Source organism: Brachionichthys hirsutus, chromosome 5 (assembly GCF_040956055.1).
Source record: "Brachionichthys hirsutus isolate HB-005 chromosome 5, CSIRO-AGI_Bhir_v1, whole genome shotgun sequence".
Taxonomy (NCBI): domain Eukaryota; kingdom Metazoa; phylum Chordata; class Actinopteri; order Lophiiformes; family Brachionichthyidae; genus Brachionichthys; species Brachionichthys hirsutus.
Window position 1 is genome coordinate 8822227 of NC_090901.1, and position 119814 is coordinate 8942040.

A 119814-nucleotide genomic window follows, 5' to 3' on the forward strand; every position below is an offset into this window, starting at 1 on the left:
GCACCGGCAACATTGATTCAATTTCCTAAATAGTACCATCCTACCAGCCCCAAAGTTCTACATAATGAAACATAGAACATGAAGTGGAGCCAATTAAATTTGTGAGAGTAGAATCGAAAAATCGTGGGACAAAAGAAAAGCAGGAAACGGAAGGCACAATCAGCACAGTGCTCCTAGAGTACATCTCTATAGGTCACTGAAATGAAGGGTGGATGGAGCTGAAGCGATGGATTCTGGGTAGCCGCTCTTTGTGTTTCTCTAGAATAAAATCTTGATCAGGGATTTGGGGAGGAGGAGGAGAAAGTGAAATGCAGGGAGGAGGAGTGCGCTCCAAGAGAGGGTGTCAAGCTCCTGGTTTAAAATGAGATTTTCATTTATTTATTTCTTTAGGTGAGCTCATAGCTCAAGGCTGTCTGCTAGCTGTATGTTCCGTGCCCTCGGTGCCCCCTCCCCCCTCGGTGTTTGCAATGTGTATATCCGCAAGTGCAAATATGTGCGTGTGTGTGCACACATTTACACCTCTTCCACCACTGTCTGTGTTTTTGTTCGGTGTTAGCATTGGGTGAACGAGCGCTACGAGTATCTTCAGCGTTAATCGGGACGCGTGACAATTTTGTCGCCATGTGTGTTTACGTTTGCTTCCATCTTGGATGAAGTGAGAGCCTGAGTTTGGTGTCTGGGGAGGAACGGTATCATTTTGGGATGGAGCTGCTTTATTATATGTGTGCCAGACATGCTGTGCATCGCTCATACTAGAAAATCATCCTCTGCCAGGCTGTTCCTCAGCACAAAGCCTGCAAACAGCGCCCATCATGCAGGATGAGAACGAGAGCTGTTTTAAACACGTTTATGGACATTTGCACCAAACACACTCAAATCAATATTGTATCTATTAGGCTATTTCTAAGAGTTTTCTGTGAACGTGGAAGCCTTTTTTTTGTTTTTTTATTTTAGTGTGCCAGTAGGATTTCAGATGTTGGAGCTTTCCTCTATCATTGATTTTCAGCCACTCTCTTAGCTTATGCTCTCTTGGATCCAGGCAGGGTAACAGAATGCATTTTGAGCTAGCGAGCTGATAAGTTCATGTCAGGAGGTCAAACTCGTCTCTTTTGTACAGGAACATAGTCCTGTGAGCTGTGGAAATGATAAATCACAAGTGCAAATGGATGCAAACACTAAAACTCGGTGATTCCGAGTGAGACAGTCACGCTCCTTTGTTTCTTGGCTTTCTTGTTCCATGTAACTTCTGCCTTCTGTCCTTTCTGACTGCGCATGCTGGATGTCAGGATGGGGAAATGGCTGTCAAGCCACTCAGCTCTCACTCCGTCTGTCACAATGTGGCCATGTGTCTATCCTCTACCACCACATCTCATAATCCTCATCTTGTTCTCTCACTGCTCCGTTACCATGACTGCAGGATGGGGGTGTGGCACGGGGGGTGGTGGAGAGAACAGCTTTCATGTGTAGTGTAGCAAATGCAAATGCTTAAAAAGACAAACTATGTGACCGACAGTCTGTGGATTTAGGCAGCCCTTAGCGATGCACTTTGCCATGCCGGGAGCTCAGAAAGAACTATGATTCACAGCTACTGAGAAATGCATGGCACTTAAACTGTGCCAGGCCATGTGCTTACCAACGCTTAAACTTACAGACATGGACAGACCCAGCGCAGATGGTGATGTCCAACCCAGTGTTACTGCTTTGTATTTTTCTTTACTCAATTAATGGGTTCACTATTATGGAATAAAGTGGGTTAGTACCAGACCTCTACATTAACACCTCTTTACTATGCTTGTTTCTGTGCACACTCAGTGGATCGCATCCCCTGCTGCGGATGCAAAAAAAAAAGACGTTTGGTGAGACGTTTATTAGCGAGCAGAGGAATGTTGATCCTAATGCTATTTAATGGTTGTACAGTCCAGCTTCGTTTATTAAGGTGTCAGTGGAGCCACTCGCTGTAAGCCTCTGAGTGTGGGGGGGGGGGGGGGGGTTTCTTGTCATCTCCGTTTGCCAAGAGGCGAGAACTTCAAAGTCAAAAGTCAAAGCACACAAAGAAATGACATTTTCTGTGATCTCTTTGGCAAGTAATTTATATTTCTTTTTTTTATTTTATTCCAATTGCAATCGTAAATGAGATTCATTCAGAAATGTTCTTCTGCTCTTTTCCGCTTTGTGGGTCACGGGAGATGCTGGAGCCTATCCCATTGCATGTTTTTGGAGGTGCGAGGAAATGTGGAGAAAATCCACACGGGCATGGGGAGAACATAAAAACTCTGCACAGACACCGTACCACCATGAAATGCGCCCTTATTAAACGGAATCAGAACTGTTATAATTACTTCAGTAGCTGCACTAAACAAAGGCTAAACATAAAATGACGTGGATCCGACTGTACTTACATCCGTCATGACGCTACGAACGTTTCGAATGGCTGCACTGAAGGATTGTCTCCAATTTTGGCACAAAAATCCACTTGACTGAATTATTACTAGAATTCGTGGCTCACTGGTGAAAAGTCAGGCTCACTATGACCTTATTAGCCACTCCTTCACTATTGCGGGAGCATTTCTCAATCCCATGTTCTCGGCTCATGTTGTTCCAGGTACTGGAGGCTGGCTCGGACAGGTACTTGAACCAACAACCTCGGTGTTACAAAGGCAGATTCTTAAATCACTAAGGGAATAAATAATGGGTGTTATTCTTCCTCCCATCACGTTTTACACAAAAGTTTTTGTGTAATCCTGCTGACAAAATAACTAACAAACTTATGGGCATGGTTGGGCTGTAATAGGTTTTCACTGCGGGCATACAGAAAGACACAAATGCAAAACGCTGATCGACTTGGCGAACAGGGGTGTACAGCCACAAGGTGGTAATTCCAGTTTAAATCTAGACCAGATGTGAATTAATACTTTGTGCGAATACCTGTGGTCGTGTTATTTAACTTCTGTATATCTGAATATGATCCACTGTTGGGACGGCCGTTGATTGCAGGCCGATAACTGGTGCCATGCAACATTTTCAATGCCCACTTTGTTTTTGTATGCCAAGAGTCACAACAGAGTATTTGTCTGGAATAGTGGTATTACATTTTTCTGTGGCAGCGGTGTGCATGGAAAGAGCTCTCTCCAACGTGTGGCGACCTGAACCGGGGCTAGGTTGCAATGGAAAGACACAAATGTGGATGTCGTATGTCAGCGGACTCACTTATGATAGCTATAGCTGGATTTTTTTAGCAGTTAAATCTTTTCTTCTAATTGGAAATTGTTGGAAGATTTGTTGGTTTCTTGGTGTCTGCCCAGTATTCATGTGCTAAGAAAGAATCATTTCACTGTCAGGAACTGAACCAGAACTTTCAATTAAAACATTCCTGTGTTGTTTACGCTCCCAAGAATCTCAAATGTCCCTGTTCGTGTTTGAGTGTTCGGGGGGCAGTGCATGCTACCGGCAGTTCCTGCCATGTGCTGCCCTCGTGAAGTTTTTCGGGGTGATCCTGGTGGGTTTTATTTACACAATGATCAAATGCACCCGTCCTTTTTCTCCTTTAAGGGGGGACAAGCTTTTCATGGAACTAATTGGAGTGTGCAAGCCATCACAGCTGAAGTGCTCCCTCAGGGCTCCTCTTTCTCCCTTTCTCTTTTCTTGCCTTCTCCCCTCCTCCATCTTTTGAGCTTTTATTATCATTTGCCATATCGAGTAAACAACCTGTTAGTGTAAATTAAGGGTCTAGTGAGTGATGAAGCGACACATGCGACCCCTCCTGCCCCCCCCCCCCCCCCCCCCCGCCTCTGCTTTCACTTATTTTTCTTGCTGTCACACTCTTTCCATCGCTTTGAGCTCTTTCCTCTTTTGTGCCCCCAACGTTCTGTTCTGCCTTGTTTGGCATGCATCCCTTTCAAAGACAGTGGTAGCGATGAATGTGTGTGTGAGCAGTGGATCTGGAATGAAGATTGAAGGGGACAAAAAAAGCCCCGGTGCAACCTTGAGGTGGAAATTAATAATGATAAAAATAATTATGCCCTACTCCCCTCGCCCACGCCTCGCCGACCTAGTTTTTATTATGGAGAACGATAGCCCCGAGTAGCGCACCATGTGTGTGTGTGTGTGTGTTTAACTTTGTGCTTGTGTCGGTGTGCACTTAAGGGAAGGTCTTGGAGAATGGCGGTAGTTTGGCAGGAATGGATGTAGGACAGGACCTACATGAAGACACCACAGCGGCCATCACACAGGGGTGTGTGTGATAAAGACTGCTACAGGTGAAACAGATGGCTCGCCCCACACTCGCTACTTCTCTGTGTGTGTATGCCTCTTGTGCATCAGGCGCAATTATACCGTAAGTGTGTGTGTGTGTGTGTGTGTGTGCGCGCGTTTGAATTCAGCAACCATTCACACTATGAGCAATCTTTTCTTGCTTTCATTAAATGCGGTTGCAGAAGGTCACACACACGCAAACACACACATTGAGCATTCTATATGTATATAAGCATGCAGAAACGTGCACACACTCCGCCTACTTTGTTCACCTATAGATACATTTTCTCTTTGTGTCCGTGTGGGATCCCTTGTTTCTCCCACACTCATTTATAGGAGCTGGCAACCATTCCTGAGCAAACCGTGCCTCTCATGCTGTGATTGGCTGGGAAAGACCCCCCGAAAAAACAACAACAACCCTGTAAACTGGTTATAGACAATGGATGGATAAATTGTAAATGTTGGAAAATGTCTTAACCTGTTTACCCAATTTGTTGAGTAAAGCTCTTTCTAATCCATCGATTCTTTACCAAAACCTCTTTGATGCCAAACGAAGGCTTTCTCAGCATTTTTAATTCCTCTCTTGTCTCAGATATCTTGTTTCTGTAAACTTGGAAAATTCTATAGATTCGGATGCAGGATGAATCCCTCAGGAACTCCCACATAAGTCCACAAAGAAAGGCCTCTTATACTCTGTGCCAATCCCAAACAGAAAGGTGCTCAGCAGGGAGCTGAGGCTGAACTGCTAACTGTTATCAGTGAGGAGCTGCAGACCTCAAAGTTCGGACGATAGCGGGAACGCTAGAGAAAAATAAAACATCAAAAACTCTGAAAAGTGAGAGTTGGGGGTAAGCTCTGATTACTGGGGCATAGATCCTTCCCCCTGTTTTTAGGAAAAGTTTCAATTTGTACATAGGAAAAGGAAATTTGAGTCTGGATAACTTCCATTTTGCAATGAACCCACATTATCTTTCATTAAATTATATTCTGCCTTCATATAAATATATAAAATAAACAGGTGTTTTGATCTTTTTGTATCCATTTGTATATTACTGTAGGACTTGGAAAATTGCTTCAATGGATACCACTGTCTTATTCATAAATAATGTTTTGTGGGAACGTTCGTGCTCTGCCATTCTTACAGTACATGTAGCAAAAGAAAAAAACCTTGAACCTCAGAGCCAAACACGTTGTGGTTTTCATAAAGCGACATCATCATGAAGGTAAACCAAGTAGTTCAGTTTTCCCAGTTGGCAGCGCAATTCGCATTCCTGTCTGTCTGTCTGTCTGCACACTGCCTGACATCTGAGAATTGATTGATGATGTCATCACCAGTCCATGATGTATTACTGCTGAAAACTTCAAGGAACCTTGGCGTGTCATCGGACGACCAGCTTTCCTTCTTGCAACATCCCGTTCCTGCACAGCATCAGAACAGCACATGGTTTTTTAATCTTTCACCGACAATATTGCAGCTCACTCCTGACTGATGTGCCTGCAGTTGTCATTCAATATCATCAGTCCACCCAGAATGCACAAAATGCTCCAGCCTGCACAGGCTGGTTTAATCCAATCAAAGTCAATTGTACTTGCCTTTTATGTTTCATACTCAAACCATGCACAACCTGCATATGGATGAGGCTTTGCTACTGCCCCTCATTCAGCACGTAGCGTTACTGGAAGCAGTTTCGTCATTTCCGGATTGTATCGTCATGGTTTATTGCCATTATTATAAGGAACTTTGGGGGGGGGGGGGTATCAGCTTTTTCCGGAAACAAGGGGAACTTCTTGATTACTTGATTTTTGAAATAAGAAAAACAAGTCAAAAAGTTTATTTTTTGGTGTGGGATCAAGGCTATGACTGCGGTAGCACAGTCAAGAGAAACGCTATCAAAGCTGCACTTATTGTATGGACTTAAGTTCTTTATGAAGTCTCCCTGGTGTGTTAATGCAGCTCGATTAATTAAAAGCGCTTAATTAAGGCAGCGAGGAGCTTGAGGGTGGCTGTAAAGTGGTTGAGAGAAACAGCAGAGGAGGACGGAGATAACCTTTAAACTCACTATCCTTTCTAAGCAGGACGGTCCACTTAGCGGGGAGGACACACAGTACTTCTGGAAAGTTGGACGTACACTGTTTCCAACTGTAATTTCTGTTCATCGGTTTTCCTCGCAGTTAGAACACACGCTAGACAATGTCTTCAATGTCACTGCCAAGCTTTTAACATCACTTTACATATTGGTGACGTATCAGCAGCAGTTTATTTTTTTAATTACAGTGAACTTAATAGACAAGTATACTGTGTATGGGGCAGCACGGTGATGCAGTGGGTGTTGCTGTCGCCTCACAGCAAGAAGCTCACAGGTTTAAATCTAGCTTGCTGCCTTTCTGTGAGGAGTTTCCATGTCCTCCCCGTGTCTGTGTGGGTTCTATCCGGGTTCTCCGGCTTCCTCCCATCACCAAAAACATGCAACTTAGGAGCAAAGGTTACGCTAAATTGTCCATAGGTGTGAGCGTGTGCGTGAATGACTGCGTGCGGACGTACGATGAACTGGGGGCTCGTCCAGAGTGTACCCCGCCTCTCACCCATAGAATGCTGAGATATGCTCCAGTAGATCCCATGACCAGATTTTGAATTAAGCTGTTAAGAAAATGAATGAGTATACCGCATATGAAAGGTTTTGTGAGAGAACTGTTGCTATACATAAGAGAAACTAGAACACATGATCTCATCCGTCATGAAATACACTCCATGGAAAATGAATTGTGAAAGGCTGTGAAGAAGGACTGAGCAGGAATTTATATGAAAACACTGGAGCTTTTTTTTTTTTTTCAGACTTGACCGAACCGTGTTTGGGGCATTTCCCATAATTTCCCTTTTCGGTATTTCTGGCAGTTGCATACAAGTTAATATAGGTGACATTGAACTGGCGAGCAGGAATCCACATCGGGAGCAAATCGCTCCCTTAAAGTTGGACAATATTTCCCTTTTTGTCCAGACGTTTTTGACTGTAGCTCATCTGTGTGAGCAACATCTTACCTAAGCAGGGAAAAATAAGAAATCTACACATATATTGTCTACACATTTTGTCTTTTTTATTCATCAATGTGCATACACATTCATGCATGTGTGTGTGTGTAAGGGAGAGAGAGAATGAGATGGAGTGAGCCAAAGCATCTGGCTGTGTTCTCCTGCTGCGGGTCAGTCAAGCTGTTTGGACAAGAAACAGCAGAGATAGTGTGCACAGCTAACGAGTGTTTATCACTCTAATAGGCTCTTAACCACACCAACCCAGCAGGCAGTGTAACAGAAACGCCAAAGCACCTGCTTGTTTTCGTGATGTCGAAAGCAAGTTGCTCAAATTTCCGCTTGTGTGATAAAACAGTAAATCAGGGAGAGGATGTCTTGGAGGAGGAGACACAACAGATAAAGAAAGAGTGGCTGAAATGTACAAGTGTAGTACTGTTTGTATTTATTATATATATATATAAATCAAACAAGATAGTGTGTGTGTGTGTGCACAGGTTGCGAGAGAAATACTTATCCATCATTTGATGAGCTGCAGCAGAGAGCCGTCGGGGGAGACAGAGCATTATGGCTTGAGTCAGTGCCATAGTGGCGGGTTAATCTGGAGCAGAGAGGCAGTGCACGCTCCTCTGACAGGGAGGAAAAAGTTGGAGAATCCTGTGGAAAAGGAGATTCTGATGGAAACTTATAAAAAAAAGAAGAAGAAGAAGCAACAACAGAGGGACAGTGGAGGAGAAAAACAAATCTGAATAACCGCTAAGAATGAGGATAAAGAGACAGAGGGTTGGAAAAAGAGGGCAACTGAAAGAAGGGTGGGAGAACAGCAGAAAGATACAAGGAAGAGGGAGGGAGGCGAAGGGATTGGAAGAGGGAGGGAGAAAGGAGGTGTGATAATGGGTGGGAGAGGAGGAGGCCGCCTGGCGGATGGGTAGGAAGACAAAGGAGTGACAGGGATATGTCAGCGGGTTGGTTGGGGATGAAGAAACCAAGAGATGCATGGTCAAGGTCTCGAGAGGGGTGTGGAGGAGAGCGACGTGGAGCAACGCAATGATTTACTGAGTGGTAAAAAGAGGAGAGGAAGAGATTAAGAAAAAGGAAAAGTGATAGACTGGCAGAGAAGAGGAAGAAGAGAAGAGCTGGATGAGAGAGAGAGGAGGGAGGCCGTCTCTTCAGAGCGTACCCAGAGCGCGGGGCTGGTGTTTGAGCGAAAGAGAGACAGGGAGAGGGAGGGCGGGTGGGAGGAGAGATGGAAACAGAGGGAGGGGGTGAGATATTTAAACGCCGGAGCAGGACAGCACAAGTGAAGCTCTGAACTCCCCGAGTGAAGGGAGGACAGGGAGAGGAAGCAGAAGACCAGAGCTCTACAGCCGAGCCCACTCACTGACACACAGAAACACAAACACACTCAGACACGCACACACTTTTGGACTTTCGACTCCTCTGTGGACTCCAGAAGTGGTCCTCTGGAACTCTACCTTTGCCTTCCTCGCTCCAACTCACAATCTCCTCACCTCTTCACCCACCTCCACTCCCACAGTGCCCTGCTTGGTGAGGGCAGATGGCCATGGCGCGGGCCTCTTTTGGGGCCGCTTTATGCTGTGCCCTGCTGGCCCTAGTCCTGGGAAGCAGCAGTATGGATTTCGGGGCGCCCCCTGCGAGCTTCTATCCCAGATTCAACCCCTTCTTCTTCCTGTGCACCCATCACGGGGAGACGGAGGGAGTCGGGGTGACAGAAGGAGGTGGAGAGGTGCTACTCACACTCCAAATCACGGGCAACCCCAACACCTACACCCCTGGACAGGAGTACCAAGGTGAGCTCACCCCCCCTCCGGTGTCCACTTTATTCTGTTTGCTGCATGTTGGAGAGACAGTTGAACCTTACAGAAAGAGAAATGTGTTTAACTGAGCTTATAAATCTCACTGAAAATCAAGGCATTCAGATTTAAAATAGTTCTCCTTTTGAAAAAAGGACTTTGCTTTGAAATTATGTTGCTGAGCTGTGCAAATAATGTCATGTGAGACATTTTACGTTACAGATATAAGAAAAAAACAAAAGTGTGTATGGTGAATGCGTAACCTTGCAGGTGCTTTACTACACACCGGGGGTTCAGCATATTGCATGTGGGAGCATTGCAGTTTGTGTAGGGCGGCTTGCTGCTGCTGATGGGAACAGCATTTATGTAACTGGAATAAGTAGTGATGCTGAGTGGGACTCCTGCTCGGTGCCGTGAGCGGCTCTGGTGTTTTACTGCGCCGTGATCCCGATGCTCCATGTGTAGGTGGCTTCTCCACAGGACTAACAGCTCGATCCCTCCAGCTGAACGAAACAGAGATGCTGCAGGTGAGAACGGACAAACAGAGCACCATGAAAAGATAGATAAACTATTCCTAGACAGACTAATATCAATGCCCCTTCTCCCATGTGATGTTGATGAGCCTGCCTCCTGGTCTTGGAAAAATCACACACCCCTGACCTCTCGAATTCTCATCATTGCTCAATCGCTCACTCTTGACGCTCACTCAACACAAGGGACAGTGACTCGCAAAGGCCACCACAGAGCGACTGAGGTCAAATTCCCATGCATTTATCTATGTTTTCCTCTAACAGCTGGATATGTGGAACAGTATGCACATGTTATGTATAAACCGTTTACATCCGCCTTCCTAAATACACACAGTTTTTTGTTTTTTTATCTGCAATGCTCACATCTTTTTTTAACTTGGTCTCTGTTATATAATCGTCTCATTTGATACTGCAAACAATTGATTTATTATGCTGTTCCTGCACTTTTGACAACTGTCCTCCATCATCCTGCAAAATAAACCTCTTGATTTCAAAGAGGACAAAGATGCAGACTTTGTGTAATTGAATACGGAACGTGAGGTAAATTAGAGGGCGTGATAAACAGGGCAGGAAAGAAGAGGAGTCTGGAAGACTCAAGCCTTCAGTCAAGCACCTTTTAAACTCGGGACGAGCTTGTAGAGGGAGCGGGTTGGGGAGAGATTTGAATAAGTGGCTGGTGGATGGGAGGGATGAAGCTCACGGAGAGGTTTAAATAATTAGCATTATAAAATTTGGTGGACTGGGAGATGGTGGGGGGGGGGGATTTAAATAGGGCCACGGCTGGGATCGGATGAAGTTGAGAGATTTAAATGACGATGAGAGGATTGAGCAGATGAGATACGAGCAGCGGGTCTTGCACAGTAAAATAAGAGGATTCGAAGCTGCTTACTTTTTTTTTTTTTTTCTCCGTCCTGAGTTTTGGCACATGATTGCAGCTCATTGTTACATTTCGGGGGGGGGGGGGGGGGGGGGGGCATTAAGATGGAAAGATACATGTCAATGTAGAGAGTGCAGCATCGCAGAATGTGTATTCGGTTGTGCAATTAGAGGCAATTTCTACATTTCTTTCCTATCTTTTTTTTCTTTACATCTTTATAAATAAATCATTTGTACACGCTCTTAACAGTCACTCCCAGGCTCATTGTGGCAGAAGTCAGGTGGTTTCAGTTTTTTTTTTTTTACATGTACAGGTGTTGGACTGAGGACGGAGACATGCAGCTCTACTCTGCTCTGCTGAAAGCAGAAGGGCAGACAAAGCTAGAAACAGACAACAGGACATCACATCTTCTAGCATTGTGAAGGAAAGGACGAGGGAAGTGTTGCTGCCACTCCTTGTTCGGTTTTGATGGATAGCTTTTATCTCAGTACACATCTTTCATTTTGTTTCAATAAAAATATAAAAAAAATATGCTTCTCTGTTGCTCTCTGGCCTTTTGCTTTTGGATTGCGTTTAGTACGATCTTAAAGCAATGCGTGATCTAACCACTGAAAGAGCCGCATGTTGAAATGGTGGGCGGACAGCATCAGAAACGCTGGCCGTGCGGTTGCTGGAGGTCTGCAGAGAAGAAAGCTGAAGAAAGTGCGAAGGAGAGAGGTTGTCAGTGGTAGGAGGGAAAGTTAGAAAAAGTAAAGAGCGCGTATTAAAGAGGCAGGAGGTGAGTGTCTCCGAGACCCACCTCGGCATGTGGCACGTAGCGAGAGGAACGCTCTGTGTGGCGGGTTTATTGTACAGTAATTGGGTTTCTGACCTTCTGCCTCTGTTGCTATTGAGTGATAAGACCATGTGTGGGCAGCATACTTTGTGTGTGTGTGTGTGTGTGTATTTTTCAAGACAAGATGAGTGTGACAGAATGAAATCTGCAAGAGAGGCTACGTTGCTTTTTGTGTGTGTGAAAGTTTGGAGAGGGTGGGTGTATTGGGCAAAATAGAAACAGAATTACTGTAAAGACGCTCTGAACTGCAGGGAAACAGGAGCAGGAATGAAAAGAATTGTGTTCGTGCACTGAGACCCAAGGGTCAATTTCTGTAGCAGACAAATGGAGACCAAGTGTCACTAACGCACTCCCACGCTGCCCACATAACAGCCTTATCTTTCAGGGGTGGAGAGAGAGCAGGGGGGGGGGGGGGGGGGGAGCAGAAAATGTAAGTTCACATTTGAGACTTTCCTCTAAATAATCAAACACCCCTTTGGAACCACTTTTACAGGAACACTCAGGAAGCAGTTCTTTATTTCTGCCAAGTTCTTTTTTTACTGTTGCCTCTGACCTCTTTAACACTGCTGTGGGAATGTGGGATGTTCTCCATACAGGAACCGCATGTTTATAGGAAGCAACATCAGAATATGAAACCCAGAGCTCCGTCTCTAGACACAGGCAGACTGCTGCTTTTCACTGTTGTTGCTTCTTGCCGCGCTGCTTAGGAAACATTGCATGCTCATTTTCACAGATGAAACAGCGTTCAACAATGAATGGTAGCAGAGGGGAGAGAGAGAGAGAGAGAAAGCAAATTCCCCCAAAGAGCGTTTTGGTATCATAAAATATGGCCTTTTCAGTCATTCGCTTTGATTAGAAAGCGGAATGTAAAAACTGGTGAGGGAATTATTAAAATGGATGTGTGATGTCCTCTGCAAGTCGGCAAAGTATATCGAGAAGATGGAGGCACATGAGCAGGAATGTATCCAGTGATATTGATTGGGTGTGCCGAGGAATTTAGACAATCTTTTTTTCATCCCAGTGTACGATGCATGTGGACTTGTGATGAAAGCTAAAATGATCTGACTAGTGTCTTCTTCAATCTGGCGATGCATTGTCTGGTTGTATGCTAGCAAAATGGAAAAGAGATACGGTCAGATCTTGATGGAATTTGCAGGAAATGTTGAGACTGCTACCAGGAATGTATGATCTAAATTTTGGTGATGATCCAGAAGAGATCCTGGATTTACTGATTCAAAATTAAGTTAAAAATAACACATCAACTCTGATTAATTTTTGCTTTTCATGGTTGGCATGTAAAGATACCAAGAACAAGTTATAACTGTTGGATGATGATCCAGATCACCATGTGGATGGTATGAATCCAATACAAGTTCAGCAGCCTTTATTATCCCCGTAGGGCAATTCGGTTTGCAGCAGCAGCAGCAGGGCACGCATCCCGAGGGGGAATGAGCTGCTTGGTGGAGGTCTGCCCTCTCTGAGTGCTTTTCTAGTTGTTGTTTTTTGTGGTTAAAAAGCTTAAATGAGTCCTTATATTCACTGTACATGTATTTGCATATTGTGTTTTGTATGGAGGGTTATGGGTGTCAGTGGAGAGCACTCATGCAAGCCCCTGCTGACGCACACATGTCGAGGAAAGCAGCGTGGCGCTCTTTATTCATTGTTGTTACACTCTATTGAAATCCGAACGGGATTCAGGATCTTGTCTGCACCACAGTGCCACAACAGAAATGCGGGCGGAGAAAAGGTGCTGCAAGTGATGGAGGAAAAAAACAAAAGCGGCTGCTTAGAGAACTAGTTGATGGGGGGGGGGGGGCACTCTGTCGCTGTAGTCCTAGTCCTGTGGACCTTTTCATCTGTAAGTGATTGAGGAGGCCCAAGACACAATCAACATTTCAAGGAGATGTGGACATTTCCACTAAATGACATTCTTAATGGGAACTTGGAGATAAATTCATCCCCACAAAATGCCATCAGCTCTTTCCATGATAAACCGCCCGACAACCGCGGGGAACAACCCGTGTTTCGCATTGGGGCGGAAGCCATCATCTATCTATAAAGTTTTGTACATTGATTATACATCATGGTTGGGCGAGCCCCCCCCCCCTTGAATGTCTGCAGAACAACAAGTCAGTCATGTTGAAGTGAAGGTCACAGATACAAGGCTGGTCCCACCAGTGGACCAGATATCATCTTGCCATGTATTTGGATTGGATTAGTGAAGCCGCAGCAAGACTTGGAAACACCGGCCCTGTATTTTAATCGGCACAAGATTTATGCTGGCGTTGCCAAAATGCATTCAATCTGCTGTGACTTTAGCAGCCTGTCAAATGTCATCAACACGGCTGATGCTAAGGGTTTGATGTCGGACCTCTGACCACTCCTTGTCAGTGCAGCATTGCTTGGAGCTCTGCTCCGGCAAAATTGATTAGATACTGCTGGTGTCCTCGCCTTTCCTGTCCACCAGTCCAAAGTTTCTTATGTCTCCTTTCACTCACCTATCTATTTAAAACCTACAGTGCATGACTCTCTTACATAGGCGAAGGTTGTCTGCCTTCTTCAAGACCTTTTCATATGAGTTCACACAATAGTTTGAAACCCACTGCCAGATTAATATTTTTGTATTTTGCAGCGGGTGATGATTTTCCTGTGCTGGCAAATCAGAGTGTTTACTGGGAGCAACCCTAGTGATGTAGGCTATAGGTATTGCTAACCCTAACCCTCTGGCCTCACCCCCACATGTTCATGTAATGACTTTAAAGGCCAGGAGGGGGCAACACAAGTTCTGTACAGCAGGATTAATAGACCAGGAACACTCTTAAAAAGTTTTTTTTTTTTTTTATATGACTAAAGAATAAGAATACAATAATCAGTGAACCATTACATGACTTGCCTAGCAGTCCTTCAGACACTGGGTTTAGAGGACCAGAGGCGCTGAAAAAGACAGTAAGAAAAACACACAGCATGCACTCAGCTTCATAAGTTGTTTAAACCTGTGCATTTATTAGCTTCCCAGGTCTCCAACCGCTCTGCCTCCTGCTGTTTTGTCTGATTAACACACTTCACCGAGTTGGGAGAAAGTGAGTCAAGTGCATTTCCATTAGTCCGGGTGAGTTTGGGTTCTGCGCTGTCTTTCTAGACCTTGAATAATGAAATATTTGAAGAGTATTGCTTTCCCGGGGGGAGGCCAGTTTCCTTAATATTGAGGAGCAGATGGGTGAAAAATGAGGAAGGATATTCATTGGGAGTCTTTTCTTTGTCGCACGTGCATGCTTGGCTCCGCATGGCGTACTCAACTCTTGGTGGGCGATCCATCATGACATTGGGACAGGTCAGACGTTGCATTGGCTGAACGTTTCCTGCTCAACTGGCTATTGCAATTCTTGTCATAGTTACAACAGGATACGACATGAGCATATGAACAGAAGGCCGCTATATTTTTTTTACAGGAACATGCTCTCGGTATTGTAGCAATACGTAGCAAAGACCAAACTGCAATTTGGTCTTTGTAGTTTCTCATAAGCAGGCAGTGAATTGCAGCAGCTCTGCAGAATTTAAAGCTGTGATAGTTGAGATGGCCCAGATGCCATGTTTATTGCTATGTTTCTGGAAAATCGATTTACTGCATCCGAGCACGGAGAATCGCCTCAGATAACAGTGACATCGTCAGGCTTTGACACACCGGAGCCAGGATGATGCCAGCATGCCAGGTGTGGCAGAGAGAGAGCTATAAATGAAGTGCTGAGACAGGTTCCTGCCAGGCAGAGGTGGGTCGCGTGCCCCAATCTTGTCTTCTGGGGAGGGGGGGGGGGGTGTTCCTCTAATTTTTGTCAATGGATCTTTTTCTTCCCAAAACAAGAAAGCGCTGAACAGGCGAATCTGAGCTGTATTTTCAGTAGCTTTCACAACGCAGGAAATACGAGTGGGTGTAAGTATTTCCAGGTTGGTGGAGCGTGTGTCATTTGGGGGGGGTTTCAGGAGTGCCTGTCTGTTAATGAGACGGAGCGTTCGGAATGCTGTCCCAGTACATGTTGCTTACTGTGTTTCCCTTGAGTCACTTTTTGATGCAGCAGAAGCATTAGTGGAGATTCCAGCCCACTCCAGCTTTGGTAACACGTAAATAGCCCTAAATAGTGTGACGTGGGTTTTTGTAAATCATGGAGCACAAAACATTTGCTAGCTTCTTGTCGGTGACTCGGTCACATTTCTGCTGTTGCTAAAGATTAATGCTTAATGAGGAACGTTGTTTTTCAGTCACTCCTGTCCCCATAGTAAAGATAATACCAGCCCACACAACAAGCTGCTGACCCCAGGGCCGAATCTTAAACACAGTGTATTAATTAATTGCCAACATGTCCCAATAGAAACACAAGGGACACACACCCTTCTGCAGTCTATTTGTATATTTTTTTATTGCCACATTTCAGTTTACCCCCTGCTTCTGAGCCTTTGGGCTCTGCTTTCAACTTACAGACAGGTTGTAAACATTTACAGCCCTTTTAACATTTTCAGGAAACCCAAATACCAGGCCTGCATATGACATTAAAAGCCAAATGTGTCCATGCAAACTCACGCTGATGCCCACAGCACAATCCAACTCCTGACAATGGAGCAGTGTTCGATGTCCTTAAAGGGTACCAAGTGGCTCTAATCCGGATTTTAAAATGTGATGGACTCTTTTTTAATCTTCCGTATTCCCCCCTCCCCGTCCTTTGTGCTGGATGTGTTGTTCCTATGGGGTGGTTTCCCAGCCGCTGCTGATAAGCATGTCGGCTTTACCGATGGCCTCTTCCTTAAAGAGAATGGATCTCATGTTGGAAGACTGCGCACCTCCTCCCCCTCCCCCTTTCTACCGCTTGTCCTGGATCCTCCTCCTTGCACCTCCGTTGAGAGCACTGTAATCCCTGCTTTGGGGGGGCAGTGTGTCGTCTGTGCTGATAGCATTCAGGGGGCCTTGTAGCGCTCCAATGGACCCACTACAGAGGAGGCTGCGGGGCGCGACTGGCTGGGTGCTGGCCGCATGGCGTGCGGCACTGGCAGATTAGCCCCAGCGCTAACCGCCATTCAGCGCCAGAATCCTTCAAACAACCAGAAATGTGCTGCCCACAGGCTGGCAGAAACAGATTACACATCTGCACACACACACACACGCATGAGATTACACATATTCCAGGAGAAAGTGACAGCATACATGCATGTTCATAATGTTTATAGGGCCGCTGGAACTATAAAATCGGTCCTTCGCTTCTTTGGCTGCAGTAGTATCCAAATTAATGTGAGTTGGGAATATGTGTCTATCACCTGCGGCTCATGCTCAGTTTAGGAACAAGAATGTGATCAACCCTTCATTCTACCTCAGAATTCACCATCGTCCCGTCTGGAGGCAAAAGATTCAGGCTTTTTTTTTGTTCATTTATCCTTTTTATCCCTTAGAATAAATATCGGGAAATTACCTTTAAATAATTATTCAAAACTGATTCAAAAATCAGTTCAAAATACAGGTCAACACCGATTCACTTTTACTTTTCATGGTAGGTGTAATAAAGATAGCAATAACAATTTAGAACCTTTTGGTGATGATCCAGATCACCATGTGGGCGGTGTAAATCCAATTAGGCGGGGAATGAGCTGCTCGGCGGAGGTCTGTACTCTCTGAGTGCTTTTCTAGTATAACTTCTTTCTGTGGTTTGTAGAGAGCCGGTTACATTCTCTGCAAGTGAATCAAATATTTGTCTGTGACTCAACACATTTATTTATGACCTCATGTCACATTGTCTGGATTACAGAGGGTACAGAGCAATAAAATGAGCCCTATTTTTAAATGAAAGCATGAGGTTTCAGGTGGAGGTTACACAGAGTCGAGGTTGTGATGGGAGAGCGCGTGACAGTGTTAATTACAGCCATGAGTGCGTTCTCAGCGACCTGAGCCGCTGTGATTTAGACTGGATGTCAAAGGAAATGCTCCTCATTGATTCGCTGCCAGTCGAGACCAGCTTGTCTTTCATTCCCGTGACCAACTTGCTAATTTGAAATCAATCTGTGAAACCTCTTCTCCCATCTTCCACCAAAATATTCTTACCCAAAAGCTAAGGAGACACATTAGATTTTGGCTCATGTCAGTGGTTTTTCAGTCGGTTGGCTGTAAAATGTAATTGTCATGTCAAGAAGGCACAAGAAGCACAGAGCAAATATTTTTTTTAGCATAAAGCATAAAAAACCCCTTTGGGTCTTTCATGGAGTGGGTGGCAGTACATAAGGTAAGAACAAATGCAAGTGATAAGGTCGGATGTTGTGAAAGCATAAGGAGAAGGTGAAATTGATGGCGATGTCTTTTAGCAGTCTGGGTTTATACTCTGATAAAAACTGCAGTTTGAAGTGTGAGCGTTTGAGGATGAGGAGGAGAGCAGGTTTCCCTTTTGCTAACTCCCTTAGCTATTCTCTTTCATCACATAAGCCTTTGTTGGTACCGGAATATGCAATGTTGGTAATACAAGGATAAAACAGAACTTTTTTGTTTTTCAAAAACTAAATTTGAAGTTTAATTGAGTAAAGCCTTTTAATGTTTGTTACAAATAGTTCAATAGAAGCACAATAAGTCATTTTAATAAAATTTTCCAAAGCTATAGGCCAAGTAAGGCACAAGGCAAATCGTACAAATTGCCAGTCTGGTCTGAAATAATAGGGAATAACATTAATAAGGTAAAAATATTATTGGCATTTCCTGCAGCAGACATGATTAATGTGTCTCTCTTTGAGAAAGACACTGGACACGTATGGCTGAGGTACTTAAGTTGATTGATTATTTAAGTCTATCGTCATACTGGCGGGATTGGTCAGGATTTAATATTAATTGATGTTGTGTGTTCTCTTACGCCTCCCAAAGGTCACACACACACACACACAGTTCAGATCCAAACAGCTGTCCTCCAGTGAAATCTCGAGCATTGTCAGACCTATCTAAAAATATAAATTTCTGATGGGTGATTTTGTTTCCGCATAAGACTTTCCTCGGACCTGAGTTTATAGCTACAGATATTAGTTTTGCTTTAGTGAAATCAATGAACTGTACAGATTCTGTACAGACTCTATATATATTGAATCAGAAATATCTGCAATTTCATTGGAGGAATATTGTGTGCCATGACTTTGGACCAGATGTGGAGTTATTTTGGATGGAGGTGAGAGACATACCAGCTCTGGGAAGCATGTGGAGGTCATGAAGGGCCTGGCGTCCCTTCGAGGGATGGTAGTGAAAATTTAAAGACTGTTTGACAGCTTGGCCCTTCTTACCTCCTTCCTGTTTCCTGTCGGAGCAGGTGAGATGGAAAGGAACTCATGCAACAGTTTTGGTCGAGGCCCAATGTCTGTATTTTGTCTGCATGAACTTCCACAGCTGACTCGCTGGTTGAGTGTGTTTGAGTGTGTGTTACTACTAGTGTGTCTCTCTACAAGGAGGTCAGCGTGTGTTGATGAGGTGTCTGTTACATGTATGGATGGATGTGCCTAGTTTGCCACAGATGTTCTTTTCATATGTATTTCGTGTTGCCGTCTCTGTTTGGGTAAGGAGATGTGGCTTCTTCAGGCTGACTTGCACTTTCAGTGTTTTCCTACATTCCTCGGATTTTCTCAAGGGAAGGTTCTGCTGTGCGTGGTGCCGACTCAGCTCTGTAACCTGCGTTACAACATTAAGAAGGTTTATTTCTTCAGGTACATATTTCTTTTTAAACACATGGACATTTAATTGTGTTAACCTTTTGAGTATGGGTATAGAATACTTTCATACTATACTATTTTGTGATAATTTGGATTTGATTTGATCTGCATTTCCAGACCTGTTCAATCAAACATGGGTTACTTGGCACGTCAGTGAGAAATGAAACATATGCCATATTGTGTGGCCAAATCATGTGATTTATAGATTACTTGCAGATGCAAAAATTAAAATAAATAAATTAGTAATAATAATACTAATAAAAAGTAAAGGAAAAATCTTTGGAGCATTAAAAACTCAGTTCTCTTACTCTGGATACTTTGGAAAATATCTGAAGCATCTTCTTATTGAGAAAAATTGTCCACCTTATGTTGTTGGCATTCAAGCGTGTGTTGTAAGAGCTCATATGAATGTAAATAGGCACATACTGTTCATACATTGAGTTGTATGTGAGCAGCACAGCGAAGCGTGACTTTGATGCAGACAATGGGTGAGGAACAGGATGTCTGTGACAAAAATGCTCCTTCACTCCTGTCTTAGTCCTCGGCTGCTAAGTTCTAAAGTTCTACTCTCCTTGAAGTAGAACTTTAACGGAGCACATTAGACAGGAATAGTACGTATGTTAAGATCTCAAAAGATCTTAACATAGGTACTATTCCTGTCTAATGTGATCTCAAAAGGAACTTTTGAGATCGCTGGTCCAAAGAGATTAGCTGCTTTCATTAAATCCTTTGCAAAATAAAGAAGAAGAAAAATGTTGGAGATGCTGTATGGAAACAGACCTGTAGAAGCTCCGCTGCCAGTAGGTTGTCTGTGATCTGGTGCTTCACTGCAACAGATGGCAGTGCCAGCAGGCCAGGATGGTGCCAGAAGGTTACGCAATGAAATGATGCCTGTTAGGCCTGGCTGGAGGACCACATGACACATATATATATGCAGAAACACACTTCCCACACAGCCTTCTGAGAATGTGGAGATGCATTCATCCTTAGGAAATTCGGTTTGTCTGTTTTTGAACTTGCGCTCAGTTTGCAGGACTAGTCTGCTTGAGGAAATGTTGACATGTTTCTCATTGTGGCATGCTCAGGTGCTTCAGGAAAGGTCAGTGTGAAGCGGCACGTCAACGTTGGCTTGGTCAGAGAAACAGATGGACCCATAGCTTCCCCCCCATGGCTTGGCCTTCATTTCCCAGTTCTTACTGGGACATGTGTGTCCGCCAGTGGGATATGGGTCAGATGGTCAGCTATCTGTATCCAGATTATTTACAAGAAAGTACTAAGACAAAAAATGGCATCCGCTTGGGAAACATGGAATTCCATTGATAATACTGCCTGCCATCTCATGTCTTCTACTGTCTCTTGCATTTTGGAAAGACGTCCCTCACTATGCTGCTCATTGCACTAAATGCTAATCATGCAAGCAGACAAAAATGTTGATAGCCGTGATTTCAACGGCTGCTACCAAATCAAATCTCATCTGAACCGCTTTCCCCCCTTTTGGGTACTTTCTAAATATTTTTCCAAGACTTCTTAATGTAGAGTAAAAGTTCTGAATGTGGGTGTGGTGAAGACTTGCGGGTGTGTTTGTACACAAAGAGCATAAAGGATCTGTTCATGCCATGCCAACCACACTGGGACTTCAATGCAAGTGGATTCGGCTGCGACATAAATCAAGTCCTCTCTGCCAGTCTTCTCGTCCAGCTCCAGCCTAATCCCTTGCAGTACCGTTTTCTAAGAATGAGCTCATGCCAGGAAACTGTGCCAACAAAATGCCCACCATGCTTTGCTACTCCATAAGGTGACATAACTACTCCTTTAAAGATGCCACTGGGCAATATTTTTTATGTCCCTATTACCATATTTGGGAAAAACACGATGCATAGGGTATAGCAATGTGTTATTCATGTACAGATACAGATCATAAATTGTATGATTTTTGTGTTGCAAGTTAAATATTTTCCAACAAACCACCACCATAATCGATTCAAGCCTCGACCAACACTCAGATTCACACTTGTGATCCCGAAACCAATATGGAAGAGGATGGAGAGAGCAGGTAGAAAAAGATTTGCTTTTTGCTTCTATGTGTTCTACGTCTGCTCGAGCCCCATCAGAAGCGGCGGTAGTGAATGTGTGTTTTGTTGCGCTGTGTGGTGTGCTGGTACTTTGTTTTAACATAACTCCTGGTGGATCCAGAGAGGTGAAGAAAGCCCTAGGCCCATCAATACTTGAGTAGGAGCAGCGTTGTATGTGTCTGTAATGAGGCACACCACATCATATCATCAATATTACATGCTGGCTTAAGGCCAGGCGATGTGCTCTGCGGTGTGTTCAAGTGGAGTATGCGTGTATGCAAGTGGCATGTACACAGTTGAATGAGTATTCTGGAAGACCCGACCTAGGTGGACTTGGAACTGCAGGCTCCAGACTTGTCCAGGGGGCAAGTACAGCTCCTGTGTGGAAGAACTGGCAGCAAGGGCTGCATGTAGTTCAAGAGCAAAGGTGTATCTGAGAGCAGTTGTAACATACACATGTTATTCTGCAACCCACCATTAGCCCGAAAGTACAATCACAATTTAAACAGCAACCATACTTTTATATATAAGAATATTTTTGAGCCTTTTATGCACGCCAGCACAAGAGATTCCACATCATGTCCATCAAAAACAACGCAGTGCATTTGAAATGAAAGGCCTCCTGTTATGTGGAAATGCAGTTTTATGAACATCCTTGTGTAGAAATCTCTTCCCAACTGCTTACAGAACAAACATAAAGATTTATATCCTTTCTTACAGACGAAGCCCAAAATTCAGTCCAGATGTTTGGAAGAAACACACCTGGTGTGTTTACACACACACACACAAAACCTGCTGATAGTTAAGTTTGCCCCTATTCACTGATAATGATTCCCACCCCCCTTGCTTCACCAAGTGAACAGTATTCAGAGATGAGGGATGGACAAGAATTTTAACGGTTACTATCAAAGGCTGTCAGCATCCTTCTTCAGATCATTGTGTGTGTGTGCGTGTGTGGAGTAACCCCACAGGTAATCATCTCATTTGATTAGCTCATCTGTCTGCTACATTCCGAGTGAGAGGAATGTTAGAAGCCTCTTAATAATTCAAATTTTGCATGTGCATTGATCAGGTAGCTTTTCGCTCCACGGCTACATATCCTCTACATCCCATTTGTTTTTCAATCCTAACCTTGCACCCCCTAACTTTGCATCCCCTCCAATTTCTCTCCCCCTGACCAACACATCAAACAGGCCCACTTCTGCGAGGGAGCAGTGAATGCATACGAAAGGAGTGGATGGGGAGAAAGCATTTTTTTTACTGTGATCCCTCAAATGGTAATAAGGCTGAGGGAGAGGGGGGGGGGGGGGGGGGGGGGGGTGGAAGAAAGGTGCAAGCAGTGGATATAGACAGAAATACTATGGTGGAGGCAGGAAGAATTGTATGTGTGTGTGTGTATGCATGCATATGTGAATAATCCACTACTCCAGTGTCTGTGGAGAGTAATGGAGTGCGTGTAACCTTGGTGATGCAGGTCAATGGAAATGCAGAAATGAGCATACTGTGTGTATGGAGGTTGTTGAAGCCTGGTCCAAATTGCTGCTTTATACCCAGCCCATTACACCATTAAATACTGAACCACTGCCATGGATCAATACAATATATAATAATGTAGATAGTTCTCACCTGTCTCACCACACTGTGGAATGGATTTGTTAAATTTGCAATGTATTCTATGGAGTAGAAATCGCACAGAGAGCAGCTCCTTTCCCTGCGTTCTGTTGATGCTGCAGCATTAGACGTGTACCAGGTAGCATAAATTGACTATGATAATGCTTCTGATGCCAAGGCATAATATCTCCTCACAGTATACATTCATTTACAATCTGAATGTGCTGATAAAAAATTAGCAGTGGTCACAAATTCAAATAATGATATGGCCTGCGTCGAGTACGCGCCGTACTCTTTGACCAATGCTAGAGCGCCTCCGGTGATTTCAGAAAACAAAGGCCAAGCATGTGCTTACGTTTTTCTTTTTCTTCCTGTCTGTAGACGTTTGTAATCGCCCCCTACAACTTCTGATGGTGCTCCTCCATTTCAGTCCATTCATAATCTTTCAAAAAGCAAACCTATCCAAATATGTCCAAATATATTTAAGCATAAATGAGTCCATAACATTATATTGTTTGCTCTGATTAATGAGATAGATGGATTTGTATGACATCAGCGGGGATTTCTGGATGTAATAGGGAGAGATTGGTGGGATGAATTATTGAGGCTTTGCTAGGGAGGGGAGAGACAGTCTGAACTGCGCTCTTTACACAGGGTGTAACACACCCACTTTACGCAGAAACACGTGGAACACACACATTCAGACGCACGCAAAATTGTTGGCCGCCTAGTGTGATGACATGTTAATAGAGTCACCCAGACAGAAAGGCAGGGAGACTGGGCCACAGTCTCCTCTGCCCAGATTCCCAAATCAAAAACACACCAAGCCCACAAAAGTGAACTCACTGAGATAATCTGACACATTGCTCTTCTTACTGAAAACACACCAACGCCGCGGGTGTCTCCGCCTCCTCTCATTCCCTCTTCCCTTTAAAAAACAGGGGTGGATTCCAGGGTCACAAAATAACAAGGTCTCCATTAGTCCACCACTACAAGGGATTTTATTCCTCAGTGTGTAAACGTGTATTTTTGGGGCGTGTGTGCTCCGTTGAGCCGCAGACTGTTCCCCTGTGCTCCGATCTGCCGGTCTGGAAGCGGTCCAGTGGCTGAGCTCTTTTCCTCCAGTGATGTAGCCGGCTCTGTGGTCTCATCACTCAGGGCCTTTGTTTACTGGGTAGATCAATAGTTAACTTGCTGCTGAATGCTGTGAATGTGTGCAGCTGGATAATAAACCCCTGGCAGTTTCCTGTTCTGTTACTATTTGTGCTGACCTGTGAGGAATAGAGTCTAGCGAGGCTATCGTGAGCCGATTAGCTCATCAGTGTCTTCTACTACGGTTGTCATTGGAGACAAGCATTGGCTAAAACACTGTTTGTTCAAAATGAGTTGTATTTGCCATGGGTTTGGAATTACAAGGAGTGAATCCAGGACTTGTTTTTTTTCTTCTTCTGTATTTTGCATATAGCAACCGACAGGTTTTTGAACTTAGTTGAACTGTAGGAACCGGTTAGATTTTCCAGTGGCTCAAATAAAGGGGTGCATTTTATGGATGTAAAATTTGCCGTAACATAATATTAATCATGCTCCCTTTGTGTGTCCTCAGTAACCATCTCCACCAGTGTATCCTTTGACGGTCTGCTGGTGACTGGCCTCTACACCTCCACACCAGTTCAGTCGGCGCCCATCCCAGCTCCAGCTGCCTTCCGTTTTGGTAAGTCTAAGGAATTGTGCGTGACAGGCGTGGAATGAACCATGTGATGACAAGAGCAGTCCAACTGGACATTAAAGATGCAGCATAATTAAACGTGTGACCTATATTTCTAGCCAAGCAATTCAACTTCCTAGACTCATAGACAAAGGCCAGATTGTTCAACTGGGAGCGTCTGCGCAGTTTGTGTTCATAAAAGGCTGCAAAAACGTCCGTTACAGTAAATGTGGCCTGCTGAGCAGTGATGCCTTCCAGGATGAGTCTGTTCTTAACTCTATGTTAACTGTGTCTGGCCTGCCCGGATTCTTTTGTCCTCCACAAGTGCAAGCTGCAGGAGAAGAAAGGCGATTTAGCATCACGAGCATCATCCTTCATATAGAGTCGACCCCAACGCTGCCGTCTGGAGCTTTAATTTCCTTTACGTCATTTGTCAGCACAATTATTAGGTTGACAGGACTTTAATGAGCTGCGTTTTCCTTAAGTGGTTCCGCTGACCACAGTCCACAGCAGGCTTTCACATCCGCGGAGAAAAGGCTCTTCAGCCTGACGAGAGCTCGAGGAGCTCCGTTAGTGAGCTCATGGAAACCACACATGGTGACAGCGTTCTGCAAAAGCACCACAGTTGAGCAAAATGCTGCCCATGGATAATGCAGCGGAACGAAAACACAACTGGACACCGCTTGATGTCTGTCATTGCTGTGAGCCGTAGAGTCACAAATCTCTACAGGGGAGTGTTATGAGCCTGGAGTTTAGGGTAGAGCCCCAAAATTAGGGCGTGGCTCTAATCTTGTTAACAGACAGCAACGCGTACTGTACACACAGCTCAGCAGAGACAAACCCACCCACTTTGACTCAACGCACACGCACACAGTCCAGCTGTGCACAGCTGTTAGTGTAACGGCTTGCTGGGCGAGCATGTGGCTGACAGATGTACCAGCGGAGGGATCCACACGATCGCCAGTACGGGAAGAATGAGTCCCCTGCTGGGCCACCACTGCGGGATATGGCTCTCACAGGGAGAGCAGCAGTGGACAGTTAAGATTGCTGAATGTGGGTAAAAAAATCATTGGAAGAGTTTGTAGATCATTTAATTCTGGGGGGGACGGTGTGGTTGGAGCTGAAGACAGAGTGACTGCAAGTCTGCCTCCAAAGGGAGAACTCCCCGTCCATGTCACCCGTCACTGTTTTAATGGAGCACTCGTAAAACTCGTGCATGTATTCAAGCGTGACCGCACTTGTATGTAAATACACCCGCACTATTGTATTGTCTTTTGTACTTTCCTGTTTGTCACATTGACAATGTAAATGCCCTCGCATTAGTCATAGTATTACCCACTCGTAGACACCAGGATAAGGAGACAGAGAGCATTTATTGGCATCCACTCCCTCTGAATAACAATACACTCCACACCGTTTGTAATAAAATGTAAAGCGTTGAGGGGACCGACTTTTTACTGCGCTGCGACAGCTTAACACCCACTCATTGTCGTGTTAGCTCAAGCGTGATGGAGCGATTGGGGTGGCAAGCAGGGTAGTATGATGAGAGCCGTGTCGCCTCGCCGGCTTCTGGGCTGAGCTGGGGCTCAGGCCGTCAAAGGATGTGTTCCTTCATGTCCGAAAAGCAAACGAGCGCTCCCTGCAAATGTTCATGAGGCTTTGATATAAGGGGCTGAACAAACAGGGCTAAACTGACAGTGGTTTTTCAATGTTTTCAAGTCGCTGGGACCGACAGGAAAAAACAGTATAGTCTTTGTGGGTTCCACGCAGTCCAAATATACAGTCTGTAAAGTGATTAATTTCATTATATTGTTTGGTAGAGTTTGACAGCCGTAATTGCTCATCGGAGAACTTTGCAAGAGGTTTTAGAGTGAAACGTTTAGACACTACGCGTGCAGATGTGTGTAATGTGCGTAAACGGAATGTCTGTATACACACAGCCAGAAAAGTAACACGAGTCTGGGCTGAGTCAGCTGCTGGAGACCTACAGCTGCTTCGCTTTCCCCCCTCGATTTTTATTCCATTAAGAGATTTTTCTGTTCAGTCCAGCCGCTTGGCTTCCTGAATGGAACTCACACAGCTTCCAGACTGGTGTCCACAAAGATTACATGAGGAAACATTTTTATTGTTTTGATGTTATCCTTGTCGTGTTTTGCATAGCAATGATGAAGTAATATATTGGACGCCACACTTCAGTGCTGGGATTGGAAAAAACTGTCACATGTGGTCGGACGTGCATTGCTCCCTGAATGACAAAATGCCACCCGTCGAAAGTCCATTCAAAACACAAATATAAGGAAAATAGTAATTCAAAATGTCTCCAATTTTACAATTACGCCGATGAGCAGAAGACACTTAAAACGGAGAGCGCTTTTAAAGCTTTCAAAAAATGTCAGCGTGGGGATGGAGAAAGTGCTGGAGATTAAAAGGTGTGAGACAAGAAAACTGGAGACAGTACAGATGAAAAATAGCAAAGAGGGACCAATGAAAGAGAGGCAGCATGAGAATGATATAAGGAGGCGGAAGGACAGAAAGAAGATGAGAGGATGGCATGCCATCACTCCCTCTGACGTGGGGCTGATTGGTGTTGCCGTGCCAATGCTGAGACGCTGGAAAAACTGGTCATTGATGGATGGCTCGTTTGCAGGGTGATGTTTATTTTGCCATTAATTTGCATATTTGTATGTATTTGCAGGGCAGTTGGCTTCTGCTAGCTAGGATCAGTCCCCATCTCAATATGACGCGTCTGGCTCACTGACATAATGGAGAGCTTAGCGACAGGGACATCCAGCCGACACTTCTGTCCGCATGACGGATGGGCTCTTGCTAACACACGCTGTGATCATAGATGAAATCCCTGCTGTAGCTTGACCTGTGGAGGCGGGGTCAGAGAGGGCGTGCAGCCAGAAATGTAATCACGCCACTGTTATTTAACCAGAATCATTCAGTTCTCGGGTTATGCATGTGGACTTCTTCCTCAGATTGCCACAGCAGGACGTCAGATTTCATCTGATCCTCTGTGTGAAACGGAGGCCACAAACCAAGTCACCAAAGATCTGCTCTTTAATTGGATAATTTTTCCTAGGTGCTGTTTCAAACACACGTTGAGACCCCTGTATAGGTTCCCTCCAGACCGTCGTGTAATTCTTGCTTGACGTTTACCTCATCAGCAGAGTACTTTCAACGGGGGGCGCTTTAAAGAAGGAGATATTGGTGGCAGTGGAGATGTGTGACAAATTTGGAGGCATTTGTCCCTTTGGTGACGAAATATATTAACATCTAACATCATCGAAGTCGTCAAGGTGAGTCAGATTCTTCTGACCCTGCCATCTAGACCACTTCCCAGCATTCAGGATGGCATCTCGTCATGTCAACATTTACAGAGCCACACATTGATGACAAAAGCCTTATTTTAAAAGCGCTAACAGTCCCAGGAGAGAACAAAAGTAGTTCCTCTCCATCAACGGGATGCAGAGGGAAAGCTAAGAAAGAGCTGCTGTGCATGGAGAACAGGGTGGTGCGGTGGGGAGGGAAGCGGCGCGGGAAGGGGTTTCCCATGGGGAGAGAAGCTGTCAGTCCCTGGGAGACTTCAAACACGCTGCATCCCTGTGATCAACCTATTCCCTGACTCTCTGCTGACAACTCCCTAACTGCACCGCCTTGACTCCACCACACACACACACACACACATATCCACTTGTGACGATCAGGAATCGTATCACGACACATTTGAATTCCACAGGCAAATCCACGCTTGTGTCAATCCGTACAACTGTGGCACCTTTCGTTGTAACACATCAGAATGCAAGACTTTACTTGCTGAAAGACACCGCACAGTCTCAAAGTGTTGCTCTTTAACTATGGGCTGAATAGAGGCAAGGTGGAGCACGTGGTGGCGACGCTGCTTCTGGTGTATGCTGATCATAATGATGATGACTTATCTGAGCCATTAGTCCTGTGCTCGGGGCTGATAGCCACCAAAAGGCAGATCCCTCCTGGTGATGAATTCATTAGGGCGTGAGATGAAATGAGTTGTCAGGCCTGGTGGGGTTTTGTCTGCTGTAAATCTCACTGCTTTGCTGGCACAGGACTTTACTACCCCTTGTGCTCAAACAGATCCTGTCCCTCCTGTTTCCCTGCACCCCCCTCAATCTCACACTGCCTGGAAGCTGCTAACAGGTGGCTCAACATTTTGGTGCTCTGAGAGTCCAGAGGAATGCTTTGGTGATTATGCATCACAACTCATTTACTACCCTTAATGAGGAAAAACCTTTCTTGAAGTAAAAAGCGAACCCACCTTCAAACAGAATGCAGCATAAACCATAAATCATTCAAAGGGTTTATTTTGTTGTTGTTTTAACCTGGATGCTGCTTTTCCACCATTCTGTAAAGGACTGATATTGACACCATTTTTTTTTAAGACCAGTATTGCGCAAGAATGCAGCAGCTGGCACCTGCAAAATGAGCTATAAATTCAGGGGGGTAATTGCAAACTGCCCCACAGGTACATTGCAGCCCATTTCACAAATGCCAGCTTTGGTAGTTTCTCCCAGTCTTGCATCAATTTAAAAAAAACAAATGTTAAAAATACTTTATTATACACAAAACAAAGGAAACTATTTTCTGGGTTGAAAAATACCATTAGTGTTGGCCATTACGTCCCAACAGAATCCATCTTTCTTGTCCGGTTTGATGGTATAGTTGGCCTGTTGGAGCACTGCTGCTGTGTTACAGCCCTAATGGAGGACATCGTCCTTTCTTTAAACTCCCACGTCTTCCCTAGGTGTGTTCACATCTCTATGCGTATTCAATGCCCTGCATGTTTTATGTCCATGCATAAATGAATCAGTTCTGTCTGTATATTGCAAATTTGTATTTTTTATTTCATTTTTTTAAGCATTTATGTATTTGTATGCACATGCTGAGCATCTGAATGCTGTTTTCCCCCTCCTTTCTCTGCTGCATCCAAATGGTCCAAAGGGTCCGGGGTGACACAAAAAGCAGAAACAGTAGAAAGCAGAAGCTAGACTGACTGTACTAGAGATTTCAAAGTGGTGTGCGAGATGCAGGCCAGATTTCTGATATATATATATATATATATATCCTGCAGGAAAGAGCAGTAGGCGTAGGCTGTTTTTCTCATGTGTGGTCTCTCTTGAACACAGCAATGTTATTTTCTGCCATGCAACGATGTCGGTTACATACCAGAGAGAATGAGAGAGAGCTAAAGATAAAATAAAGACAAAGAGAGCTTTGACTCGAAGACTCCTCTGATGCATTTCCATGAACACTGGTGGGTTTGCAGCATTTCAACAACAAAAAGAGCCACACTAACTTTGAAATATGTTGTCTTTTCGTAGTGATATACAGCTCCTTGTAGTCTATACCTCCATGAGCACCTCGGAAGTGTGTGGGTTTCTGCGGGTTCAGTGTGCAAGCTAAGAAAAAGTGATTTTACGAAGTCCTCGCCGCAAAGTGCCTGCCATCCAGGCGGCACTCTGAGGTCTATTCATATTTAAAGTTCCCTTACAGAGAGAATTAGAAGTGGAAGTGCTCCCTCTGACTCAAGCTTAGTGAAGCTTAGTGGTTCTCCTGGTTTCTCCCTGTAGGGTCCTGCTGAGATCCATTCTCCATCCTCTAAAAGCCAGAGAGAAGAAGGATGCTCCACCACTTGCCCCCCCCCCCCCCCCCCCCCCTTTATTCGCATAAGCTATCTTTGAGCGACTCACCCAGATCCAATCTAACCCATATCTTGGAAGGAACGAAAATTGTTATTGACCTTTTCTGTGTTCCGCCCCTCCTTGCGAGACCAAGGCTGTTGATGTGATTGCCACACTGCCTTTGAGCCCTCCTCCGTCAAACCAATCCGGCTTGAGACTGTTCCATAAACAGATTGAGGCGTACACACATCGCCTTCCCTTTGCTTTCCCACCTGTCGCCTCAGGTCTCTCTCTCTGATTCTCAACTTGTGTGTCAGGACAGGGCCCGCGAGACCACCGCACCAGTTTGTTTGTTTGCTGCATTGACGGGGTGGACTGCAGGGACGCGGGTGCGACAAATGAGCACAAGTCAAATTAGATTAATTAATCCCCAACTCAAACTATTAGCAGACGAGTCGTGTTGAATTAAAAATCAAATTAGCCCTGGCGCCTGCCGCTGAAGCTGTGGCGTGTCCCTGCCAAGCTACAATGACACACACCCACAGGAGGCGTGCAGCTCAGCTCATGGGCTGCAGCGACGGATGGATTGATGGCTGCATGTATGGAAGGAGGTGGAAGAAATAATTGGTCCTTGAGGACTAGAAACATCAGGGAAAGGGAATTTGGTGACTTTGCCACCCGGTATGGTAAACATCTCCCAGAGCACAAAGCTGGCTGTCCTCCACTGGGTGCTGCTCCACAGGCCACACACCACTAACACTCAGCAAGCTCAGTCACTCCAGCCATGAGGATTTACACACACACACACACACAAGCACAACCACACATCATGAAGCCGAGTTTTAAACAGGCCTCTGTTTCTCAGAATAATTCTACAACAAAACAGGGAAATTCCAAATTCCAACCCACTTAGAATTTGTTTCTTTCTCCTATCAGCAGTTTACTCACGAGATGTTATTGCGGAATTCTAGACGTGTGGCAAAAACAGTCTAAAATTCAGCAGGAAACTGAAAAGTGTGGGGATCAAACATGTTTTAAACAGTTCCAAGACTTCTGTTTAACTAACCAATTAGTTTATTACAAGCCATTGGCGTGTTTACCATATATGATGTAGTATTCTCAGTCATTATATGTGCAAAATCTGTACGGCCAATGGCTACAGCCACAAGAGACAGAGAGACAGACTCGGTTTCTGACCAGCTGAATTCACTGCTGCAGCGCATTCTGTGACAAACGTCCATGCATTTGACTATAATATATGTTTGTACATATATGAGCCCGCCTTTGAGACGGATTGCCGGGGTTTCACGGAGATGAACCTCATTTATCATGCAGGGTGGGGCTAAAAAAAAGACACACACACACACACACACACACACACACACACAGAGCACTTGTTTGATTTAGAGCAACATTCATTTCAATTATGACACATTAGTTCAGGGGGTACACATTATACTCCACTGGTGTCCCTGTGTCCCATTTATCATTTGTTGCCAGTTCAGCTTGTTGCACTCAATCACTAAAGGAAAGCATTAGAACTATTAGGCAACCTCAAGAAATGAAGTAAGTCATTATTTTCTTCACATGTGCTATTACAGATATTTACTCGTTGAAGTATTTGTATTAAATAATTGTTCATGTATGAAAATATGTTTCTCTGTACTTCCACACTGGCAGCTCCTAAAATAAGCCTGAGCTTTGTGCGTTTGTGTGTGTGTGTGCGTGTGCATGCCGAGTGGGTGTGTGCAGCCTTGACTTCGGGAGTGTATAGAATAGATGAGGCCTAAATGACAGAGCCATTGTTCTGTGAATGTTCGCATTCATATATGCATAAGAAGAAAATTGCTTGTTGGATGAATACATAGCGACATTTTGTCCACGACAAATCGGTTCTTTCACAGAGCATTCAATTGAACGTACTTCACATGGAAAAATATAATAATGTAAACATATACATGCACATAGCAAGTGTTTCATACACTCTGATCCCATACAAACATGTACAGCTCAGCGGCCCCCCAGGTGTCCTTCGCTGCCAGCTAAACTCTTTTATTCATGTGGCAAACGTCTCTCCCTCATATTTTCCCACAGCGCCTCTTACTCCCTTTTCCCCCTGGGCTCTGGAATCTTTCGCCACCCATGCTAACACACGACTTCCTCCCTGGCATCACAGTGCCGGACCCCTGCCATCGCCAGTCACGCTGCCAGCGCGTCGCTATGGCAGCGTGACTGGCAGATGCTGAGATGGATGCCAGTGTGAGCCAATTGCAGATCGGCGCTGGGTTGTCGTTCACCAACAACCCTGGAGCGGTACGGACGACCGATGTTGGGAGGACGGGGTGAATGCGACGCAACAGGCGCACACAAGCACACATACGCACAGAAATGGATCATTCAGCAGCACAAAAGCGCCTGGGGTCCCTCCTCAGGCTGTCAGTACTGTTGTGATGTATCATTTATGTCACCATTGTGTGGAATGCTCTTTAAACATGTTGACAGAACCATTATTCTGGCCTGTGACAGATTCCCATGCATTCACAGGCACACATTAATGCTCCACTTGGCTTATGACAGCTTTCTTAGAATTACTTCATAAAATATGAGCCTTTCATGAGCCTGCTTTCCAAATTACCTGGGGTACATTGAATGTCTTGGTCTGAGCAAATGGGAGAATTGCTTATAAATTATTTATATCTGAATGATTGCGTAAACACACACAACTGAAAATGAATCTGTGTTGTTTAAATAAGGCTCAGGAAGTAACCCAGTCTGCTTGCATCACATTATACTGTTCATTAACCCTTCTGTTTGTTTTGATGCATCTCTGCAGACATCCAGGCCAGGTTGATGGAAGCGCACTTGTGAAACATGATTGTGTGTGTGTGTGTGTGCCTTCGCATCAAAGGTGCCGATCAATCCAATAATGACAATCGCTACCATTAAACAAATGTCAGCTAACTTTACTTAGTTTACTGTTGGAAGGGAGGAGACAACTAGATTCCTCTCACCGTTCACTCTTAATCTAGCAGAATGACACTATGTCTCAGAAACCATTAGTCAATAATGGTATAGTCAAAATCAAACAGACAGATCAAACTAATTCCGTTGCCCGCAAGCCAAGGACAGTTGTGAAATGAGAACCGAATCCAGTATAGCTGTTTGATACTGAGCAGATGTCAAATGGTGTGTATGAACTCCAAATGATTCTGGTAAAATGTGCAAATCAGTTTGAATGGTGTGTCTCAAATCCTCACCACTCTGCCACAAAACCCATCAGCTCTAATGCCATTCAGACCGGCTCCTGCCGGTTCGACAGTGCGAAGTCGCTGCCAAGCTGAGCCACCGACTGCCCATCTGCTCCATCGGGGAAAATTCTCACTCCATCTATTTGATTCGATTTGAGCTTGGCTGTGGAAAGCTCATTAGCTTTTTGCAACATGAGCTATGAATGACAGATTAAAAAAAAAAAAAACGCTGTCCTTAAACAGAAGGATGTTAGAAAGGACACAACCAGGTGCGAATCGAAGTGTTTTCATATTTAAAAGATGTAAGAGCAGATGGGAAGTGGAAATTTAGAGAAGTTTGTTTTTTATTTTTTTATTGCAGACTGAACATGAATACATACGAAGCACTTAACTCCTAATTTCCTTTTTGTGCCAACCTTAAAATATTCAAGACGATTACCAGCAGAGTCTGATGGCAGGGTGACACGCCTCCAACCAACATATCCCTGAAATGCCTGACTCCTTTCTCGTGTGTGTGTGTGTAGGTGTGTAGGTGTGTGCGCGCGCTTGCATGTGTGCATACGTATGGAACTGTTGATGTGTCTGATTCTGTGATAATGAGCGAAGAAGCATGAAACGCCCCCCAAAAGACTAGTTTTAAATTCACATCTTATTTTCTGATCAGTAAGCTGTCAGTAATCTATTGACGTGAGGTTTGTCACATTAAATACTGCAATTTAAGAATCAGAGGAACTGATTGAATGAAAGGAGAAAATATTGACAGAAAAGAAGACAAACGCTAAAGTAAAATAATGTCTATCGCATCTTCCGGTACCAGAGACATGGTGGCTGAGTGAATGTTTGATGGTTTTGTTCTCAAAATGACTGATTGATGATGATGAATTGATCCACTAATCAAATGAATGGACAAATTGCTGCAGTTCCAGAGCACATTAATGGCTTTTGTATTTTAAGGATGAAGATAAGCCTTTGTTATTTATTTTCATTTCGCTATGACAAACAAGTCCAGCTCTCCTTTTCTCTCCTTCAACAGTAAAAAGAGGTTTATCGATCTTTTTATTTTTTTTCTAACTCCAGGTTCACCACACCTTCTTGCTTTACCGGAGCGTTGGGATTTGTATCGCATTAAATAGCAGGGATTTTTTTTTTTCTCCCACTCTGACTCCACACACAGGCATGAAAGTCTAGTTTTTCTATTTGCATTTTTATGCCCGAGTGTGTTTTTCAAGTGGAAATAGAAATTCTGTGAGCAGTGTCAAGTCCCAGCGCTGCTGTGTCCTGGAGTGCATCAGTCTGTCTTTTCATCTTCACCCAACTATAACGTCTCTGTGCATCGCTTCAGCCAAACCCACAGTTCTCCCCTCTCTTTCTACCTCTCTCTACCTGCTGTTGTTACCTTTATTTATTCAGTTATGATTAATATTGATTCTGATGTTTTACTTTCTTTTAATTAATTCAATCTTAATATTTTTTTTCTAAAATGGCAAGATTTATTTTACTTCACCATTTAACTTTAACAGAAATCAGTATGCGCAAATTAACAATTTACATTCCAACCTTTTGGATATAACATGTGGGGTGCCAGTGCTGTTTATTTTGTACATAAATGATTTAGATTCAATCTCTAAATCTTGGAAAAGTATACTATTTGCAGATGACACAAAAATATTTCTGTAATGAAGAACTGAGATCTGGACCCACAATACAGACAAGACAGAATGGCTGGTAATCAAAAACAAAATGGTTTATTATTTGAAAGTTGGAGTGGCTGGGCCTTTGCGAGGTGTCCAGAGGTTATACAAGCGAGTCGGCAGGACGGAGCGATGCAGGGACCAGAGGAATCACGGCAAAAAACACAAACTCATAGGCAAGCAGACAATCTGGCGATGAGCTGTGAACTGGGCCAGTGTTATATCCAGAGTGGAGAGAAGGTGGCTTGATTGCTGATGGCTGGCAGGTGTGCCGGCGAGTGGTGACTCCGGCTAATGAAGTGGCATTAAATACAATTTGACATGCTGAGGTTTCCAGTCCAGTTGTGATAATTAACACATTTACATTTGCAGCCCTGGATGCAACATGAGTGTTTCTAATCGTGGTTAAAGAAAGTCCCTTCAGAGCTGCTGTTGTTGCTGCTGCTGCTGTTCCTTGTACACAAAGATGAGCGACAGCCCTCCGCATGAGAATATCCCTCTGAATGAGAGAGTAGAATGCTCAGCTTTTTGTCTTCACTGCTCTCTAGATCAGACATGGGCAAACTAAGGCCCGGGGGCCACATGCGGCCCGTTAGGCTTGGAAATACGGCCCGCCGAACTTGTCCAAATTATATCATAAAATGTTATTTAATTATAAACCTCATTCATTTTACCTTTTCCCCTGTAATGCTACCTGTAAAAGGCCAAATCCTTTCATGTCATAGCTTTTACATGCCTTTTATATTAGTTCACATAAACACTCCATCCATCTGTTCCCGGCCCGGCCCCTCTGTCAAATTTTAGAACCCATTGTGGCCCGCAAGTAAAAAAAGTTTGCCCACCCCTGCTCTAGATAGTGCTTCCACTGCCACGAGAGCTAAGCTTCCAATATGCACATCTGCAGGGATTCTCAAATTGCACCACACTAATGTGATGGAAAGATTCACAGTGCTTCCTCTTCTATTCTCCTTCAACAAAAATGGGACAATTAGTGCCAAAACTGTTGTCTTGATTGCTTCTGTTGCATGCGTGGCATGTACCAGTAAGCAAATTGGTTCTGGAAATGGCACTGCTTTCTGTCAGAGGCGGTTAGAAAGCGACGGACGTGTGCGTGCTTCTCAGAGTGCTGTGAAAGAATGGAATAGAAAAATAAATGTGGTAGTTTTGCATGCTGGGTGGTGAAGGAAGGGTGCTGAGAAGGCCTTTCCAGGCAAACAACGCTGGTATAACCCGGGATAGTAATGTGGCTTTCTGTGTCTTTTGCTGAGAGGATGTTTATTTTGAAGTAAATCACGGCCATTCCAAGGAGGGGTTGTAGCCGAGGTGATTAGAGAACAGCGGTGTATTAGTGGGTGATTACATCTCAGTCGGTTATTGCACATCAGCCGCTCCCACACGATGTAAAAGGCTTCGGCGCTCGATGCATCGTAAATCTGACACAACAGGCCCGTACGCTGCCTGCGCTCCCACGTAATGACACAAGATGTGGAAACTCATGAGGGTTGGACAATCATTCAGCCTGAACTCCAGTTAGGAGCTTGAAAAAAAAATGTACTCCTTTTAGTGTTCTTTTGTTTTTGTTTCGCAAACACATAAGGTAAATGCATGTTGCATCGGGAAAACAAAATGATACAGAGAAAGAATCGCAGACACAGCTCGCCAAGTCGAACAGAATCGCTCACGGGGCTGTCAGCATCGTGTGTATTTATGGATTCAATTTGAGAGGTCAGATTTATTACTGTCAGGAATGGGAGGAATTATTTGTCTTTGGATCATTTGTTTTTGTACCACACACACACACACACACACACGTATTGCATATTGACTTGTACATTTATTCAGGGATATTAAAACTCTGTTATAAATCATCACTGATTATTTTTTCAGTGAGTTGAGTAATGATGGGGGGGAAGAGAGGATTGTGTTTGCAGGTCTTACAGAGGGGAGATGAGTGCACATCTTCATACGCAGTTTTAAATTGAATGTATGTGACTTAGCGTCTCAGAAGTGGGACAGTTTCCCAGAATATCGAGCTGCTCTCTCTGTAAATGCTTCTGAGTTCCTCTTCCTGGGGTATACACTGTCGTGTATTTACTATAAATGATTAAGGCCTTTTGTACGACTGCATCGTGACTGATGAGTCCAACGGCGTCTTTGCTTTGCCCTCTGTGAAAGAAAGATTGTGTGGCATGATGTCATCCCATCGGTGCAATCATAGCCGGGGATGGACCCTCATTAATAGTATGCTTATGTAGAGTCAGCATGCTGAAATTCAGAAAAGAAAGAGAGGGTCACTAAAAAAAAAAAGAAAAATGATGAAAGGAGAGAAGTCGAGAGGGGAAAAAAGCAACAGAGATCGCGTAGATGAGAAGTGACTATGAGACAGGAAGCAAGGATGAAGGAAAAGAAACGTGTGGAATGCCAATGGGATGGAAAAAATAGCAGTAGTTGTAAGACATGCAATGTATATACTTTCCCTGTTGGCATGTACACCTTGAATCTAATACTCTGGGCAATGATTAAATCCTAGGTCTAATTCAGCTTCGACGCCGCTTTCTCTTCCAGGTGTGATGCCTGAGCGGCGGTACGGCGGGACCCAGTTTGTGTGCAGCGTGGTTGCGTCCCACGTCAGCCACCAGCCGTCCTCCAGCTTCAGCTTCGTCTGGATCGCCCCGCCGCCCGGCACCGGCTGTGTCAACTTCCTGTAAGTCATGCTCAGTGTGAGAAAACATCCAAAAGAAAATGGAAACGAGAAACTGTAGATGTGCAGCAGTGATGCAGAGACGGACCTTTACAGCTGCCTTGTATCCAACCTGAGACAAGGGAGTCTCAAGGGAGAATAATATCTATCTGATGCATTTGGACCCAGAGCGTTAGTGAGGTTTATCAGCTGACATCTTGGATGGCGTTCTCTCTGTCGGAGCCACAGATAGGACGAGACAAAGCCGACCTGCTAGAAAGAGCGTGTTGCTGTAGCTCCAATCCAGAGGAAAAGGTGCAACAGGTTCAACATTGATTTATCCCAAAAAATAAGATTTACAGTAAGTTTATCCACCTGAGCAGCGCTGGTCTTTGTCTCTTTTCTCACTTTTTCTCCCCTCCTCTGTCTGGTTTCGCTGTTCGTCATATTCTCTGTCTCTGCTGGAGACATCCTCCAACTCACTCTTCCTAATTCTCTCGACTGATCAATTATAGCCGCATGCTGCTAATCAGTCAAAATGCAATTAGCAGCTGTTGCTGCAGAAAGCGTAGACGAAAAGTCCAGTAACTCGCCCCCCCCCCCATAAAAAAGTCAGAGATGTTTCAAAAATCCATCCGTAAATAGTGGTATTACTTTGTCTTACTTCAACCTAATGAAAAGGTGTTTTTCGCATGCCAATATAAAATCAATATCAATGTCAAGTCCTCGCTTTTATTAGCAGCCACCCATGTTTTATAAAAACATGACTAAATTAAATGTTTTGGCAGTCCTCTCCAAAAAAATCCCTCAATAAATTCCTGGAGAGACGCGATAGACAATCAGGCAAAGACTTTTAGGAACAGACTTACAGAAAGATTCATTCGGGGATTTTGTTGAAGTGGCGCTGCCACTTAGACGATATCCACAGAGCCAAACACATTTACTGTTGAGCGTGAGTAAGTTTATGAGGATTGTGTGTTTCCTCTTTATTTGTGTGTCTGTGCATGTGTGTGCTATGCGAGTATCAACCCTCACGGGGTGCGGCGATGATGGCCGGAGCTGGCAGGGGGCCACGGCTCTATGACAACTGTGGCCCCCTTCGGCTCGCCTTATCAAAGTCGGTCAGTCACACTCCAGCTGGATGGAGAAGGGGTCCTGACAGACACACACACACACACACACACACACACACTTACTATCTCCGTCCTGTTCCAGTTCACCGCCCCATCTCTCCCAGTACCTTCCTCACCTCCATCCCCAGTTTGGGTTCAGCAACGGAGCTGTGGGAAAAATCCAACAGGCCGTAGAGGCACAGATACTAATTATATACATATGAGTTTTAGAGACATTCGTCTTGAACATGCAAATACATGAAAGCCTTTGCCCGCAGAATTCCCGCCTTGATTGATGAATAGATCATTTTCCACCGGCAGTATCCATGAGCATTTCAATTAAAGGCATCCCGTGTCCTTCACAGGGCCCCGAGTGCTCCGCTGCCGCATCAGTTTGAGGCCCGTGGGCTGTTTTATGGTCAATATTGTGGGAGTGTTTGTGGTAAATCACCACTAGCAGGAGGGTGATACAGTGCAGTGATGTAGGCATCCAGAAGAACTCATTTTCTGGCTGGCTGTAAATTGCAACTTAAAGAGAAGGGTAGGCCTTGAAGGGGGGAGGAGAGGAGGAGGATGGAGCATGCAGACATCCATAACTCAGCTCCGATCGGTCCAAACTCAGACGAGTCGATTAGCAGAAAATAATCAGCGGCAGAAATGCAGCAAACGTTCTTCAGCTTCTTAAATGCTGCCCTCCTGTTCAAACGACTCTATATTTGATTTCTGCATTGTTTTTGTTATAGAACCTTTGGATTCAGGAAATACTCAGATCTTCAACCTTCCGATTATCAACCAATCAAATGTGAAATAAGTTCATATAATAGAGACCCCGGGCAAACCCTTTCTTCCACACACAAAGTGTGTGTGTGTGTGAGGTTTTATCAACAGCAACAGCCACCTCCAGTGAAACACATTCAAACCAAACGTAGCTTCGTTAATTCTAGCAGGTGCTGTGCAGCCATGTCTGTGTGCTGCTTGTGTGTGTAAGAGATGTGTTTTGGAGCTGTGGTGTTTTGTACTGGACCCCCCAGTGGGTCTCATCTCGATGCCTAGTTAGGGATCGATTTAATGACTACAAGTGAGGTCCTTCCAAAATGTTCCCCTGAGGACACAGATGTCTGCTGATTTAGCGAGTCGCTGTTTCTTAAGGTCACGGCATTTGTTGAGTGTGTGTGTGTGTGTGTGTGTGTTTAAGTGCTTTTGTTTGCGAACACGTGTGTGTGTTTTCTTCATCGCTGCTATGTGCACTTTGCTCTAACTGCTCCTTGACAGATTGAAGCCACTTGTAAGATCTATTGGGAGAAATGTGCCGTGTGGCCTCCCTAAATCCGTCTGGTCTCATTTGCTGTAATTGAATTCCGTCGCTGAAAACATTCCAAGTGGTGTTGGTGCTGCCATCTGCTCAAAAACAGGCAAGATGAGTGTGAACGAAGTTCATTAAACACGCACTAAATGATTGTCATCATATATGGTTGATGCATGTTCACTGCTCCATGTGAGCGCATGGCTTTTAGCTGCTTTTGCGACAAGGCTCAGAAGTACTGGCTGAGAACGCGCTGCAATGGAAATCAGTGCTGATTTGATTGAGGCTGACCTTTTTATAATGTGAAAACAATGCGTCCTTGAGTTCTACCAGTCCGTCATTTCCTACTGCTGGCAGGATGATTGACAGCTTGCTATATAAACAGAGGTCAAAAGGTCACAAGGCAGACGTGAGGCCGACAGGTAATATATCTCAACTGGCGCCTAATTTCTCCTGGCATTAGTCATCATCATTGATTTCCTACTATCCAAGTCAATCGTTCAGTGGGTTTTAACATAATGCCACTCGTGAATGAGCTCCTCTCATCATTAACACAGGCTTGCCAGTGGCTGTGGCAGATTCTCTTCATGCACCGGTCCACGCAAAACGAAGCATCAGTTCTGGGTTGTACCGTTTTGGCCTCGTAAATACCCTGTAGAATACAAGGAAGGAACATGAAGCACGACAGAGCGTATAAATCTGATCTACTTTTATTTCCCCCCCTTCACAAACCAACAGGAGCTGCAAATCTGGCAAATCCTAGCCAACCAATATAATTCCAATTTTCCTGTATCACACATTCACATATAAAAAAAAAAGCAAGTCCTATATCTTTCATATTCTTGCACTTAACCTTTATGAAACTTTTAGAAGGTGTCAGTGTTTCGGAATATAAAGTAAATCATCAAGTTTTAGAGGCAAACCTTTCCCTGTTGGTGTTTATCCTGAAGGTCTCTGCATGCATGATGCGCTCTTATGTCCCAAGGGATGGTCCATGACCGCTGTAATTACAAGCACACACCTGCGTACACACAGACACACACACACACATAATACGCGCTGATCAATAAACACTGCCTTAATTTTTCCACATCACATCTGTGCTGTCACACACAATCACCACCAGGTCAACGACACATGTGCTGGCGCGGTGACCTCCTTATCAATTCTAAAGGAAGTAGTCCAGGACTGAAATAAAAGGTAAGGCACGACCTTTAGCAGAAGGAACCACACCCCAGGGGCCACATGTAGTTTGAGAGAAATGATTGCTTCTCATTCTGCCCTGTTTGCTCTTACTAATTTGGACCTTTGTGATTTATAGATTGCAGACATGCATTGCTGAGAGTCATCCGTCTTTGGTTGACTCTGGGTCGGTGTGGTAGATTCCTCTCCTCCCAGTTTGACCCTCTCTGAATCAGGAAGGACGGGAAACAAAGACCGATTGCAAAATTGTTTTCCTGATTAAATCCGCACATGAATGTCAACGGCTTTTTTTTCCATCACATTTTTACTCCTAATTGCTTTTGTTCCTCCCACCCGCTAGTAGTAGTCAAGGTTAATTGCCCCGCTCCTGGCTTTACTCCACAGCAGCAACACTTCTTCGGACTGTATGGACCCAGAACTCTCTCCTACCCGATGTTAACAAGCAGCTAATTTTCCAAACACCTCCCAAATCTCTCCTCTGTGGAGCTTCATTAAATTTGCATGTTCTCCAGAGATTATTTTTTTCAATTAAATAATTAAGGTATTGAAGGGTTTGGGGGGGCGGGGGGGTCATGTGATTCCACAAAGCCAATCACATCTTCTCATGCTTTGACAGACATAGAAATATCAAGACTCAAATCAAATTAAATTACAGAGCTCTTGAGCGGATGCTTGACGGGCCGCCCTTTCATCTCCTCTTTTATTTTGCCTCTCTTGTCGCTCGTCACATTTTCATTTCCCTGCCCTTCCTTTCTTTGACCCATCGTCTACTGACTGTGTTGCCATAACCACAGCTGGTCCTCAACATGGAAGATAAATCAACCAATTAAGGAGTATCATTTCAAGGGCTGGGTCCAAATACACCAAACCGCTTCTGGCGACGGGAACTACAGAACCATTGAAGCTCCTCATATTAATCATGATTACCAACGGGCCTGGTGAGCTGGGGAGGAAAATGAGCTTTTAATTTGGAGCTGTGGAGAGCGAGGTGTCTAAAGAGCAATGCAGCGTGTGCGTTCCCCACCCTCGGAAGTATTGCATGAAAAATACTAGCTTTTAAAACTTTTTAAATGATTGCTTCTCACGTGAACAGTGTGCAGCTTTATCTTCGTCTCCGTCGAGGCGAGGAAGAGGTTATATCAGACGGCGTTTGACTGTCTGTCCGTCCGTTAGCAAGATAACTCAAAATGTTCTGGACATATCCTGATTACATTTTAAGGAAATGTTGGGAATGTTGCCACGAATAGATGATTGAAGTTTGGTGACGATCCAGAAGAGATCCTCGATCCTCGATCACTTTGAAATCGTCATTAACATTACAGTCAATGGAGCTTCTAAATTTGTTCCTCAATATCTCGGTTGATTATTGACCGATGTTTATGGAATTTGACACAGTCATGTAGGGTGGGAATCTCTATTTCACGACCAAAATTAATCCAGATCAGATCCAGAATGACGTTAGGAAGAAATATTACATTAACATCAAACACCACATTTACAGATTTAAAAATCTGTTAAAAATACACATCAACTCTGATTCACTTTTACTTTTCATGGTTGGTGTATAAAAATACCAAGAACAATTTAGAGCCTTTTAATGATCCAGGTTAGCATGTGGATGGTGTAAATCCAATTAGGAGGGGAATGAGCTGCTCGGCAGAGGTCTGTGCTCTGAGTGCTTTTAAAGTATGCAGCCATATTTAACTACGCACATAAATATATTTGACTTTAAGGCACATTAACCATCAGTGTTCTCCACTGTGTGTGTTGGTGTGTGTGTGCATGGTTAGCAGGGATCTGCCAAGCTGGCCGACAGCAACACGTAATTGAACACAGAAGACATGTTTGGTAATTATCCACTCTGGGCCCTTTCGGAGTGTCTTTGAGTGACAGCATGTCCATCTGCATACATGTTAAAGCTTGCATGTGTAAGTGTGTGTGTGTGTGTGTGTGTGTGTTCTGGACCTCTGCCCTAACTTCCAAGCCTCGCCATTTGACAGCAGATTGCAGACTTTAAAAGACAAAGCCATCGAACTCCATTTTCATTTCTTCTCACCAAATCCCTTCCCCCTCATTTTATCCAGATCTCTCTCTCCCTCCCTCCCCATCGTCTTCACTCCCTCTCTCTCTCTCTTCCATCCTTCATATTTCCTCCTCTTGAGTAATGAAAGAGGAGAGGATGACACTTGTATTCACAAGATGAATGAGCCTTCATTTGAATCGGAGGAAGGGAGACTGGAGAAATAAAATAAACATAAACACTCTTAGCTCCTTAATTACTTTTTTCCCCCCTAAAGAAAGTCAAATTAACATTTAGATGTTCAATAAATGTTTTGTGCTGTTCTGCGTGCGTGTGTGCGACTCCTTGCATGGAGCCGGTAATGAGAGGCACACGCTGAGATGCCAGTGGAGTGTGACGGCAGGACAGACGCTGCCGTCGCGCGGCGCTGATCACAGACTCTGCAGAATAAATGCCCTCTCCTGGCTACTGTCTTAATGGCACGGCACCTTATTAAGTCACACAGTCAGAAACACACTTTCAAAGGTGCAGCACTGAGAGACCAGCTTCTGTGACGTCATGGTAGATGCATCTGTGTCTTCTTTCCCCAACATAAAAAGACAGTAACAGTAAACTGTAGTCATTGATATGTCCATCTGTCCATGTTCAAAGTATATCTCACAAACTGTGTAAACTAGTTCCACCAAACTTTACATTCGTATTTCTACGGTAGAATAGTATAGAAATATGTGTTGCTATCTTTACCTGAGTAAAACTTCTGAATAATTATTCCAGCACCCTAACCATCACTGGGCATTGTTCTCCTGTGTGGTTTAGTAAGGGTTACTGTCACAAATGTGCTCAGCGAGCATAAAGGATGTGTGTGGGGTCAATTGTGCTTTGATGGAGCCCCCTGGCACTCTTCAGAAGCTGTTTAGTGAACCTGAGCCGAGACTGTGATGAGTAAATATTTAAGGTCCTTGTTCCTAAATTCCCCCCCCCCCCCCCCCCCGCTGTTCGTTAGGCGCCATCATTTATTTATGAGTACCAGACTAAAATTAGTTTCCGGCCAATTCTCAAATACAAGTGTAATAATTAAGAATGTTTTCTCCCCAGCTCTTTACTAATTAATTATGAGCACTACTAATTATTCATGAGCTGAGATGAGTGAGTAAATTCCTTAGCACCAATAAAAGGCCCGACTCTGCATGTTGGGCTGGGGGGGAGCGTTTGTGAGGTTTGAGGCAAAATCCACGGGACGGACAAACAGAGAAGAAGATATTTAAAACATATCAGTCCTCTTTTAAGTATGTTTGAAACAAAAGCATGAAACTCGGTTACACGGCCCTGACGTATCATAACCATCAGGGCCGTGAGCTTTTGTCCTCGATCCCACCCAAACTCTTTCCCCCCCAGAATGATGTAATAGAACCTTTACCGGCCATCTACTGTATACTATTGTCACATTTTGTTATTGCCACCGACTAAAATGAGCTACAGAAGGCTTCAAGGCTCCAAAAGTTTACAATCTTTTTCCCATTACTCAGTTCAGGGACTCTGCCTATTGCTGCCTCTTTCATATTTCATCACTCCATGTGCCTGTGTTACGGGTTTCGACTTTAATCTCTTTATTCTCGTTTTTGTTACACTGCTGTTAGCATTGGGTTATTATTAATGATAGGAATGACCATTTGCACTCTATAGCTGCTTTGTCAGCATCTTTACTAATGTCACTGCTACTGAAAACAAGACTAGATCTCATTTTACATGCTAGATTACAGCTGAGAATAGGAGATCTCAATGCAGTTCAACCCATTTCACCTTCTTATATTTTAAAGCTCTCGACTGCCAAATGAATAATGCATTTAAAGCCACTGGATGGATATTTCATATTATATTCTGTACAGGCAACATACAGTTAGATTTACACTTGAAGAATGCTGAAAAGGATGGGATGGATAAAAAAAATACAGAGATCAATAGAAGAGTTTAATCTCAGAAAGGGTTTGTTACACAGAAAACAACCGACACTGGCAGAGGTATTAGGCAAAAGGCACGGTCACAAATCAGGCAAAGATTTTAGGAACGAGGCTATGGTGGTGGCTGCGGTGGCGGCATGGGAAAAAAGGCTGGAACGTGACTGTGAGGTTCAATGAACTGGCAGAGGGTTGAAGACAGAGGGAGGGCTAAGAAGACAGGGTGACGAAGGGAATGAGGAACAGGTGTGACAATCAGAGCAGGTGTGTCAACGAGCGGGAAAGAGGTCAGTCACAGAACACATGAAATAGTGCAACACACAAAAAGATAACAGAAAAAACAGAAACATGACAACGCTTATTAAAATCCTAGGATTTTGAAACCCACACTAGACTGAGAAAATAGAAAGAAAATAGTATGCAATGGCAGTTGGAGGGAGTGCAGTCATTTTGACAAGACAATAAATAATAATGAAATTCAGCTGTGTATGAATAATAAGCTGTCCTGCTCATTGTGTTTTCCCCACGTATGTGGAGAAGCTCGTACTTCCTTCAGATTTTTGCATTAAATGTGCATAAAACAAAACGTGCACCTTTATGTCTGAACACATGTTGCTTTAGAAGGAAATAGTGCCACCTCTGTCAGTTGGTTAAGTATGATCAACAATCCTTTTCTTTCTCTCTCACAGAGCCACAGCAACGTATGGAGGCCAGATCATTTTCAAGGATGCTCTGGCCCAGCAGCTCTGCGAGGCAGGAGGTGAGTGGCGGCTGCAGGCACAAGAAAGATATTCAGATATTCCGATTTATGACAGAAACATGCATTTGCTGCACCTGCAGACCGACATTTCTCTGTGAAAAACACCTATATGTTAAAGCACTTATATGCACTGACATATGTGCTATACTCCCCAATTACTGTCCATCAGATGCACAGATTGTGTCTCAATGACACAGTATTGATGATGTGTGTGTTCTTTCTTTGACAGTAGAATTTCAGCAATTTCTGGCTCTCTTTTTAATGATGCAGCCAAAGCCAGAGATATTTGGATGTCCTATATTGCCAGCTTAATTTCAGCTTATGCTAAACTCAAGCCCCCCCCCCCCCCCCCGTCTGTCAGAGATTTGCGCTTTCTGGCCGACACTTCTAACATCCACTTTCTGTGACAACCTTAAGTAGCTATTGACAGTGCAGTCCCACTCTGAATGCTGAGTGGGTATAATTGCTTGTTTACAGGAAAGAAGCATCCTTCATCAAATTTGACTTTAATGGTGAAAGTAGAGAAGTACACTAACTGCTGCTGTGGCTTCATGGGAAAACAGCTCATCTACTTTGTCTTTATTTACAAAGTTACCTCACTGACAAGTCCCAGAGGACAAATGTGTCCCTCGGCAGGTCGTTGGAGACACTGACGGATGCAGCACATGCCGAGCACAGTCCTCAACTTCTTGGCTCCGCGCCTGTGTTTCGAAGAGACGAGGCGTTTGAGCCCTCAGTCAGGCCGGGAAGAAAGGGCGACGAAGGGCGGAGATCAGCAAGACTCTTCTGACTCCTCGCCTGAGAGCTCGTCCTCTGCCCCAGTCTTCTCTCTCTGCAAATGAAAAATCCACAGCCAACAACAGTCGCTTGTTCAATGCCAAGGCCCTGCAGAAGCACACTGACACACGACTGCACATGTCAGACAATTTAGATTGAGAGATTTAGACCTATGGGGTGGAAAGTGCAATCTGAAGAAAACACAGCGGTAAACAGGTATGGGGGGGTTAGGAGAGACAGGGTGAGGGGCAACTGGAAAGGTCATGTTTTGCAGCTGTTATGAGTGTCTGCTGGAAATATCGAAGTATTTAAGCATAATTAACAAAAGCAATGAGGAGGGGATGGTGTGGATGTGAGCAGGTGGCTGACCTTGCTGAGGGCGAAATCTTTAGACAGGCAATAATGAAAGACTCTTTATGTTGCTGAAGTACGTAATGAAATCCGAATTGCAAGTGAGGAACGAACACGCCATAGGCGGAAAGCAAAAGCAGGCAAAGAGATGAAAGGGAGGGGGGGAGCAACGGAATAGTCTGATCAGTTTTTGGTATATTGTGAAATCAAAGACAAACAGAAACGAGCATCGTTTTTTTTCTCCACTCCGCTGATCTAACATTACGTAGTCGGTTCCTTTTCCTTTTCCCAAGCCGAAACCTGCAACTTCAAAAGAGCTTTTTCAGATTAAAAAAACATGAGCCTGGAATAGACAAGGCTCTTTAGATGAAAATGAAGCTCAAAAAAACAACTTCACATTGAATAAAAGTTGCAGTGGTGCAGCTAAAGCTTGCATTTCTATAACTTGGGACCAACGGCAGAGGCAGAGGTTCGTTGATTTTTACTCACGGCTGGATGAAATTGGCTAGCATCCTGATTTTAGCAAGATCATGGTAAAGTAAGTTTAGCAAAAAAGTTATGTTAAATCTAGGCATTAGCAATCAAAGTGGAATAAAAGATAGGGGGGGTGCAGTTCAAGCCGCTTCAGAAGTTCATATGCTTAAGACGCTAGCTTTGAAGAGCTGGAGAGATTAAAGTTATCTAAAGGAGGGTCACGATACAAGACGGCGAGGGAGTAAAGAAAGGGAGGCATGGGCGACTGCTCTAATCAGCCAGCAATCAGGGTTGATTAGCCAGGGTGAGGACTTTAAGAGCAAATGTCAAAGCTAGAGAAATAAGCTTACACTGGAGCACCAACTTGAGCTGAGCACGAAAAAGAGACAAACGCAACTAAACAATAAAGATTAAGGATAAAGACAGAAGAGACTTTGACTTATTGCGGAAGTTGGGCACAACACAGTCGTCCCTGTCACCAATGAGCAAGTTGAAAGAATGGTTTGGACAGGCAGCTAGAGGATGAGACGATACAAATGACTGCCACATCTTTAAATGCCTGCAAGTATATGAACAGGAGGAAGAAATAAAGGTTTGTTTCCACTCCAACCGAGTTAACATAAAAGGACTCATTAAGCCCAGATGAGAAGAACCAAGGCAGGCGGCCGAGGAGAGGTGTGCGTGGGCTTGGTGTTGGGGTGGTGTGGCGGTGCCTGTAGAATGGCGCCGCAAAGCCGTCCATCAGTCCTGTCTCCTGACAGCAGGGCCGGCAGTCCCAGCTTGCTGCTCGGCATGGCCAGGTCCTCTCATTTCCAGCAGGGGAATAAATCAGGTCTTTATGGGCCTGGCTGAGTGCACCGCATCGCAGATGGATTATTAAGGAAACGTATAACTCAAAGGAGGCCACTGCTCCCTGAGGGACGCCTGATTACAGTGCAACAGAGAAGGGATGGGAGGCCTCTGCTCTCACCACCCTCTCACCACCCACAAAGTCTGCCAGCCAGTCGGCTCGATTGGCATCCCTCATCGCTCAGTGGCCAAAAAAACCTTGAAAGCCTCACTACCTAGTCTATATTCCCCTCTCTCAGCCCAACTGGCTCCCTGAGCCATATGTCTATTTCCATTTTGTTTCCTGACTTTTATGTTCCTCAGCAAATTAAAATTCTTCTGTTGTGTATTGTTTGTTGGTACCTTCTAAATGATCGAGCACAAACGAGAAAAGCTCTACCTTGCATTTGACCTTTACTTGGTTCCAGTTTGACTTCCTCTCACCTATCATTACTGACTGACTGGAGGTGAACCTTTTCTCTCCAGTCAGTACAGGAAGAACAACCGCATCCTGCGTCCTGGGGAGTCAGTAATTGCAACCGCCAGTTAGACGGGAGAAACTTGACTTCAAACGATGTTCATGCAGTCGAGGATGCGAGTCAGACGAAAGGGAAAAAGAAGCAAACAAGAGGAGAACCAGGAAGGAGATTGGGAAGAGAGGGTGCAGTTTACGGAGTTGGGAGAGGAAGAGGAGATTAGTTTTAACATGGCTTGTACAGTGTTTCTGTCTGATCCTGCCAGAGCTTATGCTCATTTAGCCCCCCCTTATCCTGACCCTGCTTATCTACACCAATGTCATGTTATTCTCTGTTTGGGGAACTGTCTCAGTTTTTTACTATTGTCTATATTTGCATAAATATGCAAGCACATATCAACAAAATAACAGAGTTGGGTCAGCTCTGTAAAGCAAAGTCATCTGTGTGAATGCATTTCTGTGTGTGTGTGCGTGTGCGTGTGCGTGTGTCCATCCCTCTGCATGCATAAGCGCATAAGCCGTGGCCAGGGAGATACAGGCATTAGCAGAGATGAGCTGCAAATAGAAGAGGCAGTAATTGAAGTCTTTAAGAAAGTGAGAGGGGATTAATCTGAGCAAAACGAGTGCCACTGTCTGCCCCCGATGCGCAGGGGGTTATAAAGACGGACGGAACGGGTTTACATTGAGGGAGACGGAGACGGGGACGGGGACGGCAGAAAGAGTCTGATGAAGCACAGAAAGAAAACTGTAAATGAAGCCTTTCTGGAGAAGCTTGAAGGGATTACCCCCCCCCCCCCCAAAAAAAATAACAATAAAATTAAAATCTTTCTCCCGCCAAATGTCCAAACTAAAAAGACAGAGCGATTAGAGGAGTGACACAGGAGACGAATGCAGAGAGCAGAATACCAACCAAGCATGTCTCACTGTGTGTCAGTTCCAGAGGGCGGATTACCAGGAATCAGGGTTTTGGTTTATGTTCTTTTCAGGTTTAGTGCATGAGATAAATACGTACTCATCTAAAATTAGCACAATACAGCAAATTCTTTTTATAGTTTGTAGGAATGTAAATGAGGAATAATGAGAAATGCGAGTGCTGGGATTGATAACTCCTCTAAAGAGAGGACGAAGGAGGATGGCTTTCATTGGGCCCTGCTAAGCATGATCTCTGGTCCTGGAGACGGGCGCCACCACTGAACCAATCAGCTCTGTCGCACAGGCCACTAAGTCGTCTCCAGTCGGCATGAAACTTCCACCGCTCTGCGACTTGTAAATCCATCTTTAAGTGCCCAGCTATTGGATCCAGCATTGAGAAATGAGGACAGCTAGTTGGAGGCTTGAGCTTGAAGTAAAGACCCTCTCCAAAGCCATTACTTTAGCAAGAAAACCTTCTTCGTTAATCCTTCCTCTTAGGTTTCAGCATCTGACTTGAAATTAAACTTTTGGAATGAGTCCTGTGTTATCTCTGCGTGTTTTATCAGGTGGGCAGGCTCATCCTGGAAGGAGAACACCGAGGCAGATTATCGTTCCCCTCAGTCTGGAGTAAGATTTAAAAAAAAAACAGAGGAGCGTAAGGAAGATCAGTGAGTTTGAAGGGCGACATGTTTGCTTAGATTAAAGATAGCCAGCAGAGATTAATCAAGATGCTAAAGTACAAGGTTCAACATGAAAATATGAATATCCAAGCAAAAAATAGGAGTATGACTCCTCGATGCAAAATCTGTATTAATGCTTCCATAATTTTAGCTCAACTTGTGTGAACTTTAACTTATATGGCCAAAATGTGGATGCAGGCTGCATCTTACAAAGTGTTCTCATTAAAAACTCATGTTTGACTCATTACGTGTTAAAACCCACCACCCACTTTCATTCTCTCGCCTCCTTCCTCCTCTCAGAGCTGTGCGTTCCCCTGGGAGCGTTTGATGGTTCATTTCGTTAGCGGCATAGTGGCTACAGATTACAGAGTATTTGCACCCCAGGGGACAATGGTGGTTAATTGGGATTGAGCCTTTAGTTGGCCTTTCATTACAGAGAGGAATTAAAGGCAGCAGCCAAGCGACTGTAGCCGTGGCAGGTCGGGACACAGAGAAAGTTTGTGCCTCTCAGGAATAATTTCAAATTGGACCCATCGCTCTACACTCAACAAATGCAAACTTCATCCATCCACTATATCCTTGCAGTTTTGCCTAAAACTTTTATACAGACTCTGCCCATTAAAAGTAACAGCCTTGAAATGCTGGACAGTCCTCACAATGTCTACACCTTCCTCTCTGCATGTTGCAGCTCCAACCGAGTCTCCGCTGAGGCCTAATCTTGGTAAGTTTGCTTTTAACTGCTCTTTTTTCATATTAGCGTCACACGTGAACTCACAGCATGACAAGTCAAAGCGTTGTGAGGATTGTGTGTGACTGTGAGCATCTGCCTTTTGCAGTGGAGCTCCATGGAACCCACGCTGTCCTGCGTGACGACTTTGACTCCAACCTCCAAGGAGAGCTGGATCCGAGCATCTGGTAGGTGGAGATTTTACGACCCCTCTTAAAATCCCAGGGAGTGACGGCCGTCCACATCTGAGCAATGACTCCTGCTTTTGTTCGAACTCTGCTCTCCTTTCCTCTCAGGTCTGAGTGCAGTAACTGTGACGTGGGAGAGCAGTGCGGCGTGCTGATGCATGGCAGAGCCGTGACTTTCTGCGAGCCCGTTGGAGAGCGAGAGCTGGTAACTGCCATGTTTGACCACAGCGCAACCACTGTACCATTTAATGGACCGTTGACCTTACATTTAAACCAACCGCTGTGCAGCCACGACCACCGCCTCAGCAAATTACAACATGCAAGCCGATCCCGAGCAACAGATCCCATTGGAAAATGTCTCTTGTTGAATTTATAGTTGCTATGATTTTATTTCATTACTTTCAATATCCTAAACTGACTTGTTATCTTCCCCAGACCACTGTACCTCTCAATACTAGCACAGCCTCCATCCTGCAGTTTGCACTGGGTGAGTATTAAAACTGAATATATATACATATATATTACAGTATTCTGGAAAGACACCCAGCAGCCCATGGTGGACTTTTTAGCTGCATGTCCATTACATGCATCCAGCTCCTCTCGCAGGAATAGGGATGGGAGGAAATAACCTGCACTGCTGACAACAACGTATTTTATGTATTTCTCTTTCTTTCCCTTTTTCCCCATCTCTCATTCTGTCTCACTGAACTCTCATTTGGACCTCGTTAATATGAGTTTGTGTTTTTGGTAGTGCTCTGTGCAGTGCAGTTCACCAGAGAAGTGCAATGAAGTGGCGGCAGGTTAATGCACGCTTGTATTCGGTAGGGATGACGCAGCGCTGCAGGATTCTGGTGTGCCGTGAACCCGGCACATCATCAGATGGTGTGGGAGGAGGGGGGGGGGGGTAGAGAAAAGGTGGGGACACGAGGTTACCCTGCTTCCTCCATTAGTGACCTTTCATCTGTTCCAGTTCCCACAGCATCCTCAAGAACAGGCATTTTAAAGGTGCACAAATAGTCAGACTATTGCAGTAACGAGCGATAGGGTCTTCTGATCACCTCCGTCCAACCCCTTCACTCCGCCGTGACACCATTTAGATAATCAGTCAGAAGAATCCACCCTGCCGTACATTACTGCCCCCTCTGGGCATTACGGAGGCTCATTGCTCTGCTGAAAACATCCCACAGTTGAATAAAGGAAGCTTGCCAACAAGTCTTTTAGCTGCTCCCTCAGCAGGCGAGTGTTAACAATCATAGCGTGTTTGTCTGTTTGTGTCCTCCAGGCTCCGGCTCCTGTCGGTACAGCTACTCAGATCCCAGCATCTTCGTGTCGTACAGCCTGAGCGGTAACGTTAACGCCTCCGATGACTGGATCGCCCTCGAGAAGATCAGGTCTCTCTCTCTCTCTCTCTTCTTTGCCTCTTTGTCCTCTTTTGTCATCCTTCCCATAGCTGTGCCATCTGGTGCGGACACCCGAACAGCCTTTATCCCTCATTCTCACCTCCTTTTATCAATTTATCATCTCGCTCCTCATTCCCTGTCATGCAACATGGTTTCCTGTCCTGCAGAGCCCCCACCAACAGCAGCACAGTCATCTACCTGTTGCCCCTGCCACATCACTCCAAGGCGGAGGGGGTTCGTATCCGCTGGTCTCAGGAGGCCCCCCAAGGACCCGAAGGATATGAATCCTGTTGGGGTCTGGACAACGTGCTGCTGGTCAATGCTGCCGTCAGAACCCCCCTCATGGAGGACAAGCTGGACCCCCCAGATACCGCCAACTGGCTCTTCTTTCCCGGCGCGACCATCAAGGTGCACCTTATAAATTTAGATTTGGACTTTATTAACAAAGAGACAAAGTCCTGCAGTGACAACTATTTAATGAAAAATTATAAATAAAACTAATAATAATGAAGCGAGCCGTTAATTCAGGGACGTGAGAGAGTTCCACACATTTTACACTACTGCCAGTCAAAACGGAATAAATGCCCTAATCATGAGATGCTTTTGATGTTTGATGTTTCATGTGTGAATGCTTGCACTCTTGTTGGCCAGCACGCCTGCCAGTCCGAGGGCAATGCTCTCTATTTCCATGGCGGGGAGGGAGTCGGCCAGAACTTTGCCTCCACCAGAGACATTGACCTTCATCGTGAGGAGGGAAGGAGCTACTGGGAGGAAGACTTTGAAAGTTCACCGTCAAAGTGAGTAATTTCAAATGTTTGCTCAGAGCGAGACTCATGCATGCAAAGACAGGAGGGACGTAAGGAAACGGTGTCGGAGGCAGAGCGATAAGAGAGCCGAGGCAATAGAAACTACAGTTTCTATCGCAGCGATAGAAACTCATTAATGGAACAATGTTCCGTTAATGAGAAGGCCTTCACACAGAAGTGCATTCATGCAGCCGCCACACCCCTTCACACCTTCCTGCATGCAGATTCCCAGAATATTCCTCGCCCATCATGCATGATGAGATGACACTTGTGTGAGGGAGAGATGGAGAGTTTTTGCTTCTCTTAATGCTACAAATGTCATTTAATCTTAAAAAAAAAAAGGTACTGGATAGCAGAAAACAAGGAGGAGGAGCTGTTTTGGATTAATAGTCGACTGAGGAAAAGGTTAGTGAATGATTCTACTTGCTGAACCTTCCCTGTGTGTGTTTGTCTTCCCAGCTGGGATATAGAGGGCGCTGACTTTGGGACCCAGTGTGGAGAAATCGAACTGGGTTCGGCTGTAGTGTTTGAGAAGGAGGGCCGGCGGAGGGTGTGCACCCCCTACCTCGACACCACGTCCTATGGAAACCTTCGCTTCTACTTTACCATGGGTATTGCATTCCTCTGTCCCGGTTCATGCATTGTGGTTCACAGGGCCTCACTCCCTGAATATAATGAGCTGCGTTTGTGTTCAGGTGGAGGTGATTGCGATCCGGGAGAGTCCCACAAAAACGACGTGACTGTGTTTGGAAGGTCTGAAGGCAGGAGGGAGCGCGTAGTACTCGACACCCTCCCATACTCATCTTATAGGGTGAGCGTTATACAATGAATTCATGCAAAAAAAAAAAAAAAATGTGCTCTTTTATAATGGTTAGATTACAATTATTCCACTTTTCTTCTTCTTCTTCGTTCCACTGCTGGATGTACCTCAGACTCCTGCGGTGGTCTCTCTGCCACTGCCCACCGAGTTACAAACACCGATCACTCAATTCTGCCTGGAGCAGCGGTCGCACGGTGGCGCTGGCCGCCATGTTTGGGCAGTGGACTTCATGCAGCTGCTCCCTGTGCTTCCTGGCACGCACACGCATGTCGCTCAGTTCTCCGTAAACCTAGGATGCGGCTCCTACCAGCCTGCCAACAGGTGTGACACACAGTTTAAAGCTGGGTTAGGCGGGACTTTTATTCTGAAATACTGCCATCTAAAAGAATCATTCATTTGGAAGCCGTCAAGAATGGCGGCCGGTGCGTACAGGGACATTTATTGCATTGCACCGATACGCCTCTAAACATCAGCATCTAGGAAGAGTTGAGAATAAGAAATCTAAGGTTGTGACGATCATGCATTGAAATTCTCACGTTTTAATGTGTTGCCGGCATCTGAAGCTTCATATTCAGTTGCCAAGGGCAGTCTTAATACTAATATTATTTATTCCTCATTTAATCCCAACTCTGCTGTCATTCCACACTGTTTTTTCGGCTTGCAAATTAAAATGCTGAAATGTTATCTTTCATTAGCGTGAGTCTGGAGTTTTCCACCAATCACGGTCGCTCCTGGTCTCTGCTCCACACTGAATGCCTGCCAGAGCTCTGCACTGGACCCCATCTGCCCCACAGCACCATCTACTCCTCCGACAACTACAGCGGGTAGTCACTCTAAACCTCTGTCTCACTCCGTCAGTGGGGGTAATGACAGATATGATAGTATATGCAGCTTCATATTGCATTTTGTCTTTTCAGTTGGACCAGAATCTCGATCCCTCTGCCCAACGCGGCCCTGACAGAGGCCACCCGGTTCCGCTGGAAACAGTCTGGCACCGGATCTGGCAGCATGTGGGCCATAGACAACGGTGAGAATTAACAGTTTATATCCCAGAAATCCTAAATGCAGTGCAACGTTTTTATTTACACCTGAACAAGATCTTCAAAAAAAACCAGTACGCTGTATGTCCACGCCGTGTTCTGTTTCAGTCTACATTGGTCCTGCCTGCCTTCGTTTCTGCTCTGGGAGGGGACATTGTTCTCGCACAGGGTGCAAGTAAGAATCAGCGTTTTATTAAACCAAATGAATCCAGTGTCTCCTTCAAAACGCTTCAGCTCATTATGCACCTAATGCGACAGCAGCATTAATCACCATTCAGAATTAATCCCATTGTATTATACTAATGATCTATAAATGGATTTTCATTTGTTCTGCTTACCTTTAATTGTCTTTATCCTTCCTTCTTCCTCTTCAACCTCCCTTCTGCTCTCTCTCTCTCTCTCTCTCTCTCCCTCCGTTGTCCAGATGCGACCCAGGCTTCAGTGGCCCAGCCTGTGAGCTCGCCTCCCAGACATTCCCAGCTTTCCTATCGGAGGGCTTCTCCAGCCCACGCCTCTCGTCCTACCACAGCTTCTCCTCGCTCCGTGGGGCTGAGGTCAGCTTTGCCTGCGGGGTTCTGGCCAGCGGCAAGGCCTTGGTCTTCAACAGGGACAGCAGGAGACACTTGGTCACCGCTCCGTTAGACAGCTCACAGGCCAGGTAATGAATAAAAAGATGAACAGACTCATGAAAGCAACCTGGTTCCATTCATGAAAAGACAAGAAGAAGAATTGGGGGACTCACATTTGCACCATTGTAGAAACATATATGTAGAGAAGTGACTGGGTTTTATCGATTGTGATTATTATTTGACTGACCTCCACCGCTAATATTCCAGGTAGCGCTCCACTTTTCTCATTCGTCCATCCCTCTTCCCCTTAAACTCTACGCTCCTGTGCTGGCAGATTGACTGTGATCAGAGGGAAGACTACAGATGAGGGGGAATATGAAAGGCAAGGATGGAAATGTCTAAGAAGATGATAAAGAGTGAGCGGTCCAGTTAGAATGGGGCATCTGCGTGAGATTGATAATGCCTGCAGTTCTCCGTTTGGCAACTGATGGCCATATATTTAGCGGCGGTTTCCAGGCTGATTGGGCGAACAGCTGCCTGACAGAGGAAGCTGCAGCACTTTTTACAGCACAGGGCGGTTTGGGGTTGGCTGGCAGCCCGAGACAGATGGAAATTACTGCAAACATTTCATTAGTACTGATAATCAATATCTGTCAAAACCGCTATGAAGCTGTAAAAGGATGAAAATGAACTCTGCATTCAAACTATCTGCAGTTACCAGGAGAACATGGAAGCATCTCTATTTAAATCTTTAAAAAATCTTAAATCTTTATCATTGTGCATGCAAATACAGTGCAGTACACACACAAACACACACACACGCACACACGCACACACGCACACACGCACACCAACATTGCATTCTGACTTACTCTTTCTATCCTTCCACCTCACCTCCTCTCATCTAATTTTGTCCTCATTCATTTAATCATCTCTTCCATCATCCTGCCACCTCCGGCCACCTCTCTGCTCTGCATGAATGTGTGTTCACCCCCCCCCCCCCCTCTCACACTTCTCCTTCCTGAACACACTCCTGGTCACCTTATCTGTGTCATTTCCATTTTTTACACCTGACTTGTCCTGACTTGGATACACTCCTCCCTCCTTCTTTCCTCAGGCCCTAATCTTCACCTTCATGTTCTGCCATATGCTTTGCAGGTACCTGCAGTTTACGCTTCGCCTGGGCAGCCGCAGCACCCTGAGCTCATGTCCCGCCCCGGACCAGCCAGGAGAGGGCGTTCTCCTGCATTACTCCTCAGACAACGGCATCACCTGGACGCTGTTGCAGCACTACGCTTACCAAGGTTTCCACGAGCCGAGGTACCTCCTGTGGTTGTCGTGTGCATGTGCCTGTAATCATTTGTCGGCTTTTGATTCGACAAAGACACTTAGACTCCATTAACGGGAACATTTTTTTGCTCCTAATGATGTGCTGTCCGCCGCGGCGACCCATTGAGTCAGTTAGTGTCGTCTATGTGTGTGTAATGAAGACAAAGTGGGCTGGGCTCCAGCTGCACAGGCGAGGCCTCCGAGCTTTTCATCAGCAATAGAAAGGTCAATGGCTTCTGCACAACTCTATGACCTGCAGGTCCAAGCCAGGTGTCATCATGAATGTTTGCACAAATTAATATGGTCCAGGTTTCCAGTGTTTGTGGACAGCAAACTGTAGCGATGTGGACTGTAGTTCCAAGTCAGCTTGGATGATTGACTCCAGAGATCATTATCCTTACAGCGACGCGACTGTGATAACAACTCATGCGCTGCTTACGTCAACCTTTATGTGTCATTGAAGTTCAGTTAAATAATGCAATTCCACCCCCCCCCCACCCCCCCTCCTCCCCAAACCAGGATTGTGTCTGTTGAACTCCCATCTGGCGCTCGTAAATTTGGCGTGCAGTTCCGCTGGTGGCAGCCGTATCACTCAGGCCGTGGCCACGATGTGTGGGCCCTTGATGAAATCAGCATGACCTCTGTGTTGTTCAACACCATAAGCCTCGACTTCAGCAACGTTCTCGACGTCACCCAGAGTCTCGGCTTCTATCTCGGCCACGTGCAGCCCTACTGCCAGCACGACTGGACCCTCAGGTAAGACAGTCAGCCTCACATTGACGCGACACCCACGGAACAGTCCAACAATTTGGATCAAGTGATGAAGCGGTTCACCGACAACAAGACATTTCCTCTTCCTGCCTGTGGTCCGCTAGCTTTTCCGGTGAGCCCAGCCCTGGCTCCAGCATCCGTTACGTGGAGACTCAGTCGATGCAGATCGGAGCTTCTTACAGCTTGCAGTTCTCCATGGTGATGGGCTGCGGCCGAGAGCCATCGCCTCACATTGACACTCAGGTCCGCCTGGAGTTCTCCACCAATCACGGCCTCACCTGGCACCTGGTCAAAGAGGTATAGAAGGGATTGTTTTACATCTGCTCCGATTTGGTTTCACAGCCGAGCTCACACGAACCATGTAATTTATTCATGATTATGAATATTAATTTACCCATTACAGTCAATAATGTGTAAATAGTCATTCTTAAAATGTTTGTTTCAGATGAGAAATTATCTCATCTGACTTTTCATCATCCTGCTATTAGTAAAAACATGGCACTGCTTGAATTAGCACGCAGATGATCTTCCTATGATTCAGAAAAGGATTTTCTGTGATCACAACTGGCTCATATGAGGCTCCACAGTATCTGCCAAGTTTTTCTCGCTGCCTTTGAAATTGAATGAGGCATAACGAGCCCTCTATCAGTGAGTTTTCTATAATTCTCCCATATGAATGAAGAAATGCAGCGATCATCCAGTAAGTGCAGAATGTAACTCAATAAATGTCCTGTACTGTTAGTCCTCGCTTGACTTCCGGCGTTCAAGGTCAGAGATGCTGTAACCATGCAGTAGCCTTTTTATATACATCTCCTGTAGGCATAATACAGCCTCACAGTGTGTTTGAAGTATGTTGTGCGGTTTCTGAAGAATGTATCCACAAAATAAAATCCACTCTGACAAATGCTGAACTTTGCTACACGTAATCTGAGTAATTAAGAAGTGCCCTTTCTGCTGGGGCAATTGTTAAATGCGGCTCAGAATGAAGACCCGTCTTTGTTTCATCTAGGCCTGTCTGCCCGGCATGCCGAGCTGCTCTGAGTTTACAGCTCCCAGCGTCTACCATCCATCAGAGTTCAAAGACTGGAGACGCATCACTCTGTCTCTGCCTCAGAAGACGTGGTAAATAACATGCAATTAGGATACAAGAGACTCTGCATCACTTTGTGGCTGTGATGCCAGGGATTGTAAGATCAAACATACCTGACCTTTAGTTTCTCAGAGTCAGCAACACACTGCCAAAGCTTTGCTCAACAAAGGCAGCATTTAGATGTTTTTTTTTTTGTTCTGTGTTTGCAAATAATATGTTGACATTGTATTAACTAAGAACTATGAACTAGCAAAACTGCTGTTTGTTTGTATTTGTTTTTTTTACAAATGGTTCATGAGGAGCAGATTTTCTGGCTCTAGCCTAAACTCATGCCTAAATCTGCAAAAAAGAAAATACATAAATCACATAATCCTTCTTCGCCACCATCCTTTCATTCTACTCCCCATCTCCTAGATAAAGTGAGCTAATCCCCAGTAGGGTGTGATGAGGAGTCGCAGGGTCATGTCAGTAAATGCTAATAAAACAGTTGTGATCCAGGCAGTGACCTGAGTTGATGCGGGTCACCGGAGCTGTGGATCAAGAAACCTCACTGTTGTATAATCCCTAAAAATATACCAGATTCTCTTTATGGCCGTTTGTCATTGCTGTACGTGCAGCAAGCAGAGCAAACATCACCCGACTACACACACATTCACATCCGCAGATGTCCTTCACCAGATGAAACATGCATGAAAACACACTTAAACACACTTGATAAGGTTAATCTTTACCTGCCAGAGCACAAAATCCATAAACCTTCATCCCTAGAACAGTAGATTGGTGAGGGCAGCCTGATCGTCCACCAAGCGCTTTTGATTTCTTCCATTTGGATTATTTTTAACAAATAGAATTGAGCAGCCAGTAGTCATATCAAAGCTGTTCTTTCATCTATCACCATCTACTGAGTGAGTCTGCTTGAACCATGTTTCTGCACCTTCGTGTTCAGGTCCAGTGCCACGCGGTTCCGCTGGATCCAGAACTACTATGGCGAGCAGGATGAGTGGGCTCTGGATGACATCTACATAGGTCAGCAGTGTCCAAGCATGTGCCACGGACACGGTTGGTGTGACCATGGACACTGCAGGTCAGCTTTAAAACACACACACACACAGAATGTTTGTTGGATTATTGTTAACGTGTGGATGAACCTTTGAGAAAAGTTCACATTTCTTCTCTTGCAGGTGTGATGACGGTTTTTCCGGAACAGGCTGCCAGCCCTCCTCCCCTCTCTCCTCCAGCGTGCTCTCTGACTTTGAGTCCCAGGATGCAATGCTGGCCACGTGGCAGGAGGTCATTGGTGGAGAGGTGGTCACTCCTGACATGGGCTGTGGAGTGGTCTCATCTGGATCATCCCTGCACTTCAACAAAGTAAGACAATCATAAAACTGCCTTTGGCAGGGATAAGTTTTAGGTCTTTTGGTTACCCTGCAGGGTATCAAAACTAGCATGACGTCAGCAGGCTAAATCAATGTGTTGATTGGAAGTTTTAAAATCAAAAATCATCATGTTTGTTCCGCCAATCTGGAGCCAGGAATATTTTTTTTAAATATGAAGGTTATGCAGCATTAAGCATTTGCAGGTCAATATCATCATTGTGTCTGTTTGTTTTGCTGTGGATCCAGATTCTGATTAAACATGTGAAATAATGTTTTTTGTCTTTATAAAATAGCCAATTTAGAGGAATTTGGCTCATTGCCACTGCCCGACCTTTGACCTCTGCACTACCTCTACCCTGACAACACATTTGATCGCAGCAATGCTCTGCAGAATGTGTGATTCCAATCAGATGGAGTTTGTACTTGATTCGCCAGCCAGCTTCACAAATCTGCTGTTTTGGAACAGCCCCTCACTTTTCTAAATTAGCCCACATCGCTGAAACTCTAATTGCTGCAGCTGTTACCAGGAAACAGCCTCTCTTAATTTTTGATGGGATATTTGTTCCACGATTGACAAAGATGTTAGAAAGAAAATCAATGTTTAGATTTTAGATCATTGGAAAGATGCCACGATCAAAGTGGTACGTCTGTGTGATGATTATAAACATCAGATGATTTGATAATTTTTTTAAAGGGGCGGGGTGCAGATATAAATTCTGCACCAGTTAAAATGAAAACGGCAAGGTTTAAAAATCAACGCTTGATCATTTAAATCTGCCTAGTACTGACCTCTGGGGTCAAGATGGTGTTCCCCTTCACCCCCCCCCCCCCCTCCAACTGTCTACTATTTATGAAATATAATATTCTTTATGTGTGTGCATGTTCTTTTCAGGCTGGGCTGAGGCAGCTGGTGAGCTGGGACCTGGATACTGAGTGGGCCGAGTTTGTTCAGTTCTACCTCAGGGTGGGTGGAGACTGGGCGGAGTGTAACCAGGCGGACACCAGGGAGGAAGGCGTGCTGTTGCAGTACAGCAATGATGGAGGCATCAGCTGGGGCCTCATTGCTGAGATGTACTTCACCGATTTCACCAAGCCTCGGTGAGAAACCTGGGAATGAAGAAAGCAAATCACTAGTGTTTCTCTTTCTTTTCTTTACTTTCCTTTTTTGTCATCCATATTGGGAAAATGTTCATGTGCACCTGTGAATTTACATATTTTTGACTTTTGACTGACTCATTCCATTTTCAGCTTTGTTCACTACGAGCTTCCGTTGGCATCCAAGACGCCCTCCACAAGGTTTCGTTGGTGGCAGCCTCTTCACTCCGGGGAGGGCTACGACCAGTGGGCAATTGATGATGTCATAATTCTATCAGAAAGAGAGAAGCACATTATCCCCATGGCCAATCCAACGCGACCACAGGTCTGGGATCAACCTCATGATGCTTTCCTGAATTAAATTCTGGCCTCATGCAACACCTTTAACTTTATCTTTGAAGTGTTTATGGCTTTCTAGAGAGACACGCGTTCCGCTGCAGACACCCAACGCAAATATCCATAATAAACTCCTGCAACTTCGATCTCTGCAGAACTTTTACGAGAAGCCGGCTTTCGACTACCCTCTGAACCAGATGAGTGTGTGGCTGATGCTGGGCAATGAAGGCATGGAAAGGGAAAGCAACAACAGCTTTTGTGCCCAAACGCCATCTGCCATGGTGTTCGGACGCTCTGATGGGGATAGAGTCGCTGTTACGAGGGACCTGGCCTTACGCCAAGGCTACACCCTTCAGTTTAAGGTGTCCTCACGGAATGTTTCAACCCACAGATGCAGAAAGTCTTTTAACGGTGTCGCTTTGAGAGGCACACGACAACCATCAATCTGATGCACTATTTCCCCCTTCCAGCTGAACATAGGGTGTGAGTCAGAGTTCAGCGCCGCCGCACCGGTCCTGCTGCAGTACTCCCATGATGCCGGTCGCACCTGGGCCTTGGTAAGAGAGGGCTGTTACCCAGGAACTCCAGGGGCAGGTGTCTGTGAGGGCAGTGGTCGTGAGCTCAGAGAGCCGACGGTCTACAACACTGGAGACTATGAACAGTGGACCAGGATCACGGTGGTCGTACCACGCAATGTTGCAGCCAGGTAGCTGCGCTGACATGCATTCAATCAGATCGTGTCAGCTGTAATAGCGTCGAGCGTAATTTAAGCATCTGCTGCGCGATGTCCCACTCCTAATTCCCCTAATTTCTCCAGTAAAACCAGGTTCCGTTGGTTCCAGGAGAGCAGCATCTACAGAGATGCCCCGCCTTTTGCTTTGGATGGGGTGTACCTCTCTGAGCCCTGTCCAAACCACTGCGGCGGACATGGAGACTGCATCTCCGGAGTCTGCTTCTGTGATATGGGATACACAGGTACAAACTGTGGAAAACCAGAAGATCCTGCTTTTCCATGTATTTTAATTGTATACAGTATACTGTATGATTGTTGTTGTTTGTTTTTTTGTCCAAAGTGGAGCAAGACAGCTGCGTCCCATCTGTCGCCAGCCCCACCGAGTTAACTGAGGGATTTGAGGGGAAGCTTAGCCCTCTCTGGCAGAGCCTAAGTGGAGGACAAATCGGAGGTGGTTGTGGCATCATTGGTGAAGGAAAAGCTCTTTACTTCAGTAGCCCTGGGAGAAGGGAAGCCCACACGGTGCCTCTCGACACCACCAATACACGGTGAGTGAATTTAGCAGCTGTGGATCTCTCATCTGTGCTTGTTTGTTGAATGTAAACCTGAAAATGAGATATTATGCATACACACAGGTTGGTCCAGTTCTACATCCGGATTGGTAGCAAGAGTTTAGGACCCACTTGCACGAGGCCTCGATCTCGTAATGAAGGTAATTATCACGTCCCATAATCTGTTGGATTCATGTAGCTCTTCCTAATCTCTGTGTATATAAATGTATTAAATATAAAAGTATGAGATGATTGTGGTTCTTTAACTTGGTTCTTTAACTTGGAGCACTGTTGTAGGCTGAGTCTGATCGGCCTCCTAGACAGCATGCCACGACGCGAAAGGGCTTCTGGGCTGTTATGGAACTCTATTACTTTTTATCCTGCTGTTTCTTGCTACTTCCTGCTTAAGTTACTTTGTTTTGTGTAAGTATATATGAAACATAATTTGCCCATCAAACATGATTTCTGTTTTTTCCCTATGATTTTGAGGTGTTATTGTCCAGTTCTCCATGAACAACGGTGTCCAGTGGCAGTTCCTGAGGGAGCAAGACTTTAGTTCCTTCCTGGAGCCCCAAGTGGTGACCATCGAACTGCCGTCTGCAGCCAAAACTCCCTACACCGTATTTCGCTGGTGGCAACCTCAGCAAGGTAATGCCATGATCTATCATTTTAATTTCCTTATATTGAAGTTTTTTTTCTTTGGCCTTCATTTTCCTCTACTTCCTTGTAGGGAAACACTCTGCCCAGTGGGCTTTGGATGACGTCCTGATCGGTATGAATGACAGTTCCAGAACTGGATTCCAGGACAAGTTTGATGGCACGAGCCCTCTGAGGCACAACTGGTACCGCATCCAGGGTGGGGAAGTGACTGTGGACTGTTTGTCCTTGGACACGGCGCTTACTTTCAACTCTGAGGCCATTGACAGTGAGTTACACAAACAAACACAGATCTCCCTGCTAATCGACAATCGCTGTTAAGGGGCCGAGGACGACACTCAGCACTCGCAGGCTTCAGTGAAGCTGCAGTAGTAAAAGCAGTTTAACACTGCATGAGAGACAAATGCATATGCATGTTCCTGTTATAAACTAGCGTGCCACACACACACATGCTAAACTATATAAATAGCTGCACAGTGACATTACAGCATCCACACAACAGGCTGAAATTGAATCCCCCCATTTGCTGCGGTGCCGTGGGTCCTGAATTATTAATGTAAGCAAACCTGAATGAACATCCTGCTTGTTATTTATGACTGCACCAAGCTGTGAGCAAATATTACATTACAACTGGGACCATTCATTATGCGTGCACAACAAGAGCAATTTGGCTACACGTCCATAAACATAAAGTTCCCGTGATCCTGTGTGGACTCCCAAAACAACAACAACAAAAAACACTGACTTCAAGACTTTATGGCTGCTCTCATATGAAACATGCACAAATTTACATCATTGTCATTGTGTTTCATATTTATAATGAAATAGATTTGATGTGTTTTTGTACGATGACGTGCTGACATGTTGGCTGTGAGTGTCCTCAAATTCAACCAGAACCCTAGAAATGGCAGATGAAAAGTGATGTCACGTAAAGACAAGAGAAACATGATGCCTCTTTTGCATTGTGTCCGCAGAGAAGCCCAGATATGCAGAGAGCTGGGACTTTGAGGTTTCAGGTTCATCGTTCCTGCAGTTTGAGCTGAGTATGGGCTGCAGTAAGTCCACCTCCTTCTCCCATGGAGTTCGACTGGAGTACTCCACAGACTGCGGCCATCACTGGTCTCTCATCACCCCAGAATGCGTCCCCCCAGCCATTGGCTGCCCCGGTTATACTCAGAGTTCCATCTATACCTCAACCCAGTACAAACACTGGAGGAGGATCACCGTCTACCTGCCCAGTGCTGCAAAGTATGTGTCTCCAAACTTTTTTACTTTAAATGAATGTATTATATCAGCATATTTTATGAAAGTGTGTGAAACCCCTGACGCTGCTAACTTGTTTTTTAATCCCTCAGCTCCCCCAGAACTCGGTTTCGCTGGATCCAGACTCACTTCACCCCCGGGGCTGAAGGATGGGCTCTAGATAATGTACTACTTGCCCCTGGCTGCCCCTGGATGTGCTCTGGTCATGGTCTGTGCGACAATGGCCATTGCATGTAAGTAAATCAGGCTCATGAGCACAGCTAATACATTTTAATGTGTAACAGAACGTCCTGCAGTGATTTCCTGTCTATATTAAAATGTTACCTAACTTCACTTTTCCCCACACAGGTGTGACAAAGGCTATGGAGGGCCCCACTGTGTGCCGCTGGCCCCCCTGCCATCTGTGCTGAGGGAGGACTTTAACGAGAACCTGCAGCAGGAGACGTGGCCTGAGGTGTACGGAGCAGAAAGGGGAACCCTGAGTGGAGAGCCACTTAAATCTGGCACGGCCCTCATCTTCAAAGGGGTAGGGCTCCTGTGGGCCATCAACAAAACACACAGAGCAGCAGTGATGTGGTTTCATTAACAAGAAATAGCTTGACATCCAATTTATTTGATCTTTTTTTGTTTGTTTCTTCGTCTTTCTGCAGGACGGCATGCGAATGATAGTGACATGTGATCTGGACTGCACAAACACTCTCTACATCCAGTTCTCCTTAAAATTCATCACTAAAGGTCTCACGCAATTGAGCGTTTCCTCTCGGTGTGGCTGTGCGTATGATTCGATCCCTGTTGTCACAATGCTTTATTATGTGTTCCTTCCCAGGCATCCCTGAGCGCTCCCATTCAATACTCCTGCAGTACTCTGTGAACGGAGGAATCAGCTGGCTGATGTTGGATGAGTTTTACTTCCCAGCCTCCACTGACACTCTGTTCCTCCACCTGCCGCTACCAGCCAGCGCCCAGACCAACGCCACCCGCTTCAGACTGTGGCAACCTTACAACAGTGGTGATGTTTACATTTAACATTTGAATTCATCGAATCCGCGCTCATCACATGTTGTATAAAATCAGTGTGAATAATAATCCCCAATCTTTTGCCCTTCAGGCAAGAAGGAGGAAGTGTGGGTAATAGATGACCTCATCATTGATGGGAGCTCCTTACACAGCCCACCGGTGGTTATAGACGGCTTTGAGGATGGCCCCAACGAATCTAACTGGCTGTTCTTCCCCGGGGGGAACACTGGACTCTATTGCCCCTACCAAAAGGCTGGACTGTGAGAGACAAACAAGAGCCTCTGCTCTTACATCCTCTATGACACCCAGTGATGATAAAACCTGACTAATCTTTGTGTTTGTGTGGGATTGGTGCAGGGAGGATGATGAGTCAGCCATGGTGTTTGTCTCCAGTGAGCTTGGAGAACACTCCATTACCACCCGGGACATTGACGTGAATGAGAACACTATCATCCAGTTCGAGGTACGCAAGCGCCGCCCTGATAAAAAAAAACAGCACTTTACTCATTCAGCACATCCATCTTGACACTTCTGATGCTTCGTGCGTCTCACCAGATCAATGTGGGCTGCACCGCCGAGAGCTCCTCCGCCCACCCAGTGCGTCTTGAGTTCTCAAGGGACTTCGGTGCCACCTGGCACCTTCTGGTGCCCCTGTGTGCCGGTGCGCCCCAACCCTCCTCGCTGTGCTCCACAGAGCTCCACCCTGCCAGCATCTATTTCCCTGGCACAACTCAGGGCTGGAGGAGAGAAGTCATTCACTTTGGCAAGTTGCGCCTCTGTGGGTAAGAACCGAATCCATGTGGCAAAGCTACGACACGACAAGAAGTGGAAATATTTTGAGGGAAACTAATCAACGCTAATATTTTGTTTCACTTATCGCTGCACTTCTAAATGCCTTGCAGGTCGGTGCGGTTCCGTTGGTACCAGGGTTTCTTTTCAACCGGCTCCGCTCCTCCAACATGGGCGTTAGATGACGTTTACATTGGCCCACAGTGTCAGGACATGTGCAATGGTCACGGGGCTTGTGTAGGTGGAACGCACTGTGTGTGTGACACCGGCTACGCTGGATCGGACTGCTCCGTGCCTGATACCCCCAACCCTGACTTTCTCAAGGAGGACTTTGAAGGTACACCTAAACAGAGATGAAATGGGGTCATTTGGTAAATTTGAGCTCAGGATGCGTATCTGTTTGTGTACCTGCGTCTCTAGGGGGAGCTGTGGACACGGAGCGTTTCCGACTACTGAGCGGTGGCAAACCATCCAGGAAGTGTGGGATTATGTCTAGTGGGAACCACCTCTTTTTTAGTGAGGATGGCCTTCGAATGTTGGTGACCAATGACATGGACCTGTCAAATGCGAGGTGAAGATACAAAGAAAATATACTTGCTAGCTTCGGGTACTGTTTTTAACTGTCTACAGTTTTCGATGGCTCTCTCACGCAGCGATGATGTCCTCTGCAGGTTTGTTCAATTCTTCCTGCGTCTCGGCTGTGGTAAGGCGGCCCCAGACCCCCGTTCACAGCCGGTTTTGCTGCAGTACTCCGTGGATGGCGGTCTAACCTGGGGTCTTCTCCAGGAATTTCTCTTTAGCAACACCAGCAATCAGGCTCGATTTGTGGCCCTGGAGATTCCACTGCGCGCCCGCACGCCATCCACTCGCATCCGCTGGTGGCAGCCCTCGGAGAACGGGCACTTTTACAGCCCGTGGGTGATTGACCAGGTACCGCGTTGTGAGCGTTCATTCAAGTTTCTGCTTTTGCTACTTTTTTTCTATAATGCAAACACATCTCTCCACCCAGGTGGTAGTTGGTGGTAGCGCCAGCGGTTGGGGACCTTTGGAAGATGACTTCTCCTCAATCGATGGGCGTTCGTGGCTCCTTCACCCTGGGGGGACCCGGATGCCTGTCTGTGGTTCTGATGGGCCTGCATTTGCATTCATTGAAAAGTCCAACACCCGCTATGCTGTTACCACAGACATCAGTTTGGGTCAAGATGCCTTCATCCAGTTTGACTTCTCAGCTTCTTGTTCTGTCACCAACTCCTGCTACTGTAAGCAATAAGATGATGAAAGACATGTCAGATCTGCAACATTTATTTTCATCTGTGATAAATCCACCAGTTATTGTTAGATGATAATTTTGTTGTTGTTGCTGTTTTGTTGTCAACACAATGTTTACAGCTGTGTTTCTCTTCTGTCTCTACAGCGGTAGAGTTGGAGTACTCTCTGGATCTGGGTCTGACCTGGCAACCCGTGGTCAGAGATTGTCTACCCACAAGCCCCGACTGTTCTTCCTACACCCTGCAGAAACTGCTGGTTTCTGACACGTACAACAAGTGGGGGCGTGTTACCCAGCCCATCCCATCATACGCCAGGTCAGCACTGCTTTGAACACAACTCAGATACATGGACAAACTCGTGCAAACATCACAACCGTAAGATTAATAGATTAAGATTATCTTTTGTTGTCATTATGTTTCACACTTTTTACACTGCAAACACACAATGAAATTACATTTTCACCGTACTGCAAGGGCCCCTTGATACAATCACAATCACACACATGCATATATGCATAGGAGCCCCAGAGCATGCGCGCAGAGCGGGCATAGGGTGAAGGCGCCGCCATGATCGGCGCACCTGGAGCAATTGGGACTTCTCCGCTTCCCAAGCCCACGGCCCAACCCACTGGTTCCATGCCGCCAGTACTGCGCCATAGTACTACTCCATAGTACTACGCCATTGTAACCATACATTTAAATGTGTCTTTAGGTCTCCAGCCACAAGGTTCCGTTGGTTCCAGCAGGCTCCGTTTGACAAACAGCAGACTTGGGCTCTGGATAATCTCTACATTGGGGATGGGTGTCCAGATATGTGCTCCGGACACGGACGGTGCCAACAGAGCACCTGTGTGTGAGTAACAGCGGCCGCATGCATGCATGCGCACTGCCACTAGCAACGGGCGGTGAAGGGTTAAAGTGAAGAACGGAACACCATATCTTCTCACGCATTATACAGCGTTGTTGTATGTTCTAACAGAATTCTGTCTTGTAAATCGAGTTTCAGCATGTGTTTGATTTTGCTGACTCCGTCTTCAGGTGCGACCCGGCATGGAGTGGGGAGTACTGTGATGAGCCTGTGGTGCCTCTGCCCTCCCAGCTCAAGGACAGCTTCAGTCGCGCTCCTTCGCTCAATCACTGGCACATCCTGACCGGTGGGAAACTCAGTACAGTGTGTGGAGTGGTGGCTTCTGGAGCCGCTCTGCACTTCAGTGGGGTAAATATATACGTCTATCCTTCATCAATTATTTTTATACTCCACCAGCCCATCAGAGAAGTCCGCCAGGATCAAATGGGAATTTTATATTCCTGACAAATTGGAAGAATGGACCCCAAATATTGCCAAATTGTATTATTTATTTGTAAACAATTACAAAGTTCTCTCTCATGAAAAGTTGCATGACAAATAACATTTGAGAAATTAACATTAGTTCGTTCTTAGAAGGATAATAGTGAGCTGGATCCATTCATCCCTCCATGGCTACATTTCTGCATGTGTGTTTGTGCAGACCTGTAGCCGTCAGCTGGTGACAGTTGATCTGAACCTGACCAACGCTGAGTTCATCCAGTTCTACTTCATGTATGGCTGCATGATCCCACCCAGCAACCGTAACCAGGGTGTGCTTCTGGAGTACAGTTTGAATGGAGGAATCGACTGGCACCTACTTACGGAAATCTTCTACGATCTCTACACCAAGCCTGGGTGAGTGTGTTTAGCTAAAGACGTATAGACAGAACAGAACTATCAGCACAGGTAGTTTGTGATGCAGGATTACCTTTTTGTTTTTTTTTTGTTTTTTTTGTCTTCTTTCAGGTTTGTGAATGTGTTGCTGCCCCCTGCTGCCCGTCAGGAAGGAGTACGTGTGAGGTGGTGGCAGCCACAACACGATGGAGCAGAGCACAGTGATTGGGCTCTGGATAACGTCCTCATCGCAGGTTCAGATCCTCGAGCGCAGATATCTGACACATTTGGAGGCCTGGCGCTGCCCAATCATGAGAGAGCTCCTGCTGACGGGACCTCAGGAAGGATAGGACAGCTTAGTGAGCAAGAGGAGATGCCAATAGGTTCTGTTAAATCAATGCTTCTATTAAATGACGCACAATAGTTTCACCAAAGTGAGCCTCTTGTCTTTATCAACATTGTATTCCTGCTTCCCGTCCTCTCTGTCTGCTTAGTGAGCGATCATTGGCTGTTCTCTGAGGATTGCTCTGTGCAGCGTTTCTGCAGCTCTCCTGATGGCGTGATGGTGTGTGGCAACACCGATGGGAGAGAGGTGTACACCGTTACCCACGATATTATACCTGACAAGGGATGGGTCATGCAGTTCAAGGTAAATAGTGAGCCTACAATAACCAATCGGTGCCTGAAACATTTTGTGTGGTGTTGCTACGGTGAAATAACTGCATTTATGCTGATTCAGATTGCAGTAGGCTGCAGTGTGCCAGAGCGCCTTGCAGACCGGCAAGTTCATGTTCAGTATTCGGTGGACTTTGGAGTGACTTGGAAGTACCTGGTGCCTCAGTGCCTGCCGGCTGACCCGCGCTGTGGAGGTCAGGTCTCCCAGCCGTCGGTCTTTTTTCCTGCCGGAGGCTGGAAGCGGGCGGTCTACCCCCTCCCTGACAGCCTGGCTGACACGTGAGTCATCGCACACTCCATATTTAATGGTGCCATCATAGCAATGCTTCACTTGAATTATTGACGGATCAAATGTTTGCCTTCATATAAATGATTAAAGCCATTGTCGTGTAAATAATGAAAGCGATATTGCATGTTGTTTGAATGACCCGTCTGCTTCTCAGTGCGGTGAGGTTCCGGTTCCACCAGCAGCACTCAGACATACGATGGGGCGTGGAGAACTTTTACATTGGACCAGCGTGCGATGACCACTGCGGGGGCCATGGAGACTGTCTGGATCAGCGCTGCCTCTGTGACCCAGGATTTGCTGGACCCAACTGCTACGCCAGCGCCGCTCTGAAGGTGAAGTCTGGCTTCTTTGTTCATTGATTATGAAAGAAAAGCAGCGGCTGGAGTGATCTGGTCCGTTATCATCTCTGTAGGCGTCGCTGAAGGAGCGTTTCGACTGGGAGGGGGAAGCAGGCGCTCAGTGGCAGGTGATGGAGGGTGGCAGGCCCTGTACAGACTGCGGTGTGTTAGTGGAGGGGACGGCCCTGTACTTCGGGGGGGCTGATGCCAGACAGGCCGTCACTGCTGATCTGGAACTCCGTGGAGCAAAGTCAGTACTCATGTCAACCACAGGCATACATTTTTCTGTTCTTTAAATTTTACGCTGCCCTCACTGCATTTTGAACTTTTTTTCTTTTTTTCAGGTTTGTGGAATACTGGGCCAGGATCGGAAGCGAGGACAACATGACCATGTGTCATCGTCCAATTTGTCGCAAAGAAGGAGTGCTGCTGGATTACTCCACCGATGGCGGTGCACAGAGTTATTGTGCTTTCATTCTTTCTTGAAAGCCATTCTGTTCTTCTGATCTTCTGTCCTCGCCTGTTCCTCAGGGGTGTCCTGGACGCTGCTGCATGAGATGGACTATCTCAAGTATGTGTCAGTGAGGAGAGACTACATCCTCCTCCCGGAGGCTGCGCTGACGAACGCCACTCGTCTCCGCTGGTGGCAACCCTTCACCATTTCCTCTGGCCTTGCCACACCCAGCCTGGAGAGAGCCCAGTGGGCCATAGACAACATCTTAGTGGGGGGGTCGGACATCAACCCATCCACTCTGCTTGACACCTTTGACGAGGGTGAGTTTGCTTGTGTGGATGCTATCATGAATCCAGTGATTTACCTGTCAGCGTTTTTGGTCTCCTTCACTTTTGATGGGTTTGTGTTTCACCAGAGGGCGCCTCCCATGACGAAAGTTGGAGTTTCTATCCCAACGCTGTGCGCACAGCCGGTTTCTGTGGAAACCCCTCGTTCCACCTTTACTGGCCAAACAAGAACCAAGACAGAACGCACAATATCCTGGCCACCAGAGAGCTTATAGTGCAGCCTGGGTATATTCTGCAGTTTAAGGTAGAGTAAGGCATTATTCCTTTACTGTTAGAGCTGCATGCGATTGGTTTCCGTGTGTCCATGTACTTCAAGGCATGGAAAATTAGAACCCTGAGAGTTCTCTTGGGGGGGGGGGGGAGGGGGGGGGATGCCATCTTTGAGTTAATATATCTTACTTGAAATCACAGGTCTTATTGCAATGTCCATGCACTTGCTTTTCACTGTGCGTCTCTCTCTCACAATGCAGATTGTGGTCGGCTGTGAGGCAGACACCTGTGAAGACCGTCATTCTGTCCTGCTGCAGTACAGGAAGGATGCAAGGTGAAAACACTGGAAGCAAATCATGACTCAGTTGATCATGTGATAGTGCATCCTTTAAAAAAAAGGGCAGATTTCATATCTCTCTCTTTCTCTCTCTCTATCTCTCTCTCTCTCTCTCCAGGTCTGAGTCATGGCAGCTGGTACAGTCCGAGTGCCTTCCCTCCTCAGTCAACAACGTGGGCTGCTCTCCCTTCCAGTTCCACGAGTCCACAATCTACAGTCCAGTCAACAGCTCCACATGGACCAGGGTCACCATTCAGCTGCCGGACCACGTCTCCTCAGGGTGGGCGCGCGCTCATTTATCAATTTAGCTTTACACATGTCAACTGAATGGCGTGCAAACGTCCTCTGTGGCTAAAGTAACGTATGCCTTTTTGTGATTTCTGACGTATTTCCAGGGCCACCCAGTTCCGTTGGATTCAGAAGGAAGGGACCGGGGAGCGGCAGAGCTGGGGGGTGGACCACGTCTATGTCGGCGAGGTGTGCCCGGGACTCTGCAGCGGCCACGGATACTGTACGAGTGGAGTGTTCTGCATCTGTGATGAGGGACACCACGGTGGGCCGCAACTAGCACACTGTCTTCACAATGCCTTCACAAAACAATCTCAGAATCGACTCGTGGTCTTAAATCTCCCAATTTTCATCAGTTCCCCGCAATTTCTCCCGCCTCAACAGGTGACGACTGCTCCCTCTCCAGCGGCGACCTGCCCAGCTCCATCAAGGACAACTTTGAGTCGGGCGGCGTGTCTCAGGAGAGCTGGCAGCTGATCCAGGGTGGAGGAGTGGGCAGCGGCTGTGGGCAGCTGTCCCCGCATGCCCACGGAGACTCGCTCTATTTCAATGGCTGTAAGATGAGGCAGGCAGTTACCAAACCGCTGGACCTCACTAGAGCCAGGTACAGGTACTACCAGAATGCACTTTACTTAAAGCGATGACGGAGAATAGAATCGGGCTTTTCTGCATTATCGGCCTTTCATCTTCCTCTGTGTGTCCCCACAGTAAGATCATGTTCGTGCTGCAGATCGGCAGCGTGGCGCAAACAGACAGCTGTAACATAGCTCTGGACCAGGCCGACACCGTGGACCGGGCCGTGCTGCTGCAGTACAGCATCAACAGCGGCGTCAGCTGGCACGTGATCGCCCAGCACCAGCCCAAAGACTTCATAAAGGCCCAGAGAGTCTCCTACAACATTCCACTGTGAGCGACTTTCTCATACGTTTCTAACTGGGTTTTTTTTTTTTGGGGGGGGGGGGGGGGGGTCTAACTAATGTCTTTATTCATGTTAATTAATCTTTTACTCATATTTTAACTCATCATCAAGTAAGAGTTGCCATCACTGCCATCAGTACGTAATTTATCAAGGATTTTTGTCCAGATGCTCTAAAGCTGTTTTCCAGAAGGTAAGTCCACAAAACAAGCAGCCAGAAGGCAGGAGGGTAATACGCTAAAGCATTTGTAAATGGTTCATTCATCATTAATAAAGCCACCAAGTGAGAGCGTCTGCGGTTCTGATTTAAACCAGTGGGACTGGTTTGAAACCGTGACGCGTTGAGCTTCACGTAATCTGCAATGTCTCCCCTGGTCTCCGCAGAGAGGCGAGGGTTAAGGGGGTGATGATGCGATGGTGGCAGCCACGGCATGATGGTGCAGGACATGACCAGTGGGCATTGGACCATGTGGAAGTAGTTCTGTGAGTACCCAATCCCCCCCCCCCCTCCCCAATTGCAGACTGGCTCACAAAAGAGCCCCGATTCCACCCCTGCCTCCACCTCTGCCTCAGCCTCACCTGTAGAACCCCCCCAGTATACATATATGTTGTAATGTCTACATGTGTGCTGATGTTTAAAAAGACACATCACGTCCAAAGCCGTGAAAGTTCTTGCTGCCATCTTGGTTCTGCACTCGTTCATTCATCAAGTCACATTTTACAGGCTTCTTGTAGATTTTTCAGAATAGGAGTCTGTGTTCTGCTATGAAGCCAGCATTATCACAAAAGCCTGTGTGATTGGTTTATCATTTCCCCCTTCATCACATAAACACAAGCGGCCCTGTATTTCATCCCAAAGGAGAAGATTTTAGGTACAAATTCTTACATTTGTTTGATGCAAACACTGGTTTTTTAAACATTTTTATTGCACTTTTTTCTGTAATCAGGAGCGTTTTCTGTTTGGAAGGCAATGTCGGTTTAAAAAAAAAACCGCGAAGCTGGAGATTCTGCAGGGCACTGAAGATGTTGTGAATATGATCTCTGCCCACTAGCATACATCAAACACGACGCCATCATGAAGTGTTTTGAATTCATCTCCTGCATGTTGCCGTGGGGTATCAGAGCAAAGCCCCCCCCCCCCCCCCCCTACCCATCACCCATTGGATGCTAATTGTTCATTCGGATGTGTACCCGATGCATTTCAAATGCTGCATACAACAGTTCCGCTCTATTTCATGCAGCGGTTGCACAAACACACACCGACGCCGAACCTGCGTTGTCCCTGCATGGTCGAAGTGGGCGCGGTCCCTGCCTCCCTCGCACTCACGCGGTTTTCAACAGTGTCTGCTGAAAAGACTGACCATGGTCCTCACACTTTGCTCTGTTGTTTATTTCTCTCTGTTCGCCACTCCTCCACTCCTTCACACAATCTTCCTCTCCCTCCAACTTCTGCTCAACCGTTTCTTCTTGCTCCACACGACTTTTCTTCCCTGCTGCTTAAATTCATTTGATCTCGTGGTCATGCTCACTCCTCTGCTTGTGTCCGGCCTTACTTCACCCTCCTCCTCCTCCTGCTCCTTCTTTTTTATCCCTAAACTCTCACTCTTTCCTTTTCTTTCCGTTCCCCTTCCCATTCTGGCAAACGATGGATGGATCACCTCTCTTTCTCCACCTCTACTTCGTCATTGTCTCACACATCTCTCCTGCTTCCCATCCTTTCCTATTCTTTGTTTCTCATTCTCTCTATCTGTCCAACTCACCATCACTCTGCCTGGAACCTCTGACTGTCTTTATGCTTCTCCTTTTTCCTCCCCTTCTCCCGCTATGGGCCCCTGCCTCCCCAGGCCAGGGCTCCCACCCCCCCAGACCTTTCTGCGAGACAGCAGTCCCCTCCTCCTGCTTCTCCCCTCTCTCGCTCTAACCTCTACTCTCTTCTGCATTCTGCTCCCTCTGGCATGGCTGTAGAGTCAGGTAAGTTCTCCGGCTCTTCCTGAATGCAGCCCTCACCCCCCCCTCACCCCCCTCCCGATACATTGTCCACGCCCCCTCGTCACCTTCACCGACACGCCCAGCCCTCCCCATTACCACCACAGTCATGTTCATGTCCAGGGCGACCGGGTGGGGGCTGGCTGATAATTCGACATAACACACAGAGAGACATCAGCATTCACACGTTCACAACAACGCAGTGAAGCAAGGGTGGAAAATCATCACATCCCCTGGCAGAGTTTGACAAAGTAAAAAAAAAATCATGTTAAACTGCCCTTATTTTCTAAGTGTGGCTCGCACACAATGGCAGAAACACAAATGTCAATGTTTGTGTGTGTGTGTGTGTGATGTAATCCATCACTATACTGTAGCTATGACTGTTTGCTCTGTTCTCAATGTTCTTCCAACAAATATGTCACGCCCCTGCTTAAAGATGACAGATGGAGAGTGCAGGATTGAACTCACTCCAGCCCCGGACCGCTGGAGGAGGCTTTCGTTATTGAGTTAGAATCGATAGATTGTGATATGTTACAATACTGTAAGCAACGTTTTTTTTTGTTTGCATTAGTGATTCTACGTCTTCCCATTTTTAGTTGATGGTTGATGCACAAGACAGGAAGTGACAAAAGTTCAAGTGGCCCGCAGCCACGACCCTTTGCATGTGGGACCATTAATTAACAACCAACAGAGATTTTGAAAAATTTATAAGTATCAAAAATGGTGAAATATGGAATATAGATATATTCTCACGCCCAGAGATGCAATGCAGGGAACTTTACACCATGAAATAAAGTCTTAGTCGATGGGACAGATTCATCGACTATCCTTCTCCATCCAGCTCCTTGCATGGCTTTTCGGATCGACTGTTGCAACAGCGTGCCATCCTCTTCTTCACTCATCGCTGTCTGTCTGTCAGTCTGTGGACAACAACAGCATGACTCTCAACCATGACTCTGACTCCTCATTACCCTCTGAGTGGTTGTCAAAACAACAGTTAACCACACACACACACACACACACACACACACGTGCAGGCAAACGCTTGCAGCTCACCCACTATCCCGTCCATGTTCACAGCATCACCCATCACTCTCACACACATGCATCATCCTCCATCCTCCCACTCCCCCCCTGACCCCCCCGCCCCCTGCTCCCCCCGCTTTGCAGAGCCCCCTACCCCCTGCCCCTTGGCTGCACTCCTGGCTCACTGGCACCGCCCTGCTGGATGGAAGAGGCAATGAACAGGCTAAGCAAAAGCGACTTTATGCAGCTTTTCCTCTGTGTCTCTTGATTCCGAACGCCCCCCCTCCCGCCCACGACCCTGCACGTTTATGCCTTTGGTTTATTCATTTTTGGTCTTTTCTCCCGGCGACGGCTGCTGACTCTGACCTCAAACACTCAGAGTCACCGTTTACATCTTGTATCTGTGGTAGTTTGTCTGCAGACTCTGCGTCCCATTGTCTTGTCTTGTGACATTTGGCCTTGGATACACACGTAGTTAGCTCTGCCGCCTCGCTCGCCGCCGCCGAGCTGCCCCTTTCAGTGCAGAGCGTAGGAGCTGTTTAGCGTTGCACCTCTTTCCCCTGAACCATGAGACCCGTGCAGCTGTTGAGTGTTTGAGGTTATGGCTGAAAACATGATTAAAAATGCTGCATGTTCCTCGGTGTGAGCGAGCACAAGAGTGTTTATGTGCATGGGGGGGGAGTGTGTGCGTGCGGATGTGTGGATTATCGTGGCGCCCTCCACGCAGTCACTAATGCCCCCCCCCCCCCCTTCCCACCTTCTTTCACTGTCTTTGTACCCCTGCAGCACGCGTAAACAGAACTACATGATGAACTTTGCCAGACAGACCAGTGCGCGTCACTACTACAGCCGCAAGAGGCGGGCACTGCTGCAGCACGCCTGAGCCGCCAGGAGAGGGAATCACCTTCTGACCTGCTAATCGCCCATCAAACCTGCCACCGCCCATCCTGATGACGCGTTACACTCTTGAGTCCCATCCACAGGTGGATTCCAGACAGCCTTAGACTTTCCTCGCCCAACTCTCCTTTCCCACAAAACACGGGCTGTCCGATCAGTTTACCCCAGCCAATAAAGGCCTTCCCAACCACACAAGGTTGGCGGGATTGAAACTCAGAAGAAAGGAGTGAATCGGCCATTTTGTTTACTTTTCTCATGGAGGGTCAGGGTTTCTAGTTGTTTTCTAATTGTTGCTGTGGTTCCTCTTATTCTTGTCTGCATTTCTGATAATCCCCCCCCCCCCCCCCCTGGTTTACCTCCTCCTCTCCTTTCCTCATCCTCCTTTTCCTACCACACTGTGAAATTGAGATATAATATATCACTGCTGAACTGACCAGCCAATTGGAGAGTTGCCTTCCAGTTCCACTGAGCCACCGGGGGGGGGGGGGGGGGGGGACTACTCTTCCATCGCCAACCAGTACGTTAGGAGAAAGACTATGTCGATGACGCTGACCATTAGGAGGAATAACGGTGATGAAGAAACTAAAAGAAAAAAAAAATACTGTGTTCTTGCTGTTCTGTGTGTCTGTGGGTTCTTTTTGTGAAGAGTTGACTGTGGTGTTCCGTTGATTTGTTTGTTCGTTTTCTACTAATTCGTATGCTTTGGAGGGGGGGGGGCTGGGTTCGGTTTCCTTTTTCCTCATTTATCTGGAATGGATGTGGGCAGGGCAGGAAAAGCCCAGCCTCCACAGGATGCAGGAACAAAAGAATGATTTGCACGAGAGGAAAATTAGAATATAAAAAAAAGAAAAAAAATACCGAATAATGTTTAATTTTTTTTTTATATATATATGTTGGTCCCGGAAATTACAGATATTTATGGTAAATGGTTCTTCACGTAACCTATTTAAGATGCACTGTGCGTGAAATCTGTATGTTATTTTCTAGTATTAAGTTATTAGGCAGTTGAGTCGAGCGCTCGGACTGCACCACCCCCCTCTTGTGCTGTTTCCCCCCTTCATCTCTCTCTCTCTCTCTCTCTCTCGCTCGCTCTCTCTTGTTGCAGATCTCTGAAACCTGGAGGTGTGAGGCTCTCTTAGTGTTGTTTTTGAAGTCTGTGTAATATGGACCCTCTGCCCTCAGTGTAACTCCAGTATAGCAATCTCATGTATATATATGTATATCCACTATGGGGAGACCCAGCAGCCTTATAAAAGGGAATTAAAGAACTGTCCAAACCTCATGCTGTACACTGCCTGAGCTGTTCTCTGACTCTTTTATATGGTTAGATGCTTCTTTTAGTCAACACATCTTCCACTGGTGCTTTACGTGTCCAGTGTGTAGGCGCTTGGATAGCGCCAATGCCTCATAGCAAGAAGGTCACAGGTTCAAATCCGAATTGGACATTTGTGTGGAGAGTTTGCATGTTTTCCCCATGTCTGCGTGGATTCTCCAGCTTCCTCCCACTGCCAAAAACATGCAACTTTGGAGAATTAATTCTCAATTAACTTACCTGGTTAAATAAATTTAAAGACAAATTAAAACACTGGTAAAAAAGAAAATATTATACGCAAAATCACGCTTTCATTATATCAAATCTCATTTTCTTTTCATGGATTTCTTGGCAAACATACTCTGGAATATCCCCAGCTGTCTCTACTGTGTGTGTTTGTGTGTCTGTGGGATGAAGGGAAGTTTCTGAAACTTTATTAAAATATTTATTCATTAGACATTGAAACGAACACATTTACCTGTAAGATATCATTAAAAACATTTTTAAAAAGTTATCTAATCCCTTTTGTGCACTCCTCAGTTTCATCACACCGGCCATTCACCACATACTTCTGAAGATCCTCTGCATTTATCAGTGCAGAGGCTCTGCGTCTCCATCCTGAAGCCCTAAAGATGCTCATGATAAAAGGAGCCTTAAGTTACAGTCATCACAGTAACAGTCAGGAGTGTTACAGTGATGTAGATGGATTGATCTGTGACACCCAGGCAGGAGTTACAGTACGGCTGGTCGCAGCAGCTATAGGTCAGTGTGTGGATGCGTTCTCTGAAGCGAACGCTGTGCACCTGGCTGCAGTCCTTCCGAGCCATGCAGCCCCTGGCCGACAGGATGCTTTGGTTTCCATAGCGACCATCCGCCTTGAAGCACAGCTCCTCAGGAGGGCACTCTGTCTGAATGAGCTCAAGCGTCCTCTCGTGGTCCTGGATGCGGCTGTAGTAGCAGGGCAGGTTGTAGCACACGAATGAAGGGAGGAGGAGGTAGCACAACATGGCACCATGCAAGAGTTGCAAAATTCTCTGCCTGCAAGTCGAATACACGCATTTTACTGGCGGGATCTTATTTTGTAGCTGAACAAAACTGAAAACATCAGTATTTTACCACGGGAATGTCATAAATCAGGGTACTCCAGACAAACCCAGATGACATACTACATTTCCCAAAATGCAACTTCATGGCACCAGGACTCTTGCCGCCAGTTCATCGCAGGGCCTCACACCGACAGAAAATCATTCACACACACATTCACACCTTTGGGCAATTTAGCGTAACTGATTCACAATTTTGGTGTTGGTGGGGAGCCGGAGAACCTGGAGAGAGCCCACGCAGACACGGGGAGAACGTGAAAACTCCAAATTGTTGTCCTTTTCAGATAATTGAAACCAAAGAAAACCCCTTAATTGTACACACAGGTGTTGCCGCCCTTTACTGATTATCAAAATCAAAGTGCTCCAAGATGGAAAGCGGGAAGGCCGAAGCAATGTCAGTGAGCAACTTTAAAATTAATATCGTGAAGCCTTACCTCCTCATTGTTCAGGTCGTAACTGAAATCAGAGCAGTTGAACTTCCTGAGCATTTCCTGATGAACTCTAGTGTCATCACTGACTCCAGATCTTCATACACAGGCCCCACCCCCCTGCACACCTGCATGTAAACCCCACTCAGAACACCAAAGCTCAATCGTTGTGCTTTTATTTTGATAATGCATTATACTGTGTTTACAGATGCACTTTACTCTAATATACCAGGAGGATGGCTGACTGGGCCACCTTTTTCTCTCTCTGTGGCAAACAATGTAATCACACAAAATGCCGATTGTGGTGGGGTTCCCCCCCCCCCCCATCAAACAAATTCATTTCACAAACATTATAAACATCTGATCAAACGTTAGTCAGATGTGGAGAGCACCTCTGGCAAACAGGCCTCCCCACAGCCTCCCACAGGCGCGTCTATGAAGAAGTGATAGATAATGTGGAGTTCGTTGATGATGTATAATTTGCACAGGAATCCCAAGGCTCATTTTCAAGCACTTCAGGAACGTTTGTGTAATCCTTAATGCCTTTGATCATTCCCAGCAGCCTCTTCAAGCTACTGTCAGACTTTGGCGGGAGGTTACATATGTCTCTACAGCAGCAGGAGTGGCTGATGTTGTATCTGACCCCCTTGTAAGAGGTGATTTCATGGGTGCCGCAGACATCAGCGTCCAAACAGGCCTGAGCCGACAGGACGTGGACGGATCCGTAGCGGCCCGTGGACCTGGAACAGCGTTGATCCGGCAGACATTGGCTCGTGATGTTCGGGCAGGAATTGCCTTTGTGCTGCAGAGGACAGTAGTAGCACAGCAAAGGGTCCAGGCTCAGAACTGGGAGGACAAGTGCAGCTGCGACCAGCAGGATGGAGGCAAAACACCAGTGTGGTCCCAAGAGCAGGGCATCCAGACTGCAAATCCACACACACACACACACACACACAGGAAATTAAGAATGACAAAGCCTGGAAACATACCTTCATATGATCAGTCACAGAGTTTGAACTGTCAGATGTGCTGTTAACCTGCTCTTTCTTTGTGATCTCATGTTTCTTTAAGCATCAACCACCAGACCAACAGGAGGAATCTCCCAACACCAGGAAGCCCTCTGATTACCAAGCAGAAGCAGGTGTGTGTGTGACTTTGAAGCTTTTGAACTTAAAATTCACGGATAAATGCAGACACGCCAGACAAACTGGTTTAAGTTGAGTGTTGGCTTTCAGGTTAAGTGTGAAGGAATAACACTTAAACCTGCAAAACACTTCTTTCTTTTTTTTTTTTTTTTTTTTTTTTTTGGTACAGTCTATGGAAGGGAGACGCGCCCGCATCTGAAGCGAAGGACGTGATTACCGCGCCATCTGCTGTCTGTTTGTGCAACATGCGAATCAGAATCGGCTTATTCTCCATTGGGAGAGAAAGCATTCACAACCTAGGAATCTTTCTGGGTGCAATCGTGCAACATGTAACATGAAAAAGCAACAACACGACATAATGAAATGCAAAACTTTGGCGCTATGCAGTAAAAATAGACAAAGTAAAAAAATCAGATAGATAGATACTTTGTACTGATTTTGCAAAACAGAAGACATCTTCCTCTGATTGGATGCAGTCTTCCTTCTTAGGGTCATGTTCCATATTCGGATAAGAAGAGAGTTGTGTCTTTGTACAAAGGATCCTGAAAATAAGAGCATAAGAGTGTTACACCATCCCATGTGCTGTATGTACACACATGAGTTTTGTGATTCTGATAGGTAAAAATGTCTCACAGCCAAAGCTTGCTCCTCATCCTGCTGGCAAGAGAACCCCCACCACTCCTGTTCCTCTGCTGGGTCATAGGTGTACAGAGGAATCAGCCTGTGGCGCAGCGCATCTACCCTGTAAATGCACACAAAACAACGACAATAACAAACAAACAGTGTGACAAAAAATACCAAATTGTTCTGAAATCGATGCTTTATAAAAATAAAAATAAAAAACATCTTACCGGGCTCTCCTCTTGATATAAATAACCTGAAGGGGGTCATTGAAATCTTTAATGATCACGTATAGCCATGTGAAATGAACCACATCTAGAACAGTTCTTACCACTGCCACTATAGAGCCAACCACGATCAGCACAAGTGCAGAGACAAGCGCATAGAATCCAGGAAATCCAGTGTTCAGGTTTCGTGGTGAAATGTTGGGAGTTGTAAGGTTGGAATACATTTCTTCTTGCTTGACGTCCTCCCTTCCCTTCACTGCTGTGTATTCACCTTTGTGACACATTCACTGAAAAGCCGTTGCTTTTATTCCCATTGAAATGTCATGTTTCTCAGACCCGGAGAAATGCTCGTAATTATTGCTAGAAAGAATGAAACACACACACACACACACACACACGCCTCCATGTTTGTCCAGAGTCCGACCAGGTGGGCCTGTCTAACGACATCAAACACTGAATCAATAATCAGTGGAAACGGCTCAGAAACGTCACACACACACACCTGCAGTTAACGTACCGGCCGAGAATCAGCATGTAGGTTTAGTGCATTTAGATTAGAAGTTGAAGATAGACTCCTATAAATGGTAGATATAGCTCAAACCCTGAAAGAGCATTGCAGCTTACCTTAGATGTCAAGCTGTGTCTGGAACTGGTCGGCACACATTTCCTCCTCGCTGCACTCATTTGACTTTGGATGGAACTGAACTTGCCAAGCTGCATTCCTGAGTGGGGAGTGCATGTGATGTAGCTCATTATTTATTATTGACGAGAATGATATGCTTCTGTTGTTACACTTGCCTAATGGGGTTTACATTCCATGTAATTTATGGACAGATAGAATTACAGTTCGATCATGTGCATTTTGACACATGTACTGTTTTCCTGCGGCCAGCAGGGGATGGGGGGGGGGGGTTGAGTTGTTGCCAACTGGTGACGGGAAAAGAAGGGAGGGACGAGGAAAGCGACTCTCCAAAGCCTTTACAGTTTACAGGTCTGACTCAGAACATGGATTCAGTCCAGCGGGGGATCTGGTCGCTTCCTGGGCTTCGAAGGTGAGTTCCAGAAAGTACCTTCACTTAATACCACTATTTGTTATATTGTTTAGTTCTTGGGCCAAATCTAATATTGTCAACTTTGAGTATGTGTATAGTAAAAAAAAAAGGTTAGGAACTACGTTGCTATGGTTTACAGTGACATAACAAGATTGATTATTTCAGTGAACTCAGAGTGAGCACGCAAATATAAAGTTTCTATTCATAATGGAATGTAAACTAGTGGTGGTGCTCATAGTGACTTATTTCCACAGTGGCGCGCGCTGGTGGGTTTTCTTGTTGTGATTTGAAAGTTTGTTAATTATTAGACCAACGTAAACCCTCAGGATCAGTGCAGCCATAAAGCAGCTCACTCGTCCCGCCATGAAGTTATTAAGTTACCATTTGTTGCTAATTCTACATTTCTGTTGTTGTTGTTGTTGTTTTTTTCCAAGGCATTTTGCCATTTTTTTTGAGCTCACAAGCTGTTGAGATATAACCTCGTCTAAAGGCCTGCCAGATGGATTCCACTGAAAGGCAGAAAGCATCAATCCAAAGACAAAATGCAAGCGACTCCGACCTCCCCATGCCCCTCACTGACAATCCACAAGAAATGCACATTTATGAGTCCATTGGAAGTATTTCTGAGAATGATGAAAGCCATTTCTATGACACCATCCTGCTTGGGCGCTCAGCCCCGCCTGAACCCCAGCCCAAACCCCCAGAGAATGCAGACCACCAAAGCAGCGAGAGACCGGTGCCCGTTCGCCCTGCACCCCCTCCACCCCGTCCACCCCGTCCACAGAGACCCAGGATTCCCAGTTCACGTTTGTCAGGACCCCCTGCTGTCCCGCCAAGGTCACGAGCACCCTTCAACAAAAAGCAGTTTTCCTGTGATTTTACAGAGCCTGTTGGCAGACTGAATCGCTCTAGGACAGAAGTACGAGACGTGAGTATCCCCGCCGGTTTTCTCCCTCAGCGAAGACAAAGACAAGCGTTTATCATAAAAATGCAATCAATCTTTTCTGTTCACATCAGGACGCCTTCACCATTAAGCTAATGGATACCCCACAAGGCAGCACCGAGGGCCTGACTTCATTTTGTGCAGCAACTTCTAAGTAAGAGCATTTTAGAATGAGTTCTTACGCCTGTGTCTCATTTGTAGTTTTATTTAAAGCAATGCTCCTTCTGAAAGCTTTCGTTGCAGGCATATTCTCAATATCTGACTTGTTTAAATTAGCTGTAAACTTGGGTTTCTATTTCTTCTGTTTGTGCTTTCAGCTCAGTGTCGGTCTTTCGTTTCGTTGACATGATTCATGCTGCCTGTGAAGTTTAAGCGTGGAACATGTTCGACGCTGTACACGCCTTCATGCTTGCAAATACTTTGCTAATCTATTTTCGTTTTATTGGCAGACTGATGTCACGATACAAGCACACGGACGGAGTGTACAACTCAGGCGTGGTTTGGGGTCGAGTGTTACGGATCAACCCGGCCCTGCTGCAGCAGATGGAGGTGAACGTCAGTGTGTCCACTGGGTGGGACAATCACCAGTTCCCCCTCTCCATAAGCGGTGAGATACCAAAAAAAAACAAAGGTTCCAACAGAGTACCACCCTAAGTCATAATTTAGGGTAATGCAAATAATAGTTTTTAATATTTTAAACTCATTAAAAGAAGGCAGAGCTCATAATTTGTATAACCCAATAGCTGAGGAAAACTGTAGTGGAGTAATATTTATCTCTCTCTATTGTGGTGGAGTAGAAGTACCTCAATCTGTGCTTGTATTTACTGGTAATATTCCTTCGCTGCGAACCGCATCACTTCACTGTCAGACACTTCAGCTCGTTCTCCTGTGTGTGGACTCTGAACTCTAACTAACAGTGAACAGACCAGTGAAAACTCTGATTGATGACATCTTCCAGCTGCTGGGACTCGACCCCAACACAATCGGGGATTACGTTTTAAAACTCTGCGACTCTGAGGAATGTCTGCAAAAGTAAGTCACCAAGAAAAAAAGCGTTGCATCTTTCCGCTGCCCTTGTTCAAACTGACGCACTGAATGCCATTTCTCTTACCTGTGCATATAGTGCAGAGCTGCTGGGCATGCATGAGACCATTCAGACGTACTGCAGGTTCGAACTAGCAGTGCCTCTACGCCTGCTCCGTTTCAGCGAACTCAAACTCCGTCTGCTCAGGGACGTAAGTTCAGATCGAATTCTTCTCCGTTGCCGCCCATAGTGCAGATGATTTACCAAGAACTGATGGCTTCATTCTTAAAATGCTGCCATGGCACACACCTGTGACAGGCCCCTGTTTTCATCAGGGATGTAAACACCTCTTGACTTTGTTCTGTTTACACATCACATCACAGCTGGAGGCTTTTATTCATAGGAGTCAATATGAAAAAAAAAAATGAACCTAATATTTCCAACATTTGTTGGCCTAAAGAGTCTTTTAATGCCATGAAAGGATTCCACATAATAGAGTGCTGGGGGGGGAGTGCTGGACTTGGTTCAGTTTTGGTGTGTAGCTAATAAAATTTGACATGAAACAAAGACTAGCTGGGGGGGGGGGGGGACAAATAGGTTTATTTAATGCAGGAAGAGGAGAAAACAAGTTCATGACACTTTTTTATCAGATGAGCTGAACTGAATCATCATTGCCACAACAGTAAAATGACAATAATGCAGTTGAGATCAATAATGTCTTGTTCAGCAGAAGCAGCTATCATGATTCATCTATTACCGTATTGGCCCGAATATAACACGAACCCGGATATAATACGACCCCTTCTTTTTCAAGACTCAAGTTTGAGAAAATACTTTTTGAACACCAATTTCAATTTTTATACAGAAAATAATTACAGTACATCTGAAACAAATGATTATAACAATAAATTCGAGAGAAAAAGCATGTTATTTTGCCACATTCAAATCATGCAAAAACTGTCTCACATCTTAATATCTGAACATTTAAATATGTGAACTAAAGCGCAATCACATTTGTAAATGAATGGCTTCTGGTTTTTAAAATGTAAATAAACCAATCTACTGATAAAACAACAAAATTGCAATAACTGCATGAACCATCAAAGTGAAGTCTAGCTGGGGGGATCGTTGTTCTCCAGCGCCTCCGGGGTTAACTTCCACTCTTCGCTGGGGATGAAGGCTGAAGCGCAGCAACACAAGATGGGCGCCGGCCAGACGTGCTGAATCACTGAAGCTGCTTTATTTTACTTGCACTGTTAAACAAAACTCCTCCTCCTATCGCTCGCATATCTCTGTCTCAGAGTTCTCTCTGCTGCTGCTCTGCGTGCTCTCTCTCTTTATCTCTCACACACACTCGCTTGCTCCGGCGGGACACGCCCCAGCTGGACACGTGCACACACACACACACACACACATCCACACAGACACATCTCACCACATATGAATAAGAAAAAACATCGCAATAAAATAATGATAGGCGTTCGCTTTGGCCTGGGGAGTTCAGTTCACCATTAGTTGTAACGATATCTGGCGCCATCTAGTGTTCAGAATGGGTATAATGTCTAGACCCCGAATATAACACGACCCGACTTTTTCAGCCTAATTTCAATGCAAAAAACATCGTGTTATATTCGGGCCAATACGGTAATGCATGTTTCCTCACAGGGGCAGGACGACAGCGCCTCGGGCCAACCGTTCCAGCTCCTGCGTCCCGTCAGTGTCTTCAACACCTCCAAGTGAGACTCCCCGGGTCCCACAGCAGCTCTGTGAAATGGCTTCGGTTACAGTGACGCCTGTTAGCTGGGTCGTGTGTCAGCAGGCTGCTGTTTATAGATAACATTGGGGAAAGTTAGCCCCGTTTCCAACATCTCTATCACCTCTTCTCCTCTGTCAGGCTGAGTCTGCAGGAGGTGCTCCATAGCTACAACAGGGAGGTGTCGGAGCTGATGAGAAGTAAGGTCAGTGAAGCCAAGAGGTCGCTCATATGTCATTATTGCCTCAGCATAGGTTGCTATGGTGACTGTTGCTGCAGGCTGATTTCTGCCACTGCACAGCTGCGGAGGCTAAACGAGATGCACCTGTTGCACATCTCACCTAATCATCTCCTGCCTCTCTGGGCAGGTCTCTGCCAGAACATCATCTCGGTTTCCTCAGTGTTTTCAGGCTCTATGTCTCGTCCTGCATTCTCGAGTTCTGTCTTTAATGCCTGAGGAAACAGATCCAGTTGAAATCAGGGTAAATTTTCACTGCAAAACAATTGGATCTGTCCAGATCCAGAAGAGTCCGCCATTACTGAAAGTGTGCTTTTTGTGAATGACTTCTAAACTAATAATGACATCAATGTGAATCCAATCACTAAAGGTTTGTTTTCATGGTTCAGGAATCTAAAAATACAGATAAAATAAATGTAGGGCCATTATTTTTGGTGTAAATCACAATATAGGGGGAGTCTGAGGTGCTCGGAGGAGGTCGGCGCTCTCCAAGTGCTTTGCTAGTTTCCATTTAGTTTTTAGCTTGTAATTTGCATTGATCGGTAGCACCAGAGTGATATCCTACACTGACTGTCTGATCATTCTCCTCCCGTCTTTAGTCTGGAATAAACATAAATGCCATCGTGGCATGCGTTCGCACAATCAGCAATCTTCTGTGTGGGCTGTCGTGTCAGGAGTTGGAAGAAATGATCGGCAGGCTCAACCGAGCTCCGGTATGACATCACAAACTCTCACCGATTGTGTCGCTGCAATGAAACCAACAGCATCTAAAATCCTTTACACATACCGCTGTGTCCTCTGTCTTATTTGCAGAGTTCTGCTGAGACAGCTGAATGTGAAACTGGTGGGTAGCTAGAACTCAATTGTTTATCACTATCTGTACTTTTTCCATTGACAACCGAATAGTGAGCATTGCAGATATAAGGTTGGGTCTAAACAACTGAAAACTGAAATATGATCTATGTTTGGAAACACATGCACGTTTCTGCAGCCCATTTCTCTGCAAATTGAGTTCATTAAGCAGGATGTGCGGAAAGTCAGAGTAATATTTGGTGCTGATCTCTGCTTAATAGGATCCTATTAAGATTCTTTCAGCCAAAAATACATAAACATAAAGACGGCCCAATCAATCAAAAAAGCAGATCCCTCTCGTCTTTGCATGTCATGCTTATGTTGCTTGTAACGCGACTGGCTTTGACTTTTATTTCTCTCTCTTCCAGGTATGGTGCTGCTCCACGGCGCCCTGCTCAAAGTCATGCAGGTATTTTTTTCCAACTTCCAGTCAGATTTCAAATGTCAGGAGGCGACAAGCAAACCGGAAATACGTGACGTGGAGGACAACAAGGAAATCCTTCAATTTAAAGTTGCTGCTCTTTACAACCTGCAAATCACCTGGATGAACAGGTGTGATGTTAGTGCAGACGGGACAGGCATGTTGTATGTACATATGTCGTGCATACGGATCATCATAAGAGCGTTTTATAGTTGCCTGTTTCCTTCCGTTATTTGTAGTTATGAAGTCTTCTCTGTTTCCTGCGACTTGACGTTTGGAGGTAAAAAGGTCTGTGACACGGGCATTTGTGAGAATATCAGCACCGCTTTGTCCTTTGGGAACAAGATCCAGTGTGACCGCATGTAAGAATATCCACATTGATTCATAATGCCAAACTTCCTCCTTCATATAAAAAAGGATTGATCAGCAAAATCACCTGTGAGTGTAAGAAGTGCATGAGAAATGACCTCTCTGTAGGGTTGAGTATAGCTTTAATGACAAAGAAAGAGCACAATTTGAAAAGTAAAGTGAAAGATAACTTTTTGGCTGTATGTGTGTGTGTGCTTTAAATGCCAGGATTGCGTTCCCTGCTCCGATAAGGCAGCTGCCGTACGAGTCCATGTTGACATTTCGCCTCAGGGGCTGCAGGCGAGGCAGGAGTCCCGAGATTTTGGGCTGGGCTGTGCTGCCTCTTTACAGCGACAGGTAGGTGTTGACACAACATTTACACCACCGTGTGAAGCTTTTCGACAAATGCTCATACAACAGGAATTAAACGTCTCCCATAGCTAGATGGGGAGTTCGGCGTTCATGAGCAACACTCATCAAGCATGGCTTTTGTGTTCAAACCAAAAAGATGGAAAGGTGTGTGGATTTTTAAAATGCAATGACTTTAATTAATTTAAAGTGAGAGGAGTAAAATAGTTTTTCTTGTTAGAGCTTTTTCAAAAATCATATCATGTAAACTATGCATTCAATCCACTCACCAAAAATCACAGTCATAAAGGGTCCGATATGCAGAGGTCAGGATAGAATATAACATTTTAACATTAAAATCCCTTTTATGGATTCAAAAATCAGTTACAAATACAACTCTGATTCATTTTAATTTTTATGGTTGGTGTATAAAGATACAAGAACAACTTAGAACCGTTTTATGATGATCCAGATCACCATGTGGACGGTGTAAATCCAATTAGGAAGTGAATGAGCTGCTTGGCAGATGTCTGCGCTCTCTGAGTGCTTTTCTAGTTTCCAATTTGTTTTAATTAATGTGGCTGTTTTTATTATTACTATGCTATAAGCATAGTCCTTTGCCTGTGTGTACTCACTGGTCATTAGTAGTTTCCAATGTGCTGTTTTCTTAACTTAATTTAGGTTTAATGTGCTTAAAGTGATGCAATGAGTGACGTTTAGTGCTCTGTCTGTAGCACCCTGGTGTCAGGAACCGTTCTGCTCAGCATGTCCGCGCTCACCGAGCTGCCCGTGCCTCCTTCTCCTGCCCTGTACGACAGCCACAGACAACCCATGGGGGTCATACTGCAGGTCAGTAGAGCTGAGTGGACCAAAACCCCGACCGCATGAGTCTCTCACGCAATTGTCCTTTCACCGTTTCTTTCTCCAGCTGGAGTTTAACCATGTGTTTGAGTGGAAGTATCAGAGGCCCATTGCGCTCCCGGCTTCGATCATGTTTACGCCGCCTTCTGAGGAGTTACGAAAGAAAATGTTGGCTGTCTCTAGGAAGCTTTGCCTCTGCTTGTGAGTTTAAGAAAGCAAGCGCGCACATTGCGCCATGAACTGGACACGCACCTCCATCACGTTCTGAGCGTCATACGTTTGGATGTTGTCAATCAAAAGAGAAGAGTGTTCGTTGCATTCCCGCATTCTGTGTTTTTCAGCCTGACGGAAAATGAGAAGGCTTTGCTGTGGAGCAAACGCCACCACAGTGACAGCGGAAACACTTCCCTCCACCTGCTTCTGGGTGGAGCCCCCAGGTGGCATCCTGAAGATTTGACAGAGATCTATACAATTTTAGAAAACTGGCCCATCTATCTTCCCGAGGAGGCGCTCTTCCTGCTCAGTGTCAGGTATAGGCTTCGCTCGGTTCATTTGAAAAGCTGTGCAAAGCTGCAAGCGCAGAAAGCACACAAAGATTCTGTGTTCCGATTCAATCACATTGATTGATTCAATGTCATTGTGAGGCTTAGTTTGTAGGTTGACAACGTGAATGCTAATCGAAAGGGAAGGTTTAATCAAAATCAGGAATGACTGAGGTGAACCATATTTCTTTTTTTTTTTATCCTCAGTTTTCATGATCAGACTGTGCGGAGGGCTGCGGTTGACTATTTTAAACAGATGCCAGATGGAGAGCTGGAGGTCTTCCTGCCACAGTTGGTTCAAGTAAGCACAATAAAAGCGTCACGCACGTGTGAGGCTATGTCCGCGCTAAGGTTGATCATTCAACGCTTCCTGCAGGCTCTGAAGAGTGAGTGGGAGTTGGATGGACCTCTGGTGATGCTGCTGTTGGAGAGATCACTGATGAGCATCCAGATCGCCCAGCAGCTCTACTGGTGAGTAGAAACTAACTGAACGTATCATCAAAAGAGATGAAAGCATGCTGACGATGCTTCAGGAAAAACCCTTGATTTGTTTTGATTCTCATCTTGCTTGTTAAAGTTTCAGCAGTTGCTAACGTTTAACCTCCTGGCAGGCTGCTGGAGGACGCCCACACCGACCCCTACTACCAGACTTGGTTCAGTAAGGTCCAAGCCGCCCTGCAGCGCTGCTGTGGACGGGCCCTGAGGCAGGAGCTGCAGCACGAAACCCGCCTCGTGTCCGTGCTTGTGCAGGTGGCCAAGACAGTCAGCGCCGTTGAAAGGATTCGACGTAAGGTCGGTGGACCGACATTTAAATGACTGACCCCTGCTGGCCCAAGTCACTTTGTTCAGCTGTTTGACTTTGTGTGTTTGTCTTCAGAATGTCCTGAAGAAAGAGAAGTCACAGATTAAAGACTTTTTCAAAGATGGCAACAGCTGTTCTCTGCCACTGGATCTTGCCGCTTGCGTAAAGGGAGTGGATGCGGATGTAAGTCGCACTGAATGCGACACCTTTTATATCATTGCTAAAAGTCTGAAACACATCTGGAGTCTTCACTCCTCCGATATGTTACCTCCAAGGCCTGCAAGATCTACAACTCCAGTGCGGCTCCACTGGGGATCTCGTTCATCTGCTCTGACCCTTTGGCCAAGAAGATTTGTGTCATCTGCAAGGTTGGTCATGTCATTCTACATTATGTATCCACACTGGGCCTCATGTGAGATCATTTCTGCATTCTTATCCACAACTTTTCTTTCTCATTTCTTCTTTGAGGCTTGCGAGCACGCGGTTTTCCAATTCATCATCATTTGCTGGTTTCAGCCCAAAGACTGTAGTTCTAAGCTCATTCCTCGACAGAGCAAACGGCTTCGATGCTGTGTAACTGAGTCAAACGCAACCTTTTGAATGTTGTTGCTCAGACAGGAGATAATCTGCGTCAGGACATGTTGGTACTGCAGATAGTCCGTGTGATGAATCAGCTCTGGCTTGAGCAGGGGCTCGACCTTCAAATGATCACCTACAAGTGTCTTTCTACAGGCAGGGATCAGGGTCAGTTTATCTGTCTACACTTGTGAATAAACAGTCTTCCTTGAATTAATATCTCTGCAGCTGTGGCGGTTTTTCCAAACATGTTCTTTGTGGCTGTCAGGCCTGGTGGAAGTGGTTCCGGAGGCGGTGACCCTGAGGACGATCCAGCAGGAGTGGGGGCTGGTCGGCAACTTTCGAGACGACACGCTAGAGAAATGGTTCCACATGTGGAACAAAACTAAGGAGGACTACGAGAAGGTTAACTCTAAAAAAAATACAAGAACATCATGACTCAAAAAGGTTTACAGTAGACTTAAATATTGACTTTCGCTTTTTTTTGTAACAGGCTGTGATGAACTTCATCCACTCCTGTGCGGGGTGGTGCGTGGCCACCTTCATCCTGGGCATCTGTGACCGTCACAACGACAACATCATGTTGAAACAGAGTGGCCACATGTTTCACATTGACTTTGGAAAGATTATGGGCAATGCACAGAAGTTCGGAAGTTTAAAAAGGCAAGCCACTAAAAAAGACAAGCAGCATGTTGAAGTCGGGAAGCTTTAATTTGAGGAAACGTGAAGTCAAAGAGAGTAATGTGAGATAAAGAGGAAAAGCAACCTGCCCTTGTGATGCTCTTTCCTTTCTTTTATGCAATGGCAGAGACAGGTCACCTTTCATCTTTACGTCTGAGATGCATCACTTGATCACAGGTGGGCGGAAGAAGCCCCAGCGCTTGCATCGTTTCGTGGAGCTGTGCTGTGAAGCTTACAACATAATCAGGGAGCGTTCTGCACTGATACTCAGCTTGTTGGAGCTGGTAAGCCCTTCGCTGGATAATGCCACCGTGGTAACATCCCCATAGCCATAGAGACATTCCAAAAAAGCACAGTTTGAATTACGGTGTGTCTAATCTCCAGATGCTCAATTCGGGAATGCCAGAACTGAAGAATTCGTCTGACCTGCAGTACGTCCAGAACAACCTGCGACCTCACGACACAGACCTGGAGGCCACGTCCTATTTCACAAAGTAATGCAACACAAAAACACAGTGTTCTATATTTCTGTTTCAGCTTTCATCAATGGTTTTGTATCCATCCTGATGCAGGAAAATCAAGGAGAGCCTGGGCTGTGTTGCAGTCAAGTTGAACTTCCTGACGCACAGCATGGCTCAGGGGAAGAAACAGGATTCGCTAACTTCCAACGGCATCCCAGCTCCCAGCAGCAACATCCAAGAAGCTGTCATCCAGGGATGCAGCATGAGGGGAAAAGACGTGGTGAGGCCACACGATGCTCTTGTGCCACCGCACCTCAGATGAATCGCTGTCAAATTAGACTGAGAGCCGACAGCAGATTCTCTCGTGGTGCCTGAAGCAGCAGCGATGAGTTCAGAGAATCCTGATGGGGGGGAAAACCATCGTTTTGTTTTGCAGATTTATGACCTGAGAGTGGCCATTGATGATGGATTTCTGAACAGTGAGATGACATTAGAGCAGCTTGAGCTGATCCACAAGCAGCTGCAGAAGTACTTCATTGAATCTACGCTCCCTCAGTCAGTACAATTTTAAAATGACCAGATGAATTTTGAAGCAGTTGTTTTTCTCTCTCACAGCAACACAACAAGTTGTTTCATCTCTTGACACTCTTCTAGGTTTCCGAGCTGGTATAAGATGTCATTTACAACAGACAGAAAAATTACTCTGTTGAATAAATACCTAAGACAGCTGTTTGAGGGGCCGTGCAAAGGCGTAAGTTCCCGTCACCACTGGCCAGTTTCTCCCAGTGATGTCTTAAGCCTGTCTTTAAGTTGCAAGCCTGTCTTGCTCTGCAGAATGAATATGTGTGCAGCTTGTTCCTGGATGGCCCTAACATAGTCCAGGAAAATGTGATGACAGGTAATGCTCTGCTCTTCGGTAGGTGGGTGTATTAAATATTATTAGAAGGTGAGAATGAATAGGAAATTCCCATCGTTGACAAGAACCGATATATTGTGATTCACTGGTGTTGATTTCTGTGCTGTTGCAGGAGCCAGTCCCCAGATCCAGCTCCTCATTTCTTACTCTGACTTGAAACTCTCCGTTCTGGTAAAGCACCTAAAGAACATTGTGAGTTTCCTTCACCCTTATTATCGAACAGACACGGCAGTATAGAGAAGTGTGTTTTAGTTTGTTATTGGGATGTTTGCAGAAAAAGGCAGACTGTCCCTTAACGGCCTTCTTTTTTTTGTGTGTGTGGGCTTTCAACAGAAGCACGCTAATGGCTCCAAACCCGATGCCTACGTGGTCGTCCGTTTGCGACCAGACCCTCGACAGCGTTCCAAGAAGAAGACGAAGGTGGTCCGAAATGATGACAACCCCACCTTCAATGAACTGGTAGAATATCCATTAAATATGTTGTCTGTCTGCTGTTAAGCGCAGTTCTGGCAATCTTTAGTATTTTACTGGTAGGGTTGAAAATTTAATATTCAATAGTCTGCGCAGAAATAAAGATTGTACAGTGTAAGGCTGAACAGAAATGCGTCTTCGCTTCAAAATAAAGTCTAATTTCCCACACAGCTGACAGAAAATTCCTATAAAAGCCAAAACAATGCAGAAGTAAACCAACCCGGATATTCTGAATATGTACAACTGGTTTTGTGACTCAAATATCTGTTTGCAATTCACAGCTGGAGTACAATTCCGTCCCACTGCTCTACGGGATGGTGCTGGAAGTTACGGTGAAGAGCAAGAAGACGTTTGTGGCCGCGACCAACATTCGACTGGAGAAGAAGCTGATCGACCAGGAGAAATGGTTTCCGCTCGGGAACTGTGCGAACTGACCTGGGAGAGGAGAGGCAGCTGCACGGCGGGCCTGCCGTCAGCAGAGGGTGCAACCACACCAAGAGAGGAATTCATCCGCAGAGCCCTCAGGCTGGGTGACTGACACTGGGCAGACAAACTGTGGGCTCTCATCTGCACTTATTTATCAGAATTAAAAAAACTGGCCTCACCCCACTGCTATGCATTTCTTGCAGTGGGTGGGCGGTGTTTTGATGAAGTTACAAAGCTGAGTAAAACTCAAGCGGACACGTGACTGTTTTAATATGGTGGCATTTGCTATTTAGACTGATTTTTGGATGCACGTGTGTCGATGAAGGAAAGAAGCCGGTTTTATCACCATCCTTGCCCTTCTTGTTTGCACTTGTCGTTCTCGTCTGAGTCAAAGCTGTCCTTGTAAATGTCGGTGGCTGAAGCCGCCGACGGATTAAAGAGAAGGTGATGCAGCGCTTGTAGGAGCTGCTGTCTGATTCCTGCCTGGACTGAGTGTATTTATCCCTTTCAGCTGTGTCAACTGAATGTCCTTGGCCAGTGGGATTGAAAGCGAGGGCGGGCCGTGGGGGTGGGGGGGGGGGGGGGGGGGTGAACCGAGTGTGTGTGTGAGCAGGATGACAACTCTTCTTCTCTGGCCTGAGGGGGCAGAGTTAACACTCTCCCCCTCACTCCATCCTCTATCCATCGGTGGCATCAGTCGCAGTGATGAACATGCAAAGCTAGATGTCCATTGAATTTGAAACAGCAGCTCGTCACACACACACGCACACACTCGACTGCCACGGGTTATCTAAACGGCATCGTCCTCCTGACGGTGCTGCTGACCCACGCGCTCTCTGTCCTGCCAAATTCAAGGGATTTAGTCATGAACGGTGATGGAAATAGGACCTCCCTGCACTGGATTTGGTTCAATAATGCACACCTCTGTGAACGCCATTTCTATTATTCCCTGCTGGGTCTCTCACAGTAAGGGACGCTCAGAAGATAATGCTGCTTGCTATTGTTTTACAGTGGTATTTGTCGAGTATTGATGTGTCCCGGCATCGCTCGTCCATTTCAGATTTAATAGAATTGCATCTCATCTTGGTCGAGGAGACAAATGCCAAAAAAAAAAAGTCTTGTGGTTGGGAAAGATCTTTTTATGTGTGTTGAACGCTGCCACAATCATTTCATGAGCATAAATTATTAACCCTACGATAAAAGTCCAACATCCTTCTTCAGGGATTTTTCCACAGAGCTTTTTTTTATTCCCCTCCTCTGAGTGTCTTTTCAGCTCTGCCGGATCCTACTGATCTCTTCCTCTTCAGCACCGAGTGCACGCAACAGAGAGTAGGCGCATCTATTTTTTTTCCCACACAATAAAATGTGTATTTATATCTGAGTATATGGTGCTTTTGATGTATCTATATATATTTGTGTTGTTGTTCCTGCATCAGCCACGCTTCCTTATCTGTTGGCAAGGGCTGTGTTCTTTTGAGCTCTTTTTTAGGAGACGGAGACAAAGACGAAGAGGGAGGCTGGATCAAGGCTGCATCCGTCTCGGGACAGGAGAGGTACCCAGCGATATCCTGGTGTTGGAGAAGGAATGGGGACAATAAATATATGCATGTATAGCTGCTAAAGACGTCAGCATCACACATATGTGGAAGGTTTCCTATAAGAATTCCATAGAGTGTCCTTCAGTAATGCTGACAGAGTGAATGACAACACAATGATGGTCACACAGGGATGCCCCCCCCCCCCCCCCCCCCCTGCTTTTTCCTGCCTGTGTGGCTCACCTTTCTTCAAGCTCGCGAGGGGCAGGGTGTACTGGCCCACAAACGTATTCCTGAACAGCACACAGTCTCGGACACAGAAGCGAACGAGGCACAACTCCGGGACTCTGATGGTAAATCTCATTTCAGTATCCCAGCGAGGGCTCAAAGCTGTAATTGGATTGGAGCCACTTCATTAGAATCAAGAAGCATCATTGGGATCAGTTAAAGGCATTCTAATCAAGCCCTTTTCACCCGCTAGTAGAACACTTAAACTAAAGCCTCCTCTTAATTCAGTCGCTCATGACAAAGTGAATCGACCGGTAACTGAAGATTATAATAAAAGTGTTATTTGGATACGAGTTGCATTGACCGATGGGGGGGGGGCATGTCAACGACTCATCTGTGTTGCATTTCTGATTCATTTCTGACAAGAGATTTTATTCAAGCTCTAACAGTTTAAATCAAACTGATCGGTTTCAGTGTGAAGCTGTTTTGATTTATGTTCATGCATTAATTCTCTGCACGCTTCAAGACTCTGGACAATTTCTCTCATTCATACATTTTCACTCTCCTTTTTCTTAAAATTTTCATCTCTCTCTCTTCTTGACACATTTTTTTCTCTCATTCTCTTTTTATTTCTCTCATTCATTTTCTCAATTGCTCTCTGATTTTCTCTCTCGTCATTCATCTCTCCCTCTCTAATTATCGCTTTCATTTTCTTATTGTTTCACTTCCTGTCTCTCTTTCTCTCATTTTCTCTCCCACTTTCTGCCTGTCATTTTCATGCACTCTCTTATGCGAACGCCCGATGATCATCGCCTGTTAGAAACATAGACAGAGAATAAACTTCCCATCTTTCAAGCCTGATGAAAGATGCTGCACACAAATCCAAATTGATAAAACAATTAGTACATTATAAATAAAACAGAAAATTCATTCATGTCTAGAAATGCAGCTTCAAACGGTGCTTACAGTTGTTGTTGACAGTACGTGTGAATTTTCTGCAGCAGTCAGATGGAATTCCATGAATGTCCACTCTGACTAAGGGACTCAGAGCTTTGCCAATCTCTGTGGATGGTAAGTTGGACCCGCTGATGATCTATGGGCAGACACACACAGACGCAGTGTGGATGTAACACACGGGGTGTATGAGAATGTAATCAGGAATAAATAGCTCACACTGAGCCCCCGCGTCCCCATCACTTCACATCAAAGAGAAATGCATGTACGTATCACAACATGCCTCGCTTCGTGCCGATAGAGCCCCACACTATCTACGCTAAAATTACAGACTCTCTTCTTTCCCAATGTCATGTTGGTTCATTGTGCAAATCCACTGTCACAATGGCCTGTTTACATATAGAGAAAGGATTTTGGAGTTATCATTTCATAAACTATTTGCTATTGGAAAACAAGTCAGGTCACGGTTTTATGCAAATGGTATCTTAAGGGGGAAAATATTGTTATCCTGAGCAGATAAATAATTTACTTTTATCTTACTGTTTAAAGATTGAAAAGCCAAGACTAAACTGCGAGGCTGAATGCTGCCGATGAGCCTAATTCCCACTGAGTTTAGATCTAAGTCAGGATCGAAGGATTTAAAGAAAAGCAAAGTGATAAATGGTAGTAAAGATGAAGTTGCTTCACAGGGTCTCAAGAAGCAGAGCATGCGGAATGTATATTTCATGCACTGTGTGTTTTTGTCGACTCTGTGCTGCCTGGATTTATTTCCTTCATCAGACAAGAGCATCGCCCAAAACATTAGAAGTTCTGCTGTGTTTTCAGACTTTAGTTGCAATAGTTGGCTTGACGTTACAGTTTTTTAAATGGAACTTGTCAACCAGTTTTTCCATGTAGCAGGCAATAAACTTGTCTCTATTTGCTTTCCCCAAGAGGCTCCCCAAGAAGTCTCAGAACGTGTCGGATTTGTAGTCCATTTGAAGATAGGCTTGTACAAGTTGGGTGAGCTGACGCTTCAAGGTGGATTTCCGCTCTGATTTACAGCTCTTCCTACGACTGATTCCACCAGGGCATGCTGTGACATTTCTGGGCCTTGTCATCCAAGGCTTGGTTTCACATGTTGTGTTTGCAGTGCCAAACCTCGCATATCTCCACCGCTGAGTCCCACTATTCGGTTCCATAAAAGCTTTCTGTTGCATCTCTGTAATTGGACTTAGATGAGCGAATGTGTGCACTAAAGAGATCCGACTACCTAATGCTTCCTTTTGCCTTTGCTACAGGCCAGAGTGTTGCTATTAGCATCCCATAAAATGATTCAAATAATGGAAGAGGCATGATTTATTAATCGGATCCGGGATTTTCCTAATTGCACTAAATATCTTCTTTCCCTTTTTTTTTTTATCTCCTCTGAAAACAATCACACACAGATCTGATCAATCTCAGCAGACCACTCAGCTCTAAGCTGTACCTTAAGCAGCAGGGTTGTGGATCTAAAGACGCTCTGCCTGCGAGACGGATCAAACCTCCGCTGACTGGACAGGAGCACCGCCGGCTTCAGGACGTATCCGCAGGCCCCGTTGTCCTGGAAACGGCCATCATTTAGGGCCATAGGAAAGTCTGGCGTTTGGAAATTTAGAGCCACTGCAAAACATCATGGGACAATGTTGGAAGAATGAAAATGAGGATTCACGGAGCAGCTGTAAAGAGATTATAGAAACAAAACTGAAAATGCCTAAAGCTTGTTGAGATAAAAAAAAAAAAAAAGAGCATCATGAGATAATCTCCTCCCTCCTCCTCTGCAAGAGGGAGTTAAATTATACAATGGCTTGAAATGTTTCTGCAACAATAGTGTACATTGCATCACAGACACTTTCACAATCAGAAAAAGCAATGAGTGCAGCTGAAGTGGCTTTTTCTGGAGCACAAAGCTCTGGGTTGGCAAGTCTGCCACATTCCCTGTGTTTTCAGCATCACTGGTGATGTTCTTCAGACATGGCGGCTTGAGAGGATGTAATGCTGCTGACAGGTTTGAGCTGCATGCAAGATGATAAATATGCTAACTTACACATGTTTAATGGTGTCTTAACCAAGGGGGGGGGGGGGGGCATTTGCTTTTCCTGTATAATCTTTTTCTATGCGTCTCGTGGGTTCCCTCCTCATTTGATCGTGATTGATCTGTACAGGCTGCTGTTTTTCACTGTTGTTTCCTGCAACTGTGAGGCGTGTCAATCATCATCACCGTCGGTACAGCTGCCAGAGAAGCCTGTTCAACCACCAGAAGGGCTTCATGTCAGAATCAGCGGTTGGATGACTGAGTGGTGGAGACACTTAAAGAGGAAGTGTGAACACAAGATCAAGGCTGTAGCAGCATTCATACTACAGCCTTTTTATATTCACAGCCCAAATGCATTGTGAATAAAAACCAAGCATAGCGACTGTCTAGAGCACGGGTGCATGATGGGATGTCCAGCCGAATGCTCATGCTTCACTCCAAAAGAACCGGAGAACCGGACCAGGGTGTATGAGGAAAGAGAAGAATCACTTAGGAGTGTGCAACTTGATTTTGAACAGGTGCGATAAAGGGTGTGACAGCAGACGACTTGCACCAGAGGGAAACAGAGATTAGGTGGCCAGGCTGCGGACCAGAATGACTTTCGATCGGCAGGACATCTGGACAGATTTTTCCCTTTGAGGTTTGTCAATCTTACTTTCTGGACAGCATTTCGCTCCATTGGTTGTAACAAAGAAGCTTGTAAGGATTGTGGCGGCTGTTCTGTGCATTGTGAATGGCAAGAAATCAAAGGCAGACTATTCACTTCTGAATTGAATTTACAGAAGTAACTTTTTTTTTTTTAAAGGAAGATTTGTGCAAGTGAGGTCCCTCTCCTAGTTTGGGCAGGTGCTGTGCTGAATCGGACTCACCGAGTTGTGCACCGATGTTCCAAAACTCTTGAGGATTTAAGTTGGATGAAATACCTGTCGGATAAATTCGACTGAGGAATCTCTGGTTATGCCGAACAAAATCTGCACCTGAGAGAGAGAGAGTGCACACAATGCTAAAAATGTCAAATGCCTAAAATGAAATTAGAGATTTATTTTATGGTCAGACGATCATAATTTAAACAAAACAAAAACGTTTTTCGTTTTGTCATCTTAATCTGGTTTTGATGTCTACACTTTCAACTCCTTGTTTCAGAGAGACCTAAAAAAAAAAAAATGGCAGGCAGCTTTCAGTTCAGCCTCTGTCGGAATAGTTTCTGTGCTTGATGATGACGACAGCCGGCTAGCTTTTTAAATCTCGTGGTCCCTGCCCGCCGATCCGTCTGGCTTGTTCTCTTTCTTCAGTTTACTGCGACACGATGACAGTTTAACTGATCATCAGTTGCATCGAACCTCTGCAGGCTCGTCTCACTTCTACAATAGCGAGATTATAAAGCGCATTTCTGGGCCCATGCTGTTGGGTTTTATTGCCTAAAAAGTACGCCCCTATGTCATGTTCGTTCTGCTTTAGCTCTCATGGAGGTTTATGGCACCACACACACACAGCTGCCTTTCTCAGCCAAAGACAGCCTACAGAGATGTCTCCTTTTCACACTCTAGCTATAAATCATGCTGGGCTCATCAGACTGATATTTTTTGCTATTTGCAGGCTGGGACTTTTTTCGTATAAACAAGCGTCCATTACATTCGAGCTTTAGCCAAACAAGTTTACACAGTGCTGATTAAGCCTATCACCAGCAGATAAATCTGTGTACTTTGCAGCGTACTAGAATTGTAAAATCTGCCGTCTGGGAGACTTCCATAAGCATGACAGCAGTGTCTGTGTAATTACTCGAAACGACAGGAGTTCTGCACTGCACAGGTTTAATTACGCACATTCTACTGCTTCAAATTCAGACTTCCCGATTCGCTTCTGAAGATCGATGAATAAAACTTTACCTGAGGTGTTGACCAGCTTCCGAGCCTCTTTGTCTGGCATAGATGTGTTCTCATAGGGGTTCTGATTGCATGCAGAATGGCTGAAGCTGATGAACTTGACCGACCGGGTGTATATGACCAGGTCAGATAAAGCCTCAGCCACCACCACCTTCTGCTTCTACTCATTAGTTTTAGAGAATAACAAACAAAGATAGCATTCACCCACAGCTACAAATGATTATGAATTCAAGACGAAGCTCTTTGCTGCATTATTATTGATAAATATGTATTCAGCTCCATCTGTGCTATATCTCTTCTTAAAGCTTCAAACTACTGACTTACTTTTTTTTTTGGCCCTGCCTTTCTGGGAGGCAAGATAATTCCTTTGTTTTCTTCCTCCGCTCCATTATCTTCCTTATCCTCATCATCAGCATCATCCTCATCCTCATCCTTGCCCTTATCCACACTCTCCTCTTCCTTTGACTTATCATTCGCTTTTTTGTTTTTGATGAGGATCTTATGCTTCAGTTCCTGGCATTGCCACAGAAAACACATGCAGTCAAAGACACACGTGAATAAATGCAAATCAGTTAAACAAACGCTGTCCCCGCATCCCGCAAACTTAGGGCAAAAACATCAAAACACTTCTGCGCAATACCCCCCCCCCCCCCCCTCTCTGAATTGTCAAAAAAGATGCTGCTCTTGAAAGAGTCACTCAGTAGCCTCATCCACATCAGAGCATGCACTGAGGCAAGTTTGGTGGGATGAAGAACGGAAGTAGCAGGTATCGAATCGCTCAGTCACACGTCTGCTGCTGCATCTCGCCATCGTCGGTTCAAAACCAGTGAGAACTCTCTTGGCTTTGTTATGCAGATGAGCAGCAATATGCTAAAAGTAAAAAAATATATATATCTGGGCTTAGGAGCAGCTCTGTTGTTAGCCACACAACAGGAAATAAGAAGTTACAGATTAGCATTAAGAAAATGTAATATCCACATAGAGTGAAAATGAGTTTCCTGTGGCTGCTGTTACACAAAATGATATAATAATAATAATAAAAAGCTTATGTTGATGTAGTTTAGTATGCTCTTTATTGTGCTCATGTCTAAAAAAGCAATGATTTATAATTAGCTGAATTGTATTTCTAATTATAGTGAATGACGGGTAAAATGGGGGGTAAACTATCTCTAAGCTTTCCAAAGTTCATGTGATTTGAATGCTTTTAGTGAAGATTTTGGAAGTCCAAAGGAGCAAAGCATCTCCATCGTGACGCCACACATTCATCCAAACTCCCCTTCATTCTTCTTGCCAAATGCAATAGACTGGAGAAACTGCACTGGCATCTTTCAGGCTGGTCTCTTTGTCACGGGTTGAAGCAGGGGAATCTAAACTCAAACGAGGTAACCTAAATGAACATTCAGCTCAAGCACCTGAGCAGACTTAAAAAAAAAAGAAAGATGGATATCTTTTACAATATGCTTGCCAATGCAGTCGTACAGCTACCCCTCACATCCCGGTGGAGGTGATAACCGCAGGAAGTCTTGGAAAATCCAAATAAAATCCTTTGTTGCAACGAAAAAGGTCTAATTTCCTTGTTGTTTTGCTGTGACAGAATATTTATACGTAAACGTTATCATCCCTCTGCCTGCACCAGCAGCGCTGACATTCAGCACAGATTCTGCTTCTGATTTGCAGCTCAGATTGGCTGAGCTCTCACTTTGCTGAGTCTTACATTGGGGCTTGGGAGCTCTCTGGTGGTTGAGCGATCCAAGGGAGCTCTCAGCAGCTTGTCCCCCAGGATGGAGATCAGGTACTGGGCCATGACCTCCTGCTGTTTCCAGGAGCAATGGTTTTCTAACGACAGGATCACGGGGTAAGAAGACACCTGCCGAGAATCGGCCACGTAACACAAGAAGCAAACAAAAAGATGATTCACGTCTTATTTCCAACAATTAGCATCAAATACAAGTCGCAAGCAGAGCATTACTGCCATAAATTATTTCATGAGAGCAAAGTTAGATGTCACAACAGAATATACGCTGTACGTCATGTAGCATGCCACTGTATGCACCTCAAAGGCATGTTGCTCCACCGTGGTGATGACATCTCTAAAGAGGATCTTGTTGGTCAGTGTGTAACCGTGGTAGACTACAGGCTCCATATTTGGCCCATCCCAGCAGTCAATCTCCAGACAGCGACAGCCTTTCCTCAAAGCACTGTACCACACACACACACACACATACACAGACACACACACATGTACACAGGTGACACGCAAAGCCACTTCAATATATTTCAGAATATTAATGCATGAAAATGCACATAAAAAATGTTGCATTATAGTAAATTCTAGCAAATTATTCTCATAGAGTTAGACAGTTGTTTCCCTTCCCTATTGTGTTTTTATTGCTGTCATTTTATTATAACTGGTGTGCTAATGATGTATGTATTGGTTGCGGGGGGGTTATTTTACCCATTTAATGTTTTTGTATGTTTAAATAATGAGTCTGCTGCGCCTTTACGTCACTCCTCAGTTATGTTTCTGTGTCTAGTCACTAAATATCACGATGCTCTTGCAGAGCTGCATCGTGACTGTCCTGCTAAAAGCGAGTCAGATTGCAATAGCCTCTTGTGTGATGACTGGACAACACAATAACACATCATCTGGATGACATTTTTCTTTTTTTTTATCTCATTCATATTTTGTATCAGCATAACCTGGGTGTTGCTATAGTTTTTTATTTCCTCTCTTTATAATATTTTTGTTCAGATTTCAAACAAAATAACAAAATACAAAATAAATAGCACGAGACTCGTATATGCAACGTGTGATACAAGATAATTTTGTCCCCCTTTTTATCCAATCAAATAAGCTCAACCATTGTGTGTTGAGAACAGAGCAGACCAATTAATTAACAATTAACTTAAACTAATACAATAATTGTATTCATTGTTTTTGCAGTTTAAACATACGTTCATTTACGATCTTAGAATGTGCTCGGGTGTATTTTTCTCGTCGGCCATTATTTTATTGTGTAGTATAATATGATACACTCATAGGGAGCACTGGTGAAATAGAAGGACCAACACAGCGCTGCTGATAAATATTTCATCAGTATTTCAGCATTTCGTCACTCTCCAAACCTCCAGGAAGTGAGATTTAGAGCCGGCCTTCTCACTTGTATCACTGTGCTCTTCTTTCTAGATGATTGTTTCAGAGTAATCCTGAGCTTCCAGGTCACTGGTTTGGAGGGTTCCACTCTACCAGACGCTCATGCGGTCAGCACTTTCACAGGGACCATAAATACAGCTCTTCTTGCTGCCATCAGCCCCTTTTCTAATCGCCTCCATTACGCCATAAAGCGAACACAGTAATAATTTCACAGTCTGCATCAGCACATGAGGTCAATGAAATGAGATGAAAAGAGTGTGTCGAGTTAATCTAATCTCGCTCTCTCTCTCTCTATACTGTATATATACACAATGAAAAGATGCACTTTAGACAGCACTTCCATACCGCACATAGGCATCAGTGTGGCTCCTTCCCACCAGCTGATTCCCCATCAGGTAGGTGTTGTGTGATGAGGAGATGAAGTAATTGCTGAGCGGCTGGCCCATGTCTTGGTACACAAATGTGTGGGCCTGATTGAAAACACAGTTGTCTTTTGACTCCATGTACCTGAAAAATCCCTCAAATGTCATGGACCTGTTTTCTCTGGCTGGAAAAGGGGAAATAAGCAGAAGTGAACAATGTCAACATCAGCACCAGCTACACAAATCGAAAAAAATAACTACAAGCCAGGCTAGGGAGCTGCAGGCATGCCAGTTATGGAGCTAAATTCTATGTTTCCAAAAATAACTCTAAATATGCTATGTGGTGTATGATGGAAGGTATGATGTGGTAGCACGTTAGCTGATGTGAGGCTGCTTGGAAAGTCATTCACTTGCATTCGTGATGGCCATGTTAGCGCACACAAAATACAGTTAGTTGCTTGGTGAAGGTTTACTAAGTAACTATTGTTTCTCAATAGATTATTATTATTTGATCCGTATGAAGTGAATTTTAACTGTGGAGCTCCTCCAACTGGATACAGCCAAGAATGTGTGCACTTTCTCTGGAAAACATCTGTGTTTATAAAAATAAAATAAATCAACAGCATGTACAATACAGCAGAAATGGTGGCTTTTACTTGAAAAGTATAGGAGAAGCTGCTAACGGTAAATCCTAGAGAGACACTCAAAGGAGCACTCTACCCTGTCCCAACAGTCACTTTAAATTCAAATAAATCCTAATTTGAATTCCGACATCAAAATGGTTGCCCTGAGGGTTGTCAAAAATGTTAAAGATTGTAGATTGATCCCTTTGTCTGGATCTACTCCAAAATATAGTGCTTTATTCCTTGGCACTTTCCACACGCTTCCATCCAGGTTCATGATACTCCATCAACTCGTTAATGCATATTTGACACGAGCTGTCAGAAAGTCCTTGCAGTATTAAAAATAAAAAGTAGAAAGCACTCCATGCAGAGCCCCTCCAGACTCTAATGGGCTCCTCTGCACATGGCCAACCCCGCTGTTCAGTTTCATGGAAATCCATACAGGAGTTTAATGTATTCCTTCTGACATTCAAATAAATGAATAAATGCCAGAGGAATAAAAACACGACCACCTTGGTGAACGTAACAACTTAATTTCATTTAGGAGATTCTTGCTGTTTTGCGTGCTTTCCTCAATGTCATGGTTTACTGGAGTACTTGATGGAATTCAGTCGTTACCAGAAGAATTTTATCCACATCTTTTCTGCTATGACAAGCCAAACTGTGTGTATCTGAATGTTCTCCTCCTCAAACCCTACCTTATTAAAATACTATACCATAAACTGCTAAACGAGGTCCTCGGCTAAGCTGCAATCTAATTGCCGTGTTGTTTTCACACTATTCTTGTCATGCTGTACATTTCCCAACAGTACCTGCCTCTGACAAATGGGACTCGCCCATTGACATGTCTTTGGTAATACACAGCAAATCGCATGGTCAGCCATGCAGGCAGCACTGATGCTTCAGTCTTAACTTTTGTCAAGACAAAATTAGCATCATTGCATGAGAAAGTGATTGTTCTAAATGAAAGATTCTCTTTATCCATAGCAATGAGCAGCAAGCAGCCTGACGTGGCACACACACACCTCTCCCTTCACTCACCTGTCTCTTCGATCTCATATTTATCAATCAAACTCTCTGCCGTCTCTTTATCTGCTGAGAACTCCGTCTGCTCGTTGTGGAGGAACTTGAGGAGTTTGGAGGCAGGCAAAGTCGTCTGGCCTGACGCACAGCATTGGTACAGATTCTGGATTTCAGCTCTCCTGGTGGCAGGAGCCCTGCTTGTTCTCATCTTGCCCTGCATACAATCACATCCCCTTAAGTCTCCGTTGATTATTCTGGGAAGTTATTTTTCATTTTCTTTGTGACACTTCCATGCACAAACTTCCACAAATTTATGTGCAATTCTGAGTGTGGGCCTACCAGTATTGTATCCAAGGCTTGTTTAAGGCTTTTCTGCATGGCTGAATATCTGCCGCAATAATGTTCGAAGGGGAGACAATGTTGAATTTAGTTCTGTCTAAAGGACAGCATTAAAGATAATTTTTAGAGCACCATTTGTGACATTAAAAACTTTGTTTTTACACATGCATCACATCATTTGGCACAAAAGGAGTAAGGGCTTTTCCCTCTGCACTTAAGATCTCCCCTTTCTCGCTCACTGCGCCTCCTCTCCCTCCACCCATCTGTCTGTACTTCCACTGAATACTAACTGAGGCAGGGGTCCCCAAACTATGGCCTGCGTTTTTCTTTCTTATTTTCCTTTCCATACAACATGAGTAGCTGGTGGGGGATCAATAATCGTATTCGGTGCATTTAAGATGTGTCGTTAATTCAATCTTTTGTTTCCTAAAAATAATATTGATAGTGGAAAATATATTAATATTCTGAAGAAAAGCATTCTTCCTTTCGTTTGGGACAATCTTAATGATGATCACATATGACCAGAAAAGTAATGTTCCATGGACTTTTTTTCTGTGACGAACCCAAAAAGAGTTATTTGGTTATTGTTTATTTTATTAATAGTTTTATTATTTATTTCCTGACTTTTTTTTTTTCTGTGAAGAAAGGGTATTTGGTGGCTGTCTGAAAAACAATAAATGTTTATGCACCCCTGCCATCTTCACACTTTTCCTGGACAAGCCGACCCCGGCCCTCCATCAGAGAAGGGAACAGTTATGTGGCCCTCACAGGACAAAGTTTGGGGACCCCCTGAACTAATGCAAAGTCTGCGTTCCTCTCCTTAGTGTTCCGGGTCCAGTCTGTACCTTTAAGAAGGTTGCTTATGGGTGTGGACTGCAGATGACGCAGGGGCGCATGGGAATTGAACCGGTGTGTGTGTGTTTATTGGCGCACGGCTGCAGAGAGAGGCGTGAGAGCGATTCACAAACGGAAACCCTCCGTCCATTCATGATTTATCGAGCTGTGCTTCGCGCCACTGAAGGCTGGCGCGGTGTTTTAACTGCTGCATAAATAAAATGCCTGTTTTTTTAGCTTCGTCATAACATTTTGGACTGGTTATTATTGATACTAATCAACGAGCCGCAGTTAAGATCGCTAATCGGAAACAAGTGTAACATTCTTTCAGACAGTAAAATAAATATAAAAGTGTTTGTTGTGGCTTTCGCTGATTTTATTTGAGTCTTTCTCGCTCCACACGTTTCCTGCGTGCTGCTGATAGCTCAGGCGTAAAGGTGAGCCAGCGGCATCGCGCTCTCTCCATCATCTGTCACCTCATTCCGAGGAATCAAAAACGCATCAGCCACTAACTCTTAATTACACGACAGCGCTCATATATAAACCACATGGATCCATGTTGTGTACAAACAGCCGTCCATTAACCTTTAAAAAGTTGCAGGTGAATATTTATATGAGATTTATATTAATAACTGCCCATAAACTGCCGCAACAGTGGAGAAAGTGAAAAAAAAAAACACGCAGTTATAGTGAGACTGAGCATAGACAAGAAAAAATAGAAATAAAACCGTCTACCTCAGATACTGATGGTCTTTGGGCATACGCAGCCGAATTATGGTAAACGGCAAATCAGCAGGGGATAAAACAAAATACCTTTCACTTTTTTCACTAAACACTTCAGCAGGTCTCTCGGGAAGCACACAGAGCCGTTGCCATGGTGAAAAAAGGATGAGGATCGTGAGACACTTGGACAGTATAGGATTTTCTCTCAAGTGTGGCAGATTAAAACTCAAGATGCTCATTTTTTTTATTTCCACATTTAAGTTGTTGACTTGGCGTGAGAATGCAGACAATATTTGAAGAAAGACAATTTTAGTGTCTGAAAATTCTCTCCTTTAATGTTTTGAATAAATCATTAAATATTTGAATAATGCAGAAACTTTTTTTAGTTGGTGTTAGGAAACAAAAGGTTTGGTGTACAACACATCGAGAAGTTCAATGAACATTGTGTTGTGTGACATCAGCACAGCAGTTCTAATCGTACATTAATAAAAACCTAATAATTAATATTGACTTCTAATTTTGCCTCATAATAAGTCCTACATGCAAAATATTTGATAACTTCTGACTCTAATGATGGTACTTACTGCGCTACTTTGCAAAGGTTAGACATTCTAACTAACTACAGATACATTCAGTCAGTAACCATCAATAAAACCATATTCAATTCCACTGATTCCCTTTTAGCAAGTTTGACAAGAACTTCCACTCTGGTTGTGTGTAAATCTGAACGTTATTGGCGTGAATCAATAGTCATTGCCTTGTGAAAGTTCAACAGAGTCATTCCTGGCTGTAATGGCTCAGCCTTAGGCCTGTCAGGACCAATGGGCATATGAGTTTGATGTGATAATTCCCAGGCAGTGAACATGAAGCCCCCCCCTCTGCCTCACTGCACCTCCTTCTCCACAGTTGGGTTTTTTGGCTCCTTCGGGAGCAGAGTACGTGTCTGTATATGGAGCAGTCGGTTTTGCATCCATGATTATGTGCATCTGCGGTGTGTATGTGTGTGTTTGTGTGCATTGTGGGAAATGCAGCATTGTACGGTGGCCCTGAAGTGCAAAACACAACAACAAATCGTAGCGCACACAATAAAGAAGGAATCGCGCAAACAAGAAAAAAACACGCGCACAAATAAGAAATCACGCAAACAAGAATAGAAAACACACAAACAAGAATGGAAATCACGCAAACAAGAAATGAAATCACGCAAACAAGAAATGAAATCACGCAAACAAGAATACAAAACACGCAAACAAGAAATGAAATCACGCAAACAAGAATACAAAACACGCAAACAAGAATCGAAATCACGCAAACAAGAAATGAAATCACGCAAACAAGAAATGAAATCACGCAAACAAGAATAGAAATCACGCAAACAAGAAATGAAATCACGCAAACAAGAAAACTCCAAACCGGAAATGCTAAATATCGGACATGCAGAGGTCCGGATGCTGATTGCTGAGAAAGTTCATTTGTAATTATGGCTGCCACCGAAGACATTATCAGTAATAATTTTGATGCGGGACACACTTATGATGCAGTTGACATGCGGTTGGTTCATTGTCCAGAATCCCTTGAAGTCTCTTGCCGCAACCACTGCAATAGTTCGGCCGTTCTTCTTCGGGTAACTTTTTACCACAATGACGGCAAAACATATTTTCGTATCTCACGCTGTTCTCTTACCTACTACTCAATTGCTACTAATTGCTGCTCAATTACGGGAAACCTGTAGCGAAAGTCAGAATGATTGACAGTGCTTCTGTCCAATCAGCAACCAGACCCCTCATGTCCGATATTTAGCATTTCCGGTTTGGACTTGTCCGATATTTAGCATTTCCGGTTTGGAGCTTTCTTGTTTGCGTGATTTCATTTCTTGTTTGCGTGATTTCAATTCTTGTTTGTGTGATTTCGATTCTTGTTTGTGTGTTTTGTATTCTTGTTTGCGTGATTTCGATTCTTGTTTGTGTGTTTTGTATTCTTGTTTGCGTGATTTCGATTCTTGTTTGTGTGTTTTGTATTCTTGTTTGCGTGATTTCGATTCTTGTTTGTGTGTTTTGTATTCTTGTTTGCGCGATTCCTTATTTGTGTGTGTATTTTTTTCTTGTTTGCGCGATTCCTTATTTGTGTGTGTGTTTTTTTCTTGTTTGCGCGATTCCTTATTTGTGCGTGTGTTTTTTTCTTGTTTGCGCGATTCCTTCTTTATTGTGTGCAATACGATTTGTTGTTGTGATTTGCACTTCAGGGCCACCGTAGCATTGCACATATGTGGCTCAGATGTACCAGCAGGCTTCCACACCGATCCTACTGCTGGCTGGAGAAAAACCTGATCACTTGGCTCCAAATTGCATTTTGACATGAAGAGATTGTGGTTTTATTTTGTCTTAACTCAGGGTTAATGTTTATTACAGTGACAAGAGAGTGTCATAACTGCACCTATTCAGACTCTACAGATGAGCACAGCTGAAACTCTGAAATGGACCTCTAATTCTGAATATAGTGTGTGTGTGGGGGGCTTGTTTCCGTTTGATATTGCATTCCCAGATGGACTTCCAATGTCTGATCCACATTCATCGGACTGTTGGAGAGTTTAGTTAAATGATAATGCCTGATGTTAAGGAATAACTAGAGAGATGAGGGTCTGGCATACGTACACATATATAGCATATATGTACTATGTAGTATATAATCTAGAAACCCTGTGTGCTAAAAATGATTATTTATTACAACATATCTCTGTAAAACAATGTCACCATTTATTTTTATTTTTTTATTTAAACTACTTAAAGACTTGATTTAAGTTATGAAAAGAGTGTAGTTTTGGTTAAATATATAAGTATCCAACTCGGCACTGAGTTTTGTCAGTGCTTTGAGTTGCATAAATTAAAAGTCTTAATTATGCATTAGTTTAAGCATTTATATTTTAGAGAGTATGCAGAGTATAAGAGAATGTAAAAAAAAGCATCGCTATGACGGATTAGTTTAATGAGCGTTATTACAAACTATGTCACCTCATATGTTGAGTAATTGTAAGACTTTTGCTTATTGTCGCTGGCTGCAACAAATGGCATAGCACCCTTCTATCTGTGCTCGGTCTAGCCATTTTCTGGGCCATCCCATAATAGCTGTGGGAGATTAATAGGTCTATTTTAGCCTAGTTGACGTCCAGAAGTGATGTGAGGGAAGCGGGTCCACCTGAGAGGGAAAATTGGACCAGTTAGCTGCCTGTGATGGTTCACTTGGACTCTATCACAGGACGGGAGAACTGTCAGCATTTGGCAGAAATCCATTCAGCATCTGTTTATGTGCAAACATTGTGCGACTGTGTCTACGCGTATGCGTATTGTCCACTGGCCTGTGGACACATTTCCTGCAGAGACTGACCCATTTATCAGGAAAGATCGGCTAAGCTGTCGTCATATGAAAAAGATGGAAAGCTCTCTCAACTTTTCACAACATCGACAAACCCCACCGGACCGTATCTCATCCCAACGCTATGAAGATAGAAGGGTGATTAAGATTATATTTGTGAGAGAGAGAGAGAGACTTAAATGCAGCTTTGGCATTAATAAGTTTAAAGTGCTGCACAGCTTTTAGCAGCCATTAATTGGGCTTTTGGAGTCATGCTCCCGTTATTGTGCGGCCACACCATGAGAAGCATAACTATATGAAGCGTTAGAAGTCTTGAGGCAAAGTGATCCTTCCCACTACAGCACATTTTGGCACATTTCTTGCAGAGTGTAGAGAACTTCTGATATCTTCTATATCTTCAACTGAAGGAGGGGCATTAATATATTATGGGTGCGCAGAAGCGATCTGGACTTGAGAAACGTTTTTCACAGCCCGAAGCTGTGCACTAGTAAAAGATTCAAGCTCATTTAGAGCCCAAAAAGCAATTATTTAGGCCACATTTAATGGCTTCTCTCAAGCTCCAGCTCCCACAAATCATTTAGGGAATCATATCAAAGGCTCTAGCGTACATACTGTACATATTTCATGATGTGAAAGTCAAAATGATCTCAGTCATATCATCATCATCATCATCAAATAATAATCGTCCTAACTAAATTCTCATTACTGTTTGGTCTATTTCTAAAGGTTTTCCACTGCTTCAGATGTATATTATGAAATATGCCTTTAGTTTCATATGGGAGTCTGAAAAAAACAACAACGTGTAGACAGCACAGTGGGAAAGTGTCGCTTATACGGACACATTTCATTGATGCGTTCTGACAGCCTGCCAGAAGTCTCCACAATCGGAGAAAACAAGGTCTCCCTCTCCACCAGTGACACATTATTGAGGTTACATTTATACTGCTATAGGAAGCATTTGTACTTGAGTACCCATGAGCAAAAATAGTCAGCGTGTTATGACCCAATACAGGCTGCAGTGCCAGGGAAATCAACATAAACGTGTATCTGTATCCACCATATAAGGTGTACACCAGCTTTAATTATGTTAAATGTAACTACAATACAAACAAGTAGTATAATAGTGTCTGTGTTAATTGTAATGGTATTTCTTATTTTATGTATAGTTTGTAGGGAATTAAACTTCCTCACTTCTCACTCATAATTTGATTTTAAGCCCCCATTGCTGTTGGTTCCTGTTGCTACTAATCCACCAGTAAACATAATGCCACCAACCAGCCTTCCTGGCCCACCGACAGATAATCACTGCAGCAGAATGCGAGCATTTGCCAGTTTGAAACTTTGAAGTTTGAGGAAACAAATTATCATTCCAATCGAAAAAAAAAAGCTAGAAAAGCACTCTGAGAGCGCAGACCTCCACCAAGCACCTCGGTCCCCATATTGTGATTTACACCAGAAATAATGGCCTTACATTTATTTTATCTGTATTTTTAGATTCCTGAACCATGAAAGCAAACCTTTAGTGACTGGATTCACATTGATGTAATTAATAGTTTAGAAGTTATTCACAAAAAGAACACTTTCAGTAATGGCGGATTATTCTGGATCTGGATCCGTAGCTTTTGAAGATACAACAAATCCCTTTGTCCACTACTAATTCCAGAGTGTCTTGGTAAAGGCCAGCAAAAACACAACCTCTTTTGTGGTAATAAGAGAGATACTTGAAAGTGTCCAATAACAAATTTGTCTTGTTGTGAAAAAGTACCCTGATTTCAACTGGATCTGTTTCCTCAGATATTAACGATCCATTGAACAAATCCATTGGGATGCTCCAATGTGGAATTGACTCAGCTATAAGACGACAATTAGAAATCTCTGTCTCTAATGTTAAATGCAGAGTAGACCAAAACACAAGTGGACAACTAGAAATCTCTGTCTCTAATGTTAAATGCAGAGTAGACCAAAACACAAGTGTACCCCCAAAAATCTCTATAATATCGGAAATCCGAATGAAATTCGGTGGTGAGATAGAGATCCCCATCCTACATGACTGTATCAAATTCCATAAACATCGGTCAATAATCAACAAGAAACACATTTTAAAGCTCCATTTACTGCAATTTGAACAAAAATCTCAAAGTGACCCAGAATCCTGGATCATCACCAAAATGTGATCATCTGTTCCTGGTAACATGCCCAACATTTCCTGAAAAAAGCATCAAGGTCTGTTCATAACTCTTTAAGTTATCTTGCTAAAAGACAGACAGAGAAGCAAACAACCAGACTTCATCGCCGGCAAAAACATAACCTCCTTGGTGGAGGCCATGACATTTTGACACAATGATGCTGAGCTTGTCATCTCAGTGTGAACACATTCAACAGATGAACGGGAGGGCGGTGCTTGCATCTGAGAGTGGTGAGAGCCAGAGGAGTCCTTGACCCCCCCTGGAATAAAAGGAGCGCTCCCATTGTTGCTTTGTGTAGTCCTGAAATGAACACAATGGCTTCAAGGACAAATCAAGTCATATATTCTCACATTTCACTGGCATCACTGCATCAGGTCACACAACACACATGTTTTGGTTGTGTTTCTTCAGCATCTGTCTATTTGATATTATGCAAATGCTGTTTTCCCATCCACATCACCCAAGAATAACATATTGTTGAATCTGTCACAGAGGACCCCTGCCTTTTTCTTCTGTTTCTATTTTACAGTTAATTTAGGGCATGATATTTTATTTGCATTTAAATTTACATTTGTTTGAATGTGTCTTTTTTTCCCTGTCTCTGTGTCTCATTTCAAAAAGGTTTCAGACTGCCTCGGTGATTTCCACACAAGTCATTCATTCCAGCTCAGTAAAGGAATCAGGAAACCATTGATTGCATTTCACAGCAGTCGTGAGCTGCTAATTAGGAATCAAATAGCTCATTCTAAGTGTGCGGCAGTATTTGCATGGTGTCCACATCGCTCTTTCCTCCTCTAATTCTTTTCCGGTTTTTCGAGATTTATGTCATTTTCCTGGCATGTTATCATCCATAAATGGGTTTTATGTGTTTTTACATAATCCCCTAACAAGCAAACAAAGTTCACCAGGAAGTCAGACATGAAAATAATAATATATTGTCATCTAAAATGAAGGATTTATTGAAGCATTCCTCCTAAAGCAGTGAGTAAATGTGTTTCTCCTCATCACAAGATGAAGGTTATTACACGTTATAACATCAGGACAAACTTGTTAGCCGTTTTTGTCGATCAGATAGCAAACGTGTAATTGTTAGGGAAATATGTTTGCATGCCACAGTGATAAAATGCCTGAGCATTTATGATGTGTGTGTATTTATACTGTATATATACGGTATATAAATGATTCATACCCCTGGAAAACATTGACTTAAATTTACTTTTATTTGACCAGCTAGTTCTTTCTTGATTGGAAATGACACAGGTCTCTCCCAGAAGATAATAAGATGATGAATGAACAAAAACCCCACTTCTGCCTATATAAAATTTGCCCTCCCTTAGATATAAACACGTCTCAGGGGTGTGGAGAATAATTACCCTCACCAAGGTTAAGGGATTGGCTCAGTTTGTTTGTTTGTCTCTAGTGTTAGCATGAATTTTCATTAAACTTAGTAGGCGGGTTTGGCGTGTGGCCATTCGATTTTTAAGTGGATTCAGATAAAAGGGTGGCTGCAGGAATTTATCTCCCCTTGAAGAATTCTGATTAAACTTGGTGCAGTGTTTGGACATGTCGTAAAAAGGCACCTATTAAATAAGAATCGGTATTATATGTTTGAGTAGTTTCACATACAAATTAAGATAATGACCCTCAATGCCAAGCCCGTGCAGGAGATGACAGATTTGTCTTGTGGGATGCAAAACAGTTGCAATGTCCAACAGGGCATTGAAATATCACAAAGGTCATTGCGCTCATATGGATGCAGACTCTCCACTCGCCTGTCGGTTTAGAGGGTTTGCTTTATTATACCTTTCTGCCGAGTGCAGCAACTGCAGTGGATGTGAGCCATGCGGCAGACGACGCGCTGATTAATTGTCTGCCTTGCGACAAGAGAGAGTGTGAGCTTAAAGGATGGGCGGTACAGGGATAGCAGGGGGACAACTGGTCCATGCAAGCGTTGACATGTGGAAGCTGAAATGGGAATGATTGTGTGCCTGCTATTGTGTATGTATACATTTGTCTTCTGTGAGCCTCCGACTGTGCGTATCCGTCCTGCCAGCCGCTGTTTGCCTATGGTCTCCTACAAACCGCAGGTATGCAGCATTCAGCATACCTGCATTCAGCCTGCCTCCCTCGTTCTCCCCCCCCCCCCCCCGCGCAGCAGGTCAAACGTGTGACATCTCATCAGGCAGGCTGCATTTGTGATTCATCAGGAATCAATAGTTATTGATTAGAGGAGCTACCATAAGAAGCTCTTCCTTTTCTACACCTGCGTTGGCTCAGCATCACGGTGTAAAAAGCAGAAGGCACTGGCATCGGTCATGGTGATCAGCGCAGGACATGTTTAGTGGCCCAGACACAACCTCGCCACAGGACTCAGCTGTGTCCTAAAGCAAAAAGACAGTTTTAGACGGCTGGATGCAGAGACACACACACACACACACACACACTGGCATTCGCTCACAGAAAAATATGTCAAGCGCGATTTTGCTGTTATTCTGAAATACCTTTTAATCACAGGGTGTTGCTGATTCACTCGTCTGTGCTCACTGGATTTTGTCAAGGGAGGAAAGGATTTTATAAAACCGTTCCCTATTGTCAATTCAAAGTGTGTCTTTGTGTGTGCCTATATATATAGCAGACACGCACTCCTATACTGTATATATATATAGGTACACACACATATATATATAAACATAGATAGATATCAAGTCATTAGTACAGCGGTTTAATCACCATGACAATTTAAAATATATACTATCTGGTGTGTTTTATTAACGTTTTCTTCAACTTGTAATGTAATGTATTGTATAATGAAAATAACGCCTTCCAGGAATGTCGTGTCATAGGATTATATTTTACACAATATACAATTCTTACTTCCCCACATGAATCTACTATCTGTGTTTTTTTCCTGCATTAAGATAGAGTGTAGTAGTAGTTTCTCCAGTGTCTTCAGGTGTGGAACAACAAACTCTCTGTTTTGCTTGGGCTGTTTTATTAACATGCTCTACACTGGCAGCCTTATGAGGTCTCTAAGGACATATAATGTGTGGTAAAGCATTTGCTTCATGGGTACCGTGTCAGGGCTGCGGCGTCTTACTGCGTGATGTCAATCATTGACTGAGCCGTCCGTTCAAACTGAGCTGTCGCCACAGAAACAAATAAATACGGCAAAGCATTTCATTTCCTGAATTCTCTGTTTTGGGGAGCGAGATAATTCGTACAGTGCCGACGGATGAGGGCTGAGTTTTGAACTAACTATACTTTAAGAAAAACACACGCTTTTTTGAAAAGTGCTATGTAGATGTAACATACCGGTAAATTGACCGAGGAAGACCTTGAATTAAATTTTGAAGTGGATCCAGGAAAGGATGTGAATCCTGGAAAAGGGGATCTGTTTATAGAGCTGCTGTGAGATAACAAATATAAATAGCACACTTGTAACTAAGGTCAAACTGTAGCTGAGCTAACTTGGTTTGCCTTCTCTCATGGTAGTCTGGTTTTCTTTTTGAATTGGCTGTTTACATCCCCTCAAGATCTCCGAGTCTTAGTTTCTTTGGAAATCCGGAATTCTGTAATAACTTCCTGTCTCTGAATGTCAGTGCCGAACGTCCCCTCAGAGGCAAACGGGTGCAACTAAACAACCGTTCATGTCACACCAATGAGAAAGCGGCTTGCACAGTAATGATACTTTGATTCTGCAAAGTGTTGTTCAGATCGTGCCGTTTTAGTTTTGCACGACCTTGAATTTCAACAAACTCTGGCTCAAAATATCCCCGAGCAGAGCAGATGTTCATACATAAATATGTGCACTGCGATGTCAAATACTCATTTATACATGCTTCCTCTCTGGAATATCTAATGCAGACATTTTTGCATAATTAATGATATTGGAGGTTACTCTATTTCTGTGGGATAGTTCTACATACATTTTATTTTCTTTCAATTGTCTTTCAAGGTCACCATTCATCAGAGAAGTAAACTTTCTGGTAAGCACATCTTTTTTTTTTTTTTTTATCCCCCCCCCGCCGCCGCCTTCTGTGTTATATAAGAGCTGCACTGCAGTGTGCAACACCTTTAATTAAACTGAAATATTTTCCTTTATTCATTAGGAAATATTAATCATGCATTAGACCGCTCTCTTTGAAGCTGACAGTAGTTGCTGAATAGGAAGAACCATAAACTTGTTTTTCTCAAACTCTGGGACCGTATGAGAATAGAAATGTTGTCTTTGGGATGTCTTACCATCTGCCTTTAAGAAATATTCCTGCACTGGATCATTTCTCACTGTGGCTCACATGACCCTCGCTGCCCTGTGAAAGATGCTCATGACCTGTTTGTCATTTGCTCTGCTTTCCCATCAGACACAGGATATGTGGGTCAACAGGGGACGACTGCATGCTAAGACGTCCTATTCCAAAGCCAAGCAGATTCCACGGTTACAACCGTAATGTCATCCGTTTCTGTGTGAAAACAAACAAGCAAAAAGTTCAAGTTGAATTTGATTATTGATTATTATTGGTTGGTTTCGCATCAAGGCTTTAATCAACATTGCAACTCCCCTCGCACATTTTAGTTGTCAGCGGTGGAATTTGGCCTCGTCCAACCAGAGAATCATGAGACTGCGAGACATTGTCCTCTTAACTTTGCTAAGCCCGAAGTAGTCTTCCAAGAACTCATCCATAATCCTGAACCCAAGCACAAATACACTGCAGGGTGAAGGCGCAGCTTCACACATGAAGATGAAACCAGAGGGCGCTGCGTGTCGGTATTTTTAATGTCAGCACATGTGATGAGCTTTAATGAGCACCGTCTGTTTTGGAATCACACTCCTGTGAAGTTATTAATGCGTTGTACCGGAGGAGCTTTTTAAGACCTGAAGTACTTCCTCATCTTAATTAATAATCTATTCCATTACTTAATTGATACAGTGGCATCTTTTGACTAATGGGGCCAGCTGTAATCAATAGGGATCCCACTCATGGCATTTATGGGTTTTAAAGCCCAGTGCCTTTTACAGCAGCCTTTTGTGGTGCTTGTTCAGCACAGACAACAATTAATCAAGCAGAGCATGATGTAATTTCAGGCTCTTGTCTAAACCAACAGTGCCCAACAAAAATCTGCAGGTCAGATTTTGATGAACACTGTCCTTTATGTATTTCATTGCAG

At 44.7% G+C, this 119814-nt stretch overlaps 3 protein-coding genes across 3 annotated transcripts; 2 read left to right on the forward strand and 1 right to left on the reverse strand.

The window, feature by feature from the left end:
- The first annotated feature begins 8834 nt into the window (after positions 1–8834).
- On the forward strand, positions 8835–77817 carry LOC137893839 (reelin-like). The gene is made up of 64 exons (XM_068739279.1): positions 8835–9087; positions 24332–24439; positions 37598–37736; positions 45995–46065; positions 51251–51283; positions 51399–51477; positions 51586–51682; positions 51913–51964; positions 52760–52868; positions 53045–53285; positions 53529–53674; positions 54143–54294; positions 54379–54494; positions 54616–54824; positions 55199–55327; positions 55421–55530; positions 55652–55718; positions 55968–56201; positions 57271–57432; positions 57961–58197; positions 58317–58509; positions 59222–59334; positions 60249–60386; positions 60484–60670; positions 61571–61776; positions 61927–62098; positions 62265–62471; positions 62580–62815; positions 62927–63084; positions 63183–63390; positions 63478–63554; positions 63883–64041; positions 64124–64318; positions 65025–65298; positions 65406–65546; positions 65662–65839; positions 65964–66048; positions 66140–66322; positions 66422–66590; positions 66688–66793; positions 66886–67112; positions 67233–67456; positions 67540–67690; positions 67791–68049; positions 68129–68378; positions 68534–68702; positions 69100–69240; positions 69426–69603; positions 69896–70089; positions 70201–70451; positions 70563–70717; positions 70808–71022; positions 71187–71364; positions 71445–71620; positions 71715–71821; positions 71902–72144; positions 72240–72415; positions 72642–72715; positions 72837–72998; positions 73114–73271; positions 73391–73616; positions 73715–73912; positions 74307–74405; positions 77721–77817. The coding sequence occupies exons 1-64, from the start codon at positions 8835–8837 to the stop codon at positions 77815–77817; spliced, it is 10437 nt and encodes a 3478-aa protein (XP_068595380.1).
- A 6444-nt stretch (positions 77818–84261) lies between these two features.
- pik3c2g (phosphatidylinositol-4-phosphate 3-kinase catalytic subunit type 2 gamma) lies at positions 84262–95758 on the forward strand. Its single transcript, XM_068739398.1, is given in 33 exon segments — positions 84262–84277; positions 84280–84647; positions 84737–84816; positions 85112–85269; positions 85580–85694; positions 85786–85897; positions 87352–87422; positions 87581–87644; positions 88277–88390; positions 88491–88521; positions 88898–89081; positions 89190–89312; positions 89527–89655; positions 90381–90495; positions 90575–90708; positions 90849–91037; positions 91257–91350; positions 91426–91520; positions 91661–91841; positions 91927–92034; positions 92127–92219; positions 92466–92595; positions 92696–92832; positions 92921–93090; positions 93236–93392; positions 93493–93602; positions 93681–93849; positions 94006–94124; positions 94224–94320; positions 94404–94467; positions 94598–94677; positions 94819–94944; positions 95238–95758. Coding segments are annotated over 33 exon segments (4086 nt in total). The 3' UTR covers positions 95391–95758.
- Positions 95759–96867: 1109 nt separating this feature from the next.
- LOC137894133 (1-phosphatidylinositol 4,5-bisphosphate phosphodiesterase zeta-1-like) lies at positions 96868–107405 on the reverse strand. The gene is made up of 11 exons (XM_068739606.1): positions 107216–107405; positions 105535–105736; positions 104089–104233; positions 103750–103902; positions 102360–102548; positions 102039–102171; positions 101022–101129; positions 99568–99740; positions 98112–98238; positions 97161–97307; positions 96868–96950 (listed from the first exon to the last, which is right to left on the reverse strand). Exons 1-11 carry the CDS (start codon positions 107403–107405, stop codon positions 96868–96870), a joined length of 1650 nt encoding a protein of 549 aa, XP_068595707.1.
- Positions 107406–119814: the final 12409 nt, after the last annotated feature.

Coding starts and splice junctions, on each gene's coding strand:
- LOC137893839 (XM_068739279.1), top strand. CDS start 8,835: ATGGCCATGGCGCGGGCCTCTTTTGGGGCCGCTTTATGCTGTGCCCTG. Junction 58,198..58,316: donor CAGCACGACTGGACCCTCAG/GTAAGACAGTCA, acceptor GTGGTCCGCTAG/CTTTTCCGGTGAGCCCAGCC. Junction 73,272..73,390: donor CTGTGATGAGGGACACCACG/GTGGGCCGCAAC, acceptor CCGCCTCAACAG/GTGACGACTGCTCCCTCTCC.
- LOC137894133 (XM_068739606.1), bottom strand. CDS start 107,405: ATGAGAACAAGCAGGGCTCCTGCCACCAGGAGAGCTGAAATCCAGAAT. Junction 102,172..102,359: donor AGGCAGGGCCAAAAAAAAAA/GTAAGTCAGTAG, acceptor GTGGTGGCTGAG/GCTTTATCTGACCTGGTCAT. Junction 98,239..99,567: donor CCACAACCCTGCTGCTTAAG/GTACAGCTTAGA, acceptor GTCTGCCCATAG/ATCATCAGCGGGTCCAACTT.